Raw genomic sequence first — 143602 nt, forward strand, 5'->3', positions numbered from 1 at the left:
CCAGGTCCTGGCCACCGGTCTGGGGGGCTCTGCATTTTAATTTAATTTTAAATCATGGCGTCATAGAATCATAAAATATCAGGGTTGGAAGGGACCTCAGGGGGTCATCTAGTCCAACCCCCTGCTCAAAGCAGGACCAATTCCCAACTAAATCATCCTAAATGAAGCCTCTTAAACATTTTAAAACCCTTATTTACTTTACATACAACAATAGTTTAGTTATATATTATAGACTTGGAGAAAGAGACCTTCTAAAAATGTGAATATGTATTACTAGCACACGAAACCTTAAATCTGAATGAATAAATGAAGACTCGGCACACCACTTCTGAAAGGTTGCCAACACCTGCACTAAGCCATTAGGGGACTCACTTCTGGACGACAGCAGCAGTATTCCCTTGGTGCTCTGGAGTCCTGTTATTCATCTGGGGTTCACCATATTTATTAACTTTGCTCTGGGCGGGGGGACACCTATGCTAGGAATAGGAGGGATCCTTGCCATGAGCCACTCCCTGTGATGTCCTTGTAACAATCTATGATTTATTGTCTGTATTACTAGTAACACGTAGGGCCCACAACTAAGATCAGGGCCCTGTTGTGTCAGGGGCTGTAGGGACACCTAGTGACAGACAGCCCCTGCCCGGAAGAGCTTACGGGATAAATACAAATGGATGGGATGGTAAATAATGCTGAGGGTGGGTCTCTGATCCAGAGGGTCTGGATCAGTTGGTAAATTGGGTACCACTAAAGAATACAGCCAACTGCAAGGTCATGCATCTAGGAGCAGTGGGTGCAGGTCACATTTACAGGAGCGGGGATTGTGTCTTCCAACAGGGGTCATTGTAGATAACCACCTGGACTTGAGCATGTGTGGCCAAAAGGGCTTACAGTGAAGGAATACCGAAGAGGAGAGGGAGGTGATATGATCTCTGAATACAGCACCGGTGAGACCATTATTGGATTAGTGTCCAGTTCTGCTGTCCTCACTTTGAAAAGGATGTTCTAAAATTAGAGAGGTTTCAGAGAAGAGCATGATCTTGAAAACCTGCCGTCCAGTGAGAGACTCAAGAAGCATAGTCAATAGACCCTATCGAAAAGATGGTTCAGTAGTGACTTCATTACAGTCCGCAAGCACCTACGTGGGGTGAAATTAGACCTCTGAAATTAGTGGCGGGGGGGAGGGTCTTCAGTCTGGCAGACAAAGGCAGAACAAGATCTACGGCCGGAACCTGAAGCTTGACAAAAACAACCAGGAAATAAAGTGTACTTTTTAGCAGTGAGGGTAATTAACCACTGAAATAATTTCCCAAAGTGTGTAGTAGGTTCTCCACACTTGGAGTCTTTAAATCCAGTACGGCTGTCTTTCTAAATTGCCTGCTTTGGTTCAAGCCCAAGTTATGGAGTTGATGCAGGAATCTCTAGGTGAAGTTCTCTGGCCTGGGTTTGCAGGAGAAGATCCTGTTCCCAGCCAGATTCGAGTCGTTCACTCTCAACGTGTTTCAAAGTGACTGGCCCACACTAATGGCTCAGAACTTTCCCAGTTGTTTGGAAGCAAAGGAGCACAGAGAAAGTCCGGAAAAATAATCAAACCATTGAGATGTTTTTCTTCCTGCTTTTATAAACACTTTTTCCTTCCAAGAACAGTAGGGGTGGGTTTGAGACACTAGAGGGCAGGCGAGGTCTTTTCAATGCAGAAATACCAGCGTGGAAACAATCTCTTCCTACAAATCTGTTCTTTAATATTCCCTTGATCAGCTCCCTGCCCTGTTGCTCCCCAGCCTCTCCTTGCGTGGGAGGAAGACAAGACTTTCCGAGGCACGCTTCTTCTCTGTTCTCTGTTTCCACATAGGACTAGAGAGAGAGCTGCCTAGACAAGGCACCTACCGACACGTCTACTGGTCTCCCCAGTTTATTGAGAAGAGTTGAGTGAGGCTCAAGGAATGCAAAGGACCTGCCCAGCTAAGCTCACATGCGGGGCAAATGGCTGAGTCAGCTGGCCTTTGGCCTTTACTGTCCTGCTGTCCCCTCCCATGCACAAAAGTTGCATCATGGGAAGTTGGTGTAATAAATACATGGCCACTGAGAACTAGCACTGGGGCTTATCTGGCCCCCACTGCTATATAGTGTCAGAACATGTCAGCCCGTTTAGTTTGTTTAACCCTCTAGCACCCGGTGAGGCAGTGCTGTTCAACTCATTACACAGCTGAAGAAGCTAAGGGTCTTGACCAAGGTCACAGAGGAATTGTTTGGGGAAGCAGAGAATTGCACCTGGGTCTGCCAAGTCCCAGGCTAGTACCCTGACCACTACCCCATCCTTCCTGCTGTCACAGCTGTTGTCAATACGCCGCACACCGCATCCGACCTCATGGCAACAGCAGATCCTCAACACCCACCCCGCCCAGGGGAGCTAAAGCAAAACCTCCACTGCCTGTTAGGGTTCCAGGTCAGCAGTTCCCTTCCATCCAGTAGAGAGTACCGGTGCACGAGTGTGCAAACGTGCGAGCACGCACGCGCATACTAGGCAGTTGTCTCTCTAGTCCTATGGCTGTTGAGTGAATCCCCACAAACTGCCCGCCTCTCCAGCAAGCCGACCTTATGAGCAACTGAGAACGGCCCAGCAAACATACCCACCATGGGGCTGCCTGGCGTTCTTTATGCAAACTGTCCCCAAAGCACTGTACATAGTTAAATAATAAAAGGCAGCAGATGGCGAACGGTATGAATTACAGAATACAGGACGGGAAAGGCAGTTCATGGGGAATAAATGAAAGCATTAACCCATCAGGCCACTCTCACAGGCAGCGGGGAAAGAGAGAGGTTTGCAAGTGAGATCAGAAAGTACATGGAGATTCAGTGGGGAAGAGAAATGGTTCCGAACAGTAGAAGCTGCAAGGAGAAAGCGCTTGCACTAACGCTGGGGAGACTGAGGCAGGGAGGAAGTTAGTGAGGTGTTCGGTGCTTGAAAGAGACACTCTATTAGTTCCCAACTGCTTCTGTATAACCAGACATAGGCTTCTGTGGGGCCCCTTCCCCAGACTTCCTGTCTGCAAAGTTACAACTCAGGGGAAATGAGTGGGGAGAAAAAGGGGGCGGATCCAGGAGGTCATCTGGCCACATCCATGGAAAGGTTTGGAAACAAAGAGGGTGACTCTGCCCCATGCTTTTCAAATCCCACTCACAAATCACCAGCCGGGGTCTGACCAGCAGCTCCATCCTCATTCCTCAGGGCCCCCCTCCTCTGTTAATCAGCTGGGACAGCACCAGCCAGGCTGCTGAGGGAGGAGATCAAGCCACAGCAGAGAGATCCGAAAGCAGCGGCCGGTTGCCCCCGGGACAGAGCTGGCGATGGGCTGAGCGTATCGTTCTGGAGCGCTTGCTACAGCCTGGGCCATCGTTACAAGGGTGCGTGTTGGTGCCCCGAGCGGGCGGGGGAGCCTTCTGATGGGGTGTGCCGCAGAGGAGCACCTTATAGGTGACACTTAATTTAGGATGAAATTCCCCCTTGCACAGAGCCAGAGCTCAGGGCCTGGGCAGCGCTTGGGTTTTCACCCCTATAATACACAGTCTGTGGGGCTGCCAGCTCCAGAGAGGGCTGGGTTTGGGCTCTGATGGTAGGGTTACCATCTGGCCGGTATTTGACCAGCCTGGCCGGTTTCTTTCTGGATTTGGCAGTTGCTAGAAAAATAATTGAATCTGCAGGGTTTTTTTTCCCCCGTGGGTCTAGAGATTGGCATTATTATCACACTACACTGGGAGAGCTGATGTCAAAAGTTTCTGAGTCCAGCTAAAGAGGCTGCAGTGTTCCCCTTGCCGCAGTTTAAGCGCTAACAGTTCAAAACGGTTGAAAATACAGCAGGTGTCCTCCCGCCACCGTGCGAGTGCACCACGCGCGTGTGCAAGAGAAGGTTAGAGTCACATGAGTGAGAGGAGATGTGGGAGGCATATTAAATAATGGAAGAGCAGGGCGATAGTGCGAGAGATCCTACTACAGCCCTGAAAAAAAAAACCGTGCATCAGAAACTCCACATTCAATGACAACTGGCTAAACGAAATAGACTACAAAGATTGGCCAGGGGAAAAGTGCTAATAGAACACCCTTGTTCTCAGTGATGTTATCAATTGTCTCTTTATGGGTTCTCTCTCCAGATACTGTAAGTGGCTATTGGGGGTTGGGGTTGCTGTGGACTTGCCGTGTGTGTGTGTGTGTGTGTGTGTGTGTGTGTGTGTGTGTGGAGGGGGAGGGAAGGTTTGCATTTCAAAGGTGGTGACCCTATCTGGTGGCTGGGCAGACATCATGGGCGCTATTAGCACGTATTGGAATAAACACAGCCTGTGCTAAGCTTTTAGCCCCCACCAATAAGCAGAGGTGCAAGGAGGGGGAGGGAACGATCTTGACAGAACAAGGAGCAATGGTCTCAAGTTGTAGTGGGGGAGGTCTCGGTTGGATATTAGGAAACACTGTTTCACTAGGAGGATGGTGATGCACTGGAATGGGAGCACCTAGGGAGGTGGTGGAATCTCCTTCCTTGGAGGTTTTTAAGGCCCGGCTTGACAAAGCCCTGGCTGGGATGATTTAGTTGGGGATTGGTCCTGCTTTGAGCAGGGGGTTGGACTAGATGACCTCCTGAGGTCCCTTCCAACCTTGATATTCTATGATCTTCAAAGGTGTAGGGATGGAAGAAGGGTCTGTGTCAGAGAAGTCAGTTTAGTTTGGACCCTTGGTCTCCTGGGGCCCTGTGGGGACGTTGGTGCAGTCAGTGGCTAACGCTGATCATCATCCTGGAGACTTCAGGGTGAGGGTAGTGCAGTGGTGAGGGCTTGAGCGTGGAATTCTGGGAGATCCGTGTTTAAGTCCCTACTGCAGGATTCTTGTGATGAGCTTGGTCATGTCACTTAGCCTCTTTGTGCCCCAGCTCCCCATCTATAAAATGGGGATAATAGCAGTGGCCTGCCTCCCAGGGTGGTCGGAGAGTGAATACGTTACATCGCAGAAGGGTAGCCGGGGGCCATGCGGGTAGCCTAGGTAGATCCTTGCAAGGCAGCGTGAGCTGCTGTAATGTGTCTATCACGGCTCCCAGCCTGCAGGGTGGGAGGGATTTCATGGTTGCCGGGGGCTGTATGGTGTGTGTTTGGTGGAGGATGGCTCAGTTGGACAGTTTGCTGTCCTGGCTGGTGTGTGCTCTCCTGGCTGGGCTGGGCTTAGCAGCGGCAGTGGGCATCATCGGGTGTGAGATCCAGGAAAGCAAGTCCAGGGTGGCTTTCTCTTGGGCTTCACATGTCATGTCCTGGCACAAGGGCTACTAGTGTTATGGAGAAATGGAAGCAGAGAACAAGCACGCTTGGCAGGGGCATTCCTCAGGCCGCCTGCATTTGCGTCCCCCTGTCCTTCCTGGTGCAAAGCTTCCTGGTTCTGTTCGCCTCTGTGAGCTACTCTCATCGGAGAGCGCGGTTTGCGCAAGGGACTAGGAGTCAGGACTCCTGGGTTCTATTCCTGGAGCCTGATCTTGTGGCTGAAGCACAGGACTACACATCAGGACGCCTGGGTTCTCTTGCCGGCTCTGTTGCTGACTCTGCATGTGACCTTGGGCCTGTCACTTAAACTCCTAGACCCAGAGCTGCAAAGGTATTTAGGCACCTAGCTCCCACTGATGTCAATGGGAGTTGGGTGCCTAAATCCTTTGAGGACCTGGGCCCCTCAGGCCTCAGCTTTCTGTCTGCAAGGTGGAGATGCTAATACCTACAGCACCTCGCCGCCCTGTCCTGAGGCGCAGCGACACTTGTAAAGTGCTCTGAGATCCCTGGATTGGAGGGGCTCAAACCGTGCAAAGTGTTACGGGTTTTTCAGGACCCCCAGGGTGATATCAGAACACTGAGTTCCCGTGGTTAATACTGTCCCTGGGTGGGGAGGGAATCAGCTTTAGAAGGGGTTGTCTGGCATGGGGGAGGCCAGGTTCAGCAGCGTGGCCGGGAGTAACCTGCAGGAAGGGGCTGGCGTAACACGCTGGCGAGGGGGCCCGCTCCGTAGAAGACGGGTCTCGGTTACAGACACAGCCAGCGAGCTTTAGCTCAGGCTGCAGCCGCTCATGCAGTGAGCTCAGGCAGTGCAGGCTCTGATGTGCTGGCCAGAGTCGACCTGTGTAGCAGGGAGGGGTGCGGCGGACGTTTGGAAGCTGGCAGGAGGTGTCTGGATTGCAAGATGATTTAGCAGCATGGTGGAGATTGGTTTGGGGGTGATTGCCATTGGGGGGAGGTTGCCTCCGTGTCCCCCCTGCCCAGCCTCTTTCTCCCCCTTTCCCTGCCCATCTCGACACCCAATCCCTGCAGCAAAATGTCCCTTCCTCTGCCTCAACTCCTGGTGTCGTCCAGCTCGACGTACTGAACTACGCAGGCTCCATTGGGCACTGGAGCAGGAGGCCTTGTCCCCTCGGCTCACTCGGCCCCATGGTTGTTGGGGCTGCTCGGTGGGGAGGTCACGGAGGTGGTTGCCATGGGGACCGCTGGGGGTGGCCCACCACTCAGCTCCGGGGAGTGAAAGGACAGAGCTGATCAGACAGGTTTGAGGCGAGCTAACCCAGCTGTCTTTGCAATAACTTTCCTTTTGGGGTGAGCTCCTGGCCCCACTGAAGCCAAGGGGAGTTTCACCATTAACTTCAGTGTGGCCCAGGATTTCACCCCTCTGAAATTCACACGCACGCTTTAGGTCTGGAGCAAATCCAGTGGGTCAAGATTTTTTGCTCTTTCACGTCTGTGCTGCAGCCGGCAGGCAGGCAAGGATTTATTCCAGGGCGAGAAACTCCCCTTTATTATTATTTATTATTTGTATTGTGGTAGCAGCTAGGCTCAGTCATGGGGCAGGGCCCCATCGTGCGAGGTGCTGTACAAAAACAAAACAAATGGAGACGGTCCTACTTCTTTGTGCCGGGCCTGACCCAATGCAGCTATTGTGAATGATCGTGATCATTACTGCAGTGCGCAGGGACCTCAGTCGCAGGACCCCACTGAGATCCAAGGGGCCGACACGGAACAAAAACGCCCCGAAAGGCACAGCCAAGGCCCCGTGGGCTGCAGCTTGCAGACAGGACGCTGCAGCGCTGGGAGTTATTCCTGCAGGATACTGCAGCCTACGTTCAGTCAGGTGGGGCCTCGGCCCCCACCTCCCCACTGCGACCTCCCTGGGAAACCCCTTTAAACCCAAACACATCACCGATGCCTTTCACGTGTACATTCAAAGGCAAGCAAAACAACTGGACATTCCACGTGCGGCTGGGTGAGCCCTGAGCAAACCTCCGGCTGGGGATAGACAGGCAGCTTACTGGCTTCCTCTTTGCACTCTGGAAGAGGCTTGATTGATGAATGACTCCTTGACATCACCCTCACCCCAGCAACAACCTGAGGTTCCCAGGAAGCAATCCCCTCTCCCTGTGCCTCCCTGGAGGAGACGAGTCACAGAGGCGGTGTGACTCTCTTGCCTGTCGATCGTCTGCAGTGCCAGGGGGTCCCGAAGCGGGCAGGCTGTCAGAGAAAGCGAGAGGGGAAGAAACGAGAAAGGACAAGAAGAAACGTGTCCCCCCCCCCCCAGCTGCACCCCGCAGTTCTCTAGAGCCGGCGGGCCTCCCATTCTGCAGCAGCTACCCACCAAGTCCTGCCCCTCCGTAGCTTTCACCTCTGAGCTGCTGTGTGAAGGAAGAGAAGGCATCTGCCTGCTGCTCTGTGTCTGTGCTTGTGTGGGGCCCTGCATCTCTTTCCCTCTGTTTCTCTTTTACTTCTCTCCCTCTGGCATTCCTCTGTCTCCTCTCTCCCTCTGAATCAGCAGCCCGGCTTTCTCCGAGGACTAAGACTGGCAGCATCTGGAGCCCTGCCCAAAACAGGGCTGGGAGGATGCTCGAATCCAGCCGCTAGCAAGATCGGAGCAGAAAAATCAAGCAGTCGGAAAGCACCGCTGCTCCGCAGTACATCAGCTCGGCAAAGTGGGCAGCCTTGTGCATCGGGCGCTAGTTAGCCGGCTGCGAGCTGCCTCGCCTGGTTTTCTGCTCTCTCGTAATCTCATCGCTGTTCGGCGTCTGTGTGTGTGTGTTTGTGTGTGTAGGGGGGAGGACTTTATTTCCATTGGCTAAGCTCTCGCTTCCCACCCACATCTCTTCCACATCACCTTGGTGTCTCCCTCAATAAAACCAGCCCTCCTTATCGCACTGAGGAAATCAAGAGCCAGAGTTTGAATGGATTTTATATAAATATTTACCCCTGCTAGGCTACTGCTGAGCTCCTAGGAGAAACTCCCAGCAGCTGGCCTGATCCTCTCTTCCTCTCTCCTCTCCTGCTCCCCAGAGATAAGGGGTGCAGCCCATTGGAAGGTGGTGGCGGGGAGCTACAGTTCTGTCTGTCTAGAGAGGCACTGACCTGAAAAATAGTGCCAGGATTTTAACAAACTACCCCAATGGATATTAAGGACAGCACCAGCGAGGGCAGCATGGGAAGCCTGGAGCCCTCCAGCATCCAGATGTTTGCCAACACTTCCTCCCTCCATGGGATCCGCCACATTTTTGTCTATGGGCCGGTGACGATAAGGCGGTTGCTGTGGACCATGGCCTTTGTGGGCTCGCTGGGTCTCCTCCTGGTGGAGAGCTCGGATCGGGTGGCTTTCTATTTCTCCTACCAGCACGTCACTAAAGTGGACGAGGTGGTGGCCAACAGCCTGGTTTTCCCTGCGGTCACCATCTGTAACCTCAACGAATTCCGCTTCTCCAGACTCACCACCAATGACCTGTACCATGCTGGGGAGCTCCTGGCTTTGCTGGACGTGAACCTGCAGATTCCAGAGCCCCACCTGGCTGACCCGGCGGTCCTGGCCGCTCTCCAGGAAAAGGCCAACTTTAAGCAATACAAACCGAAAATTTTCAACATGCAGGAGTTCTTGGGGCGGGTGGGGCACGACCTGAAGGATATGCTGCTGTACTGCAAGTTCAAAGGTCAGGAGTGCAGCCAGAAGGACTTCAAAACTGTGAGTATGGACAGAGCTTCTGCTTCCTTTCTCTTCTCTTGGTGTGCAGCTGGGTGTGGGGGCGGAGAATCCAGCAGGTGCTTAAGGTGATGCAATCAGGCCAAGGGTGAGTCCAGAGAGAACCATCTCTGCTGGGTTCTGGCTTCTTTTGCGTGGTACTGGGAGAGAGGCAGGCAGCCTGTTGAGTTGAAGTTTGTTTGCCAGAGGCCTTTCATACTGGTTGATCGTCCCTAGTAGGCTAGCAGTTCCCAAGGGCGGCTTGCCGTCAGAGCTGTGAGTTGGACGGGCCCCTGCCGACCCGCCTAGCAGATAGTGTGATCCGTGGCTGTCGAGCTGCGGTGGCAGGCCGATGCCTTGGGCTGGATAGATGCTAGTGCAAAAGGCAAAGGTGCTGAGGTGGAGAGAGGTCTGAGTGCAATCGTTGGGACAGCAGTCTTGGCCTGGGCTGTGTGGCTTTGATGGACCCGCGGTTTGCGGCCTCATCATTCGAGGCGGATCCTGCGTTGTCGGCCTGCGATTCTGGCTCCGAAATCCTCGGCGCGGTTGCTAGTTTGCTGTGCGGTGCGGGTCTGTTCCTGCCGCTGCGTTGGCGCGAGAGGTAAAATGAATCCCCCAGGCTCAGCTACGGTCCCAGCGCTGGGTCCGTTCCCTGGGCTGGCTGAGATGTGAAACCAGCACCTGAGTCCGGGGAGAATGAGAGAAGCAAACGGCTTAAGAGTATTTGATTACACCCCTGACAGTGACTGACACTTGCCTGTGGTGTTTCACGGATGGAAAGCAGCCGCTCTAAACACACACACACGCACGTCGCTTGAAAGAAAGCGTGAATTCCTGCGGAAGAGAAAGCGGTGACCGTTCTGATAGCAGAGGGGCCAGGCTTGCATGGGGGATGCTGGCATGGGTGGGAGAGGGGAAAGAGGGTTTCCAAATAGCGCCTGTATTTTTTTTAAACATCTGGTTTGATTGCTGTCTCAGAGGTGAGTGCTCATCATTTCTTGCTGGGGTCTGCGACTTGCATCGGCACTCTCCCGGTGGGCTTCTCTCCTAGCAGGTTTGGGGAGAGTTAAGTGAACCAAAGAGTGCATAAAGCTGGTTGCTTTCAGACGTTTGTTTCTGCAGGATGGACACTGTTTGCTCTTTTTGCTACCGGTTGTCCCAGGGGTACATGGGGTGGTTATATTAGCATCGATTGCTAGGTTGTCATAATGGACTGCGCGCTGTCTTTTGATTTCATGGGCATAGGGACCATGTCACCTCTACAAATGAAACCTTTTGTCTCTGCTACTTTTGTATCTTGCGGCTTAAGCTGACTTGTGCTACTGGCACATGGCTGTGAGGTGGAGAATGTTTTCCTGGAACATCCGAGAGGGGAACGTTGTATTCTATGGAGCAGTAATTGGCAGTTTCCAACTCATGACCCCCCTTCAGGACCAGCTACCTGGTTACGAGCAGGAATCGGTGCTCGGAGGTCATTAAACACAGCTCGGATTGTTCAGAGGAGAGGAAGGTGTATAGAGGTGCCTTAAGTCAGGACAGGCACTAAATCCTGTGCTGTTGCCTGGGAACAGACCGGTGTGTGTGTGTGTCAGAATGGGGATGGCAGGTGTGTGTGTGTGGGGGGGGGGGAAGGAGAAGCTCATATGAGAGTTCAAGCCATAAAAGTATCGTTCAAGTCAGACGTTGGCCTGAGCCGAAAGTGATCCCTGAGCGAAGTCCTCAGACACTGGGAGTGCTCGTAATCCAGATCCCCACAGTGCATATGGCTCTTCCCTCGAGAATAGGCCGCCCCAAACCAAATGCAGACTGGCTATTATGCAACAAGTGTCTATTAGCTGAGAATGAAAGTCCCAAACACTGACAGGGTGACATTTTCAAAGTGCCTCAGTGACTTAGGTGCCTAATTCCCATTTTCAAAACCAAGGCACTTAGGAGCCTGAATGGAGGTCAATGGGACTTAGGCTCCTAAATCATTTGATCCCAGATTCACAAAGGTACGTAGGTGCCTAACTCCATAGAAACCAATGGGATTTAGGCACCTAAATGCCTTTGAGGATCTGGCCCTTAGGAACTTTTGGTGATTTTACCCGAAGCTTAAAATCCGGGGGTGTCACTCTGGAATGGCGCATTGTGTTTCTGTGATTGAGTTTCCATGAACACATTGATTTCCAAAAAGACGCTGACCTTCCACGGGCTGCCACAGTACGCTTAGTCTGCCAAAGGAGGCTAGCCCCAGCTAGGACCAGGCAGGGTCTTTGCAGGGTAAAGTAATACTGGTATTCCACAGAAATGGCCCCGATGGGATCTCTGCCGTAGAATGCAGTTGTTTGGGCCCTGCCTGAAGAATACGCTAGTTCTTTTAAGATAACCTTATCTTTGGCGTGTCATGTCTGGTGAAAATCTCTGCTCAAAAGCAAAGGCCTGAATAATGTGCTCCCCTGGTCCCTTTGCCTACGAGTCCCCCCCCCCACCCCAAACTAGAAGCTGAAGGCTGGTGAATCGCACTTCGTGCATTTGACCGTCAGGATTCAGTTTGTGACCTGTTGCAAGCCACTGCTCCTTTGCCGTGTGTGCCATGTGGTTTCCTGGCATCGATACTGGAGTGGCGCCGGATGGAAAAGGAGGTGCCATGGTTTTAAAGGCTGGTTTATAAATCACTGCGGCACATCCCCCATCTCCTCTAGGGCTGTTTTCCTTTCGCTACCGATTGTCCTGTGGACACGTGGTGTGGTTATATAAGCACTGATTCCTAGGTGCTCATAATGGACAAAGCTCGGTTATTTGGTTTCGCCTCTTGGGGGTACCTCGATGTCAAGCGCAAGGCTGTTTCCTAATCAGATGCCCCACCCTGGAAACTCTCGCTCTTCTCGTTCGCTTGACCAAATTACACATTTCCCAGTCCAGAGGCCAAAGAAACAGGAACCATTAGCAAGAGGGGGAGGTCTGCACTGAAGCGCCGCTCTGGGTGCGGGTGTGCGAAGCGTCTGCTCCCACATGCGGACGTGACAGCCTCACATGTCGTCTTTGCGCTGTGGAGCAAGGCAGGCAAGGGGAAGGCATAGCCATGGTGCATGGAGTAGGTGGCTTTGCTCCATTCTGCTGTTCTCCCAGTTCCCTTCCTATGCTGGCACTCGGTTATTTATTTAACAGGATTCCAGCTGTGTTTTCTGTACACGCTGTGCTTCCTTCCTCCCAGGGTACTGCCAATGCCTCCTAGCCAGTGGTTAATCAGATTCTGGGCAGCTCGGGGTAGTGAATTCCTAGGCTTTTCTGCAAAGATGCAGCCAAGTGGCTTCCCAAGGACTTAGCCTCCTTCTCTGAGCTGATTCTGGAACTGGTGCGCAAGAGCAGACAGCACTGTGAAAAACGGGAATCCCAGTGGTCGGCGAAGCATTGAGTATTGGGCAATAGGTGACTGTGGGGCATGCCAGTATCCCAAGCAGAGTGTTTGGGGCAGAGGAGCACAAGGGCGCCCCGTTGGGAAGAAGCCCAAATAAATGTGTTAGTCTCTAAGGTGCCACAAGGCCTCCTCGTGGTTTTTGCTGATACAGACTAACACGGCGACGCCTCTGAAACCTCCCCCTTTTTGCAAATTCAAAACCCCTGCTCCTGCAATGCCCCCATTTAAGCATGAACCGGGGCTGCCTCCTGCTGGCGTTTTTCTGGGGTGTGGGTGAGTGAAATAGCCCTGTGGTGATGCCACATTGCAGCCGCGGGACATTTCTGCCTTCGTGCCATGCTGATCCCAGCTGCGGTGAGCTTGCAGCCGGGCCCCTCTGCGTGTAATGCCGCTGCGTTCAGGGTGGCGTGGAGGCTGCTGCGATGCTTCCCCATTGGGCCTGCGGGCCTGGTGGCCATTCCCTTATTGCGCGGCAGGAGAGCAGCGTCCTGTGCCAGACTCCAGCAGCAATGCTGCGGCTCTCCAGAGTGGGCAGGGAGAGAACCGCATGGGGAAGAAAAGAAACCCCAGAAGCCACAAACTGCAACCAACTCCTGGTTGTGTTGGCAGGAACCCCGGCACCATCAGAGCCCGGGAATCCTTGGTACCCAGGCATCGGGCAGGCGCGCGTGTGTGTTTGTGGCATGTACCAAGTGGGGTGTCTGTGGAGTGTACCAAGTGCATTGGGCAGCATAGGGTAAAAAAGATCTCATGTGCAACCCTTATGCTGCTGAGACCCCAATGCACTCTGCTCTCGTACCAGGCAGGGTAGCTACTGTCCAGCGCTCTCAGCAATGCAGGGTCAGGGCCCCCTGCACCCACCACCCAGCTTGGCGCTCTATCGCTTTGCTTCTCTAATGGTCGGACCAAGCTCCATGATGGGTTCATGGGAGGACGCCTAAGAGCTGGGAGGTGAGGAAGGAGGGGATCAACTATAGAAATGGGAGAGTGGACAGACGAAGCCAGTGGCAGAGGGCAGACCGGGAAGGGGCAGTGCTGGAGGGGAGAGATGGCGCAGAGGAGACAGGAGAGCCGAGGGCAGGGCTGGAAAATAGGGAGGGGTGGACCCACTGAGCACAACGGGAGTATTAGACAGCAGATCTGGTGCAAATACAGAGGACACGAGCGCAGAACAGGAGTGTTATCAATGTTCTCTTGTATCCTAAGAGAGAGAATAGCCTCCACCAGCAGAGAGAGAATTGGGGTTTTCCTGAAATTCTAACCACACATGGATTGAAATGCATGAAGAAATGTGATTCTATCTTAACATCATCTGCTAATTGGGGACTGTTTTATACATACTGTTGTGTGTGCCCATTTAGGTCAGTGGTAACATTAAGACTTGGTGCGTGTATTTGTCTTTATTGTTGTATGTGTGTTTATTTTCAGTACAAATGATCATCAATAGACAGTCTCCTTACAACAGGGACTGCCTCACGTAAATATTTCCATTAGGGGAAAAATCTACCTACTTACCTACCTACCCAATCTCCAGATATTCCTTTCTCACTCTCTAACACATCTATAACTGTACTAATAAAACTGCTAAAATAGCCCTTTTTATTCACTCTGATTACCCTATCCTAAGCTTTTTTATGCTAATTCTTCATCCACTTTTGGAGAATCAATTTTGGATGTTGGTTATTTGAGCTGCTTAAATATAAACAAAAATCTGGATAAATTATTAATCAAAAATTGGTAATATTGGCTCAATAATCTGTTTGAGGTGTTGTCCTAGGGAGCTAGCAATCTTCATTAGTGAGGGGAATCTGACACGAAAAAGGGTGCTTCTCGCACTGACAAGACTTGATTTCAGACAGATCTTCTGGGCCCTACTACTGGGCGCTCGCTGATGGCATTCTTCTTTAGCTCAAGTGGGAAAGATCCGTGCTTTTGGAGCTGTAGTCCCAGAGTTCTAGTCCTGGTTCCCCACTGCAGGATGTGGACTCTTCAGATGAGGTGCAGCCACATGTGCTGAGTGGCACATAGTTAAATGCAGACATCTGTTAATAGGCCAGCGTTGCATGAGCTTTGCCCGCATGCATGATAAGCACAAAGGATCTGTGTGCCACTGCACTTGCTGGGAGCATTGCCCTGCTCCCTTGCTGTGGGACTTCGGGTTGCTTGGAACGAGGCTGTGTCCAGTATGATGGTGCCTCTTTGAGTGCAGCTACCTGAGGGGATGACAAGGCTCGGGAGAAGGGGGAGAAGGAGAGAGAGGTCTTTGGACATGGTAGGAGGGAGGCAGGAGACACACGTGTGTAGAACTGTGTGAAGGGACCTTGCTAGCTGCTCGTCTCTGTATTCGTAATGGCAGGGTTACTTGTACAGCCCCTGGGGATTTCTCTGCGATGCCTCCAGGACAACGTGCAGAGATGGGTCGGCGCCAGAACCTCAGGGCAATTTGGTTCTATGTCTGAACTGGGCTCCTCCCTGAGCACTGATTTGCTGTTTGGTAAGTGAGACGGATAGAGGGTCAGAGAGATACACAGACGTGGGTGGCCTGTGTGGAGAGAGGGGGCCGGAGAGGGGAGAGGGAAACATCTCCTCCTGTCTGTGCAGCCACACAGGTCTCTGTGAGCACATCAGCCCAGGGTTCTGCTCTCTGTCCTGCCTCCATGCTGAATACAAAGCCCCGTTCAAGCTCTGATCTTCAAACTCTTCCTGAGACTGGCCCTGGCTACCTGAGACATCATCTCTCCCACCATGACCATGACCCCCTGCTGCAGCTGTGCTCCACCAGAGCAGTGGGCATGCTGACCAACATGGGACAGGTGGTGAAGGCAGGAGACAGAACTTCCAGAGGAGCTGGACCTAGTCTGTGGAACTCATTGCCACAAGAGCAAAGGCCCCGGGGCTCAGTGCAGTCAGAGCTGCACAGAAATCTCAGCTCTCTTACTTAGCTTTTCCTCAATATACTCCTCACAACCCCACCTGGACACCCACCAACTCTCACACACAAACATATCCTCCTGCTCACACAACACGCCCACCCACTCAGACATGTACACAACACACACATCCGCCCCGTCATACATACATCCTCCCATTCACACGCACATACAAAACAACTACCCACAAGCTCGCATACAAACACAGCCAGCTGCTCACGCAGACACACAATTCACCCACCCGTTCTCACACACACACATAGATAGTCAACACACATCAACACTAAAGCCCTATTCAAACGATTTTGCATACAGGCTGGCAATAATTGGAGAGAGTGTGTTATGGTTTACAATACTTGTTTAGCTACTACTGTGATGGGGGATAAATATGTCCCTAGTTAGGTTGAATAATAGAGACAAAGAAGGGGATGTCTACACTGCAAAGAAACCCCCCCGGGGCCAGGTCTCAGAGCCTGGGTCAAGTGCTATTTTAGTAATGGGGGCAAAAGACATATTGGCTTCAAGATTAAGCTTGATAAGTTTATGGAGGGGATGGTATGATGGGATAGCCTAATTCTGGCAATTAATTGATCTTTGATTATTAGCAGGTAAATATGCCCAATGGCCTGTGATGGGATGTTGGAGGGGGTAGGATCTGAGTTACTACAGAGAATTCTTTCCTGTGTGTCTGGCTGGTGAGTCTTGCCCACGTGCTCAGGGTTTAGGTGATCACCATATTTGGGGTTGGGAAGGAATTTTCCTCCAGGGCAGATTGGCAGAGGCCCCGGGGGGTTTTCGCCTTCCTCTGGAGCGTGGGGCACGGGTCACTTGCTGGAAGATTCTCTGCACCTTGAGGTCTTTAAACCACGATTTGAGGACTTCAGTAACTCAGGCATAGGTTAGGGGTTTGTTACAGGAGTGGGTGGGTGAGATTCTGTGGCCAGCGTTGTGCAGGAGATCAGACTAGACGATCATAATGGTCCCTTCTGACCTTAAAGTCTATGCATCTATGAGTCTATTTTTAGCCCCACAGCCCGAGTCCGTAGCCTGAGTCAGTCGTGCCAGGCTCAGAGACTCGGTGCTTTTCTTCTTTGCAGGGTCGACGTTCCCGAAGAGGCCTAGAAAGGTGAGATCCAGAATCAAAGCCTTCTCCAGTGGCTAGGCCTGGCAGACTTGGATTCTACCGCAGAGGGTCTGTCTACACTGGAGCTGGAAGCTGATTGAACGAGCACACTGGAAACAGAAGTGGAGCCGTGGGCAGTGGGCGGGGCTAGCTGTCCTATATCTGATCCCGACCAAGACCCTAACTATGTACTCGGGGCAGCGAGCCTCTCCCGTTGCTCCTGGCTACACTTCTAGCGTTAGCATCCCCGCTAGGTCAGCGTAGTGTGAGCTAAACGTTACACCTGCAGTGCTGGTGCAGACATGCCCTTTGGTGCCTCCGGTCTCCAGCTGCACAATGGGCTAACTGCAATCTTCTACTACACAGGGCTGTGAGGGAGGAGACACTGCAGGCTGTGAGATGCTGGGGTAATGGGGGGCCATATGCCTGTCATGGAGAGACGTGTGTTCTGACAGCAAAGAGAGATGAGACTGAATGTGTGGAAAAGGGGACCTCAGAGTAGGGTTACCATACGTTCGGATTTTCCCAGACATGTCCGGCTTTTTGGGCTCCAAATCCCCGTCCGGGGGAAAGCCCCAAAAGCCGGACATGTCCAGGAAAATTGGGACATGCCGGGCCGGCCGTGCGGGTGCTCGGGGGCCGGGGGCTCGGGGGTCGGGCCGGGCCGGGGGCTCGGGGGCCGGGATGGGCCGGCGGAGCGGGGCCGGGCCGGGCCGGGGGCTCGGGGGCCGGGTCGGGCCGGCGGAGCGGGGCCGGGCCGGGGGCTCGGGGGCCGGGACGGCGGTGCGGTGCCTGGCCGGGCCGGGGGCTCCGGGGCCGGGCCGGCGGGGCTGGGCCGGGGACTCGGAGGCCGGGCCGGCACCGGCGGCTCGGGGGCCGGGCCGGGGGCTTGGGGGCCGGGCCGGCGGTGCCGGGGGCCGGGGACCGGTGGTGCGGTGCCGGGGGCCGGGGGTGCTCGACCGGGGGCCTGGGGGCCGGGGCGGGGACCGCAGTGCTGGGCGGGCCGGGGGTGGTCGGCCGGGGGCCGGGCCCGGGGCCGGCACCCCAGGGCCGGGGCCAGCCTGGGCCGCGCCTCCTCCCCCCACATCCCCCCTTACCTGCTTCAGGCTTCCCGCGACTCAAATGTTCGCGGGAAGCAGGGGAGGGGGCGGAGACTTTGGGGAGGGGGCGGAGTTGGGGCGGGGGCTGGGGGCAGAGCCAGGGCCCCGTGGAGTGTCCTCCTTTGGGAGGCACAAAATATGGTAACCCTACCTCAGAGGAGGCAAAGAATCTCGTGATGGAGCCAGCTGGGGGCTGGGAGTCTTTGCCTTTCATTGCCAGAGGCCTTGGCGTACTTTCGCAAACCCAATCTGTCCAGGTGGCGGGGCAGAAATGCTGAGTCGTGCATTTCGAGTGACTCCCTTCGCCAAAGACATCCGTGCCGCCGTAGAACGAAAGCTCTGCGGCTCCTGAGTCGGTCTGGCCTGTCCAAGGAATAACCACAGCAAATGGGGTCTGAGCTGGAGGGAGACGCCAGTTCCCCGAAGAGCGGGGTCAAGAATGGTCTGTCCGGGGAGGATGCAGACAGCCAAGGGGAGGCGGCTTGTTTAAGACGGGTGAGGAAATGAAAATGGAGGTTAGGATTGCTGGAGTGGTAGCAAAGGCAAGAGGAGCTGGTTGCAATCACTACGAAGGACAATCTTTGCTGTATCTGCTAGTGCTAGAGAGGAAGGGGGCTAATGGCACTTGTCTTTTACCTGTGAGACCCGTGTTCAAATCTCTGCCGAGTCGCAGGCTTCCTCTGCGAGCTTCGGCAAATCGCTTGATCTCTCCGAGCGAGGTATTTAGGTGCCTGCAGACAGAGATGGACACCGAGTGTGACTTACGAAAGCTTTTGAAAATCCCACGAGACACCTGTTTCCACCCGTAGGCGCCTAAATACCTTTAGCAACCTGGCCCGCTGGGCCTCAGTGCCCCGTCTGTGACATGGGGCCGCTTGCACTGCCCTGCCTCACACAGGAGTTGAGAGGACAATCGCATTAAAGCCTGTGAGGAGCTCAGGTGGGGCCCTAGACGCTAGAGCAGCGGCTCGCCACCTTTCCAGATGACTGGACCCCTTTCAGGAGGCAGCTTTGTCTTGCGTACCCCCAAGTTTCACCTCACTTAAAACACTGCTTGCTTACAAAATCAGACTTCAAACTCCGGAAGTGTCCCAGCGCACAATGCCTGGAAGACCGCTACCTACCAGGGGTACATGTACAGCTGGCTGAGAACCACTGAGCTAGAGAGCAGGGACAGGAACGACTCTCAGCCCCAGCTTCCCATTGCTTGCCCAGCCTCACAGGCCTCCCTGACACACAGCCTGGCCTAAGCGCTCATGGAAGAGTTGCTTGGCTGCAGTGGAGCAGCAGAGACAAGGAGAGGCATTGGAACCCGGCTGGGCTCGTTCCTAACGGAGCACACGGCTCATTGTGGCTTTCTCCTGCAGTGGGGAAAAGGGCTGAGCCCCGAGTGACAATGTGGTTTCTTTGATTTCTTGAGCGACTGTGAAACCACACCTGCTGCTGCGCCTCCTGTGCTCCTGGCAGCCTGGGAACCAACCCGGGACTTGCAAGAGGCTCAAGGTGTGAGGTCAGGAAAAGGCTGGGAACACAGGGGGGAGGAAAGTCGGTGCAACCGCTCCCCGTGCATGGCCCCCTGCTCTGCGGCAAGCCCCCCGTGGAGACCTCCTGCCAGGGAACAGGACTGTCCCGGGCAAAATGGGACATATGGTCACCCTATATTCAGTCCATATTCTGCCTAGAACTGCAATACATAGGGGAGCATGTGACGTTAAGCTTCTCTCCGGGCTGCTCCTAGAGGCTAAATCTCCCTCCACAGCAGCCCTGCGGGATTGCTGGATAGAACGCAAGGGCCTTCACAATGCAGCAGTAATGCAGGGCCTGATTGTGCCAGTCCAGGTGAGGGCTAAAGGGGAAGGGAATTCTTACTGAGGGAGGGAGCTCCCTTTGCTACAGCTCACACCCTGAGAGTCACCCAGGAATGTGCAGAATCTGGAGGGTCAGCAGGAGGCCAGGACTATCCAAGTGCCAGCCCAGCTCCTTCCTCCAGACTGGCTAAGTGTTCCTCTTCCACCCCACCCTGCTCTGTGGCAGTGGAGAGATAACCACAGCCAGCAGCTGCCCTGGGGAACCCCTTGCCTGGAAGGAAATGACATACAACCAAGCTGAAGTCACAGGTGTGACGCACTCAGAGGGGAAGAATGGTCTGGCGCTGTGGTTGAAGCGCAGGGCGGGGAGCTGGGAGTCCTGGGACGTACGGCCAACTCCCTCGCGGGTTCCCAAGTGAGGATGGGCAAGTCACAAAGGCCAACCATGGTCACTCCTTCTGGGGCCTCAATATTCTGGGCATCCGAAAACCCAAGGCACCCAGTAATAGAGCCCACTTTTGAAGAGGTCGGCCTTGTCCTCTCGGAGCTAATGGTACTGACCCAGGGGAGGAGCCTGTCATGGAACTAAGAGTTGCTGTCAGGGCCGGCTCCAGGGTTTTGGCCGCCCCAAGCAGCCAAAACCAAAAAAAAAAAAAAAAAAAAAAAAAAAAAAAGCCGCGATCGCGATCATGATCTGCGGCGGCAATTCGGCGGGAGGTCCTTCACTCCGAGCCGGAGTGAGGGACCGTCCGCCAAATTGCCGCCGAATACCTGGACCTGCCGCCCCTCTCCCGACCGGCCGCCCCAAGCACCTGCTTGAGAAGCTGGTGCCTGGAGCCGGCCCTGGTTGCTGTGAACCATCCCGTTCGTGTATCAAGCCACTGACCAGTAGGTACCTCTGTTTCTGCTGTGGAATGATTAGTTTCTTTACAGTGGGTCCCTGTCTTCTCAGGTCTCCTCTTCAGCAAGGAGCGGATAAGTAACTATCCAGTGCATTTGCATGTCCAGAAAACAGCCTCAAAGACGGCATTTAAATCCTTGTCAAGGGGAAAATGTGCCTAAAGAATGCAGCTAGCTGGGTGATCGCTTGTGCGTGTCCACACTACGCTCCTTGTGTCGGCGGTGCGTGTCCTCACCAGGAGCGGTTGTATTGATTGTATTGTCAGAGTGGGCCATGGAGAGGAGTCCCCCCCCCGTTTGCCTTCCTCCCCACTCTTAAATTGGATTTACATAAGGTGGGAATCCTTTGCTTCCCAAACTTGACCCCCTTCCCTTCCCTTCCAGTGGAAAGTTACAAGAAGTCCCAGGTAATGTTTAGTGTCAGGTGACAGGACCACTTGACCTAGCAGTGTCACAGTTAAGTCCCAGGATGGATAGAGATTAGTATCTTCATGGTCTTGTTGTTCCTTCCTGACGGCCCATCCTAGGTGGGTGTCTTCCCAATACACACCCAGTTAAATTAATGGAGATATCCTATCTCCTAGAACTGGAAGGGACCTTGAAAGGTCATCGAGTCCAGCCCCCTGCCTTCACTAGCAGGACCAAGTACTGATTTTGCCCCAGATCCCTAAGTGGCCCACTCAAGGATTGAACTCACAACCCTAGGTTTAGCAGGCCAATGCTCAAACCACTGAGCCTCAAGCTTCAGTTGTAATGGTTACATAGTCCATATGCCTAACTTTAGGTACAGAAATGATAGATGCGTACGGATTGGATAATCACATTCAGTAAATCAGAACCTTTCCAATGATAGCTTACAAGACCCATCTTGCATAAAGTATATCTCAGTTATGTCATACCCATATTATACGCATATTTTCATAAAGAATATGGAGCCTAGAGTCACAATGATTCTCTTGCTCTGCCACAGACTCCCTGTATGACCTTCAGTAAGTCATTTAGCTTCTCTGTGCCTCAGTTTCCCACCTGTAAAATAGGGGTAATGGCACTGCCTTGTCTCACAGAGCTGAACTTAGCTGAACTCCAGTTCAGTATGCTAGGTAGACCCGTGGGTTGAGCCCTTGGCCTAGGTGTGGCAGTTTTATATCAACTGCTTCTTCCTTCCAGGTGAAAGAAAAGGTGGGTGTGATTTGTTCTAGATACTGTCCACCACCCTATGCTGTGGTGCACGGGCACCTCTGTCTGTCACTTTCTCCTGCACTCGCTTCCCCGTGCATGAACCAGGGCACCCCCTGTCTGCCTCGGATAAGAACATGGTTTTCTCGTCCCATCAGAAATGTCCAGATAGCAACAATTTTTCCCGTCCTGACTTGGGATGAAAAAGGTCGAAAATCTCAATGACTTTCATGACCTGAAAAATCTTTAAATAAAGAAATGAATGAATCCGTTTGGGTCAATCGCAACATTTTATTTGAATAATTGCCAAATGCTTCATTTTGAATCTGGCCTTTTTTCTTTTTCTTTTTTTAAATAAAACCTTTTTTGGGGGTGGGCAGAGACTAAATTTACCAAAACTTCTAAGCAAGATGTTGTTTCAACTCGAAACCCCCAAACTTTTCATTAAAAAAAAAAAAAAAAGTCAAAACGGGACGTTTGGAGAATGTCTAGTCTTTTTCTCCTATCACTTCTGGAGTTAGAAGATTCGGTGAAACTGACCCTGTTTCGTGAACGGTTTTGGTTTTTGACAAATTTGGCTTTTTGGAGGGCAAAAAACTTCCTGATCAGCTCTTCACATGACACGGGGGGAGAGACACACAAAGTGACATCTCAGCTGGGGGGGAGGGATAGCTTAGTGGTTTGAGCATTGGCCTGCTAAACCCAGGGTTGTGAGGTCAGTCCTTGAGGGGGCCACTTAAAGATCTGGGGCAAAATCAGTACTTGGTCCTGCTAGGCAGGGGGCTGGACTCAATGACCTTTCAAGGTCCCTTCCAGTTCTAGGAGATGGGATATCTCCATTAATTTAATATATCCCCCTGCCCAGAAAAGCCAATGTCACTGGGAGCTCAGATCCTGATCAACAGGGCTTGATAAATCCTCACTGTTTTATGTAATGTACAACAGCTCTTGTGTCTCATGAATCCAGCAGGCTTCATCGCAGAGGGCCGCCTTGTAAAAATCATCTTAACTTGAAAACAAAAATTACCCTGTTCTCCTTCAGTGGCTATAAGTGGCCTTCCCTGGCCGGGAATTTCCCCACCATGCAGGAACCCAATAAAAATACATCCGTGGGAAGTTGCTTATTGACCATAAACGTTGTTTCGTTTCCAAGAGAACTGAGTGATAATGAGAATTTAAATATTCATCTAGGGAGATCTGAGCTGAGAGGCAGGTGCTGCTACGGGTTATAAAGCTCAGCAGTTGTTTTAAGATCGGCATTTGATTGCCGGTGGGTTTTTAACCCCCCCCCGCGCATTGCCTTTTTAGAGACAGAAATGAGAGCGATAAGCCAAGTCTGAATAGAGCCCAGCTAGATGATAGGGAGTCTGTCCCTATTCACCCCTGTATGATCTCAGCCCAGGACATCACAGCACCAGACAGAGGAAGAGGTGATGCTACGTGGTGGGGAAAAGAGACTGGTACGTCTTCGCTACCCGCTGGATCCGCGGGCAGCGATCGATCCAGCAGGGGTCAATTTATCACGTCTAGACTGACGGGGGAGCAGCAGCAGTCAACTCACTGCGGGGAAGACACCAGGTTAAGTCGATCTAAGGACGTTATTCACGTAGCTGAAGTTGCGTAACTTAGATCAATTTCCCTGCCCCGCCCCCCCCACTCCCCAGTGTAGACCAGGCATGATTCAGACGGAGAGCCGATGGGTGAAACCAATGGGAGTTAGATGTGTACATACACCTCTACCCTGATATAACACTGTCCTCGGGAGCCAAAAAATCTTACCGCGTTATAGGTGAAACCGCATTATATCGAACTTGCTTTGATCTGCCGGCGTGCGCAGCCCCGCCCCCCTGGAGCCCTGCTTTACCGTGTTATATCCAAATTCGTGTTCTATCGGGTCACGTTATATCGGGGTAGAGGTGTATCCCACCAGTGTGTCTAGCACTTCTCCAGAAGCGATTGCCCTCCTCCTTCCCGTGACCATTTTCATCCAGAAAAGTTCAGTTTTTCACTGAAAAGCTGGAAAATTTCACAACAGTTTTTCATGTCGATGTTCATTTTGCCAAAAGAAGTAATTTTGCTGTGGAAAAAAATGTTTCGACTCACACTCCCTGTGAAGTACCTAGAGTATGTTGCATTCAGAGGGTTTGACTGTAAAGGTGAGTCCGCTCTGCAGCTGGGAGCGTGCTTCCCAGCACAGGTAGTAGTATCCCTAGCTCGAGGGCAGCCATCACCCTATAAATAACAGTGAGGCCGTGGCTGCACGGGAGGTGGCTTGGGCTGGCCACCCAAGTAGCAACCCACACGAACCCCTGGGTGCGTACACAAGTGGCTAGCCCGAGCAGCTGTGGCCACTAGATCAAGCAGCGTTAGTGCTGGTACGTGTCTGTCTACTCATGCAGGACCTGGGGAGTGAGCTCCCATCTGCTTTGTAGACACACCCTACGGGCGTCTGTGCTGGTGTGAAGCACACACAGAGGTGGATAAAAGAAGGTTTAGGTAACTTCACGTTAAGCTCCCATAGATTTACCTCTGAATCAGGCTTGAGTCCTCAGTGCAGTGCTGTAGGAATTCCGCAAATGGCTTTTGGCCATCATGTCATTTTAAGATACAAACAAGGTTTCCCATTTGCCTGCAACCAGCAAACGAGCTGGTGTAGCACTTGGCATTTCCTTCTCTCTTCATCGCGTTGGTTCCCAACACCTGAGCTTTACCATGGAGAGAAGATTCAAAATGAGATTCAAAATGAGAAAATCCAAGGACAGACGGGTTCTGCCTGGTTCCTCCACAAAACCTGATCTCAAAAGTGGGCCTCTTGGCTTGTCATTCCATCTCGGGTTTGATCGGATCTCACTTCCAAGTAAAGCTGGTCAGAAACCAGAATTTTCATTACGCAGGAAATTCTGACATGTTGAAATGTGTGTTAGTTTTGAATTGGAAGGAAAAGTCAAAATTCTGAAAATTGTCATGGAAAATCCCCCCAAAATTTGATCAGAGACATCAACATTTTTCATTTTGATAAAGGCAAAACATTAATATAGGATATAAAATCCAATATTTAAATTCATATAAGAGTTGTGATGAAATTAAACAAATCAAGACATTAAAAAGAAACCATTTCAACATTGCCGAAACAAAATGTTTTGAGGTGATTGAAATGAAATGAGGAAGCCAAAAGGATTTGTTTTGACTCTTTTCCATTGACAGTTTTGTCAAAATCGACCGTTTCTTCCGGAAACATTTTGATTTATACAAAATTGCTTTTTCTGACTGCGCTTGAAAATTTTACAACCAGCTAGGCTTCCAATCTCTCTTAAAACTGTGCCTTTATTTCCTGGTTCTGCTATTCATGATCCTTAACAGTCAGACTGTTCTGCTCATGTGAATGTTTCTGGGATGTGACTCCAGGCCAGTTCGTGAGATCTTTTAAATCATCAAGCAAATTCTGTTTCGTGTTTTTAACCACGGTCACCTTGTGTAGAGTAGCTTCTCAAGGTGTTGGATCCTCCAATCAGGAAACAGAAACAATACTATGTGACTTGGAAGCTTATTCCAGAGTTTAACTTCCCTTATAGTTCGAAAGCTTTTCCTAATATCTAACATACATCTTCCTTGCTGCGGATTAAGCCCAATCAAAAACCTTTGATCACATTTAATCATTTGATTACTGTCCTCTTTGTAACAGCCCTTAACCTGTTGTCAGGTCCCACCTCAGTCTTCTTTTCTCAATACTAAACATGCCCAGTTTTTTTAGCCTTTCATCATACGTCAGGTTTTCTAAATCTTTTATCATTTTTGTTGCTTTCCTCTGGACTCTCTCCAGTTTGTCCACATCTTTCCAGAAGTGTAGCGCCCATAACTGGACACGGTACTCCAGCTGAGGCCTTGCTAGCGCTGAGTAGAACAGGACAGTTACCTCCCGTGTGTTATATACGACACTTCTGTTAATACACCCCAGAATACTGGCCTTTTTCACAGCTTCATCTCATTGCTGATGCATAGTCAGTTTGGGATCCACTCTAAACCCCAGCTCCTACTCAGCAGTTCAACCATCTGGCCAGTTATTTGCAGGGGTGTGGTTGTGCATTTGATTTTTCCTTCCTTTGCACTTGTCTTTACTGAATTGCATCTCGTTGATTTCGGGCCATTCTCCGGCTGTCTCTTGGATGAAGCCCCACTTTGAGCTGCTGTGAACTTTTCATAGCAACGCTTAGTCGCGTGATTGCAAATCACAAACACATAAAAATCACCGCCTGCTGGTAGGTGCAAAAATAAAGGCCCAAATTCATTGGCTTGCTCACAGTGAAGCATTAACGACCAGCAGCAGAAAGTGCTGTATGTGTAACCCTTTTGTATCTACATCCCCAAGGGGGTGTCCTGCCCTGTGGCCTTCCCCTGAAATCGATGGCATGTTGGAGTTCCTCCAGGATAGAAGGGACATTCCTTCCAAGCGCTCTTAGCACATCCAGCATCGCTACATGGGTGCTCTACTTGATTGCAGTGGCGTACTTGGAAGCAGGGCAGTTCCATTATACTCATAGTTTTACAGTGGTGAGAGTGGTTAGTCATCATTTGCCTATTATTTCAGCACAGCAGCACCTGAGATGCCTCAGTTTCCCCCAAAGGCAAAGGAAATAAACGTCTGGAAAGATGTGGAAAAATTGGAGACAGTCCAGAGGAGAGCAACAAAAATGTGTGATAACTCTTATTTGGGATGACCATGATATGAACAGTCGAGCTGGTCAGAAATTGTATATTTTTTTTCCAGAAAAAATATAGACTTTTCAGTAAAAAAATAAAAAAAGAGAACTATTTTGATTCTGAAATGCTGCTGCACTGCCTCATGGGAGTTGTAGTTTGGGTTCTTAATGCTCCCAGTTACATGTATAGTTTGGGCTCCCTGGTGGAACTACATCTCCCATGATGCACCACAATCTCCCCTCTTGGCGAGGAAAGGTGATTTATTATGGCAGCTGCATAGCTGTGGTACATCATGGGCTACTTTAAAATATTTTGGTTTTCAGGTGCCCCTTTTTTTTTGGATGAAAAATCAACATTTTCCATGGAAAGCGGACATGGATGGAGGCTAGTCCCCCGGCCAAGGCCATGTCGCTGCTCTCAGCCCCACCCCCCACCGTGGCCCCACTCCACCCCCACTCTTCCTCTTTCCCTGAGGCCCCGCCCCCTACTTGCTTTTTCCGCTGCACCCCTCCACTGTGGCCCCGACTGGAAAAGTTCCATGCCCCCGGAGGTGTGGCGGGGGAAGATTTTTCTGGAGGCCCCAAATTGGCCGGGAGCGCTGGGCACATGCCCTCTGGACCATGCAGTAGGGGAGATATTCTCTCTGTCAGGCTGAAGCATTCGGCACCTCCACTCTGTTAATGTGGTTTGTTGACTGATATATTTTTCTCTCTCCGTCCCGGTGCATCCCATAGCCAATGTACCTTTTATAGATACTTGAGGAACATTTTAAGTGGCCATTAACTAATGCTAAATTATGATGGAGCATCTCCTGGAGTACTTGTGACATTCACATGAATAACAAATGAATTCGCTCCTGTCAAGCCAACGACGATGGATTGCAATTGAATTAGCACGAGTGCAGTTTGCTACTCTAAATAACCTGGGAAGTATTCCCCGGACGGCGTGTGTAACTACAGGAACACAAACACTCTTGGCGGCAAAGGGATGCCGCCAACACCAGGGTGGAACGGTGCAGCTGGCAGCTAGAAAGAAGAGTGTGGAGAAATTAAATACGGGACCAACTGCTTAGTCCTAATCCAGTTGCATCCCATTGAAGCTAGTTGGACTTTGCCTGAATAAGGACTTTAATTAGGTGCAAGATCAAGCATTTAGTCTCCTGGGTTGCAGTCTTAGCAGGCAGGTCAAGAACTGCTCCCCTCTTATTGTTATAATTACTCCCAGAGGTCCCCAGATGAGATCAGGGCCCCGTTAAGTTAGGTGCTGTATAGACACAAATGGTATGTCTACACTGCACACTAAGCCTGCACTATGATTCAGGTTTGAGTCCAAGCCCCCCTTCCATCCACACACAAATCAGTCTGACTCGGGTCAGCAGGCACCCAGGTCCTAAGACCCTCCTAGGTGGGCAGGTCAGAGCCTGTGTCCCGCTATGACTTGGGTCCAAGCCCTGTCACAGAATCACAGAAATGTAGGACTGGAAGTAACCTCAGTAGGAAATCTAGTCCAGTCCCCTGCACCGAGGCAGGATTAAGTATTATCTAGACCATTCCTGACGGGTGTTTATCCAGCCTGCTCTTAAAAATCTCCAGTGACGGGCCTTCCACAACCTCCCTAGGTAATTTGGTCCGGTGCTTAATTACCCTGACAGGAAGTTTGTCCTAATATCTAACCAAAATCTCCCTTGCTGCAATATCAGCCCATTACTTCTTGTCCTGTCTTCTGTGGATAAGAAGAACAATGTATCACCCTCCCCATTATAACAACCTTCTATCTATTTGAAGACCATTATCATGTCCCTCCACCTCAGTCTTCCCTTCTCCAGACCGTTTATTCAACCTCTCCTCATAGGTCATGTTTTCTAGACCTTTAATCATTTTTGTTGCTCTCCTCTGGACTTTCTCCAATGTGTCCACGGCTTTCCCAAAGTGTGGTGCCCAGAACTGGACACCGTACTCCAGCTGAGGCCTTATCATGAGTTCTCAAAGATAAGTGCCAATGGCTCAGGCACCTCTTGAGTCAGTCCTGTAAGTATTCTTAAGCCATTTGGCAGTGCGGATGCCCCTTAAGCCGCAGACCCGAGTCAGAAGGTCTGTGTCGTGCAGTGTGGACGCGTTAACACGGCGGTGAGACCCAGCTCCAGCAATTGTAAGCCCAGATTTACAATTCAGTGCGGACGCTCAAGCGTGGGCTTGGAAACAGCGAGTCCTGGCTCGTAGAGACCCCAGATTACAATGCAGTGTAGACATTTGCAGAGTGAGAGACAGTCTCTGCTCCCAGGTGTTTACAATCTAAATAGACCCAGACAGACAAAGGAAAAATTATTCTCCCTAGTTAGAGGTTGGCGCTGAGGCCCAGAGAGACAAATGTAACTGGCCCAAGGTCACACACAGAGTCTGTGGCAAGGCAGGGAGCTGAACTCACACCTCCCAAGTTCTAGGCCAGCACCTTAACTGGAAAACCAGCCTCCCTCTTTCTCCATAATTGGAGATTTCTCCATGTCAAGGGAGGGGCTTGTCTAGGTGGAGAAATTGACCGGAATAGCTATTGCAGACTAGTTCCCCCTGTGGACACTCTTATTCCAGGACCGCTCTAGTGCTTTAAATTCACACCTGACCATAATCCAGAATAACTTCCCCATGTAGAGACGCCCTGAGGGTCATTGGCAGGCCCAGGCCCCGGCCCCCACGTGCTGCCCGCTCTCCGGGGAGACAGAAGACCTTGTTCTCCAGGTTTTCCACCCAGTGCTTTTTCCCAGCTCTAAACAATGTGTTTTCAATGAAATCTCTTCTCAGGCTCCATTATTTACATGCCAACTAGTGTGAAATCCCCACTGCCAGGCAAGGATCACTTGTCTACCCACTGATCGGGGCAGTCCTGTGTCTGCCCATGCCTCTGGCTGATGTGAAGCCCCAATCCTGAGCTCAGGAATGGAGCGGGGGAGGGAGACAAAGGTGGACCATATTCTGCCCCCTCCTCTGGTATCAATTAGAACAGCTTATAGGCCACAGAGAGCAGAGAATGCACCACAGCCACACCCCCTCCCTGCATTTGGTTCCCTTTCCCCCAACACACCCCCTGAGTCAGAGCTGGGGGCAGGGTCAGTGTAGAACCATGCTGGCAGATTCCCCTTAAATAGGGGTATTCCTGGGGACAGAACCCCCCCCCCAGCCCCATGCTGTCAGAAGAGCTTACAGGGGCCATAAAGCTAGCGAGAATCGGCCTTGGGGTTTCTAAGAATCACCCCTCTGCTGAATGGGTTTGTATTCAGGGGCCTGCATTTTATCCCGTCTTCTGGTTGACGTGACCTGTCAAGATGAGTGACAGCTGTCAAGCTCCTTGGATGTCAATCAGTGGGACACATCCCGAGGTGTAACGGATGGTGACAGGACCCAGGAAAAGGTGGGGGGGGGGGGAGGGGAGAATAAACCCAGACTCTGATACAAGGAAACAGGGACTTTACATTGGCTGGAGGTTGAAGCTAGACACATTCAAACTGGAAGGAAGGGGCACCTTTTTTAACAGTGAAAGATTAACCTGCAGCTGGTTGGAAAATTTTCTTCTAAATAGTTTTCTGCCGGAAAATGTTGTTGTGACCAAACCGATTGTTTTGGTGGGAAATTCTTGAGGTTTCAATGAAATGATTTTTTTTTAGAGCATCAGTCTTGAAATTTTGAAAATATTGGTTTTTGTTCCAATTAGGACCGAAAAACAATTATAAATGTGCCTGCAGAACAGACAATCCAAGTTTCAACCAGCTCTAAATTAATCATTGGAATGAGTTGCCTGGGTAGATGGTACATTCTCCATCCCTTAGACTGGACGTCTTTCTAAAAGATATGCGTTACCTCAAGCAGAAGGTATGAGCCTCATGCAGGTTTTCTGGCCTTTCATGCAGGAGGTCTGACTAGATCACCACAGAGGGGCCTTCTGGCATAAAAGCTAAAAAAGAACCTTATTGACCCAGTTTAATTTTTTTAATCATAGATGTGTTTTTCATCATTTTTGTACTGGTTAATTTTCTCACATGTATTTACAATAACAATCCCAGTGTCATTGGAGCGGAGAGGCCATTGTTCTCTTCCCAACACCACATGAACATTTTTTGGCCGGTTCAGGATGTGCGTGTATGAAGGCCTGGATTTGTTATAGTAAAAGAGGAACTTGCTCCTGGCTTCTTGCTGAACTGGTTCTTCTCCATCGAGCATGGACACGCTGGTTTGTTATTGTAGGGTTGCTTAGGAACACAGGGCTAGCTGCAAACTAGGGAAATACAACCTAGATGGAGCTACTATAAGGTGGGTGCATAACTGGTTGGAAAATCATTCCCAGAGAGCTGATATCAGTGGTTCACAGTCATGCTGGAAGGGCATAATGAGTGGGGTCCCGCAAGGATCGGTTCTGGGTCCAGTTCTGTTCAATATCTTCATCAATGATTTAGATAATGGCATAGAGAGTACACTTAGAGAGTTTGCGAATGATACCAAGCTGAGAGGGGTTGCAAGTGCTTTGGCGGATAGGATTAAAATTCAAGATGATCTGGACAAACTGAGAAGATGGACTGCAGTAAAAAGGATGAAATTCACTAAGGACAAATGCAAAGTGCTCCACTTAGGAAGGAACAAGCAGTTGCACACATACAAAATGGGAAGTGACTGCCTAGGAAGGAGTACTGCGGAAAGGGATCTGGGGTCATAGTGGATCTCAAGCTAAATATGAGTCACCAGTGTAACACTATTGCAAAAAAAGCAAACATCATTCTGGGATGTACTAGCAGGAGTGTTGTAAGCAAGACACAAGAAGTAATTCTTCCGCTCTACTCCGCGCTGATTAGGTCTCAACTGGAGTATTGTGTCCAGTTCTGGGCATCACATTTCAGGAAAGATAGGGAGAAATTGGAGAAAGTCCAAAGAAAAGCAACAAAAATGATGAAAGGTCTAGAAAACATGTCATATGAGGGAAGATTGAAAAAAAATTGATTTGTTTAGTCCGGAGAAGAGAAGACTGAGAAAGGGACATGATACCAGTTTTCAAGTAGGAGGTTGTTACAAGGAGGAGGGAGAAGAATTGTTCTTCTTAAGCTCTGAGGATAGGACAAGAAGCAAGGGGCTTAAATTGCAGCAAGAGAGGTTTAGGTTGGACATTAGGAAAAAACTTCCTAATTGTCAGGGTGGTTAAGCACTGGAATAAATTGCCTAGGGAGGTGGTGGAATCTCCATCATTGGAGATTTTTAAGAGCAGGTTAGACAAACACCTGTCAGGGATGGTCTAGATAATACGTAGTTGTGCTGTGAGTACAGGGGACTGGACCAGCTGGCCTCTCAAAGTCCCTTCCAGTTCTTTGATTCATATCTTGTGTTGTTCATGAACCCTGGCAGATGCACCTTGGTTTATTATTGTAGGGTTGCTCAGGAGTACAGGGCTATCCACACGTTGCTCATGAAGGCTGTGCTCTCCACACCATTGCGTGTTTTTATTTGTATTACTGCGGCACCTAGAGGTCTCAGCTGAGATCAGGGCCCTGTCGTACTGTGCTCTGCGCATACACGTAGTGAGAAACAATCCCTGCCTTGAAGAGCTGTCAAGACAGGCAAAGGGTGGGAGAATGGAGACATCTGGCACCCTCTATTCAGGGGCTGTGGAGAGACCTGATCAATCCTGGACGGCTGTAGGGGCCAAAGCACCCTCTGATGTAAGCTGGTGTAGACACTTACTGTAATTTACAGTGCAGAGAGGCCTAGAACCTGCATAGGGCTAAGCAGCAGGGCTTAATTTGTGCCAGGGCTTTCTGGGGATGTGCCCCAGCCCCTCTAGGCTTGGCAGTTCATAGCCCTGGTACCTCCAAACTTGCTGCACCCGTGATGAAAGTAAAAAAAAAAAAAATTGCTTGAGCCCTGCCACTGCTTTCATAAGCGATTGAGCACTGCCAAGTGCTACGGGCTCATTGCCCTACCCCGGGGAGCTGTTTCCTGGCCCATCGCGGAAGCTTGCTGGCCCCCGTGTGCTGCTGAAGCAAGGAACAGAGTAATAACACTGTACCCCTATCTACCACTTTTCATCGGGAGATCTCAAAGCACATTACAAAGGAGGTCAGGATCCTTATCCCCATTTCACAGATGGGAAATGACTTGGGCAAACGCAGCCCGGGGCTCGGGGGCACAGCCAGGACTAGAACTCAGGTCTCGTAAGTGCAGGGCGCTCTCCCCTGGCTCGTTCTCTAGGCAGGTAGTTTGGTAAAAGGGATGGAGAGCCAGTTGGGCTTCCCCCTCACTCCCCTCAAGTGCATGGCCTCCCTGGCCCCTTTCCCTCTCTGGGGGTGCCCCATTGGGGAGGAATTCCCCACTTCCCCCAGGGACAGGATGAAAACCCTTGTTGCAGAGACACAGCCAAGTTGCTGCAGGATTAACAGAGGGGACAGAAAGCCAGGCCGAGCACCCGCTCCCTCCAGCAGGTCCTGCTTTTTGACCAGGGAAGGGACTGTTTTTTTCTGGTGGGAGAGGGGCTGGTGCTAGGGCGCACTCTCTGGGTCAGAAATGGGGCTGGGGCACATGTAAAGAAGGGCAGGAGATAGGGGGAAAATGTATCTGGAGATTTCCATTACTTGCATCTGAAGAAGTGAGGTTCTTACCCACGAAAGCTTATGCTCCCAGTACTTCTGTTAGTCTCAAAGGTGCCACAGGACCCTCTGTTGCTTTTTACAGATTCAGACTAAAACGGCTACCCCTCTGATACTTGAAAATTAAATGTCTCCCAAATTTTGTCCCTCTAAATATGTTGCTCCTGTGTCATCGGTTTATCATTGTTTTCCCAGCTTGTCTACGTAGATTGTAATCTCCTTGGGGGCAGAGACTGTCTCACACTCAGTGTTTGTATAGCCTCCAGCGCAATGGGGCATTGCTGTCAGACAAATAATTACTGTTTACAAATAACCACAATCATTGATTGTCATAGGGCTGCTCCACGAACACTGGGCTGCTGCCACCGATTTTGTTTTGGAGGAAAAAAGAACGTTGCCACATTAAAGGAATGACGTGGATTTTGCAGAAACAGGAGAAAAACAGAGGTCCTGTTGGGAAGAAATTAAAAACAAAAAAGAGAGAGAGAGAGGCTTGCTGCGGCTCTAAAAGCATCTGAAGCACTTTGCTCACTCCATTTCCAAGTCAGGCACACAATGTACCTAAAACTCCACAACTATTCCCATGTCTGGAAACAACCAGACAGCTTCTGCCAGCCGGTGCACATTTACCGCTATGAATTAGAGCAGGGATTCCCAACAGCTGCCTGCTGGCTAAACACAACCCCAAATATGCTGTTGGGTCCACCCCCTTCGGCTTTGCAACACTGTTAGTTGTGGAGGGCTGTCTCCACCCCACTGCTACTCCTCTCCAATGGCTGTTGTGACTGCCTTTGGCTGTATGTTGGTACAACGGATTAGCTCAGATTATCCTGCAGTGCTACAAAACCTTCTGTACTTATATCCGTGTGCAGGGGTCAGGACGTAGTTTATCAGCCAGAGGTGAACTCAAATGGCAGGCAATTTCTGGTCATCTAGCAAGGAAGAGTCAGTCACCAGGCACAGGGTGCTTGTCTGCATGTGCGTTGCAGTAGATCAGGTTTATAAATGTTCTGGGAGGCTGAGTTAAAAAGTGCCATTTGACTTCCATGCGGTTAGTCTTCCTCCTTTTGGCTCAATCATTAGTCCATTAGGATAAGAAATCAGTGATACGGCCAGGTCTATCCCTGGTGTGATCTTGTTTATTTACAATATATATATATATACACACACACAAAGCCCTGTTTCCCTGAATACAGTAGAAACAGACAACAGCAGGCAGTCTCTTGGCTCAGGAATCTCTACATCTGCCCCTCTAGTGAGCTCTGTGCCCAAGAAGGCCCGTCTCTCTGCTGCCTCTCCGTGTCATGCTCACATACCTTTTCCTGGATTTCTCCCTCCAGCACACACAGCCCACACCTGATATCCTAGCCCCTGAGGGTATAACCACACGTCCAGTCATTCTCCAAGGAGTAAAGTTGCACTTTGTCTGAAGGCCCTCTGGCCCTGCTATTTCTAGTGTATGGTTTGAAAGGGGCTAGTTTAACGCGTCAAAAGCAACTGCTTAAATGTCATTCACTGAGGTTCTCTACGGCCCGCTCACTTGGACTTACAAAGGAGAAACGTGGCTATGGCGTTTCTTAGTGAAATGCAGATCCTCAAGGGCTCAGTAGAAAATGTGCGGACTTGATGCGTTACTGAAATTCAGTAAAAAGAAAGAGAAATGCCATCTCTGAAATGAAGTCTCACCACCTCTTCTTAGTCCTGTAGCAGGAGACAGGCGAGCCACCTGGCTGGCCCAAGTGTCTGGGAACATATCTGACTTGTGCAGCTTCTTTGATGGATTCGGCAAAGGGTGTAGTTCTACACGGTGGCCTCATGTGTCACCTCCTGTTGCAGAGATCATTGGAGGAGGCCAGTCCTCTTATTTTCCTACTCAACACAAGTCTCTCTGATTTCTGTTCCCCCGTTTCCTGCTACTTTCGTTGATCTCCAATAGATGCCACTGGTGTACATCAAATTTCTCCGATACTTTTCTTGTCAGAGGTACTTTATGTTTTATTCATTTCAATGATTATGTTTCCGTATTAACTCAGATTGCTAATTAGAATATCCTCTTGCAAACAATTTCCATTAATTATTCCACACAACACACACATATATATTCTTTTTCTTTATGCCGTACAACTCTGATCCGTTCAAGAGGGCAACCATCATTTAAAAAGAAAACAAACAAAATCCTTGATAGTTCCTCTAAATTTTTAGTGATGATCTTTGATTGTATCTAATACCTTTCATCACACATCCTTCATAATTTTCAGTAGAACAAAAGATATTATATTGAAGGTATTTATTTCACTAGGAGGATGGTGAAGCACTGGAAAGGGTTACTTAGGGAGGTGGTGGAATCTCCATCCTTAGAGGTTTTTAAGGCCCGGCTTGACAAAGCCCTGGCTGGGATGATTTAGCTGGGGTTGGTCCTGCTTTGAGCAGGGGGTTGGACTAGATGACCTCCTGAGGTCCCTTCCAACCCTGATCTTCTATGATTCTAAGATAGAAGAGAGATAATCCACACATAGGTCTGGTCTACACTACAGACTTACATCTAAAAGAACAAGGAGTACTTGTGGCACCTTAGAGACTAGCAAATTTATTTGGCCATAAGCTTTCGTGGGCTAAAACCCACTTCATCGGATGCATGCAGTGGAAAATACAGTAGGAAGATACATTTGTGTAACTACGTCACTCAGGAATATACCAACCTAACTCCCCATGGAGACAGTGCTATGTCGGGGGGAGAGATGATCCAGCTACCGCCTCTCGTCGAGGTGGAGTAACTAAGCCAACGGAAGAGCTCTCTGGTTGGCGTAGGAGCATCTTCATTACAGTGCTACCCTGGTGCAGCTGTATTGCTGCAGCGTTTAAAGTGTAGGACTGCCCATGGAGATGGCATATCGGATTAATCAAGCAGACAAATGTACCGTTTTTAATTTGGGGCGAGAACATGTGGCTTGACCTTATCTGGGGGATCGAGACGTTTGACCAAGCCAACCTTCAGATTTTGGGTGCAGACAGCAAGTTATTTTAGCCGGTTTAAGTTTACAGTTGCCTCACCCATCTCTGGGACTTCATTAACTCACAGGACTGCATAGGAAAACTTGATCTTTTGTGGGGACCATGTTAACGAGCGAGAGCTCGTGCTCTGTCTGTATGTAAATGTCTGCACTCCTCTTGCTTCAGGGCCCCAGAAAAGTTTGGGATGGGATTGTGAAACCTGCATCATATGATGCCATCCCTGTCCCATGAGGCATTGCAGTCCCTTCCCAAAGCACCCTGCAGCCAGTTTCACCGTGGGATAGCTACCCACAGTGCACTGCTCTCTCTGTCGATGCAAGAGCGGCTAGTGTGGGTGTGCTCGGCCGACACAAGGAGCATAGTGCGGACATGCAACAGCGGTTTAATTAAAGCGCTTTAATTAAAGCGGCATAACTTTGGTCGACAAAACCCTGCAGTGTAGACAAGGCCTAAGTTTCAACATCCCATGTTCTATTCCTGGGGAATTCCAAATCCACTTTCCACTTATCTAAGAAGATTCGTAGACAGTGGGTCTCTCAGACTGGGAAGTGGATTCCTGTTCACCCATTGTCTTTAGCTTCAGGAGGAACTAGAGTTTGGAATAGGCCTGGAGGTGGTTAGCTATGACCTTTGTTGTCCTTGAAAGGGGAACACACTGATTTACAGGCTAGGAAGAGCTATACTTATTAACAATATATTCAACGCATATTTGACAGCCAAACATCTCACAGAGGCCCATTGAGACGGGAAGGGAAGTTTGCACTGCTGCTGCCTATGCTGTCCCAGTTCTGGGCATGCAGCAGAGGGCATCTGTCTCCAGGGGCTGCCGATCCCAGGAATAGAAATGAAATTAGAAATATTAAAGCACGTCAGTGCCGATCCCTGCCCTGCGCCTCTGCCTCTCAAATCCCCAAATCCCCATGCTGTGGAACGAAGGCAGAATGTTTATTTCACACCCACTGACTCTACAGGACAAATTGCATTTTGGACGTCTCAGCTGAAGAAGTCACTGCACAGGGAAGAGGGCCGGGACTTCAGCTCCTTGCAAATATATTTGCAAAGCGTCAATGAATGAAGGCAAAAGTCAGCTGACTGCCAAGGGAAACCTCCTGACATTGGCATCTCTTAGGATGTGTCTACACTGCAAAAATAGACCTAAGGCTGCAAGTCTCGGGCTTGCTCTATGGGGCTAAAAAAAAAAAACCTTCCCGGTTTTCAGAGCCCAAGTCTGAACCTCTACACTGCTATTTTTAGCCTTATAGCACGAGCCCCCCCCCCCCCCAGCCCAAGTCAGCTGACTGGGGTTCTGAGCCTTGCTGCTGCAAGTCCGTTTTTTTGCAGGGTAAACATACCCTGAGGCTGCTCTGTGGATACAAACACTCTGATTTCCAAGCAGGAGCTAGCGTCTAATTAGAGCTGGTTGAAAAATTTCCAGTGCAAGAGTTTTCTGTTGGCAAATGCAGCTTTTGTCAACATGAAAGTGTTTCATGGGAACTTGTTGGATTCGATGATATTTTCTATGGGAAAAAGTGGGAATGAATAGTTTGGACTCTCTTGATTCATTTCAATACTATTGAAATGTTGTGGTTCTGTAATGTATTTCATTTTGCCTGTCTCATTTTGATTCATTTCCTTTAGACTTTTCTAGGGGTTTAAATATTATTTTTAATATATGCATACTATAAATGTCATTCAGTGTTCTAATGGAGTACAGAAGTCAAAACAAAATGAATCTACAAAGTGTTTTTTACCTTCTAAAACAAAATGGTTCGACCTCAGCCAGCCAGAACATTGCAGTGGTGCTCAGTCAAAACCATTTGGAATTTTCTTTCCTTGGGAAATTTCAAAATTTCATTTCAATTTGGAATGAATTTCTCCTCCCACCCCTGAAATTTTGGAATTTCCCACAGAACTGAAGTTCAGTTTTCCAAGCAGCTCTACCTCAAAGTAATGGGGGTCAGATGGGAACTTTCCATTAGGGGCTGGTTGTCCCATAACTGCCTCATGCAGAATTTCTTCACCCTCCTCTGAAGCAGCAGGTGTTGGTTCCTGTCAGACACAGGACTGGTCTAGATGCCTACAAGAAGGCTAACGGCATTTTGGGCTGTATAAGTAGGGGCATTGCCGGCAGATCGAGGGAAATGATCATTCCCCTCTATTCGGCATTGGTGAGGCCTCATCTGGAGTACTGTGTCCAGTTTTGGGCCCCACACTACAAGCAGGATGTGGAAAAATTGGAAAGAGTCCAGCAGAGAGCAACAAAAATGATTAGAGGGCTGGAGCACATGACTTATGAGGAGTGGTTGAGGGAACTGGGATTATTTAGTCTGCAGAAGAGAAGAATGAGGGGGGATTTGATAGCTGCTTTCAACTACCTGAAAGGGGGTTCCAAAGAGGATGGATCTAGACTGTTCTCAGTGGTAGCAGATGACAGAACAAGGAGTAATGGTCTCAAGTTGCAGTGGGGGAGGTTTAGGTTGGATATTAGGAAAAACTTTTTCACTAGGAGGGTGGAGAAGCACTGGAATGGGTTCCCTAGGGAGGTGGTGGAATCTCCTTCCTTGGAGGTTTTTAAGGCCCGGCTTGACAAAGCCCTGGCTGGGATGATTTAGTTGGGAATTGGTCCTGCTTTGAGCAGGGGGTTGGACTAAATGACCTCCTGAGGTCCCTTCCAACCCCGATATTCTATGATTCTAGATGGACCTCTGGTGTGCTGCAGCGTGGCCCTTTCCTGTTTTCCGATGAACGGTCCGACAAGGAGAGTGGTGGAAGTTCCTACCTTGGGAGATCTGGACCCAAACTGGACAAAACAGTAGAACATGTGTTGTGAGGAACCGTCTGTCCTTGGGTAGGATGAAGAGGTGAAAGAAGTGACCTTGCTGGGCTTCTCCATCTCTGAGCTACATTTGCGACTTGGTCTTTGCTCACTCTGGCAAAGCTCCTGCCAACGCCCATTCTCTTTGATTACCCAGTTCAGATTGTTACACTTTTCCGGACACAAAGAGCAGCCGCACACATCCCGTCTCCACGGCTGGCAGTTCAGTGGAAAGTGAAATAAAATAAGAAGGCACCAAAGGATACTCACAATGAGAGCACGGTTTGTGTGTGAATTCATGAAACAGCATGCTTGGTAACAGGCTGCTTCCGGACCCAACTCGGAATGGCAGGTGCCTCCAGGAAACTCATAAAGGGGTGTAACCCCCACACCTCCAGGGTGTGGTGTCCTGTCCCATCTAGTGGAACTTAGAACGAGAGGAAGAGAGTTAAATGAGTCTGCTCTACGGCCTTAACTAACAGCCAGGTGGCTTTTCGCTCATGCAGTAGAGGCTCGTGCACTAAGCTCTAGACAGTCCTGGGTTCAATCCTGCCCACTGGAGACATAGGAAAACAAAATTCTAGCAGTTCATAGCTACATCTACTCTGCAGTAAAACACCCGCTCTGGGGCTGACTCGGGCTTGCGGGGCTATAAAATTACAGGGTAGATGTTCAGGCTCTGGCTGGAACCTGTTTGGGATGCCGTGAGAAGTAGGGCCTCAGAGCTGGGGCTCCGGCCTGAGCCCAAACATCTACATTGCAGTTTTATAGCCCCGCTGCTTGAGTCAGCCGACCCGGGTTCGTGGCAGTGTCACCATAAGCATGGCCTGATGGGTTGAGTGCTGGATGGGTCCTTCAGGAGACCGGCGTTCTGTTCCTGGCTCTGCCGCTAGCCTGCCAGGTGATGTTAGGCAGGCGGCTTCCCTTCTGTGTGCCTCAGTTTCCCCCTCTGTAAAATGGGGATATTGACCTCCTCTGTAAAGCACTTTGAGAGCTTCTGATGAGAAGTGCTAGATAAGACCTACATACTGTTATACGCTTCCAGGCCAGCAACATTTCCAGCAGCTGACTTTGCTCTTACAACCCAACCTGCGTGAAGTGAACTGGGGTACAGAGAAGTCCTGTTTAGAGGGAGGTGGAATGAGAGTCACATCGTTCCCCGGGGCTTTGCAAAGTGCAACCCGCCATGCGGGCTGTAGTGTGGCTTTGCCAAGGGTCCGATCCCACCCCTTCCTCACGGAAGCAGTCCTTACTCACATGAGTAATTGCCCTGAAAGGGACTTCTCATGTCAGTAAGGGTTGCAGGATCCAGCCGTAGAAGAGACTCGATTCGTTTCGGAGCAGGAAGCTTTTCAGTGCTCTTGTTGGGCGTCGAGAGGAGAACGGGCCCCTCACAGCTGGCAGAACAGGTCAGATTCACCCCTCAGGGGCAGGGAGGTGCAGCTGGGGGGACTCCACCCTGCTTGCAAACCTGATCAGTGGAGGCCTCCCAGGAAAAGCATTTCAATCAGCCCATCTCCTGCCCAGCCTTGCCCCACCCTCTCCCCAGTTGGCTGCAGCCACCGGCTGGGCTGGGTGGTTCCCAGGTCCATGTGCGGATACTGGCTGCACTTTGCAGAGCCGTTGCTCAGCCTGGCACAGGGACCAACTGGCCAGTTGATCACGGGGTGGGCCCGTGGTGCTACCTCCCCAGCCCCCCAGGATAACTGGTACACACTGGACCAGAGGAGCAAGGGTGGCCTCCGACTCGCAGCCTGTTGAGGCGTGGAAGGTTGGCCTAGTGGGAACGGCACTAGCCTGGGGCTTGGGAGGCCTGGATTCCATTTCTAGCTCTGCCACTGCCTCCCCATGTGACCCTGGGCGAGTCACTTTGCCTCCCGGTGCCTCGGTTCCACATCTGTACAGTAGATGCCAGCCCAGCCCTGCCACACAGGCACTGACGACAAGGGTGGCTGTAGCAGTAGCTAGATTGCCCAGGAGACGCTATGCCTTTCCAGGGCTGGGGCAGGGTGGTTTGGCTTTACAAGCCGGGCCCTGCTAACTAAGTTCTGTGCTGCCTGGCTTAAAACGTGTCTCCCTCTGCACTGGGCTCCGCCTCGTGCTAAAATCCTCTCGATTTTCCTTGTAGCCTTTTCATCTAAAACAAATCTTACAGGGCGAGCTAAATCCTGCCTCCCTCCTTCTCCCACCAGCCCCGCAGAACTACCCGTCTGTCCCTCGTACATGCTGGTTTGCCGCGAGTGCCTCGTCGAAACAAACAGCACTGATCCTTTCCTTTCCTTTTCCCACCCTCACTCTGAGCTCCACTGCGGCTGTTGCTTTCGCCAGTGGCTACGCAGAGCGGAGGAGGTTAAGTGCTGGGAGTGGGACAGGTTCGAACCTAATACCGAGTGCCCTGGGCAAAGGCACGGCCCATCGCACTCTACTGACCTCTGGATCTGTCTCCCAAGGACAGCGGCAGAAGCCCCGTCCCGTCGCCAGGAGAAATGCACGGCGAAGCCGCCGTAACAAACAACCCAGCATTGGCTCTGTGGGACGCAGGTCTAGAAGGGCCGTGATCGATTTCCTGTCTCTAACCCGGGCGTTCCAGATCATTTGCTTTGCCTGGGCGCCTGTGCTGTTGACTCCGCGGCACCTTGCTGCCGTCAGATATAATTCACACTCACGGCTTTGGAAAGGACATTTGTCCACTGGGGCATTCACAGGGGCGAGTTCGTGGTACACGGAGCCAGCCGGTGTCAGGGCGTCTTACAGCACAGCCTGAGATGAGGTAGCGAGGAAGGCAATGAGCCAAGAATATGTTACATGACGTATTTCGCCTGCAGGGCTGGAGACAAGGCGACTGTATGCACGGGAGTCTGAGCGGAGAATCCAAACAGGGCTTTTTGGGGACACAGGCGTGGGGACAAACTTTCCTTGCTAGTAGAATGGAAAGTTCCAGGGTGAAGTCTTAGCTTCGTTGAAGTCAATGGGAGTTTGGCTGCTGACTTAATCTACGGTACGTACCCCCTTCACAACCTACGGCAGGGCTACAAGACGAGGAACGGAGATCCAGCGAGCCCAAGGGACAGATTTTTAAAGGTATTAAGGCACCCAACTCCCACTGAAATCAATGAGAGTTAGGCACTTAAATACTTATAAAAATGGGTGTTAAGTGACTTGGCCAAGGTCAGAAAGGGAGTGTGTGGCAGAGCATGGGAACTGAGCCCTGAGCGCCCAAGTCCCAAGCGAGTGCGCGAACCGCTAGATCGTCCTTCCTTTGCTGTGCAAAGAATTCATGATCTTGGATTCCCCAAAACACTCCAGCCTGGAATGTTTTGTTTTCTTGTGAAACCAAATGGTGACCTTTTGCAAGTGAGAAATGTGTGTGTGGGGTGTAATTTCGCTGCCGAGAGCTCTGAAAATGGTATTGTTTCCATCTGAATCAGGTGAACAGGTTAAAAATAGCTTTCAGATAGAGAAGGTACATGGCCCCTGTCCATCCTGTCGCACCTGGTGAGTGGTATTAGAAGGCAGACCAGATAAAACTGATACCAGGAAATAGGGTTATTGGGATTTTTTTTTTTTTTTTGCTTTTTAAGACAGATAATTAGCTGGTGCAGGAGGGAGATGCCTGGTCAAGTCCCTGTTCTGCCACAGATTGCTTGGGTGACCTTGGGCACATCACTTAGCCGCGCTGTGCCTCTATTCTCTGCCTGTGAAATGGGGACAATAGCTCTGCCCTGCCTCCCAGGGATGTTGGCAGGATCAGTGCATTAAAGATGGTAAGGCGCTCAAATACCACAGCGATGGTGCCTAAGACAGAGGAGGGAAATGATCTACTGTCATTTACACCCTCTGCCCCATGTGTTACAAACGGTGCTTGCGCAGCCAGAGAGCTTTGTTCAGTATCATGCCAGGGTGAACATTGTAGTCTAGTGGTCACAGCACGGTGCTGGGTGACCCTTCCCCGCTCTGTGACTCAGTTTCTCCCCTTCTGATGATGACACTAGTCTTATAGGATTTGGCTCATTTCTCTCTCTCAGGTGCCTGGATGAAACATGGCATATTATTTTTATGATGCACTCCGGAAACCTGCTGTTGATGGGAGATTAGACTGACGGGAGATGAGAAAGGGCCCTGATCATCCTTTGCCAGCTGAATTCCAGCCCTGACCTCGACAATTCAAAATGATTTGCTATAAAGTTAGTGCTCAGCTCATACCTCAAACCTGAGACAGCTCCTACAGCAAAATGCCACGACTGCTGCCAGCTCAAAGGTCAGTGCTGGTCATTCAGAGCTGGTGCAATCCTTTTGTGACCGGGTCTATCCGGCCATCTCAGCCCCCTGCTTACGAGATTTCCTCTTCCAGAGGCCAAGAAGGGCCAGGAGGTGACACGGACCAATAGGGAGCCAGCGGGCCAGTCCAGAAGGCTTGCTGGTTTCCACTGGGAGTAGTGGAGTGAGACCGGGGCAGAGGACTAGGGTCCGTTCGGGTCCAGGGCTTAAACGGCTGCAGCCAAGCACCCGGCTTTTACATTTGTGAGTCGCACGGAGAGCCAGATTCTGAACTGGTTATTATTTAACCGTTTAAAGACTGTGAGCTGTTCATGCGGCACAAGCTTGTAAACTGAGGCAGGGAGCACCAGGGACGTAAGGAGGATGCAGCAGCAGTGTGTGAAACCACTTACATCTTCCATCCTCCCTCTTGTACCAGCCCCTGCCATCTGACTTGGAGCCTTTGCTCTGAGAAAGGCAGCCGGCGTGGGCTTGGGGCTTGAGCACGAGCGGGGACAGCGCTGGCTGTGGGAATAACTGTCCCTTGGGATGAAAACTGTCAGGTCTTCCCTGGGACAGTTCCAAACACGAACGTTTGCTTCACTTCAACAGCTGGTTTGCGGCAGTTAAAAACGAAAAAGGAAAAAAAGCCAACAAGCAAACGAGGTTTGGAGGCCAACGGGAAGCCAGGCGTGTGTGCGCGGAATCGGCACAGACGCTGCTGCGATGTTTATCTGCTGAGATATTTTGCACAGTGGCGCTTTCCTTTCAAATTTCTCCCAGGAAGGATCTGCGTTTTCCCACCAGCTCTAGATAAAAAGAGATGAAGGGAAGATGGTGGTTGGCACAGGTCTAAATCGGGCCTCCTGGCATCTTTATGTGCTTCAGGGTAGGAGGGGGCCACACAGCAGCCATCCTGAGCTTCGCTTAATAATACCTAGCTCTTATGATCCATGGAGGTCAGTTACATTACCCCTAGTTTTACCCAAGCTCATCCTACACACCAGTGGCAGAGTCAGGAATCAAACCCAGCTCTTTTAAGTGCCAGCTGGCCACGCTACCTCTGGGGTACTTCTAGGGAGCACCCACAGGCCTGCCAACTGCATTAGCCATGGAGATGGTGCAGACTATTCCACACTCCACTGCTGCCTTGGTCCTGCCTTCCCTCTATCCCTCAGGTACCCACTGCCCCCGGGAGGGTTGTGTGGGGAAGCAGGGACTATGCTCCCCTTATGCTATACGGGCTAGTCCCCGCAGCACTCTGCCCGAAGGTATCGGTCAGACCTGCGGGCTGGCTGCCCACCCGGGGAAAGAAGCAGCCTCGGCGTGGGCTCACTAGAGACTACGGGTCTGTCTACACTGCAATTCGACACCCGTGGCTGGCCGGTGCCAGCTGACTCCGGCTTGCGGGGCTGTTTAACTGTAGTGTAGACGTTCTGTCTTGGGCTGCAGCCGGAGCTCTGGGACCCTCCTACCTCGCAGGGTCTTAGAGCCTGGGCTCCAGCTCAAGCCTGGACGTCTACACAGCGGGGGGAAAAACCCAACGAACCCAGGGTTGATTTGAAGTGGGGGAGTGGATGGAAACCAATCTACCTTGTTGACAGAGAGAGCGATGCAAATTCATAATTACTGTAGATAAACACTTTCAAGTTAATTACTTCACCCATTTGGTGGCTGTGCAAACGATGGGATGACTAATAGGGATGCTGCTTTTTATGACAGCTGGGACTGCAGCACACGCTGCCGGGACGTGCCGGGAAAGCCAAGGAGCAGACAGCGACAGTGAGAGGAGGTGAATTGCAGGTGGCGCCGGGTCTCCTTGGGAACAGGAAATCCTGGAATCGGAGACAGGTTCTGATCCGCCCCCTCCAGCACCAGAGTATCTGAGCAGCTCCCAAGCTTTAACGTATTGATCCTCGCAACCCCCTGGGAGGTAGCGCAGGGCTGCTGTTCCCATTGCATAGATAGGCTAAGTGATTTGCCCAAGGGCACAGAGGAAGCCTGCAACAGAGCAGAGACTAGAATCCAAGTCCCCTAAGCTAGTGCTCTAACCACTGGACCATCCTTCTTCTCTTGTAGCTGGTACTGCCCCTCTAACAAGCTGGGCGGGGGGGTTGGATGAAATGGAACCCAGATTGACCTCAGCCCAAGCTTCGTAAAACCCCACGCAGAGCCCCTCCTCTCTGCTGGGGGCAGAGATAAGGGGCCCATTCTCTTGCTTGCAAAGCTTCAGGCTGCTCCCGGGCCATGGATTTCAACTGAGCTGCTCCTGATTTACACCAGCAATGAGATAACGAATCTCTGAACAGCAGACAAATATCATATATGGGCCCAGAACCCAGGTCCTTCAGCTCCAATGCCATAGCCTTTGTCTCCTGAGCTAAAGGCAAGCTGCCACAGCAGGTCCTACTGGGGGTTCCCTTGCCTTCTCTGGGAGCTGACCCACTATTATTATTATTTATGTCGTATCTGATGTAGGCCAAGCGCCTCACAGTGCAAGGTGCTGTACAGGTACCTATAAAAGGAGACAGTTCCTGCCTCAGGGAGCTCACTGCAGATGTAACAGGTGGAGGAAACAGACAGAGGAGGGTGAAAGGAACCAGGGAACAACTAAATCAAGAGAGCTGAGCAGAAAACTTCCTCTATCTGTTCACCCAGGGAGGGGGCCCTGGTGTGTTGGTGTCGTGGCATGGTTAGGCTTGAGGAAGGGATGTAATGGCGGAGAAGGTGGGGGCTTCATGGAATTTGATGGATAGCTGTTTCTGTGGAGGGGGGATGTGGATGGGGGTGTGACGTTGCACTCCGTATGTTTTATGGAAATATGCTTATGAATTAATATGATGTAACTGGAATATGCTTTATGCAAAAAGTTTCTTGTAAGGTATCATTACAAAGGTTATAACCTACTGAATATATTCATCTTATTTGTATGAATGTATCATTCTTGTATCTGAAACTAGGAATATGAAGTATAACTCTGAGGTCCTATTGTAATTATGTAAAGTGTGGGCCATTAATGGTAGTTTAGGATCTTGATGGTTCCCATTGACTAGGACAATTGGTTGTAAATGGTTTATTTATCTGCAAGCCTTCCTGTGTACCTGTAGGACAGCCCATGGGTAATGAAGAAAGAGGTCTTACAGTGACATGTGACCATGTCACATGATACTGGAATCCATCTTAAACCTGGTGCTTTTCCATTTAGAAGGAAGGGTGGGGACCCAGAGAGACAAAGGATTCCCGCCTTGTGCCAAAGCTATAAAAAGGGGGTGGAACAGAACAAAGGAGGTTCCAGTCATGAAAATACCCCTAGTTTCCACCTAAGATGTCTATGGGAACTAACAAGGACTTTACCAGGGGAAAGGATTGGACCCAGACTAGGAAGGAGTCTAGTCTGTGAAAGAAGCTTATTGGAACATCTCTGAGGGTGAGATTTTACACGTGGTCAGTTTGTTAGTGTATTAGGCTCAGACTTGCGTGTGTTTGCTTTATTTTGATTGGTGACTTACTTTGTTCTGTCTGTTATTACTTGAAACCACTTAAATCCTACTTTTTATACTTTATACAATCACTTTTGTTTATTAATTAACCCAGAGTAAGTGATTAATACCTGGGGGAGCAAACAGCTGTGCATATCTCTCTATCAGTGTTATAGAGGGCAGACAATTTATGAGTTTACCCAGTATAAGCTTTATACAGAGTAAAATGGATTTATTTGGGGTTTGGACCCCATTGGGAACTGGATGTCTGGGTGCTGGAGATAGGTGATCTGCTGAGCAGTTTTTGGTTAAAGTCTGCAGCCTTGGGGGCATGGACCAGATGTGGGACTGTGTTGCAGCAGGCTAGCGTGCCTGGCTCAACAAGGCAGGGTTCTGGAAACCCAAGCTGGTAGGGAAAACGGGCTCAGAGGTAAATTCAGCACGGCAGGTGACAGTCCCAAGGGGGTCTCTGTGACTGAACCTGTCACGGGTGGGGGGTGGGTCAAGGCTCAGCATACATGGGGGCAAGGGCTGCTATCCTGGGAAATCCAATGGGGAGGGCGGGGCTGGCGAAGGGACTGAAAGGCAAAGCCCAGGAGCTTGTGTTTGGTGTGCTGGGGGCGGGGACGCCCAGGAGGGTGGGGGATGATTGGTCCCAGCACCGAGTCAGGAGGGTGATCCTGGCCGTGGACAGTTGTGGGGAGCACTGTAATGGCCATGAGGCCAGAGATGAAGAGGCGCCATTGTTGAGGCCTGGCCAGGAGACCCAGCAACGTGGGCAGGCAGAAAACGCCCACTCAGGAAACCTCCCCCAGGGAAAGATGACCCAACTTGGACCTGGCGGGTTAGGGAGGCAGCTGAAGCTGCAGCCCAGGTGATGGGTGGTGGGATGCTGGGGTTAGCCGCATTTGCTGTGTGCTCCTAACTCCGCATTCAGTTGACCACATTTAACCGACCCGATTTCCAAACCCACCTGCAGCTGCCACCCTCCAGGGGGTGGAGAGGTGGGGGGGGCAGAGGCTCTGGAACAATTCACACAGGGGGGCCGCTGAGAGCCATTGAGCCAAACTGCAAACCCTGCATATAACGGAAACCGCAGCAGCCCCCCTAATTCCAGCATCTATGTCTGGGGGCCTGGGCAAGAATCCGTCTGTCTGAGAGCTCCAGCACAGCAGGACTGGAGCAGGTGGCTAGGCAGGGAGGCAGCGAGGGGGAAATAAACAGAGTGGCTCCGAGTGATATTTCCCCATCATCAGCCTAACATTCCATAAAATCTAGACAGAGAAAGGACAACGGTGCTTACTGCCTCGTTCTGTTCTCCAAGGAGGCAAACTCCATGCGAGTGAGCTGTGCATTATTTATGACTGTGTGCCCTGGCCACTGTCCTAGCCGGCTAACTAGCCCTTGTTTTAGAGAAAAGCTTTCAGCGTACACCCAAATCGGAGCCAACACCCTTCCCACCCCTGGCCTGACCCCAAAGCTCCGAGCATGGGGATGCTCCGAGCTGAGATCTTAGGGGGAGATCGCTGAGGTAGTGGTGGTGATGGTGGGCATTAGACTTGCAAAGGGTTGCCTGATGCGATGCCTTAGAAATGATGCTTCTATTCAGCATGTTTGTGTCCGGTTTGGTAACAGCTCGTGAACGCTGTCCCCATTTTGGGAAGTGAGATGGCAGCCGGGATGGTTTTCTGTCCATAGAAAAAGTAGAGGGTAAGTTTCCCCTCAGTACAGCCACACAAGCACACAGCTAGAGCTGGTCGGAAGCCGGAGTTTCCTTTCCAGGGGAAATTCCACCTTTTTTGGGGGGTGGGGTGGGGGGGGGAAGCATTCTGGATCAGAATGAAAAGCTGACATTTTGAAATCTCCCATGGAACGAAAATTCCAAATGTGTTGATTCAGCTCATGGAATCATTTCGTTTTGCAGATGTCGTCTCATTTCCATAAGGTACAAAATATGTTGTTTCAACTTTACTATTCCGATTCTTTTCACTTTAATGGTGTCCCTAGCCTCTGCTTGCCAGAAGGTGGGAATGGGCGACAGGGGATGGATCACTTGATGATTCCCTGTTCTGTTCATTCCCTCTGGGGCACCCGGCCACTGTTGGAAGACACGACACTGGATGAACCTTTGGTCTGACCCAGTATGACCGTTCTAATCTTTTAATCTAAAAGTCAAATAAAATATATATTGTATAGAGCATAGACATGAATATAATATAATAGATAGACATTCTACTATAATCTAAAAATCAAAAATGAAATGAATTCACAGGAGGGATTAGAAATGAAACATTTCCCCCTTCTTGAAATGAAAGATTTTGACATCGTCGGAATGAAACGGGAAGGTCGAAATGATTCACTTCAACTTTTCCCCACCAGAAATGGTGTGGAGATATTTCGACGTAGACAAAACTGCATTTTCCAACAGAAAACTGTCCACTGAAAATGTTCCGGCCAGCTCCCGGCGTGCCCTTGCGGTGGAGTGACACCCACCAGGGCGGGGAATGGCTGTCAGTCTCCATCGCTTCTTCAGCCTCTGCTGAGTTTTCCCAAGTGCTCAGGGCCGGATTTTCCCCGGCGGTGCTGCACTCTTCTGGAAATTGGGTCCTTAATGCCGAAAACATGGATGGGTTGTGTGACGTGGATGCCTGTCCCACGAGACCCAGGGCTAGAAGCCACGAGTCCTGACCAAATGCCCTTGCTCTGATCACTGAACCACACTTCCTCAGAGCTGGGGAGAGAGTCTAGGGCTCCTCCAAGTACCAGTGTCATCATCAGATGGGGGAAACTGAGTCACTGAGATGGGAAGGGTCACCCAGCACCCTGCTGTAACCACTTGACCATACTACCTCCTGGAGCCAGGGTTAGAACCCACTGACTCCCAGTGTCTCACTCCTGAACCACACTCCCTCCAAGAGACAGGAACTAAACCCAGGACTCCTGATACCTAGTCTAGCTGTTCTGACCCCTCCATCCCGGAGGGAGGAGTTCAGCCGGATTCCCAGGATGCCGAGTTCCATCCCACTGCCCTCTCCCAGCTTGGCTTTGCTTTGGTTGCAACAATGAGGGCCGTCGGGCACCTGTTGCTAACGCTCAGGGGGCTGCACGGACACTGAGCCATGCCAGCCTCATGCAGGGCGCTGGAATTGTGCAGGTGTTTCGCTCGCTGCTTATTCCTGATTCCCCTGGCGCTTTCGCTCGGGCAACTGGTCAGAGCTCTTGAGTCAAGCGTTTCAAGTCTGCCCACTGCCAGTAGGTGTGTGCCCTCCCCCTGGGCGTGGGTTGTTCCCCTTCGATTGTTCTTCTCTGCCCTGGCAGTGGGGGAGACGCTGTTGGCCCGGCAACCCCACCCTGACACTGACTTCTCCCTGCCAGGGATGCAAAAGGGCTTCAGCACAGGGTGGTATTTTGGAGCCAGGCTGCTGAGAAACTGGTAGGAGGTAGCGGGGGGCACCAGCAGAGTCCCCATCACCCTGGCCCTTTGAGCCTAGCAAATAGAGGGAGTGTGCCATTGTGTGCTTTGAACTCCATGGCCCAGATGTGAACCCTGGGGGGCCAGGCACGGGCAAACCTGGGTCTTGGCAGCATGAGTTTCCCTGTCCGTGGCGACCAGTGAGAGCAGGAGAGTTGGCAGCACTGCCCTAATGGAGTGTGTGGGGACTGGTTCTCACTGTTCTGTAGGCCCTGGCCACTCTGATTGGACGTGACTCAGATGTGCCTGCTACTATGATACAGAATCCCCTATCCCGCGTCTTCACCCCCAGTACTTGAACTAAAGGAGAATCTCCACTAGTTGCTATCAGTATAGGGCTTATGACACACAGCCCAACAATCCTGATTCTATCCACTGGAGGGCAATGACGGGCGCGTGCACACACACACACATGCCAGTTTATTACAGTATTAGAGACTAATTCGCTCCTCTGTGGTGGGTACTATGCTGGGGTTCACTGCTCAAGATGGGGGAAATTTGTTTTTGACCCCATTTGGATCTGGGTTTTGGATGTTTTGGATGCTCCAGACAGCAGAACTTAGGAGAGACTGTGATCAATGGTGCAGAGGGAAATTCTAAAGAGACAGATCCATCCAGGACCCAGCTACCTTCTATCCCTGGTGCACTGGACTCTGTGAATCTCACTCGTGCCTCCTTGCTGCCCCGCAAGGCTGCGGTTGTGTCTGAGAGCAGTTTCACACTCAGACATGGTTGCGAGCCCCAGAGCAGTCGGGATCTGCCTTTAATGCCAGCTGGACGCTCCTTGACAATCTGTTCCTCCGTCCCCCGGTATTTCCGGAGTCACTGACGATGTCTCTGTTTATACTGCCCCAAGGGGAGCTCGGAAAAAATGGGCAACCGGATGAGGCATTCAGAGTGTCCAGCGCCGGCCAGGTGCCTCTCCATTCTACAATGACGTCTCATGGGGAGATGTCAAGAAGCCACAAGGGGGCGCTTTGCCCAGGCCATGCCAGGAACAGGCTCAGAATGACAGCGGTGGGAGGGATAGCTCAGTGGTTTGAGCATTAGCTTGCTAAACCCAGGGTTGTGAGTTCAATCCTTAAAAGGGCCATTTAGTGACTGGGGGCAAAAATCTGTCTGGGGATTGGTCCTGCCCTGAGCAGGGGGTTGGACTAGATGATCTCCTGAGGTCTCTTCCAACCCTGATATTCTATGACTCTAATGAAAAGGTTCCTTTCCTGGGTGCAGCTGTGGTGCAAAGGCTAGGTCCATGAAGCATCTTTTGTGAAAAGAAAGGTCCTTGGCACATCAGATTGGTGGAAAGCTCTCACCCAATGAGTGTTCAGGCTACATGTCAACTGCAGGCCTTTCTCTGTCTCCCTCAACAAGAAAGTGGAATGGTTTTTCGCTCTGGAAAACATTGCATCTCGGCAGCTTTTCCCATCCCTCCCCTTCTTCCCAGGACAGAACGTTCTGAAATAGCCCCATTATTTATTTACGCCAACACCGCGGCAGAGCCAAGCCCTGTGCAGCAGGTCAAGGGAGGCTGTGTTGCTTTCTGAGCTCCCCAATCACTAATAGGCTGGAGCTGCCCAGTAAAAGCAAATCCATTTTGTAAACCCTTCCCCAAGCCACTGGTGTGCCATTAAGTGCCGTGTTTATTGGAACGGCAGGCGGTTGGGCACTGTTTCCATGCTTGGGCGCGCCCCACCTGCCGTGCATCCCACTCTGTTTCAGAGCAGGGAAAAGCTTAACTCTCCCCCCCACACACACCACGTAGTTTGGATAAACCTGATCAGCGACGGGCTCAGATTGAAACATCGATGAGAGAGTGCCTTTGCCCCACAGGATTTCCATTCCCTTTGTAGATTATATATTAGAGGAACTGCTTCCTCTGCCACCTAAATGCAGCTACATCTGGGGTGGATCATGGCAGCTGTGTAACAGCCCACAGCAACAACTTAGGTCAGAGTAGTATCTGAGTGGTTACATTCTGCCTCTTTCCACTCCCCCAACTAGAAACAGGAGCCTGCTCAATCTCATGCCCTAACACCCCTTGTTATTCCCAAACTGTATTTGACCAACACAAATGGTCAGGAACCAATCTGGCTGCTTGGCTGAGATATGGCGCCCCTGAGGGCACTGCCCCGCCCCCCCCCCCCCGTGCCACGCTTAGCCGACTGAGGATAGGGTGACCAGACGTCCCGATAAAATCGGGACCGTCCCGATATTTCGGTGTCTGTCCCGTGTCCCGACGCATTTTGTCCCGATATCCGCCGGCAGCACTGTGTGTTTTTTATTTATTTTTTTTGTTCAGCGGGGCAGGACGTGGCTTTTTTTTTTTTTGCTCTGCCAGCAGGCAACCCCCCCCCAATGTGTCCCGATATTTTCTTCCCCTCATATGGTCACCCTAACTGAGGATAAACAGAGAGAGGCACAGTTTAGTCAAGGAGGGAGGAATGAGGAGTGGGATTTAGGAATCCTGGGTTTTCTATTCCCACCACTGCCACTGGCTCCTGTGCAACTTCAGGTGAGTCACTTCCCCTCTTGGTGCCTCAGTTTCCCCAGCTCAGAAACAGAGGCGATGATGCTGACCCACCTGTGCCGGTGCTGCGAAATACTCCCATGCCGAGTACCCCCTGGTAAGCACAATGCCTCAGTCCATCAGTGCTGAGAGTGCAGCACTGAAACAAAAAGCGTGAGCTGCCACTTTAAGAAGGAATTATTTGCGGGGAGGTTCTCTGGCCGGTTTTACAGGAGGTCAGGCTAGATGATGACGATGGTCCCTATTGGCCTTGGCATCTATGAAGCGCAAAAGCAGAAGCAACCTGACCCACGGCTGCGTGAGGGCAGTCACTCCCTCTTTGCAAGGCTGGTGGAATGTAAAGGGACGGGGGTAGGGAGTAGAGCCAGACTAAATCAATCCAGTCATCTCTACTGGAAGCTTTTTCATGGGGCATGATCCTTGTCCCCCATAACCCCCCAGAACGCCAGGTTCTCCTGGAGCTTTTAGAGCTCAATGGGGAACCTCAGAGGACCAGCCCTAGTGGAATTCCAGCTGTGCCACTGGCTACACTGGTGGAAGGGGGCATGTGTGCCAGGTGCAGTGGGCAGGAGACATTTGAATCCCAGCCTGGAGACATCTGCACTGCAGCGAGGAAGGCTAGGGCAGCGGTTAGCACCCGCAGTGTCTGATTCAAGTCCCTGCTCTACCCAGGGTTTCCTGTGTGACCCTGTGCAAGTCAGAGAAGCACCAGACAGAGAGAGATGTTCTGGAGATGAATCACGTGGCTCCCTAGAAGGCTAAATATTAAATTACTTTCCTCTTAAACTATTGCATATTAAAAAAAAACCACAACGGCTGTGCTTGACATTACTCAGCTAATATTTCGAGAACCAATTTGCTGTGAGATACGGCTCTGTCTTTCGCAGCTCACGAGGAAGCACGAAGGACGAATTGCTTTCCCCCTAATAGGAGAGGCAATGATTGTAGCTTGGTGTCTTTCGGGAAAACGGCCAGGGCATGAAACAGGGTCTCTCACCAGAGGCAGAGGGAAACGTTTCAGCTGAGTATTGGGAGGAGGGGATCCTACCGTTTGACCTTCATTCATGGGATGGGTCTGCTCAGATCGGTGTTCCTGGAATGGTCCCAGAGTATTCCATAGTGTGAATTATGGTTCTCTGAAGGGTGCAAGGGCTGAGAGCACAGGCTAGGAGACCTTCTGCCCCAACGTTCTCTTTCCTCCTCATCTGCCATCTCTTTTAACCCACATCTTTGCCTCCAACCATCTGCTGGTTCTCTAGGGCAGGCTGGCTCACTGTTTAACTGGGAGTTAGGAAATCTAGTCCCGGCTCTCCCAGAGCCCTGTGTGAATGTAGGCACGTTATCTTGGGGCCAAATCTTCTTCAGCAGCCTCTAATTTTGGGGCAGCTCAATTTTGGGCAACCCAATTGGAGGCACCTTGAAGGGGTCTGATTTTCAAAGGTGCTGGACACCCACAACTCCCAGTGAAGTCAAGGGGAGCCGCGAGTGCTCCAGACCTCTTGAAATCAGGGCCTGATGATCAGTCTCAAATCTGGTACCCTAAAGCCAAGGCAGGCAAAATCAGTGGCCTCATTTGTGCCACTGCTACCCCTTTTGTAAAATAGCACCAAGAACAGCCAGCTGTTGTCATCCACAGATCTCAAAGCACTTCACAGAGGAGGCCAGTAGCATTTTACCAATGGGGAAACTGAGGCACGAGGCTTACCTGAAGGAACCCAGCAACAGAGCCAGGAGTAAAACCCAGCTCGGCAGAATCCCAGTGCAGCATACTAGCCACTAGGTCCCACTGCACTGGAGGCCGTCCAGAGTTCATTGCCTAGCATTAGTCCCCTTGGGTGGAAGGTGTTATAGGGCTGCCCAGGCCTGTTGTTAACTGAGCATCACAGTTCCTGCTAGGGAACGCCTTGGCCGGGAGATCCGACCTGCCATTCTGAGGGGCACCACAGAATCCTCTTGTGCCACCTGCGGTGGGCTGATCGGCTCCAACTCCTCCCTGCTGCTGTGTGACAGACGTCTGCATCATCACAGGAGCCATACATGGGGCTACCGGGCAATCTGTAGACCGGATAGGACCTCTCTGCAGCTCCTCCAGGACGGGGCTCAGACACGTGGGAGAGCTCCCCCTGGCATTGCCCATGCCAGACCTCCTCTGGGCTTTTAGCTAGACCTCTGGGCTGTCAGTCCCCAGCACTAAATCCAGTTGTACTTGAAAGTCCCTTGCGCAGGGCACGGCAGGGTGAGAGCAATGCAGCATGGTGAGGCCGCTAGCTGAGACCTGGTTCAGTTCCCTGCTTTAGCACAAGCTCCCTGTGTGTCCCTGGGCAAGTCACTTAACCTTGCAGTTGCCCATGTGTACGGAAGGGATAATAGCCATGCCCTGCCTCTCAGGTGTGCTCTGAGGAGATATACCTTTATACCTGTGAGGGGCTCAGAGACAATGGATGAGGATGATGAAGAGAGGCAGCTAAGGTGACCAGACAGCAAATGTGAAAAATCGGGACAGGGGGTGGGGGGTAATAGAAGCCTATATAAGAAAAAGACCCCAAAATCGGGACTGTCCCTATAAAAGCAGGACAACTGGTCACCCTAGAGGCAGCCCAGTTGTTAGGGGTGGTTAGAAAGGTTGGGTGTTAGGCCTAGCCTCTGCCGTGAGCGCTGGTGAGTCTCCATCCCCTTTGCACGTCTGCTCAGGAGCATGGGGCAGAAAGTTGTAGGGCAGGAGGACAATCTTAACAGTCTCCAAACAGCAAGAAAGAGTTGGCTGGAGATGTGGAGGCTGCTTCTAAGCCTCAAGTTAGTGTTAGAATAGTGAGAGCTGGGGGGGAGGTTGGCTCAGCCTATCATCGAGAAAAGGGCTACGTGCAAAGGTGGGTTCGGCTCCTGATACTCCGCCCGGTGAGCTGGGGTGTCGGGGGGTCAGTTTGGGCCTATGCTAGTTAAAGCCGCGCATCGGGCTGCCTGAGGCTAGGTCTACACTACCCGCCTGAATCGGGGATCCGTCGGGACGCGACAATCGATCCCCGAATCTAAGCTCTTACTCCACCAGCGGAGGTGGGAGTAAGGGCCGTCGACAGGAAGCCGCAGAGCTCGATTTTGCCGCCGTCCTCACAGCGGGGTAATCGACTCCCCCCTGTAGTGTAGATGTAGCCTTAGATAACAACAGAACCTGCATCGGAAATCGCAGAAACGTAGGACTGGCGGGGACCTTGAGAGCTCGTCTAGTTCTGTCCCTGGCGCTGAGGCAGGGCCAAGAATTATCTAGATATTATCTAGTGTCCCTGCTGCCTACTGATAAGATTTCCCCACACTGCCATGCCTTGTTTTCTCCGGAAGATGGGTTTTGCCTGAACAGACAATGACTAGTTCTGCGTATCAGGGAAGCCCTGGCCTATCGACCCAGGACGGTTGTGACAGGGGAAGCGGAAGGCTCTTTATGAATTTTTGATGGATTCTCGCCTCGAGGTACCAGAGTGCCCTTGAAGGTGGATCACTGTGTGCCGTTCTTTCCGGACGATGCTGTTCTTTCTGGGGGGTTCACACTCCCAGGTGTGTTGGTCGGGGCTCTAGCGGTTCCATGGGAGAGGCAGCGATTGGGTCGTCAGCGCCGCTGTGAGGAGGTTTCTCTCGCCCGGGGAAGTGATCCGATCTCTCCCCAAGTGGGCTATGCTTTTAGTCCTTCCCAGGGTCAGCCGAGGAGAGGGGCGCGCTTTATGGAGAAGAGACTTGTTTCCCGCCCCACCTGGGGGACCCTCGTCAAGAAACCAGCCCTGGAAATAATCCTCATTCCCAATTGCCACTGCGGGCTTTATGTTCCGCGCCGAGGCCATAAAATAACACCTCAGCCGCCGCGGAGAGTGCGGGTCGCGTTTATTTCTGTTTCTCCCCCTTCACCTCAGCATGACAAATAAGTGATTGTAATTCTCTGTACGGCCTGCTTTACGTGAAGCAGTGTATTTTCCTGCCTGAGCAGCTCAATATGATGTAGCGAGGGAGCTGATATTCGGTTTGGGCAGTATATACTTTGGCAGACGGGCCATGATTTTCCGATTCACCGAGCTAATGTGGGATGATTAAGATAAGTCTCTCTCACTGAGTTCCTCTGTAATTTTCCCCCGGTATGGCATAATCATCTTCAGGTTTACCCTTGCTCAATCCTAGCCGTTCTCTCTCTTCTCCAGAGAGATATACGGGATTTCATGCATTTCTCTGATTCCCAAACACTGACGGTGTCAATTTCACCCTGTGAAGATTGGGTGTGGGTGTGGGAAATGCAAGTCCTTTTCCAGTTCATTGTTCTTAAAAGGGGTAAATCTTCACGCTAATTCCTGCCCACTCTATGCAGCTGGTAACTTGCGTTACACTGTAGCTGTGGTACATATACAACCCATCCAGGAGAGCTGGTTACAGTCCAGGTATCCCTTGGTGCTGCGAAAACATGGTCCTGGCTTGTATCAGAACATAAGAACGGCCACACTGGGTCAGCCCAATGATCCATCTAGCCCAGTCTCCTTTCTGCTGACAACGGCCAGTGCCACATGGTTCAGAGAGAATGAACAGCACAGGGCAACAATCGAGTGATCCGTCGCTGGCATCCAGTCCCAGTTTCTGGCAGTCAGAGACTTATGGATACCCAGACCTTGGGGTTGCCTCCTTGACCATCTTGGCTAATGGCCAGTGATGGATCTATCTTCCATGAACTTCTCTAATTCTTTTTTGAACCCATTTATCCGTTTGGCCTTCACAACATCCCCCGGCAATGAGTTCTACAGGTTGACTGTGTGTTCTGTGAAGAAATATGTCCTTATGTTTGTTTTAAGCCTGCTGCCTGTTAATTTCATTGGGTGCCCCCTGGTTCTGGTGCTATGCGAAGGAGTAAATAACACCTCCTCATTCACTTTCTCTGCACCATTCATGATTTGATAGACGTCCATCATATCCCCCCTTATGTAGTCTCTTTTCCAAGCTAACCAGCCCCAGGCTTTTAAAACTGTATTCATTTGGAAGCTTTTCCATACTCCTAATCATTTTTGTTGCCCTTCTCTGTACTTTTTCCAATTCTAAGATATCTTTTTTTTTGAGATGGGGCGACCAGAACTGCACGCAGTATTCAAGATGTGGGCGTGCCATGGATTTATATAGTTGCCTTGTATTTTCTGCCTTATTATCCATCCCTTTCCTAATCATTCCTAACATTCTGTTAGTCGGTTTGACCTGCTGCTGCAGATTGAGAAGATGTTTTCCGAGAACTATCCACAATGACGCCAACATCTCTGTCTTGAGTGGTGATAGCTAATCTAGACCTCATCATTTTGGATATATAGTTGGGATGATCTTTTCCAGTATGCATTACTTTACATTTATCAACACTGAATCTCATCTGCCATTTTGTTGCCCGGTCATCCAGATGGAATTTAGCCATGTTCTTCTACTAAGTGACGTCCTCAGCTGCCAAGACTGTATCATCATTCAGGGACACGTTGACAACACACCATGGTCCCATCATCATTAAGGCTCTGTTTTCACTATAATGGCTAATAGACTCTGTAATGGATTATTGGCATGGTTAGCTCCATCAGTATCCTCAAACAACATGAGTAATACTTTGTTAGTGACCTTTGCCGCAAACCAGGTATCACCCTTATCCTGGCATGGTTTGGTGTGCTTGTCTTTCTGTCAGCGGGTCATAACACCCTTATATTGTAGTGTAGACCCAACCTTCTGACTGCAAAACTGGATTGGTCAGTCCTCTGTCCCTCCCAGAGGGATAGCTCAGTGGTTTGAATATTGGCTTGTTAAACCCCGGGTTGTGAGTTCAATCCTTGAGGGGGCCATTTAGGGATCTGGGGCACAAATCTGTCTGGGGATTGGTCCTGCTTTAAGCAGGGGGTTGGACTAGATGACCTCCTGAGGTCCCTTCCAACCCTGATATTCTATGATTCCCAGCTTCCTGTGCAGCAGTGCATTCCAGAGTACATTGCAGCTGTGGGTGTTCCCAGCTGCCCACAATTTCCCAGAATGCACTGTTATTATGCCATGTGGATGCACAGACAAACCCAACTCATACCTGTGTGGTGCAAACAGTTGCTGTAAGGACACAACAACAAATGCTTCATGAGCTAGTTCTAAAAAATGTTTCCAGTCTAGGCAGGTGCACAAAGGATAGGACAGAGATTTAACCACATCCAGGGGCAGCCATATTTTAGCTGGTTCAGCTGACACCATTTTGCTTGTAGGATAGATAGGGTGTAATCCTCTGCTGGGTCTGGGGATCAGTTTTTGTCCACTTTAGCACCCCTTTCCGTTGCGCACTCACCTCACAGTCCCTCTGACTCTCCAGGACTCAGGCTGCTCTCTCTTTGTGACCCAGCCCTCCTGCCAGGTCGCTATATAGTTTTCCCCTTCCAGGGTATCACATTCCCACCATTCCAACTATCCATGCACCATCTCATTTGCTGTACTTGTGGCTGATTGCTGTTGAGATGCCAGGGATAAGGTGGCTACAGGGAAAGCCAGCCTAGATGCTTACCTTGGAAAGCATCCCTAGCCAGGACAGAACTTAAGCAGGTGCGTAACTTTCACTGTCTACACTGCAGTCAGAGGTGTGATTCCAGCATGTGCAGACATACCTGAGCTAGCGTTGCATGAGGTGGCGCATTAAAAAGAGCAGTGTCATTTCAGTGGCATGGACGGCAACGCAATTAGCCACCCAGGTATGTACCCAGCATCCTGGGCAGGGTTGTGCTTGGGGGTCAGGAAGGAATTTTGTACCAGCTCAGATTGGCAGGGACCTTTGCGGGTTTTACCTTCCTCTGCCACATGGAATCACGCCTGCTGGTATCAACTTGGCATAGCTCACCTAATGAATTCCCTGACATTGCGGGGCCTTGGGCATTGGTCACACCTTGGTCTCTCCAGTTCTCTGCCCATGGGTGCCAAGGCCAACCATGTCACAGACACTAATGCCCCTAAATAGAGCTGGTTACGAAGTTGTCAGTAAAATGGGTTTTTTTTAACCAAAAAAGGCCAATTCATCAAAACCGAATCTGTTCCAGTTTCAATAAATTTGCCAACTTCAAAAAATGGGACATTTTGACATTTTTTAAACAAAAGGTTTTGGGTTTTTGGTTCAAAATAACTTTTTGATTTGAAATTTAATTTATTTTATACTAAAACAAGGCTTAAGAAAAACATCATCAGTGAAACAAACATATTTTGAAATGATCACAATGAAATGTTTTGCTTGACTTGAACTGGTGGGGGTTTTCTGTTTGTTTCTGGGAGCTTTTTTTTTTAACAATTGGTCAGTTTGTGAAAGTGTTTGAGATTTTGACTTTTCATCCCAGTTTGGAATGGAATTTTTTTTTTTTTTTATCTCAAAAATTCTCCTGGGACAGAAAACTGTTTCCTACCTAGCCCTGCGTCTAAATCCTCAGTGCTGCTTCTAAGCCCGTGATTCAGGCAAGGCTTAAGCACATGTTTAACTTTCAACCTCTGTCTATTCTGCAACTGGGCGGGGTGATTGCAGCGTGGGTAGACAGGCCTGCGCTAGCTTTCCTCTAGCCAGCTGACTTAAAATAATATAGCCGCAGATGGCAGCCTTTTGCTTTCTTCTCTCTTTCATTTTGGGAGGTTGTCATTCGATTTGCTTTCTTAGCTTGGTGTGCGCGGTGGGCGAGGGGGGTGGGGGCAGTTCCTAGGCAAATTGCCTTTGGTTATTGAATTTCTAGATTTGGCTCATTTTTGGTTATTCCCCAGTGGCCCCCGGACACAATTCACAACCATCACTATTGATTAACGTGCAGCACCTTGCATCCCAAAGGCATTTTTGCAAGCTACACAAGGCTGTCCGACTCCGTCACTGGGGCGAGGCGCCACGTGACAGCTTTTGACAGGAAGTGGAGAAGAAAGCGGCATCTTGGGTTGCGACTTGCAAGGCGAGGTGAGGAAGGCTCAAAGTTTGGGGATAAATCCTCTCCTCTTCTTGCACCAAAATGCCAGGAGACCTTTAATTGCCAGACACTGTACCTCTTGGCACAGTGAACACTGGCGCAGGAGAGGAAAAAGTGCCACCGAGTGGATCAGCGACACCACTTTCTGCAGCTTGAAGGTTCTCTTTGCACGTCTTCCATGCAAGCTTTACCTGGTCTAGCTTATGAATCCTCTGGAATCACATGGCAAAGTGGAAAGGCTGCAGGGACAAGGACTGGGATAGGGTAGGGGAATCCATAGGAAAAAGGGACAGTTCTTTAATACACAAAAATAACGAATCAGGAGCCTGCTTTCCTCCAGACTGTGGGGAATGCCTCATTAAGCTAGTCTCCTGGCTTCTGAGGTGGCTGCCATCCCTGTCCCTGGAGGATTCAATTGCTCAGCTGGTCAGCCATGGTAACTTGGGTGGGGTGGGAAAGGAAAGAGAAAGCAAATCTTTCATTGCAGGTGAGAAATCGCAAGGGCGTCTTCTGCAGAGTTCCCAGTGTCATTGTTAGCAGCATTGTCGCTCTAATAGGGTGCCAGGGAGGTACGAGCTACCGATGATAGGGGAAGTGCAACTTAGGCATGATGGGTCTGTGATCATTAGGGGGAATTTGAACCTAACCTGAAGCTTGACATTCAAAACACAACCTCGCTGTGACCTTGAGAAAGACCTTCCCCACACATGACAAGAAAATTCAGCGGAGAGCAAGGAGAATACCTACAACGTGATGATCTAATTAGCATCCTAGAGTTTAATTATTGGCGTTCCTGACCTCAATCTATTTAGTGCCTTCCCCCTCCCTGATTCTCAACCTCAGTTCACGTGCTATCCCAAAGCTTCTTGCGCATAGAACAATGGTCTAGTGGCCCAGGCACTAACCTAGAGCCGGGGAGATCTGAGTTGAAGTTCTTTCTCTACCACAGGTTCCCCATGTGACCTTGGGCAAGTCACTTAATTTCTCTGTGTCTCAGTTCCCGCCCCCCAAATAGGGATAATAGCTCTGTCTCACAGGGGTGTTATGAGAATAAACTCATTAAGGATGATGAGGTTCTCAAGTACCATGGTGATGGAGGCCATAGGAGTAGCTAAGAGGGGTCTGTCCCCTTTTTGCAATCCTTCATGTACACTATATTCTCTGCCAACATCTGAAAGCTAAAAATAGAGACTTTTGCTCCCATGGCTGGCAGAAGGGAACAAGCTCAGGACCAGGTGATGCAGGGGGAAGGAGACTGGGAGGTGCAGAGGATAAGAAGATCTGTGGGAAGGTTTTTCCCACGCAGAGTAGTCCACAGATGAAAAAAAAATTGGGTTTCACTGCCTGAGAAACTGGCATTAGCTGCACTGGAGTAGCAGAAGGGCTGGGGCTGGCTCCAGGCCCGGGGGCGTGATATGCAGGTCACAGAAAGGGACTCCAGCTGGGATGCCAAGAACAGCATGAAGAAGCTTCTGTTTAGCACAGAGCACATGACGTCTGCCCTTTGGGGAGTGAAGCGCTGCTCCGGGAGTGCACTGAGCTCTGGCGACTGGCTTCTCAGCTCATTTCCGAGCCCAGTGTCGGCAGCGCAAAGCACGAGCCACCTCCGGCGAAGCCCCTGTTGCCCCTGGTGCAGTTGGGCACGAGAACAGAATCCTGGCCGACAGGCTGTGCATCCGGCCAAGATTCGAGGCGGGGTCCTTGTGGCAGGGCTGCTGGGGGAATGGAGAGGGTCCCCATTGCTCTCCTTGAATGCCTTCTATTTACACCCTTGCCATGATATTAACCTGAGGCAGAGACTGCTGTCTGAACAGCCAATCAGGGATTGAAATCCCGCCCCCCGCCCCCTGTCACAGTCGCTCAGTATTAGCGATGGGCAGTCTCCTAGAGAGGTTGACTTTAGGTAAGTACCTGACAACGTTGCCAAAACATGTTCCTTCTCGCAGGCTGTTCGGAGGGTGGAGGGGGACTCAAACCCAGCTGGTGGCGGGTGAGGGAAGCAGGGGCAGGGATAACAATGGCAATAACATCCTTTCGTACACATCCAGTGAGCTCTCCAACTCTTTGTCTTGTGGTCTTTGTGCTCGGGCGGTGTTGGCAGAGACACACACTGAAGCCAACTTCACCGCTCCAGACCATGCTATGGATCCACCATTAGACGTCTGAGACAAGATCCCACTTTTTTTTGCAGGGACAGCCACTCGCTCCCTCAACTCCCCTCTCATTTCCTCCAACTGATGCTCAATGCCTGGACGACTTGATTCCCAGCAGTCAAGGGTGCCTTGGGGTTCTGGGCACAGCCTGGATCCTTTCACCTTCTTCACGGTCTCTAATATACAACAACCCAGTGGGACAGTGGCAGCAACCTGGCAAGAAGAGCAGGAGGGCCAACGTCATATTGTGGTCCGGTAGTTGATGAGCATCACGACATCTTTAGTCTGACTCAGTGTAGCAGTGGGAACAAATTGTGGCTGGAGATCCCCACCCCCGTGAAACCTCAAGAACTTCAAGGACAGGTGGTGCAAACCTTTGGAGAGACCTGACAGCCTGTCTCCCCAGCACGGCTGCTGTCTCTGCAACCATTGGAGGACACAGCCATCGGCCGCGGAGGAGGCGCGGAGGCTGCGCGGTGAGCTGTGGTAGTGTAGAAAGGGAGCGAGCAGCCGTTGATAGAGGCTACCTCCCACCCACCAAGTAATCAGCACTGACTTGAATTATTTGACATTCTTGTTATATCCTGACCCACCTCTCTACTCCTGGTGTGGGCAAATATTTGGTTGGGAATGAGATTGATCCACTTGGGTTTGCGTTAGGATAATGCGCTTCCTTCTGCATGTGAGTGGGCAAGAAGCATCTTGATTGCGTTTGTAAGCCGTGCGGTGCCTGGTGAAATGCCTACTTACAGCCGGCCTTACTCTTTCTTAACAGGTCCACCCAGAGCGGCTTTTGCTCCTGGCAGGAGCAGCCACACCCGCTCCTGCAGCCCTTGCTAGTACTAGCCGGCAGCCCATCTCTTCACTGCCTTCTGAAGGTTCAGCCATTCCGCAGCTTGTGGTCCATATGTGAGGTCCCCAACGCCCACAGAGGAGGCAGAAGGCCAGAGTGCGGCTGGTAACGTATATGCTTAGGAAGAGATAAGTGTTGCTGTCTGTGACTTTCTCTCCATAGAGCGTCCGGGACGCACCTTTGCCTCGACAGCAGAGGGTTAACAAGGGCGCCCCGAGTCTTCTGAACATTGTTGCGCTGGAGGGAAAGGGGGCGGTCAGGGTAGCAGAGATGGAAGGGAAGCCTCCGGAGAACGCTTGTGCCACAGGGAAAGGAGACTGACTGCCCTTTCAGCGTGGATCCCCCAAAGCCAGGCGTTACGGGAGGTTGAAATGGGAAGCGCCGGGAATGTGTCCGTGTCATGTGTTTCCTTTCTCCACAGCTGCCACTGGATGGGAGAAACCAGCAGAGCAGTTAGACGCTGCGGCCATGCAGCAGGGAGATACGTGCCACAAGCCAGGGCTTGGGTGTTCCATCCCCTAAGAGGGTGACAGTGAGCTCCCATGCTGGGCGCAGGCCCTAGGAGAAAGTTGGTCCTCCTCAAGTCATCAAGAAACCTTGAGAGGATGGATTGGCTCCTGGCTACTCCCCGAGAAGAAAGCATTGGCTAGAAGGATGGCGGAGAGGAGACAATTCAGCAGAGGCTGGTGCTGCATGAGGAAAGGGCTCAGAACAGGGAGCTTCACGGCCAGGATGGTTTAACATCCGGCATGAGCTGACCCGTCCGGATGGGATCAGAGAGCTCCTCTGGAACAGTTTCATTGCCCACATGCTCCAAAGGTGGGACGTGAGTCCCAATTTAGGATCTCAGGTCCATCCTCTGGATGTCTCCTGCCCTCAGAAGCCCCCAGGCTCTTTGGGTCAATGCTTGAGAGGGCCAAAGCCAAGTGCAAGACCCTCCGGACCAGCTTCAGGAAATACTGGACGCTGTGAGTGAAGGAAAAAGAGAAACGTCCACTGGGAACCTCCCTCCGAGTTGACGGACGGCAGAGGAGCAAACATGCTTCCTCAGCCTGGTTCTGCGGGCCCACATATTGCAGACCCTGAAACACGCCTGTTTAAAACGCCTCCCTCCGAACTTGGTCTTGATAGCTGTAACAGCAATGCCTGGATTATTCCGCCTGCAGCGGGGGGGGCGGGGGAGGCGTGGCGGGTGTCTCAGGAAGCGTGCTGCCGCTGCAGTCTGTGTAGGAGGAATTGTTCTCCAGCAACGTGATGTTTGCCTTGGGGTGAATGGCTGAGTCCTTCCCCGTGGCTCCTGAATCCCTGGTCTCGCTGCAGCAAGGGCAGTGGTGTGTGGCTTGTCCCGCGCACGCAGCAGAGTCGAGCAGGTTGGAACTATGGGATGTGGATCCCGGTCTTCCGCAGATAGTGTCTGCTCCTCATGAAGGCTGAGGAGAATCTCAGGGTCGCATTCTCTCTCCTGGCTGTTGGGCTGCTTGAATTCTTACCCACTAGGGTTTACTAGTAGACGTCTTCCCATTGATGGTTTCCACAGTAACCAGGACGCACTGCAGCACCACCCAGGGCATGGGATTTCTTTGGTCGCACAGGTATGCAGTGGTCCCATTGTCTTCCTGGAGAGCCACAGTTGTCACTTGTGCCCCGGCGTATCAGAAAAGCCAGGGGGGCTGAAGGACACATCTGTGACAGAGGGATGCGGAAGTGAATGCACTCTGCATAACGAGGCATCCCTGAACGGGTGCTTGCCCCGATGGGGTTTGGGGCTTCTGTCCTGTGGCCCTCTGGAAGGAGTCTGCAGTAACAGACAGGAGTCAGGGAGGAGAAATCCTGAGGTCACTCCTGACCGCAGGCGTGGAGTTCCTGGATGCTGCTTTTTGCCAAGGCTGTATCTGAGGAGACCGTGGCTGTGAAGCGTCTAGCAGGCCGTCCTAGATGACAAAGCCCTCCCCTCTGCCATTCAAAAGCAGCTTGCCTGTGATTGACTGTGGTGATCGCCATGCGTGGGACCCTTCATCAGCAGCATCCCCTGAGACTGAGATTAGGAATGGAGATCGAGGTGGAGGAAGCTTTTTCTCAGACCATGCGGCCCATAGGTGGCACAAAAGGAGATGCCTCGGAAGAAGTGGGCTCCAGGATGCAGCCTTTGCCACCAGGAGAAGCTTCCATCTTCCTTGCCAAGTCTCTCCTGGTTTTTATCCTTTCTGCATTTGATGATCACAAAACCCCTATGTGAGAACGTCTCCTTTCCTGCCTCACAAACAACATAGGCATTACCAGTCTGGATCAGACCCAAGGTCTATCCAGTCCACTATTTCAGAGGAAGGTCCCAGGAGCCCTGCAAGAGTTAGCGATGGGATAATCTGTCACTGGGGGGAGGTTTACTCCTGACGCTCACCATTAAAAGTTGGCTCATGCCCTATAGCAAGAAGGTTTACATCCCTCTTTAAAACTTGTTTTTTCTGTAGGTCCCCACTATTGTCACTCTACTTGGTCTTCTTGTTATCCCTAATAAACGTCCAATCCTGGATTGAATCCTGACAACCTCTTGGCCTCAGTGATCCCTGGTGGCAATGAGTGCTTGGAATGACCAAATGTTTCCTGTTCTCAGTTTTAAACATTGTGTCCTTTTGCTGTCACCGAATAGCCCTTGTCCTTGTGAAAGCGTGAATGGAGGCGGCCAGTCTGCCTTCTCTGTTCCATTCATTATTCTATATCCATCTTGTCCATTGCCTCTGTAAAATACACAGTCCTGGTCTTTTCGGTCTCCCTCCATACAAATAAAGAAAGAGAATATACATGCGTAAAACAGGAGGAATTTTTTTAAAAAGGCTGATTTGTGGTTGCTGTCTAGCAAGTCGGCTCTCTCAGAAACACCCACCTAGTAACCTGACTTGGTTTGCTTATAAAATTCATGAAATGACATGCAGGCATCCTCAGACAGCTCCAAGCCATCCGTGATTCATGGGCTCCCAGGAGGTCGTTTGGTTTGACAATGAGCCTCACTCTGTCCCTACCCCGCTGTAGGAGACACCATCCCCTCTGATCAGGGTGCTGCATCCCAGGCACGCCCCGCTTGAAAAGGAGACATCTTCATCCCTCAGAAAAAAACTCCACAGGGCAAAGTTCTTGAGGCAGAAGTTGAGAATGGCTTTGATTCCAGAAGCTGTGGGCTGTGGGAAGGGCACTGAGACCCGAACAACCACAGCTGTATTCCAAACACAGTCTGTGTGTGTGTGTTTTTATGGTGGCCGAGCTCCAGACAGTAAAGCGCACTGACGACCGGGTCTGCCACCAGTGCTGGCATTCTCTGCTTACAGCCGAGTGGTGGCCCTACAGGGGGAGCAACGTGCAGCTGTAATGGGCACACGTGATGGGGCTGAAGGTCTCGTGATTAGCCCCTTCTTCACCTGCTTAGTGAGCATTCAACAGCAGCTGATGGGTTCTCCAGGAAATGTAGTGCAGAGAAGAACACAGAAGCAGAGGGGAAGGCATGTCGAGTGGTTAGGGCTGGTATTTCTAGTATCGGAGACCTGGTTTCCGTTCCCCGTTTTGCTACAGACTCTTTGGGTAAATCACTTTGTTTTTCTGGGCCTCAGTTGCCCTGTCTAGAAAATGGGGATATCAGCACTTCCGTACCTCATGGGGCATTCAGAAATACTACAGTGACGGCAACTCTATAGGTACCTGAGATAGACAGAATGGGGTTTAGGATTCTGGGCCCCAGTGTTATCTCACCATAAACCCAGCCAAGTCTCCCCCTCAGCAACTCAGACCACCCTCAGAAGAGGAGCGAGGAGTAGGTTACCTGTGTCCCAAGGGATCCCGTGCCGCGGGAACCTCCTGGCAACAGAGTCCTCAGCGGTAGTTAGCCCAGCTCCCAAGCCTTTGGAAAGACAGGTTCTGAGCGAGCCACTGGGCTGATGATCAGAGGGCTTGGGGCAAGATGAGGTGCGTCTGTACATTCCCCTTTCTCTCACTCATGACTTGAAAAATAACCATCAGAGAAATACCTCGCGGCCGGACTGACCCGTTCAGTAGCTGACACGGAGCTGGGAACAGCCCAAAGAGGAGCCCAGCTGGAAATTCATGCTCTCAAGCACCAGTTCGCAGCTGAGGTCTCCAGCCTTCCCATCCACAGCTGCGAACACCAGGGCACGGCAGCCATTTAGCCACGGCTCTGCCATTGAAATTCTGTTCTCTGCCAGCTGTCCCAGGGATTCAGCTTGTGTTCCGCAGCCTGCCCTGCTAAACCAGCTTTGTTTGGTGCCTGATTGACATAGGTGCAATGGCGAGGGGCCTTCGAGGGGGGCAGAGGGTCGCCCGAGCAGATGGGAATGAGCCTCGGGGAACCAACAGGGGCAGGCACTTGAGCCTGAGAGTCATGACAAAACGGTGTGAGAGCAGCTCTGGCGAGCCTCCAGGGAAGGGATATGACATTGCTACTTCAGCAAAGCCCTGTGTTAACATTACAGATTGAAAGCCAGCTGCCAGGGGGAGGCAAGGAGAGGCCTTTCATTCTGAGCCTGGGTTCGCTTCCTACCAAGAGCAAGAGAAACACGACATGGGGCTCTGGAGTAGTCGCCTCCGGCAGATTTTGTACTAAAAGGGTCGGCCGGAAAGCAGACTGATGAGTTCACCTGGGTGTGGAATCCACAGGCCTGATTTTTAAGGGTCTTTTGGCTCCTAACTCCCTTTAAAAAGCTGACCCCAAGTTCTCTGCCAGCTCCCCTAGCAGGCCTGGCTCTCCCCTGCCTTACCTCCTGTGTCGGGATGCGCACCTGTGCCTTGTGAGTGCACGCTGCCGTTCAATCCGAGTGGGAACGGTTTTGGCCCGTCTCAGAATTCGGCCAATTTGGCTTCATGATTTGATTTTTGCTCATCCCTGAGGCAGCATTTTCTCCCTCCCAACCAGCTTGTGAACAGGGCAGGCTTCAAAGGGTTTCACAGTTCAGAATAAGCCACTTAAAATTCAGAAGCAAATTCTCCACTGACTTGAAATAACAATAAATAATAATAATAATTAATAAATGGGCGCTTAGAACCAGATCCAGCCTCCCAGAGAGGTCAATGGGAAGACCGCTGTTAATTTCAGGAGAAGCTGGGTCAGACCCTTGTCTGCAGGCCTCAGGGAAGAGCGGACTGGAGGATGACAGTTTTGGTTTCAAGTAACTTTCAAGGTTTCTAAATTTGTTTTTGTTCCGCATTGGACCAAACCCTTCAAATGTTTTTCTCAGAAACAGAATTGTGTCAAAAATGGTCATTTTTGGATCAAAGTCTTAGGCCTGCTCTACACTAGGAATTTACATCGTTTGGTGTGAAAAATCCACACCCCCCCCCGAGAGACGTAGCTGTACCAACTTAACTAGGGTAGCCACGCATTTGGGATTTACCCGGAGACTCTGGTTTTTGGCTTCTATGTCCAGGTGCCATCTAGGGTTGCCAAGTCCCTGCTTTTTACCAGAAAGTCCAGTCTAAAAGGGAGCCTGGCAACCCTAAATGGAACCCAAACCAAAAGTCCAGTTACCGTGGGGCAGAGAGGAAGGCACCGTGTCAGCCCCTGCTCAGCTGGGGCCGCCATCTACCTGCATGCAGGCTCCTGGAGACGATCCAGTCAGTGAGAGACAGGGGGACAGGAGCGAATGAAGGGGGTGGGGCCTTGGAGAGAAAGGGGTGGGGCCTCGAGAGAAGGGGCGGGGCAGTGGGCGGGGCCTCAGAGATCCAGCAATTAGAAAGGTGGCCGCCATAGACCTAACCCCAGGTGTAGACAGCGCAAGGTCGATGGAAGACGAATTCTTCCATCGATCTAGCTACTGTCTCTTGGGGAGGTGGATTACCTACACCAAGGGGAAAAAATCTCTCTTGTTGGCGTAGGTAGTGTCTACACTAACACTGAAGTGCTACAGCAGTGCAGTGCTGTTACTGTACCGTTTGAAGTGGAGACACACCCTGAGCATTTCACGGCCAGAAGGTGTGTATATGTGTCCAGCCTGGGGTGTGCAAGACCCCGATTTCAGACCCTGCTCTGCCTGATACAGAATAATTGTTCACCCCATATCACTCTGGATCCGGCAGAGCAGGGACTTGAATATGGCTTTCTGCATCCCAGGCCAGCACCCTAACCCCTAGGCTAGAAAGCATCTTGCTCAAACCTTGTCACAAATGGGAAACATTTTGGCAGGGCCCAAACAGCATATTTTCGTGAAATTTACTGAGTCAGAAATGTCCCAGCCAGCTCTACTTCAGAGCACTTAGGAAAAGTATCATTACCCTGGTTTTGCTGCTGAAGAAACTGAGGTAGAGATGGGCTAAGTGCTTTGCTTAATGGTCACACAGCAAGCCAGGCGTGGAGGCAGGATCACATGCTCGCTGATGCGCCATCTGGTACGCTATCCACTAGCTCGTGTTTTACTCTCCCTCCAGGGTAGAATTCATAATATTCAGCAAACTCCTCCAAACCTTTGATCTGGAAACTGGGCCGAGCGTCTCGTCAGAGTTTGGACATCTTTGTGGTTGCCGCTGGTCCCCTCCCCAGCTAGCTTTGATACCCATTTTCTCACCATTGCGTGCACAAATGCAAGCAAAGCGACAGAGCCTGACAACAGCAAATAATAAAAGGGATGAAATGGCTAATGTGCACGGTTTGCTCGGATGAACTGGGCCACTCACTCAGTCTGCATGTGAAATATGGCAGAACAAATGAACTTGAAAATACAACCTTCCATAGAGAGACACTCCTTCGAATCGATATTTCACTCAGAGATATATCTCCCAGATGCTGCATGGCACGCATGACAATCGCCTCCCCGCAGCCTCGGCCAGCGCACGGCACCCCTGCCCGGACCCCGTCCCCCTGAAAGGTGAAGGGCGCTTTGAGCTTGCAGAGAATGCGACACGCTTGGCCAAGCAGACACCCTGTGTTTATCTCGTTCCACCTTGAAACGATGAATTCCACAGCAGCTCCGTGATTGGAAACTAAAGCGTCACAGCGCCAGGGCAGGGGTGTTAAAGACGGCGGCGGTCTGGGGTTGGCGAGATGCCTCTTTGGAGTTGGGTTTGAATCCCCTTTCCCTCAGGCTTTGTTTAATAATGCTAAAAAATGGCCACACGCTTTAGCGGGGCTCAGAGCCCTGCCCCAGACAGGCTGTCGGCTCAGGCTCTGACAGGCAAGGATGGAGGTGCATCAGTAGAGCCATTTTTTTAGGTCAAGGGAGACAGGGCACGGTTGAAATATCAGGGGCCGCTGCCGTGGGCTGGGACAGACATTCCTCAGCAAAACTGTCAGGGAGGCGGGGAAGGTCCCAGGATTGGACTAGCGAGGACAGAGGCTCCAGAGAAGGGGGGAGGTGGAATAGCAGGGGAAGCTGTGCACTGCAGAGCTGGATACAGGAAAATTGTACATCCCGGACCCACACGGTAGCGTCTCTAGCAAGTGCTGCTCAACATTCACATGCATGAGCAGTAAAGCCACTCACTTCATCTGAGGAAAACACACGTACAAAGATAGAGGCTAGGGGGTGAAATCCTGGCCCCAGTGAAGTCAGTGGGAGTTTTCCCGTGGTTGATCGAGCCGGATTTCACACAAGATCTTTAAAGGCTAGACCTCAATATCTATCCTGGTGGCCTGAGAACTTCAGCTGGCCATGGAGACAGATGGTCCTTTTCTTACGGGGAGTTTCTCTCCTCCAGCAGCTTGTACCCGTGCTCTGGGCATAGCGCAGAGTTGGTGGCATTTCCGGGATGAAATGCAAGATACTGTGTAAATAAGGCAGGTCCCGGGTCGTGCAGAACCCAGCTCTCGCCTCATGAGATACTGCACCAGTGGACTTAAGCAGCGGAACTCACATTGCCAGTTCCGCGTTTCAGCATGGAGAATGCTGTGATGTTTTGGGGATCCCTCAGACCAGTCAGGGGTTCTTGTCACCGCCTGCCTTGTAGGCGTCCAACTCCCTTCAGTTACTTCTCGCAGGGTGGCCCCACTAGCCCCTCTGGTCCCAAGTCACCTCAAATCCATCTCCCCAAGTTCTTAGCGACCAGACACTCCAATTTTCTCCCCCTGGTTCCTCATCCCTGAAGGAGTGAAACCTGGGCCCAACTATCAGTTCACTTTGGCCCACTCGCTCCACACAGTCTGCACCCCAGAGACCTACTTGGGGGGAAGATACTAGACAAACCAAAGATTCAAAGAGGAAATAGGAAGGAAAAGCAAACCCTGCCAAGTGACACAGAAAACAAACAATCTCAGGCTCTATGAGCTAAATTCCCTTTTCCAATACAAGTCATCTATTGCCTCTGACCAGGTTCCCTCTGTTCTAGAATGGGCCCAGGGTTTCATGGACAGCCCTTTGCTTAGATGCAGGCCCTCAGTTTCCAGAGGAAAAAACCTCAAACCGAAGCCTGATTTTTAAAGGTTTTTCTCTCTCTGTCTTTCCTCTTCCTCCTAGCATGATGACTCATGGTGATTCAGCGTGGGGGAAACTCCTCCTTTCTCAGTGTTCCAAAACTGGGGTTTTCTTTTCCATTTCAAGGCCTTTCCATTTACTTCAGTGGCCCACCGTCGTGTCCCCCAGGCTGGCTGGTGCTTGAAGTTGGTTTCATGTCCATAACTAGCTTGGGAGGTGCCCCTCCCTGCCCGATTGCTTCAGCCCCTGTTGTGTGAGGTGGGGCTGGAGTTGCACCACAATGTTCAACAAATATTATACATGTTCACGTTCACAGCCCTAACCCGGATGTACATCGCCTCATGACCATCAAGTGGAGAACACTGTACGCTTTCATAAAAGACCTCACTTGATATTCATATTTATACCCAGTAACACTGTATACAACTGGTTGACTCAATTGCTTATTCTTTGGGATTCAGCCCCCCTGTTCTCTCCCTGGCATGTCTGGAGCCTGATAGTCACAAATGCTTCACATTAGCTTTGTCCTGTATCCTTGTCATAAAGGAGAGTGGCTGCAGCAGTGATGTAGGTTAATGAGGGGCTGCAGGCTGTCATGGTCAAATGCTTCGTTTGCAAGTACCCACTGGGCCGGATGCTGCCAGGGTGAAAGTGCATGTGTGCATGACGGCTGGCCAGGGAGTGTTCACTTTTGAGAAAAAGAAAGTTGCTAGCCTGCCTGGTTGGGAAGACGTGCTTGGAAACATGGCCTGAGTGTCAGTGATGCAGCAGCGCCTGCCTGTGTCTGCCGAGAGCCTGAGACAATTGCTTAGAGAAGGGAGGAAACTGCTCTGAGTATAACTGAGGCAGGGCCTGAGTCTGCAGAGAGCCTGAGACAATCATTTCAAGAAGTGGAAACTGCCCGATCCATCTCAATGATGTATTAAGTCCAAGACCCACTCTTTTGGGTGGGTGGGGGCTCATGGCCAGTCCATCCCAACAGAGAGTCTGTGTTTGGCAGGAGGGGAAGAGCCCAACGCCCTCCCTGCTGGCCTTAAAAAACAATGAAAACAAAACTGGTCAAGTGTGTGTCATAGACCCTCTACACTTGAGAGAGATTCCCTGTTGGCCCAAGTGGGTGGGGCTTACGCTTTTGGAGCAGGAGGGTCTGAGTTTTGTTCCCATTGCCACCTTTGTAGCACCCTGTGCGAATGTGGAGAGCATGGGTTGCTGGAGGGAATAGTTTGGAGGAGGCACCAGGAAGTCAGTCTGTGTGCACATGGCTGGACTGCTGGCTGCAGTTGCAGCACCTCTGTAAAGAGTACGCTTAGTAAAGGGCCACTGTAGTTTTACAAGCATGGCTCCTTCTCCTGTTATTACCCAGCATGCAGTACACAAAACAACCGTGAAGCTCCAAATAGCTAAGGGGTGCCCCGTAGTGACAATCTTGTAGTCCATGATGGCCGTGTGTCGGTTACACTAGAGACGAGCAGAGGGGAGGACTGGGCTGCAAGTCTGCATTGTTCTCAGGAAGCAGCTAGCAATTCTATGGAGCTGTTTGACCGCAATTTAAAAACACTTCAGAACACATAAAATCACCGAGTCCCTGAAGGAAACCTCTTCAGACAGGATCATCTCCCTGGGCTGGACAATGCTGCTGTAATTGGCGCAGTGGGCAACTCTATTCCAGTAGCTCTCAGGAACACCTGTCACTTAAAACCAGAGCCCCATCTGTGCAGTAAGAACGTGACAGGGAAGGCAGAGTCCAGAATACAAGTGGGGCTGGAGATCTTCAGTGTATTTTCAGACTCCTGCCCACAAACTGTTCGGCCCCTTTGCAATTCTCGCTCAGTGCTAGGCCCCCTGACTGGGCTGTTACCTTAGGGCTAGGTTTACAAAGGGATTTAGGTGCCTAGGGGAATTTGCAAAAAATCCCGAGAGAATTAGGCACCTAATACACATTGGCTTTCAGTGGGAGCTGGGCACCTAACCTGCTTAGGTGCTTTTGTGAATCCCACTAGGTGCCTAAATAATAACACCTAGCTCTTACTGTCTGTAGATCTCAAAGCACTTTACAAAAGAGGTCAGTTATCCTTGTAAAATGGGGAAACTGAGGCACGGAGCAAGGCCGCGGCTTGCCCAAGGTCACTTTGTGGCAGAGCTGGGAATGGAGCCCTGGTCTCCAGACTCGCATCCCAGTGCTCTAACCAGAGGCCGCACAGACCTTTGTAAATCTGCCCCAGGGAGAATGCGAACTGCTAATACTTGTGCCTTCTGTTTCTATAGCAACGCCCATCGCGAAGCACTTTGCAAATTCTGGCTCACATTCCGATCTGGAGTCGCTCCGGTTATGTCAGCATTTCCTGACATGTGGCGCGTGCTCGCCTGGTGGGATGTAGAGGACTGGCTGGCCCAGAGGGGGATACAGAAGATGGCTACGTTAAGAGGGGGGAGGCCGTTAGCAGAACATGGCAGAGTTCCGACGGGCGGGGGTCGAGTCACTTTCCAGAAAAGGGAGCTCAGCTTTCAAACGTTTGGGAAGTGGCGAGTGACTCCAGATTTACACCGGAGGAGCTGGGTTTAAGGTGCACAGACAAATATCTAGGGTTTGCCCTAAGCTTCAGGAAGCAAGGACCCTGGGGAGGTTGCTGACTCCTTGTGCTTAAAGCCACGGTGAGCCCCTCTCCCTCTGCTCATCCTGCCATGGGCCCCCTCTTCGGGGTCTCCCTTAGGCCGTGGCCATGCTGCCGAGTTCTGCTGGTGTGGCCATGTCGGTCAGGGGGGTGCAGCCGTGTACCGGCGTAGCTGTGCCAGCAAATGCCACTAGGGACGCTGCAGCTACACTGGTATCGCTTATTTTGTACAGGGGGACTGGAATAAGCGATACGGTGTACATTGCACCAGCAGCACTTTGCCCGTATAACAGACCAATGTACCCATAGGGGCAAAGAGCTGGTGGAGATGGCCTTAAATCGTTCCACTGATGACCCAAGAGCCTTCTCCTCTGCAGTCCAGAGTCAGGCCTGATTCTGACCTCACCGACGAAGGTGTAGAGGTGCAGCCCTGGAGAGGAGCGTCAGGGCTGTCTCCTGAGAACGCCGCTTAGAACCAGCTGACTGGTGGAGCGGAGGAAGCGGAGGCCAGTCTGGATGGAGACGGTTGCTCGGGGGACTCCGAACAGGGGGGATGACTTTCAGTCCCTGGTGGGATCCCAAGTGGCGGCCTGGAGGCTTAGAGCACACGTCTCCCATCTCGATCCCGGAGCACCCCACTGATCAGCAGAGATTTAGCTGCCTGGCCCACATCCACCTTCCACGGAAGGGGCCGTTCCAGTCTCTGAATGGCAATGCGCATCCCATCCCGTTTGGCGGACGTTCGGCCGCGAGGGGGACTTTCGCACTGTGTCTGAGGCAGACCCGGATCCATCTCACTGTGCCTGATATTTCCATCCAAAACCACGCAGCAACAACAACCCAGCCAGTAATCTGCCGGAGGGGGAGGTGACATCTGAGCCCACAGGCCAGGTGATCGCTCTGCTGGGTGAAGGGAGAGGAGCACAGGTGGCATCTAACCCGCGAGGCGCGGGATTGTGGAGGGGGAGGATGAATGAAGCGCCAGGCTCCAGAATGGCCGTCAGACGCCCTAGCAGCTGCTGCGTGTAAACACAAAGACGCAGCTAATCAACTGTGGGCTCGACTGCGATCCCTGACTGTGCCGCCCGCCCCCGCCTTTATGTAATAGGCGCCCCAGAGGTTGCTGGCTGGGGCCTTGACTCATCCCCGCAGCTCCCTGCAATGCTACAGCGCATTCCCTGGCATTTGCAGGGAGCCAAAGAGAATGTCACATTAGTGTAAGGTTCACCGGCAGTGAATTCCCACGGGGCCCTTCCCCTCCCTCCACCCCCACCTCCACCAGTCAAGAAGGAATGAGAGACAAAGGGGACAGGGCAGAGGCGGAGCTTTCCCTATACACACACACACACACACACACACACACACACACACACACACACACACACTCACTCACTCTGGTTAACTCTTAGCTCCCCAGGTTGCCGAGGAATGAAAAGCCAGGGCAACGGGAAATGGCAAATGTCCGGGTCTCTTGCGCAAGATCCCTGCCAAGGTTGCCGGAGGGACGCGGATTCTGCGGGGAGAGGGAGGGTTAACTGGGGGGAATACCAAGGCTGGAGAGCGGGCACAGGACAGTTGGCAATAGGGTTGCCAATTTCGGTTGGACGTATTCCTAGAGGCTCCATCCTATGACATAATCTTTAATTAAAGATTGAGCTTTAATTCCTGGAGACTCCAGGACAATCCGGGAGGGCTGGCGACCCTACTTGGCAAAGGCACGTGGTGTGAAATGATGTGGGACCCAGGGCTGGAGCTTCGGTGGCCCTGCCCCAACCTCAGCTCCAAACTCCGAGCCTGCTGTAAATGCAGAGCAGGGTGACATCACCGGGGTGCCACGGGACACAAGCAATTGGGGCTCTAGAGGGAAGGAGGGAGGGTAGTTGTGGGTGAAATGTACACATACAGATCCAGACACTGTGATCCCCTCAACGAACCCACTTGTGTGCGCACACACAGTGATCCTGTGTGCACCCGTGCACACCCAAAGTGATTCCATGTGCACACACACACATACATGCCATGATCCTGCAAACAAGCCCACGTGTACACACACACACAATGATCCTGTGCAAACGTGCGCACGCACACACATCGTAAACCTATATGCACACCCACAGAGAGAGACTGATGCTGCATTGTGATGTGTGCAGATATAGTGATCCCATGCCCAATCCCATGTGCACACATGCACTTATCGTCATCCCACACACATAGCTCCACACGGGTGTGCACACAGACACTGGGAACCTATGCACACACCCATGTGGACACACAAAGATGTACATTCACACACACATATAGAAACCCCCACTCACCCACTGTCACAGACAGCCTGAGCGAAGAGGTTTGAAGCAGGAAGGTGGGTGAGGAGAAGCACTGGACAGCTCTGTAATCCCACCACAGCTCCTGGACTGGAATAGGGGGTGAGACCCCTGCATCAGGTGCACTTGGGGTCACTGGGAGTTAAGTGTCTCATCCACTTAGGCACTTAAAATCCCTTGGCGCCAATCTGTAGCTCTAGGTGCATAAATCCCTTTGAAACTCTGACCCATTTCCATCCTCCCTCCCCCCAGTGTAAATCCGGAGTGATGCCACAGGTGCTGGTGGAAGCCAACCAGTGTGAATGAGATCAGACTCAGGCCTGAGGGCCCGTCGCAGAGTTGGCACCGTTTGGCACCTTGGCATTCTCAGCAGCACAGAGGCCTGAGCACGGAGCCACTCCTGGATTCAGAGGGACAAGAACTTTCCCGTTGAAATGCAGCACCAAAATGTACCTTCTCCTCCCTAGACACATCCATTCCCCGCCCCCCGAAAGCTACAGAACATCTGCTTCTCCCAGTGGCCCTGTGACCGATTGCCCTCCCGATCCAACTGGGCCAGCCCTGAAACGAAGCCGGAGCTCTGCTGATTTCCTCTCCCTACTGTCACCTTCTTCTTTCCGCCTGAGCTTTCTGACACCGCCCCATGACATCCCTGTCAGGCTGGCCCTTCAGATCAAGTGACAATGCCCGTGGGCCCTCCCTCCTGGTTAGCCCTTCAGCAACAGATCAAGAGCTGCCTTGTCAGCTTGCTGAACTATCAGATTCAGGTTCCTGCGGAGGAAATGCTTCCCTGAAGGTTGATTCGTCTCTCTGTTACACCAACGTCAATTCAGAGTCGATCTATACAAGCCCCTGCGGTCACACTGGGGTAGCAGAGAGTAGGTCTGCCCCTAAACAACTCATAGAAGTAGATCATTGGAGCACCTGTTATGTAACACAGGTGGGGTCCTGTGGAAACAATTTGAATTTTTTACTTTGTGGTGCCGGCCTTTGTTACAAAAGATCATTTCTGTGCTCTGCTATAATCAGAGATGAGTCTGGATTAACTCCCTGCTAGGAGCCTGGGTAACAAACAAGAGGAATGGAATTGCTCTTTGATGAGCATAAAGTCAATCCAGCTGGTTTTGCTCAAACCTGGTGGCATGACTCCCACAGCTGGAATGTTAAAATCAATGGTTATAACCTCCTTAGGAAGGATTGAGTGAGCAAAAGGGGAAGGGGGTGGCACTGTATGTCACAAATGGCATTACCTGTTTCCGCGTCTCTGATAACTCAGAAGAAAATGATCTTGAATGCTTACGGATCAATGTCCTAACAGAGAAAGCACAAGATGGGGTATTAGTTGGTGTCTGCTACACACCATCAAATCACAATAGGGAACAGGATGACCTACTCCTTATGCACGTATCTATAACGTGAAGGGGAAAAATCTGCATGATCCTGGGAGACTTCAATCTGAGTGACATATGCTGGAGGTCTCATGCTGCCAGTGCTAAAACATCCTTGGAATTTCTAAATATTACAGATTACAATTTGCTAACTCAAAAAATGTCACACTCAACACAGATAAAGAGAATCTGATCACAGAACGAAAAAAAGGATGGTAACTTAGGTACAAGTGATCATGACTTGATCATCTTTATAATGTGCAAAAACCTTGTGCAGAAGGCCTTATTGGTTAAAAAAATGACCTGGTTTTGAGGGGAAGTGAAGGCAGCAATAAAAACAACACACACACACACACACACACTATATATATTTATTGGAGAAAAGAGAAATTGATAGTAAAGAATATAAGTCAGAAGCTGGGAAATGTAGAAAATTGATAAGGGATGCAAAGAGGCACAAGGACAAATCTATAGGGAGCAGAGTTAAGGACAATAAGAGGGAGCTTTTTAAAGTATATTAGGAGAAAAAAGGATATGAACAATGGTATTGGTCCGTTACTAGATGGAAATGGTAGAATCTTCATTAATAATGTAGAAAAAGCAGAAGCGTTCAATAAATATTTCAGTTCTGTATTTGGTGAAAAAACAGATGATGTCATCATATCCTATGAGAATGCTCTTTCCATTCCATTATCATCTCAGGAGGCTGTTAAACAGCAGCTACCAAAGTCAGACATTTTAAAATCAGCAGGTCAGGATAACTTGTATCCAAGAGTTTTAAAAAATGCTGGCTGAGGAGGTGGCTGGAATGTTAATGCTGATTTTCACTATGTTTTGGAACACCAAGGAAGTTCCAGAAGACTGAGAGAATGTTGGACCAATATTTTAAAAGGATAAACAGATGACCAGGGTAATTAAAGGCCTGTCAGTATGATATTGATCCTGGGCAAGATAATGGAGCGGCTGAAACAGGACTCTATTAATAAAGAATGAATGGAGGGTAATATAATTACTGCCATTCAATATGGGTTTATGAAAAATAGATTCTGTCAAACTAACTGGATATCTTTTTCGATGCGATTACAAGTTTGATTGAGAAAGCTAATGGGGCCGATGGAATATACTTAGACATCTGGAAGGCATTTGACTTGGTACTGCATGCTACGTTGTGGCTCTTCTCTAGCCACTGCAAGGCACCAGCCCTTGTGCTTCAAGCTTCTGTGACTTGCTCCCTCACCTTCCCATCCCCACTTCAATGGGAGGTTGGAAATTTTGGCTTTCAGGCTCCCAGACCTCCCAGCACTGCCAAATCAGACTGGGAATATTTAACTCTACTCTGTCCATGTGTACATGACAACACAAGGTGCAAGGCTGGGAAGGATCAGACGCTGGATGTATCTACCCTGTGCACACCGATCCAGCTATTGATGACATTTCTTTGGTGCCTGTCACCTTAGCATCGAGGTGCTGGATCAAAACCTCATGGATCAGCCCTTTCTCCGTCATCTATCTGATTCTCTTCCTCCTTTCCGAGCTGGGACACAGAGGGTGAGCAGCGAGAACCAGCTCTGACCTGCCCTACATGCCCAGTAGCCACAGGGGTGCTGTGCCAAACCCCTGCTCCTCCAGACATTGCACCGGGGCAAGGATGAGAGAGAGAGAATGAACCGCACGGGAAAGATGTTCGCTGGGTCGTTTAGGGCACGACTGGCAGCTGTTCAGATAGTACGGTGCGGAGGGCGGGGATAAGAACCTGGACAGAATAGAACCAGAACGCTGAGTTTCCAAACTAGATCTGATGTGCCCTGTTCAAGAACCCCTGTAACTGGAGACGCAGCCATGTTCACGCCACGCACGTTAGCTGTCTGACAGATGAGCTAACGAATAAAGAACCCCAACGGGGAGCATGCCTTCTGAGCTAGGAAACTGGCTGATGGCAGCCAGTAGAATTCATGTGGAGGGTGCATGGACGTCCGTTTCCTTCCGCAATTGTTTGCTTTACCTTGAAGTGACGGTGGCAGATGCATTCGCTGCTATTCCAAGCCCTACCGAGGCTGTCTCTGTCTTCTGCTTTCTCTCTGCCTCCTGCCATCCCATTCCTGGCGGGCTTTTTCTCTTTCATCTCACTCATCTCTTTCATGTTGCCAGTCGTCCCACAGCCTGGCTCATCCTCCTCTGCCACTCTGCGCACTGAAGTGCTGGTAGATGAGCTCAGTGGCTGATCAGGCATCAGCCAGGATGGAACTTTGCTCAGATTTTCACTCTGCAAAAACCAGAGAGCCAAACTCCCCCGTTGGGCAATGCGGAGGCCACTCAGCCAGACCCTCTGGGGTGGGATCCGCAGCAGAGAGAGACCCCTGCAGAGGTGCTGCAAGTTATCACAGCTCTTAGCACAGCTGGGGAGGGGTTCAAATGCTAGCCTGTCTCCATTGCACTTAAAGGAGCCACCTCCCGAGAGCAGGCTGATTGATGCAGCCAGTCCTCCAGGGAACCGCACCGCTCTACGGGGGCAGCCCACGTGCTCCCTTCCCACTGGTTCAGCTCCACCGAGCAGCATGGAGAAGGTGCTGGACTGTTGGCGATACCCTCACCCCGCCCATCCCTTCCAGTGGGGAAGTCCTGCCCCAACAGTGCAGCTCACGTCTCTGCTGCCGTCTTGCACGGCTGTGGTGCGAGGAATGGCGCTGGAACTGTTGCACGTGGAGGGGGCGTGGGTGTGAAGGGGGAGGGTTCCAGAGCCCATAATGGGGTATGTTATTTTCAGGGCTATTTCAGGCTGGATTCCCTAGGTGGTTTAAATGAGTGGTGTTCCATTGGCATCAGCGAAGCTTCGATGAGCTACTTCAGCAGAGGGTCTGGCCCCATAGAGCTGACATTCACAGAGCATCTGTCTGCTCACAGCATCCCCAAACAATTTACAAACCTAAACCATACACATTATTATTATTAATAATAATAATTAATATCTAGTTCTTAGCTAGCACTTTTCATCAGTAGATCTCAACTCGCTTTACAAAGGAGGTCAGTATCGTCATCCTCCCTTTTTTCTACAGATGGGGAAACTGAGGCACAGAGCGGGGATGTGACTTGCCCAAGGTCAGCCAGTGGAAGAGCCAAGAGAACAACCCTGTCCAGTTCGCTAGGCAACACCGCCTGCCTGGGCTGGAACATGCTGCCTGTTTAACAGCCGCTAGAAACACTATGGTTTGCAGTGTTATTTAGCTGGGTTAGTCCCAGGATATTAGCGAGACAAGGTGGCTGATGTAATAGCTTTTATTGGCCCAACCTCTGTATGTGAAAGAGACAAGCTTCCGAGTTGACACAGAGCTGAAGACGAGCTCTCTGGCACTTCGAAAGCTTATCTCTTTCACAGACAGAAGCTGGTCCAATAAAAGATATTCCCTCACCACCTTGTCTCCCTAGCAACACTAAACATTTTAGGGTGAGAAGCACCAGATTCTGACCTCATTCACACCAGTGTGTAATTAAATTAGTTCCAGTGACATTAATGGAGTTACTAACGGATAACACAATCTGACTATAACTCTGTCGATGACATCAGCCCCATTCCTTTGGGTTTACTGGGATGTCCCTGTCACCAGAATCTGCTCTGCAGAGAAGAATGTTCCCTTGGTTTAGAACTACAAGGGGCAATTTAGGGAGGTGACATGTAAATATCTGAGTTGGGATCTGGCTGGAACACCAGGGTGAACATCCCTGCTCCAGCATTAAACACCATGGGATATTTCATGAACCCTCAAAGTCAACACCTCGGCTTTCCATCTCGCCTGAAAGAGGGGACCTGCAGTTCTCAGGAAAGCATCGCAGGCAGTGGGGCCCGAGGGGTTCAGATGACGCTTGGACAGGGTTGTCTTTAAAGAGCGCGGGCTCCACACTGGCTGATTCTGGGGACGCAGCGTGGCTGTTCGGAGCCATTTGGACTAGTGCAAGGCAGGCAGAATGTAATGGTGACTCTGGCCTGTGGTTTTTTCCCACACTGCCCATTTGAAGGACCACAGCAGTGCCATTTGAAGGACCGCTATTCCCTTGGTTCAAAGCTTAGGTGACAAACAGCAAATGTCCATTTCCTCTGCTTCGGCCAGGGCTAGAGATGGAAGGCTGAAACCAATGACTGGGGCAGATACGTGTTCAATTCCCTGCTCTACCGCTGACCTCCCGTGTGACCTGGGCCAAGTCACTTAGGCCCTGTTTACACTGCCTTTGGGAGCCAGACTCCCAGCCCGACGCCACAGCCTTGCACTAGTGTGCCAAAAAAAAGCTGTGGAGATGGTGCTTTGATTTTGTGCCTTGGGGGTCTCAAGCCCACCGCCACCCTCAGGTTCCTGGCCGCAACAGCTAGACAGCTCTTTTTAGAGCACAACACATGTCTATGGACCCAGGCAGGGAGGCTCGCGTGCAGGTGCTGTGTAGACTTGCCCTTAGCCTCTCTGTGCCTCAGTTTCCCATCTGTGAACTGGAGGTACTAGCACTTCCATACTCCACAGGGTGGCTGTGTGGATAACGCAATAAAGGACAAGTTGGCTGCAGACTGCAAGGTGCTCAGGTAATAGGACAACGGGGCTATACAAATACCTTAGCTAGACAGACTGCTCCTGGATGGGATGTTGAACTATACAGCACTGATGGATTTAAACTTCTGGAGCTTTTAGACCTGTATTTTTCCCCCTTAAGTGAGTGGATAACTCTTCTTGGGAATTGTTTATTTGATATTGACAGCAACAATTTTTCTAACATGAAAAGATTTGGGAGGTAAGAATTAATCTCCCCGACAATGCAGCGGCTTGGCATGATATGGAGCTATCTATGCGCTCAAACTGCCTGTCTCAGCACTGGTCCTCCAGCTATAAAGCAATAAAGCAGGAAGGGATGATAGCCTAAAATAAACACGGTTGAAAAATCACGGCCTGACTCTGCTCCCCTTTACCCCCGTGTGACTCTGCCAAAGTCAGCGGTGCTCCACCGATGGGAGGCCCGAACGAGTCAGGAGAGGATCCCGCTTCTGAAGCCTGGAAAGCTTCATGTTTGGGCCTCAGGGACTCATATCGCGGCCAGCTCTGCATAGTGATGGCCATGTAATTAGGGTCGCTGCCAGGTGGGAAAAAAACATGGGGAGAAAGTATCCTTTGAAATCCGTCACAAAGGAAACCATCCCAGCGGGCGTGTTGGAGGAAACAAGGAAGCGATTTGATTTTACGCTCAGTGCAGTCTGTCCCTCTTAACTACTTATCTGGCCTCTGTCACCCTAGCCTCTGGGCGCCCCGCAATGTTGAATGTATTTATCCCCACAACTCCCGTCTCAGGCAAGGCAGTGCTGTTACAGGCAGACACATGGAGCTTTTGTTTACACGGCCTGCAGAAGCTAGCCTCCCATCCTGGTTCTGCAGCCTGGGGTCATTGGGGCTCGCACTTTGAACCTGCAACTCGGGCTCCACACCTGAGCTAAATGACTTGCCTAAGGTCACTGTCGCCCTGGTCTCCCAAGTTCTGGGCCAGTCCCCTATCCACTGGACCAGCCGTCCTCTTTGTAACGCTACTGAAGCCGAGAGGGTGGCACTGAGATCAAATACATGGAGGGAAGCAGAGAATCTGGCCCTTAAAGCAGCTCGGGGTTAGTTCCTCTATTGGACCGAAGGCACTTCACTAATGCTGCTGAGGGAGGGCTGGGGAACATGCGCTCGCCCAGGCCGGCCCCATGGCCTGGGTCTTGGAAATCCATTTGCTCAGCAGCAGTATCAGAGCGGTCACCAGGCTCCTTAGCAAGTGCCATCCATGTGCCCGTCAAGCGCAATGATTTCCATGAGATATGGGCTCAGAGCATGGCATGGCATGTCTTCCCCACCCTGGCTTTCCCTGCCCGTCCTCCTCTTGTGCTGAGTTAGCTAGGTTAGAGTGGTAGCTAGGTTAGTGGTGAAGGCTAGGACTATAACAGGGTTTAAAAGAGAACTGGATAAATTCATGGAGGTTAAGTCCATTAATGGCTATGAGCCAGGACGGGTAAGGAATAGTGTCCCTAGCCTCTGTCTGTCAGAGGGTGGTGATGGACGGCAGGAGAGAGATCACTTGATCATTACCTGTTAGGTTCACTCCCTCTGGGGCATTGGCCACTGTCGGTAGACAGGATACTGGGCTAGATGGACCTTTGGTCTGACCCGGTACGGCCATTCTTATGTTCTTATCTCCCTTGGCAGGGATGGAGCTGTTGACAGGCGTGTTTCCACAAGTGCAGGCTGGTTTATGAAACCTTTATACCTGGACGCTCTTCTACGTGGAAGTTGAATTATCTTTTAATTAAGAAAGCAAGTCTGATGCCATCAAGGGTGGTAACTCTGGCGGCTGAAGGCATGACTTCATAGAGCTTCAGATATGGACAGCACCTTCTGAATTAGGTCACTCTATCCAAACCTCTGTCAAGACAGGATTGTCCCTTGAAACATACCCAGGTTCCCACAGAACACGGAGAGCATCAGTGCAAGCTTCCGCCACAGACTTGCCAATGGGTCTCAGCGCAGACCTGGACATTGTTATTGTGGTGCTGTTACATATAGTCTTCTCAGTTCCTTTTTCTCAGTGTGCGAGCAAATGTTTAGTCTTGTGAAGACATGCTGTGTTGTTGTTAGTTTTGGTTACACAAGGCAAGAGAGTTTGCTTTCTGCCTTGGTTTCTAATTAGAATCAAATCTTGAGGCAGTGTTGCTCCCTGGCATCTGGACGCTGGTGTTGGGCTGAGATTTCAGGAAGAGGATATTACCCTGCATGCTGTTTGTGACCATCTCTGTTCTAGGACTGATGTCTCTGTGTAAATAAAACACATTACACTTAGAATATACCCCACACTCCACATTGCTAATTTTTCCTTCAAAGGGAAGCCAACCGACAAAGTAAGACATCTACCAGTGATTGGCAGAAGAGTGACACTGGCAGCAGAGCAGGACACTGGTGTTGGAAGAAGGGGTGATGGTATTTATTTATTAATGTAGGTGTGTGTGCCTGGCACCTCTGGGGGAAGAGAGTCATATTCAGAGTCCAGGTACATTGGTCCCTTGGTTTCTTTCCTGAGATTGCGAATCATGGAGCCGACACAGGCTGAACGGGACAATGCAGATGGGCCTGTCTGGGATACTGACATTGGCCCACGCTCTCCTATTCGCTCACGAGAGAGGCTAGGAATGAAACCTGGTTGAAAGTGACTCAGGAGAATGGAAGTGGGGAGGGGAGGTACTAGCCACATCCCTGGCTTCTACAGAAACCTCTGCCCCAAGAACACGGGATATGGGGTTCTGTCGACAGAGTAGCTGGGCAAGGAGGGGAGTTAAGCCAAGGATCGGCCACTCATCAAGGGATAGTCCCCAACCCTCCAACCTGACAGCGTTAGCTTCCACCACGGTTCTCTTTCTGCACCCTGATCCCAGGAAGGAGGGCTGGGAGACAGTCTGGCATTGAGATGCCAGTCCATGCTGTGGCTTTTTTAACCCTGAGCAGATCTCCCCAAGACGGATTGATCTAAGCATTGATTTTAACTGTGTTCATCATCTGGGCAGCTCACCTCTGCCTGAGCTGGCACAGAAAACATTTTTGCAGTACAAGGGGACAATATACCCCTGAGGCCAAATCTTAGCTGGGGGTTCTGAGTTACTAATGCTGGGCATTCAACTCTGTCTCCAGCTTCCAAATGGTTCATCGGAGTTTGCCAGCTAGCTCCTCTCCCTTCCCCCTCTGATCGCATCTGGCTGTTGTGGCTGCTTGAAGTGTGACCCGATAAAATAAACCCTACACGACCTGGTGGTATTGCTGGCTCGACTGGGTCAAAATGCAAAAGATTTCCAAGCACGAGCGTAAGAAATCGAGCCAATGCCAGGGGCAATCAATCGCGGCAACTGCAAACCCACGCCCTGGGAAGAGAGATTTGCGTTCGCCTCACATCATGGGCTGGCTCGTAGGTCCCTAAGCTGCAGAGTCAAGCTGGGTAGGGTTTGCTCTAGGATTTCAATCTAGAAGGGATGGGGGAAGCCACCGCAAGCACTTAAGGCACGATCCCAAGCCACAAGAGCTAGAACTTGAATAAGCACAAGCCAGTAACTGTTCAGCGGTAGCTGCGGCCTCTATTCCTTAGAAAAGTCCTTGCTGAATGGGAATTGACTTACTAGGGTGCTGTAAATATGGTTACCGGGAGTCCACTGGTCTGACTTCTCACTGGCAGGCTTAACCTGGGTACCCCATCTTGGCTCTAGCCCTCCATCATCCCCTTCTCCCATCCAAACCTAAGCAGTGTCTCTGCTAGTTAGAGCTGGGGGCTGGGTACCCGAACGCCTGGATTCTATTCCCAACTCTGCCGCATGACTCCTGGCAAACCGCTTAGGGCAAAGCTTTCAGGTGCCTCCAGTCCGTCCCGTGGCCCTCAAATCAGTGGCCTGGCCCTTGCTGCTAGCTGTGCTGAGCGCCCACCTCTTCCACTGACCTCCCCAGGAGCGGGAGGTGCTCATTGCTTCTGAAAATATACCCCTTTGGCCTTAACCCCTGGATGCCCAGTTCCGGGTGAGCAAGCGCTGACAACCCCACCCCCAGTGACATCGGTTACAAGCAGGTGAGCCGGCTGAAAGAGTTTCCCCTCTTTACTTGCTCTATTCCGGAGAGGCACAACAGCCCAGTGGTTAGGATGCCAGCGTAGGATTACGGGGACCGGGCTTCGGCAACCCTGCTCTACCATGGCCTCCCAGTGTGACCATGGGCGAGTCCTTTAGGCCCAGCCCCATGGCCGTGTTTAGGCGTTACACTTCCATTGGGTTGTCTAAGCCCTGGTCTCCACTACAAACTTCTGTCAGGATAACTACGTTGTTCATGGGTATGAAAAATCCACACCCGAGCGCTGTAGTTACACCGACCTAACCCCCGGTGTAGACAGCACGGTGTTGATGGGAGAGTTTCACCTGTCAACATGGCTACCACCTCTTAGAATCATAGACTCAGAGAATCTCAGGGTTGGAAGGGACCTCAGGAGGTCATCTAGTCCAACCCCCTGCTCAAAGCAGGACCAATCCCCAGCTAAATCATCCCAGCCAGGACTTTGTCAAGCCAGGCCTTAAAAACCTCTAAGGATGGAGATTCCACCACCTCCCTAGGTAACCCATTCCAGTGCTTCACCATCCTCCTAGTGAAATAAAGTTTCCTAATATCCAACCTAGACCTCCCCCACTGCAACTTGAGACCATTACTCTTTTGTTCTGTCATCTGCCACCACTGAGAACAGCCGAGCTCCTTCCTCTTTGGAACCCCCCTTCAGGTAGTTGAAGGCTGCTATCGAATCCCCCCTCACTCTTCTCTTCTGCAAACTAAACAAGCCCAGTTCTCTCAGCCTCTCCTCGTAAGTCATGTGCCCCAGCCCCCTGGGGAGGTGCAGTACCTATGTCAACGAGAGAAGCTGTCCTGTGGGTGTAGGTAGCGTCTACACTAACCTCAACAGCAGCGCAGCTGCACTGGTGCCGCGCTATAAGTGTAGACAAGCCCTTCGCCTCAGTTCCCCATGGGGAACTACCTTGAGGGTAAACACCCTGTGCTCACTGCAGGCTGGCTAAGTAGCTGAGACGCACAGATAGGCTGGTGACGTCTTCACAAGGCTGGAGCCGTGCCAGGATCTGCGAAGCTGCATCTCTGCATGGCCTAGAGTAGCAGGAAAGTTTTTAACAGAAGAGATTGTGAACACGCAGGCGTGTCCCTGAAGGCTCATGAATTTCACAGGCTGTTTCTTGTGTTCACCAAGCGTGCGGGTATTTTCATGCGGGGGGAGGGGGGAAGGGAGCTCTGCTTCAGAGAGATCCATGCAGCAGACTGCAGTCACAGAGCTCTTCCAGCTGTTGTGTTGAGGTGTTTATCCCCCCGCCCCCCCCCCCCAGCGTGAGGTTTAAAGGACATCATAAACCTTCACATCAAAGGCCCGATTCAAATGCCACCACATGGGTTTGGCAGCTTTTCACCCCCCATATCTCATGGCAAACCCTGGATGCTCGAAGAGGGCACAGAGCCAGATGGCATGAGAGCAGGATTTGAATACAAAACCCACCCTCTCTAGGAGGGGGGCACTTCGGTGCCGTGCTCCAGATTGACACCAGTTTGGCAGGCATCCCTCCCTGCAACACGCCTCCCAAGCAGCGGGCACAATCCATGCGGGATTGAATCGGAGCCCCTCCCCTCCCCCAAATTTCCCTTCCCAGGGTCTCTCCTCTCCGAGCAGCCACTGCCTTTAGAGTGCTGAGCATCATCGGTAGGTTCCTCTGTGTTTAATTAGCTCCTGGCTGGCAGACCCTTCCCACTCTGCGTCCGAGCCCTGGCTCGGAATTAACTCCTGAAATGACAGGCTCAGCTGGGCCTCCCGCTACGGAAACTGCTGTGCTGGAGTGTGGCTGGGTTACAGGGTGCCAAGAGACCTGTACATAGAGCTGTGTCCATGGGCATCAGAAAGAAATGAGCCTCCGGCGTCATTCTTTCTATGAGTCAGATAATAAAATCCCATCACTGCTGGCACACAGCGTGTCAGCCCAAGCTGGGCTTCAATCTGATCTGAGAACCAGAGTTCAGAGAGGAGAAGAGTTTGCTGGGAAACCACATGACAGTGAAGGCAGAGCTGCTAGACAAAGAAAAGAGAAGAAGAAGGATCATAGAAGTCCTTGAGCCAGAGAACCAAAGCCAGGGATTCCTGCATCTGTAATTTCTAGCTGAGCTACAGAGTGTCTTTTAGAAAGAGACATCCAGGCTTGATGTCCCCACAGACCACCAACTCGCAGCGCATAGAAATTACCACAAAGGCCAGCAGATACAGTTTATCAGCTGGATTCAGGCCAGGGAGCCGAGCCGAGAAAGACTCAACGGGTCCGAATCTAGAAGCTGGGCCTCCAACAGTGGGAGAGGCGTGTAGGTCTGTTGCAGTTCCCCTGTGTGGTGGGAATTCCTGGCCTGCGGTCACATCATAAGAACATAAGAATGGCCCTACTGGGTCAGACCAAAGGTCCATCTAGCCCAGTATCCTGTCTTCCGACAGTGGTCAATGCCAGGTGCCCCAGAGGGAATGAACAGAACAGGAAATCATCAAGTGATCCATCCCGTCACCCATTCCCAGCTTCTGGCAAACAGAGGCTAGTGACACCATCCCTGCCCATCCTGACTAATAGCCCTTGATGGACCTATCCTCCAGGAACTAATCTAGTTCTCTTTTGAACCTGTTATAGTCTTGGCCTTCACAAAATCCTCTGGCAAGGAGTTCCACAGGTTGATTGTGCGTTGTGTGAAGAAATACTTCCCTTTGTTCGTTTTAAACCTGCTGCCTATTAATTTTATTTGGTGACCCCTAGTTCTTGTGTTATGAGAAGTAGTAAACAACACTTCCTTATCTACTTTCTCTACACTGGTCATCTCTCCACGTGAGGCAGGAAGTGGTGCTGCAAAGTGATGGCCGTCTGGCTCATTTGCTTTATGCTCTGCTCCTTGACTGCTTCTCTTGCCCTGGACACTGAGTGCATTGCCTGCACGGAGTCTCACCCGCAGCTTTCCTGTCCCTGCTCTAATGCCATGCTGTATGTTGCAGTATCCAGGTGTTTGGGCTCCATGGGAGCGATTCTGCACCCCTCAATCACGCAAAGCTCTGCTGGGAGCTGGCCTGGGCAAAGCCTGCTTGGTTTATCCCTCCAGAGGGATCGGAGCCTAATGGGCTTGTCTCATTGACTGTCTCAAGGGTGATTCATCATTAAATCTGGAGGAGTCAGAAGGGTTATTCCATTCCTGGGGGGAGCAGGGTGAGGTGTCAATCACTCCGACAGAACAAGGCGAGTGCCCCGATGTCTAGTGAGCATCTCCCCTGGCACGTGCCCTTTCAGGATAGGAAGGAGCCCTCCCCAGCTGGGAGACACACAAGCTGCAGGGAGGGGGGGTGGGGTGGCTATGAACAATGGCTTGGAGGTTCAGATGGTTTTTTGTTTGGTCTCTTTGGTCTCAAACCAGGACTAAAAACCTGGTACTTGAATGAGGTTTCTGGTTTTGCTGTGCTGGGATTGCAGGCGCGTGAGGTCATCTTTCTGTTCAGTGTGTGTACAGCCCCTAGCACAACAGCGCCCTGGTCTGTAACTGGGGCTCGTGCATGATACCCCAATACAAATAAATAATAATAATGCTGGGAATAGACACAGGTGAATCCATCCAGGTGCAATTCTTGTGCCAGTAGCGTGGAGTTATGGTTGCAGGTGGTCAGCACTGCCCCATGCAGTGGGAGCGCTTCATTGCCAAGACCTAGTTGTTGGATAACCCGGAAGGGCAGAGTTAAGGGGCAGGATGCATTTCCTTTCGCAGTCTGCACTGAACCAAACAAAGGCCTTGGCTACACGTGAGAGTTACAGCGCAATAAAGCAGCCCCGGGCACCCTAGCTCACTCCCGTCCACACTGGCAAGGCACGTAGAGCGCTCTGACTCCGTGGCTACAGCGCTGCTGGTTCTCCACCTCGGCGAGTAGAATAACGTTTGCTGCGCCCCCGCAGGAGCGCCACGGCGCCAGTGTGAACGAGGTGTTGCGTTACTGCACTCTGATCAGCTCCCGGAAATGTCCCATAATCCCCTTAAGTCAAGTGGCCACTCTTGTCATTGTTGTCAAATCGGCTGCAGGAATGCGGAAATGCCCTTTCAAAGCTCCGTTTCGGAGAAGCCGGCTGCTTATCAGCTCGAGTGAGTGAGAGGCGGGAGGGTAGAGGGGGTCTGAACTTACAAGACAGCATACTGACACACTCTCAGCCCCCCAAAAACCCACTCTCTCTCCCCGCACATACACACAACACACTCCCCATCACACTCCACCCCACCCCTCCCATTTGAAAAGCACGTTGCAGTCACTTGCATGCTGGGATAGCTGCCCATAATGCACCACTCCCAATGCCGCAAATGTGACCACGCCACTGCGCTGTCAGCTGTCAGTGTGGACAGACTGCAGCGCTTTCCCTACTGCGCTCTATGAAGGCGGGTTTAACTCACAGCGCTCTACATCTGCAAGTAGAGCCAGGCCCAAAATGCCGGCTTGTTTCCTAGGGTCTGTCTACACTGCAATGGGGGGTGGGACTGCAGCACTTGTAGACGGACCCAGGCTAGCTCTGGGTACCAATAGCAGTGAAGCTGCCACAGCCTGGACCTATTGGTACCTGAGTTAGCTAGATTGAAGTGAGCTCAGCTACAACTACACCTGCTGCAATCACCCCTCCGATCCCCGTGTAGACACATCCTGAGCGAGATCATGGTGCAGACACCACCGGTGGTTTTTGACGTTGGGTCCCTGGGCCTCCCGCTACGCTGTGGTGGAGCGTGGCTGGGCTTCAGGGTCCCCTCCGACGTCATTCTTTCTACAAGTCCAAATGCCACCTGAAAACAGCAGGCGGGCTGAGATTTTCAGCCCCGAGCAGCATGAAGATCGGTCGGAGGCCAAGCGGTGGGTTACATTAGCTAGGAGACGTCGTCTTGTGACTCAAGCAGAGGGCTGCAAGCCAGATCGGTTCTACTCCCAGCTCTTCCCTGTGACATGTGGCACTGACACCTGCTTAGCATAGCCCCGTTACCACAGCCCTGGAGCACCTCACAACCTCTGATGTGCTTAGCCATGCAGCAGGTACTTTTACAGCTACCGGCCGCTGTATGGACCCTGTTTTACAACCAGACACAGAGACGCAGGGAGACGGAGGGTATGTATATGCTGCGAAAGCTGTGTATGGGCTAGCCTGAATCCGGCTGGTGCAGGTACCAGGAGGAATGCAATCAGCACAGCCCAGGCTAAGTACAGAACCAGCTTCCCTGCTAGACTTGTGCTACCTGTCCATGCTGTGCCAAGTTCATTGCTATTCTTACCCACGCTAGCTGGAATCCATGCCTAATTTGTGCTGTGTAGACATACTCTAAGGGCCGGAATCTCAAAGGTATTTAGTTGCCTAACTGCGACTGATCTCAATAGGATTTAAGCTCCTAAATACCTTTGAGGCTCTGCGCCTAGATGATTTGCCTCAGTCCACAGAGAAAGTCCTTGCAGGAAATTGAATCCTCATCATCGGTATCCCTAACCACTGGGGGTATGTCTACACTGCTACATAACTAAGGTTCAAGCCTAACCTCCTCCTGCTTACACACAAATCACACTAACCCAGGGCTCCGGCACAAGGTATCAGGACCCCACGGGGGTGGATGGTCAGTGCCTGAGTCAGGCTGGGATCCAGGGTTCAAGCCCTAGTGCTTTGCAGTGTAGACACAGCCACACTGGACTTGTGCTCTGGGAGTTTGCCAAAAGTATCCCACAATTCCATGGGCAGACTCACTTTGTCCTCTGGACAGTCAAGTTTGGTGGACTGTCAAATTTTTTCCCACAGTGCACCATGAACAAAGGGCTAAAGCAGCCACATTTTGGGAGGGCGCTGGGAAGTCTGGGATATGGGGATTGGACTTGGGCCCACATAATACAGTGTAGAGGGTGGAGCCCTAGATTGGGACTCAGGGGTCAACAATTCCTAACCTGGGGTTACAAACAAGTGTAGACACTCAAGCCCTAGGGTAACAAACCCAGGGTCTGTTAACTCAAGGTCTACTGACCCTGGACTTACACTGCAGTGTAGACAGACCTTGGGAGATCCCATACTCAAAGAAGCATTGTTGGGATGAATTCAGATGTTAGTAAAGAGTGGGTCAAACCCTCAGATGGAAGGTTAATATATATGGAGATATACCTATCTCATAGAGCTGGAAGGGACCCTGAAAAGTTATTGAGTCCAGCCCCGTGCCTTTACTAGGCAGGACTAAGTACTGATTTTGCCCCAGATCCCTAAGTGGCTCCCTCAAGGATTGAACTCACAACCCTCAAACCACTGAGCTATCTCTTCCCTTCCCTTCTGCAGAAGTGCAAAGTATTTTTATTATGCCAACTTTGGGGTGTTTATCCAAACTGGGCCTTTTGAACCTCTTAGTAGGAAACTGCACCAGAACAATAGCCCTGCACGGGGTGCTTTCCTGTTGACACTTCTGACATCGACTGAAAGCAGGAAGCTCAGAATTAAATGGATTTTTTTTTTTTTGGAAAGGCAAAATGGAAAATCCAAACTCCTAAAAGGTATCTGTGCCTCAAAATGTAACAGCTCAGTTTGGGTCCTGGGTGAAAGTTTAGACTGGGGAGCGATTTTGAGTCCATTAGAACCGGTTGGCGCTGCCTGGATCCTGAATCTAGCTGAAAGGTGTATGGATTTGACTTGACTTGCAAAGGTTCTCGTTGTTTTGGGAATTGCACCTGCCTGGATCTAAAGCTGTAAACACCAGATGGAAATAGATGGTCCACAAGGTGATTGCCTGTCTGTGAAACCTAAACGGCCACCACCAGTCATGCCAAAGGGGAGTTATCTAAAAGTGGTGAGAAGGCAGGAAAATGAAAGCAGGGTTTATTGCTGGTTTTTTTCCTGTTTGTTTCTGAAATGTGTGTGTGTTTGAAGAGGGCGATGCTTTGTAATCTACATTAAAGATCGCAGTTACTTTCAGCCAAGTGTTAAGCACCTCAATGAAAATTAAAATCGCATTAATCAGCTAGTATTAAAAATGCAGATAAGGCCCAATTAGGGCTTCCATCTAATTATTTTCATTTTGAGGACACAACAGATCTGAACCTGATTGTGCCTGTACATAAGAGACAAACACGTCCCCAGGAGCTTGCAATCTAGCTAAGAAAGGCAAGCCAAAGGGTGGGACGGGGGAAGTGGTACTATTCCTGTGTTACTGATAGGAACTGTGGCCCAGAGCGTTTAAGCAACTTAGCCAAGGTCATGCAAGAGACTGTGGCAGAGCCAGGAATAAAGCCCATCTCTAAGGAATCTCAAGCCAGCTTCTTAAGTAGAAGACCAGATCTATCTATCTAGATATCTCTATACACCCCCTCCAATCTATCTATCTATCAATCTATTGTGACAGAGTTCCTCCTCTACCTTGGTGGGTCCTGAGCTTATTGGCAGATTTGCTCACCCCACAGTCCAGGTCAACTCCTCCTGTGTCTGATCAGGAGTTGGGAGGTTTGGGGGGAACCCAGGCCCACCCTCTACTCTGGGATCCAGCCCAGGGCCCTGTGGATTACAGCTGTCTATAGTGCCTCCTGTAACAGCTGCATGACAGCTACTTCCCCATGGCCTCCTCCAAACACCTTCCTTATTCTCTCCACAGGACCTTCCTCCTGGTGTCTGATAACGCTTGTGCTCCTCAGTCCTCCAGCAGCACACCCTCTCAGCTCCTTGCGCCTCTTACTCCCAGCTCCTCACACTCCCACCACAAACTGAAGTGAGCTCCTTTTTAAGCCCAGGTGCCCTGATTAGCCTGCCTTAATTGATTCTAGCAGCTTCTTGATTGGCTGCAGGTGTTCTAATCAGCCTGTCTGCCTTAATTGTTTCCAGAAAGTTCCTGCTTGTTCTGGAACCTTCCCTGTCACCTTACCCAGGGAAAAGGGACCTACTTAATCTGGGGCTAATATATCTGCCTTCGATCACTCTCCTGTAGCCACACTATCTATCTATCTATCTATCTATCTATCTATCTATCTATCCTTATTATGCTTAAAAGTACAATTTAACCCATATTATCACTATCAATATTGATTATTATTATTTTATTAATAATTTTATACCCCTTCCTTTTTTCCCCTAGTATTTTCCCACAACTATGTGTGACCAAAGGTTCTGCCAACTCAGTAGCAGAGTGAAAAAAATAAGAAACAGTGACGCAATGAACCAAATCCTCCAGTTCTCATTCCCTTTCTGCTCATGTAAAACTCCCATTGAAAACACTTGGCAGGGCTGAAAACGCAGTGAGCAGCTCAGGATTGGCCGAGTGTATTTATAGGCTTTTATAACACAGTTATGTGCAATATCGTTACAGAGTAGCGCAGGCAGAAATCTATCCAGACAAAGATTTATTTACCTTAAGCTAACTACATCCACATGATCACAGAGTCAAAGCCTCCAAAGAGTCTGGAGTGTTTATATATGCTAATTCATGTGTACATATGCTAATGAGTGTTTATATATGCTAATAACTGCCATTTAGGAACTACAGGAGCTAGAGGACTACTTAGTCTCACCCAGCTGTGGTGAGCCATGCTTCAGGAAATCATTCAAACTGTTTTATTCACTAGATCACCCCTCCACTGCTCTAGGAGAGTCGAATGCGATTCGATCTGTTTGCTTTATCACCGTCACTGGAGGAAAACGAGTAGCCCTGAATCATTCTCGATCCCCAATTTAATACCTTACTTTCTTTAGTATTGCACTGGAGGAAGCTACAGCAGAAGCGATGTGACGGTGGAATGCAGCTTTGCATATCGGAAGCGTACAGGTGGCGGGGGTGGAGCTGGGAATATGGGACCCATGCTGTGAGAAGAGAGGAGCGCCCTCTCCTGGGGAGACCCGCGCTTCATGTTCTGCCCCATTCCAGCTCTGCAGAGGCGGCCTTAGAGAAAAAGGCTGGGAGGTGGCAGCACTCCCTGGGATCGGGGGCGGTTGGCCTGGGGGGGGAAGGGGCCATGTTGTGGTGACAAGAATAGTTAGCACATGACACTAGAGCCGGAATGAATTCATCCAGGCTGCAGGGCAGCGAGGTGCATGGAAGAGGCCAGGGAGATGCGAGGCACCTCCAACCCCATGTCCCAGGTGAGTGGGGAAATGGCTGCCCCCAGGCAACTCATCGCCAGAGCCAAGATTGGAATTTGGGTCCCCAGCACCAAGGCACAAGTGACCCTGGGGCACAGGTTGGACACCCTTGGTCTGAAGAGAGGGGCTGAGTCAAGGGTGACAGCCTAGTGCCTGAGAGATGGAGAGAAGGGCAGTGTTACCATGGTGACAGAAAAAGATGTGGAGGGGAGGCTTTCTGGGGGCTGGGGAGAAGATTGAGAGCCCAGTTTTGCCAGTGTTGAGTTTGCGGTGGTGGCTGGACATCCACACGGTGATACTAGCAAGAGGCTGGATTGGATGAAGAGCGATGGCTTGTCAGCATTGGTAGATTTGCGAGTTGCTGGCACAAAGAGAGCTGCTAAACGCTAGAGGGAGGGTGGGCAGGGTACAAAACATAGGAGATCCGGGTTGGGGGTACTGAACACCCGGGATAGCGACCTCAAAAACGGACGATCCTGGGAAAACCTGGACAGGTGGCAACCCTGGAGGAAGGAGAGAAGTTAAAAGTCGCCGAGCACTCAAGGAAGGCGTGGATGGAGTTCAGGGGAACTACCATGGGTGAACTGTCCTGAGGTCAATGCACAGCGAAGACAGGCACTTTAGTCCTGTCGTGAGGTAAAACAGGTGAGATCAACCCTGGTGAGGGTGGAGCACTGACCTAGCCTAGTTTATCTCACAGCATCTTGTCTTCCCTGTATTTTTAGCTCAAGATAGCTCACTCATTAGTTACCCTGAGGTAACTTTTTTAGCAGTGAAGATTAAGGCTCAAGAGAAAGGAACTCCAGATGCCTTCTCGTGAAGCATCATGTGTTGGCAACTGGTGGGGTCAGGAGGACATGGTTTCACTAACCCCAAGCATTATCATGAGCCAGGTGCCCCCCCCAAAATCATGAGATTGTCTTAAAAATCACGAGGTGCTTTAAAATAATAAATTGTGGGCTCTCTTCATTTGCCTTCGAGTTTCTGAGTCTTCAGGGGGGGTCACGTTTTCAGGATTTCCGCACTTCCAGGAGGGTTAGAACCTGCCTTTTTATATGAACATAAAAACAGCCATACTGGGTCAGACCAAAGGTCCATCTAGCCCAGTATCCTGTCTTTTGACAGTGGCCAATGCCAGGTGCCCCAGAGGGAATGAACAGAACAGGTAATCATCAAGTGATCCATCCCCTGTTGCCCAATCCCCGCTTCTGGCAAACAGAGGCTAGGGACACCATCTCTGCCCATCCTGGCTAATAGCCATTGATGGACCTATCCTCCATGAATTTATCTAGTTCTTTTTTGAACCCTGTTATCGTCTTGGCCTTCACAACATCCTCTGGCAAAGAGTTCCTCAGGTTGACTGTGCGTTGTGTGAAGAAATACTTCCTTTTGTTTGTTTTTAACCCGCTGCCTAATAATTTCATTTGGTGAAAACCAAGCTGCTCCCAAATAATAATGATTATGATGACTGAAAGAATCCCATGATTCCAGGAGCTGGGGCTTTAAGAGACACACCAAATATGGCAAGGCTCAGCCACGCTGTGGGAAGCATCCTCTGGACAAGTTGTCCGACTTGTGGCAATGACCTGTTTATCCATAATATGAGAAAGATGAATCCGTTCGGATGCCCCTTTTGTGGTGCAGTGTCCACAGAGCCTGAAGAGGGTTACTGCTGCCGAATTAATGATGCTGCTTCATGCAGCCAGAAGGAGGTGACTGGCATGGGCTGTGCAGACGCCCAGGGTGTGCTGGGAAGCCCTATGGAAACTGTGTGAGCAAAGCAACTAGCTTAGCACCCATTTATACCAACCCCTTTTCCCTGCTGAAATCCAAGCTCTCCAGTTCCATTTTAAGTGGGTCGCCCTCATCTAAAACCAAGGGCTCTCTCCTCATTGCCATGTTCATTAGCTTCCAGCACGAGTCGTCGGTGATGTAAATATTGTCCCTGCTGGAGATCCTGGAGAGCTGGAGAACGTGGGACAGGGAAGGGAGAGGGACACAGAGATAGGGACACAGAGAGTGGGAGAGGGGAGACATGGAGGTTGAAAGAGGCAGGGGACACAGAGCTCAGGGTTACTTGGGTCTGGGTGGGTTTGGCTCAGGCCTTTCTCATGCTCTCGGCACGGGCAAAATGCACATAAATCCCTCCATGCGGGTCATACCCACCTGTAGAGCAGAGCCCTCAAGAGACACCAAGTTGTTCCCCCACGCACCAGGAGAGAGGCCTCACAGTTAGCAGTGCTCAGCACTGGTGCCTTTTCCGGGCTGGGTTCTGCGGCGACGGTACAATCCCCAACCACCGGAGAAAGTCTGGAACGCAAAACGCCATAAACCACTTCAATGAGCGCCTGGCACGTTCCTGCTGCCCGGCTCAGAGAGAGGATTCTGGCAGGCGTCCAGGCGAGGTCCCTGCCAAGCCCTCATGCCTTGGCAGAAGCGCTGGCCACAGATCTCGCCTGGCGTGGGATCCAAAGCAGCAGGGCCTTACCTCAAAGACAAACTTTCTGTGCTAGCAGCCTTGACCGAGCAAGGAGAGAAGAAAGGTGTGCAGGGGAGCAGAACTGCAGTCACGTGGAAATCTCTCCTGGTGGCACCTTTCATCCACATGGAGCCAGTTCCTCAGCTGGGGTCGGTCGCCCGAAGCTGCGTTGACTCCCAAGGAGCTGCGTCAGCTTACGCCAGCCGAGAATCTGGCCCAAGAGGGAGCTCAGAAGCAGGTTTTCATCAATATTCTCCCATCCAAGGTCTGGTTGGCAGGAGCAGGCCTGCCAGGGAAGCCACGTTGATGGAAAGCAACAACAAGAGGGTCCGGTCACAGACACTGCAAAGGAAATTCCTGACATGGGGTGTCCATGCACTGAATGCAGGAGTTATTCTTCTAGCACTAGGCACAAGCTACCGTTCAGCCTGAGTCGTCCCCTCCTCACCCCGCCGTGCGTAACTCCATCCCATTACTCCCAGTTACACAGGCTTGGACTCAGGCCAAGCCGACACTGAAACATTTTTCCGGCAGCGCTATGTCAGTTTGGGGCGTGAAAATAACACCTGAGCATTTTCCATCAGTCGATCTCAAAGCACTTTTGCAGGCAGAGAAATGGAGGCAAAATGATTCGCCTGAGGTCGCTGGCAGAGCTTGGAACAGACCCCAGGTCTCCTGCATCCTAGGCTTGGGCACTAGCCACTAGGCCACACACCCTCCAATAGTTGAGAAAAAAAGTGGGAATGTGACTCTCTTAGGCACCGTTGGGCCTGCTGCAGGGAGAGGGGAGCATGATCTTAGACTACATGTATGGAGGGGTCTGTTCCCAGAAGAGCCTGAACATTCACCCAACCCCTAACCCAGCATTCAGGGTGCTCAGGCCTGGCATATGCAACATTACCAGCTTTGCCAGTGCCTGCAGCCCTTGTCTGCCTGAGCACAGCGGAAGGTGGGCACACGCAGGAGAGAGAGTGTGTGTGTTACAGGAGCAAGACCTGCCTCTCAGAATCAGCACATGGCAAGCCACTCTGGTACCAGGGAGAGTGATGAGCTAGCCAGCCATGTGGCTGGCCTATCAGGGCAAGTCTAAGGTACACGGTAAGCAGCTTCAGCTCTGGGTCAGGTTTGCAACCAAGCCCCTTTCTGACCACACACAAATCAGTCTGACTCGGGTCAGCCAGCTTGCAGGTCCCGGGACCTAGGACCCTACTGGGGAGGTGGTTCAGAGCCGGGGTCCTGCTGTGACTCAGCTCCAAGCCCCGTCATTTCTCAGTGTGGACACAGCTCAAGCCCTGGGCCTGAGTCAGAAGGTCTGCATAGTGCAGTCCAGACACATTAGCACGGCTGCGAGACCTGAGTCCAGCAACTGTGAGCCCAGATTTACAATGCAGTGTGGCTGCTCAAGCGGGGGCTTGGAAACACCAGGTCCCCAAGCCTGGGTCCCACAGACCCAGGCTTAGTGTGTAGTGTAGACACATGCTCAGAAGGCTATTAGGAGTCTGCACAGCAGAGCCAAGGCCTGCCCCTGGCCCCACTGGAGTCAGTGAGAGTTTGAGATGAGACCTTCCACCACCACATGGGGAGGCAATGCTGCCAGAAACATCCTCCCCCCTCAGGCCTGGTCCCCTGGCCCCGTCACTCCCCCTGATACTGCCTTATGGAGATGTGTCCTTGGAGCCCGCAATCTCCAACAGCTGCTCTCACCGTTCCATGCCGTTGGTCTCACTTTTGGAGAGAGGATGTTAGACAGGTGTCGGGTTGCGGGGGAGAACATGCAGATCTTGCTGTCCAATGGCCTGTCTGGGGAAGTTGCTGAGCAAGCATTTGCAGCTGGAGGCTGGCTCTCTGCAGGGAGGTCTTTCATAGCTTCATAGAGTCCAAGGCCAGAAGGGACCATGGTGATCTTCCAGTCGGACTCCTGAACAACACAGGCCAGAGAACTTTTCCAAAATAATTCCTAGAGCAGCCCTGCTAAAGAAACAGCCCATCTTGATTTAAAAATGATCAGTGATGGAGAATGCCCCACAGCCCTTGGTAAGTTATTCCCGTGGTTAATTGCTCTCACCATTCAAAATTTACACTTTCCTTCCAGTCTGAATTTGTCTAGCTTCAGCTTCAGGCCATTGCATCGTGTTAGATCTTTCTCTGCTAGCTTGAAGAGCCCATTATTAAATATTTGCTCCCCACGCAGGTACATATAGACCATGATGATCAGGTCACCCCTTAACCCTCTCTTTGCCAAGCTAAATAGAGTGAGCGCTGTCTTGAGTCCTCTCACAGCCATGCAGCAGCCACGTCACTCTGTGCCTGGATGCTCCAGCCATTCCTCACTCTTCCCTTGGACCCTTAAGGAGAGGATTCCTACTCACCATGCCCCCCACCAGCTGGTCCTGCCTCATCCTCTGTGCACTCAGAGGGCTGCACCTTCCGGGGACCACTGTGATTCCACAGGACAGGAGGGGCAAGGATTAGGGAATGCACATCGCTGAAGTGGTAACAGGAGTGCACCATGTCTGTATCGATTGTCATGCTCACTGATAGAATCAGAGACATCTACTGGGACACTGTAAGGACCAACTCCAGTATACACAAGCAGGTCTGAATTTCTTGCTAACCATTCCCCATAATAACATACGAGACAACCCCTTAATACTAAGATAAAGATATATCACCATCTACTTGTGGGGGCACTGCCTACATTAAACATTATAATATATAAATAGTTAGCTCAGTGGTTTTTAACCTGTGGTCTGCAGACACCTGGGGGTCCACAGACTATGTGTAAGATTTCCAAAGGGGTCCGCACCTCCATTTGAAATTTTTTAGGGGTCCACAAATGAAAAACGGTCGAAAACCACTGAGTTAGCTAATAGCCACTAGATGGCGCTTAGGAACATGTACCATAGTCCCTGGGCTTTTGTAGGACAGATAAAACTTCTTGTGTCCTGAAGTCTGCTATTAACTCTTCACATCAGCTCGTGATGTCAGAAGCAAAAGGTGTGTTAATTCATTAATTCTGCACAGCAGCTGGCCAGAGGCACCAAGTCATTTCTGCAACGGCATCCACTTCCCACTGCTATGGAAATGCACAGGGATACGTCTGTGAAATAAATCTGAGAGATGGCTCCCTGCCCGGAACCAATTCTCCGGAGCACTCTGCATGTCAGGGGGGTTGGGTCATGGGACAAAACCCTCAGAGCAGCATCCCCAGCCACAAAATTTTGTAAAAGCAAAAATAAATCCCACCCTGAAAAGGACGGGAGCGAGAAAACCACTAACACTCTGCCCCCTCCTTGCAGAATTTGAGAGCTATGTATTAATAATGCACAATTAACAGAAACTGCTTCATCTAATCATTCATCAGGAGATATGTTTGAGTGCCTTGGCGAGAGTGGTATTAATGGCTCGTGGCACTGCAATTTATAATGGGCTGGGTAACAGGTATTTAATACTTGAAAGCTGGGCTTCTCTGCCACGCAGAATTTATTTAAGACAACGATTTCTATTCTTCAGTCGTTGTGTGATCATTCTTTTTTTTTTTCTACCTGTGTTTCTTGCATTTAAAAGGTCACTGGGAGGCAACAAACAGGACTGCATGGTGCAGGATTCAGTGCTAAGAACTGCGTTGTCGCCACTCGCCAGGTTAAAATCATGAATCACCCATGCCAAGGTGCTGAGGGCAACATTTAACTCAGGATATCTTCATTAATTTATTTATTTTATGCCTATCTCCTAGAACTGGAAGGGACCTTGAAACATCACCAAGTTCAGCCCCCTGCCTTCACTAGCAGGACCAAGTACTGATTTTGCCCTAGATCCCTAAGTGGCCCCCTCAAGGGTTGAGCTCACAACACTGGGTTTAGCAGGCCAATGCTCAAACCACTGAGCTATCCCTCCCCCATGGCACTCCTCCTGCAGACTTAACACTGTGGGCTTTACGACACAACCAGGAATTTAGTGAAAGTTGTACCTCTAGTCAGGAAAGAATCAGGACCAGAGGATGTGAGTTCAATCCTTGAGGGGGCCATTTAAGGATCTGGGGCAAAAAATATGTCTGGGGATTGGTCCTGCTTTGAGCAGGGGGTTGGACTAGATGACCTCCTGAGGTCCCTTCTAACCCTGATATTCTATGATTCTATGATGCTGGTTACTCAGTATCTTGGATGTTTGAAAGTAGTCTGGGCCCTACAGTACAGTGCCCTAGTGGGTTGACCACTGGAGTGGGACTCAAGAGACTTGAGTTCTACTTCGTGGGCCAGTCACGTCACTGCCACATGCCTCAGTTTCCCCATCTGTAAAACGGGGCTAATGATCCTGCTGTGCTTTGAGAGCTACTAATGTAAAGCGCTATGTAAAAGCTAGGTACTGGCATTGTGTGCAACATCACCACATTCATATTGTGTTGCCTATGATTTTTAACCTGAGCAATTTAATCCTGCAGTAATTGGAGCTGGTCTGACTCGGGCTAGTCTATATGGGAATTTATACTGCTATAAGCTAAGGTGTGAATTTTAACCAATATAGCACTGCCTGTAGAAGCCTGCATGTGTGAAGGGTTAAAATCCATGTGCATTTTATATAACTACCTGGTATATGGATTGTGCCAGCTCTTTTCCAGACCCAAAGTCCAGAGTATAGTCAAGGGACCAGAGGCCTAGCAAATAGTGATCAGCTAAGAGAAAGCTAGGGTAAACAGATAATCTTGTTTTGCTAAAATAAGATTAGTCAGCCAATTTCCAGGTGTTGGAGCTGAGAACTAAATAATTGTGTCTTATTCAGAGTTGCAGATTGAACAAAGAAGTCCAGTTTCAGTTGTTAGTTTCTTCTGTGGGGAGACGTTCTTCCCACAGATTCAACCTTCAATTTATGAAAAGTTGGCACATGTCAGTATAAGATATGGCCTCCTCCCACTTCCCTTTCCGAGGGACCAATGCCTGCCTTAAAACATAAAGGAGACAATCTTTATTGCCATATACTTTCACTGTTTCTTTGTTTTAACCCCTAGGAATGTATCTGCTGGACAATCAGAGGAGCTACCCCATTCCTATGGACCCCAAATCAGAATTCAACATATTTATTTTATACTAATAACATTTTATCAAAGTATTAATTAAATGTTAACTTGCTAACTTGAGACCATGGGCGGAGACATTATGTAACCTGTTAACCATTGGCTAATGTGCTATCTTGTCTTGCTGCAAAACCTATCCCGGGGTGTGGAACTGCCTACCCCGTCACTTCCCCCCGCCCATGGAAAATCCATATATTCTATTGTAATCAATTGATGGATGGTGTCTCTGAGCCTAATAAGCAAGGTGACACTCCGCCAGCGCTGTGTGTAATAAACTCCTATGCTTGACCTCTACACGGTGTGGATTTATGTCCTTCAGTGTGGACACTCTTATTCCAGTATAAGAGGGCCTTCTTTTCAGTTTAGTTTATGTCACTATGGAAGGGGTTTTAGTTAACCCAGAAAAAGCCACTCTTATTCCAGAAAAAAAGCAGAGACTTACACTGGAAGAACTATCTCGGTTCAACAATACCATTATAATTACACTGGCATAATTGGTAGCACTTTCCCCTGTAGACGAGCCCTCAATCTTTACCCTTCCCCCCAGTTTTATTTTTGGTGAGTGACTTGTTTGTGCCCAATCCCGATTATCCCCTGGTCTATTTGCAAGTATTTGTCAACAAATCCATTTTCATTCAGTGAGGCGTTAGCCGTCTGTTCTCTTTGCCTGTTCGCCTGTTCATTCGTCGTGGTGTGTAATTGATCGCCTGAGTCACATGGTATTACTTCGGCTCTGAGATTGGAAGGCTGGAACTTTTAAACCAGGAAATGAATAGCAAGTAATGATAATTTTATTTAAAAACTGAGGAATGAACCAGCCTCCCTTAGCAACCACGAAGCTGCACTCTCTAAGGACCCAGGTCTTCTTGGCATTCATCCTCCTTTCACCCATCTTCCTCCTTTGAATTTCTCCTGCCCATATGTTGCACCATAAAATAGTTTAGTGGCTAGGAGGCTCTCCAGGGAGTCAGGAGACCTAAATTCAAGCCCCTGCCCTGCCACCGACTCCTCCCTGTGTAAACATGGACACGTTCCTGAGCATTTCCGTCCTCATATGTAAAATGGGGATAACATCCCTGGCAGAGCTGTGGTGAGGGTAAATCTATTACCAGTTGTTCAGATATGCTATGGCAGTGGGGCCAGGCGAGTACCTAAAACAGGGAAATTTAAACAGTAAGATCTTGAATAAAGGGACTGTGGGTTCTGTCTTGGTTCTGAAAAAGGCCCTAGAGAATTAGCGTCAAGGACAGGACCAGGATACCGGAGTCACCTGGGCTTAGGCCATTGAATCAGGATGCTTCCTTATTTATAAGAGAGACAAGGTGCATGAGGTGGTATCTTCTATTGGACCAACTACTGTTGGTGAGAGGGACAAACTTTGGAGCACCACACAGCTCTTCTTCAGGTCTCGTCATGTTTGAAGTGATCCCTTCTGGAGAGTGTGCAATTCAGGGGCTGGTTCCTCTGTTTTTCTGAAGTCCTTTGAGAGAGCCTATTTGGAGTTGCCTGCAGTCAAAGGGTTATAGGAGATGAGTCCTTTGGTTTCTGACATTTGCTCATGAAGTCCCTGCTTGGCTTCCTTCCTCGGCATGTTGTGGAGTTTCCATTTCAGACAGCAACATTCAATATCTTCCAGTGTGGTTTGCAGTGTTTGTTCTAGCCGGGTTGGTCCTTATTTATATGGGCACATCTCAATGGAGCAGCCAGCTCCGCTACAGGCAGTCAGCTAGCAGGTAGTTTGCAACAGTCCAGCCAAAGCTCCATCAGATTGGTCTGGGCTCCCCACAAGGTTTTTTTCACAGTCCCCAAGGTTAACCTGAGATGGCTGTCGGGTGCCGGGGGAAGGTTTGAGAAAAATCACATAGACAAACTTTAACCCTGGCAAGAGTGAGCATTTCCCCAACTATCTTTACAAGGAAATTGAGCAGAAATGTGCGTCAGAGATGCTCTTTGAGTCAGTGTAGCCAACTCTTGTGATTTTATCCTGAGTTTCGTGATATTTAGGGTTTTTCATAAAGCCCCAACACCTGGAATCCTGGGAGTATGTGAGAATCTCAGCTCAACTTTCATTATATTTTTTAAATAAGCTTCTAGTCCTCATAGCTGCAGAGTAAAGCTTGTCAGTGTGACTGTAGAGGATCAAAAACCAGAAAGCAAATGAAAAGAAACTAAAATGTATATATAATTATATATATTATATCATTATATTTAAGCAGCTCTCATGACTTTTGATAGATACATAGATAGATAGATAGATAGATAGATAGATAGATAGATAGATAGATAGATAGATAGGAGGGGATGTATGGGGATAGATAGATAGATAGATAGATCGATCATGAGTTATGTTAGACTCCATTGCTAACTGCCAGCAAAATATTTATAGCATACCAAATCATTCTTTATTCTGTTTATGTCCCATATTTTACAGGAAGAAAGTATTTTAAACTGCCTTAGGCAGTTTTAAATTATTTTTATTGGTTCCATTTTTCATATCCCTCTGCGTTGAAAAGCTAAGCTCCCTTCGTTACCACGACCATCACTGTACCGGCCTCAGAAGGCGAGAAAATGTTCTGTTAATGCATAGAAGAGACCTCTAAAAAATTATCTAAAACAGCGTTATTATCCACAATGGTATCATAATGGCACATTAGGATAGCATGCCATATTGCTGGCCTGGAAACAAGTGCTGTGTATCCCAAATGGGAGGGATACCTAGTTCCTTTCTACTGGTTCAAAGCACCTTTTTCTAGTGATTCTGGTTTGCGAGACATCCTGGATATTAAACCCACTACTGCTCAAGGAGTCAATTCTGCTCTTCCTACACTTCAGATAAAGGGAAAGTATGTGTTTTTATGGGCACATACATGTGTGTGTCATGTACATGTGTGCATGAATGTCTGTGTGTAACCCATGCCTGCTGGGTGTGGGGCTCTGTCCCCCTCCAGTGGCACTGAAACCACTTAGAGATTAATGAGTCTGCTACAGCCTTAGCTAAGAGCCATGTAGCTTTTAGCTCATGCAGTAAAGGCTCATGCATTTAGCTACAGAGGTCGCAGGTTTGATCCTGCCTGCGGATGACTGGAGTCTGTCGGTGGTATATGTGCACATGTGGGTGTGCACACGTGTGTGCTTGTGAACATGCATGCTTTAGTGTGAGTTTTGCACCGGGAGTGGGGGGAGGCAAAGTGATGGCTCTTTGAACGCGGCTCAGAAGGTTTGAAAGTTAGCATAAGTCCTGGGTACTGGACAAAGGGGCAGAGTGTGGGAGATGTGGCCGAAGGTGCACGATCAGTGCATTGTAGCCCGTGTTTGTATAGATCCACTCATCTGGGTGAAATTAGTACCTCCTTACAAGGGAACGGTGAGACAGTGCTGTCTGGCATGATGGGCAGTGGTCTCAGAACAGCCGCTGCCCAACTGTTGTCAAGTTTTTTGTAGACCTCGGGGCAAACGAGAGTTTTCAGACGGGATCTGAAGGAGGACAATGTAATTTGCATTGCGGTAGCGTCTAGGAGCCCCAGTCCTGGGCCAGGACCCCGTTGCGCTAGGTGCTGTACAAACAGTACAGGGAGACAGTCCCTGCCCAAAGAGCTTATTTCATCCAGCTCTATTTGGGGAGGGGCTCGTTCAGGGGCGGGCAAACTTTTTGGCCTGAGGGCCTCATCGGGTTTCAGAAATTGTATGGAGGGCTGGTTAGCAGAGGGGGTTGTGGCCTGGCCCCCACCTCTTATCTGCCCGCCCCCCGGACTCCTGCCCTATCCAACCCCCCCGTTCCCTGATGCCCCCCCCTGGGACCCCTGCCCCATCCACACACCCCCACTCCCTGTCCTCTGACTGCCCCCGGACCCCTGCCGCCCCATCTAACCCCTCCTCTCATTCCTGACAGTCCCCCCGGGACCCCGCCCCATCCAACCACCCCTTCTCCCTGCCCCTGACTGCTCCCAGAACCCCTACTCCTGACTGCCCCCTGCTGCCCCATCCAACCCCCTCTCCTTCTTGACTGCCTCCCGGGACCCCTGCCCCCATTCAAACCCATTTCCCCCCTGACTACCATCCACACCCCCACCCCCTGACCACCACCCCGAACTCTCCTGCCCTCTATCCAACCCCCCCGCTCCCTGCCCCCTTACCGCGCTGCCTGGAGCACCGGTGGCTGGCGGCGCTGGAGCCGGGCCACGCTGCCGCCGCCGCCGCCACTACGTAGCCCAGAGACTGGGTCAGGCCGGGCTCTGCAGCTGCACTGCCCCAGGAGCTCACAGCCCCGCCGCCCAGAGCATTGTCCCGGCGGCAGAGTGAGCTGAGGCTACAAGGGAGGGGAGACAGCAGGGGAGGGGCCGTGGGCCATAGTTTGCCCACCCCTGGGCTAGTTACTGGCTAAGTGAGTCTGGCTTTGGCCCATCCCTTGTAGGGTGACCAGATGGTCCGATTTTATAGGGACAGTTCCTATATTTGGGGCTTTGTCTTATATAGATGCCAATTACCCCCACACCCGCTGTCCTGATTTTTCAACCTTGCTATCTGGTCACCTAATCCTAATCCAATTAGGAACAAAGGAATTGCCAGCCGAGACCAGAGCAGGAAATTACGAGCTAGCTGGCGCCTCATTGCTTGAGGGACTAGATTCCCCTCCAAAGTTCTTGTTCCATCCATGAACATTCCCTGTTACAACTCCAGATCCCTAGTCTGGCATCCGCGGATTCCAGCAAACGCCCCACCACGTTGTGCATTTGTTTGGTCATCTGTTCCCGGCGGGGAGCTCGCGGGTGCAGTGCGATGCTGAAGTCAGTGCTCAAAGCAGAGATCTTGTTGCTGTGCGTTTCCCACCTCCTGATTGCTTGCTCTGGCAAGGGCTGACGTCCCACCCCCACGCATTTCTGTACAGTGTTTTCCTGGCTTCCTTTTCCACCCCTTCCCCCAGCCCGTGGGGGACCCGTGCAGAGCAATGTACACAATGGGGTGGAATAAAAAATCACATGCCCCCAGCATTGCAAAACTCTGCAGCCTCCAAATAGAGTCGGCCACGGTGCTGTGTCCGGAAGCCAGAGGGAACGACAATAGCGTGAGAGGGAAGGAGGATATATAGCGATTTTTCTGCTTTCGTGCAGACTCATATTCTGCAGCTGTCTCCTGAATTTGCATCGATTGTCATCAAAACAACTGATTCCCCACCCTGCGTCTCTTCTCCCAGCCTCTCCTGCGGTCCCTGCCCCCCCCCCCTCCCAGCAAACGGCTGGAACGATCCTCTGCAAGCAGAGAAAATATCTGATGGAAAAAGAATGTTTTTGATGTGTCACATCCGTCACTGGTTCAATCAGTAGAGATTGTGTAGCTACTGACAAGCTGTTTTGTCTGTGAAACTGTTTAGACTGATTTCAAGGACTCGGGCCTTGTGCTCCCGCCGCACGACTGCCTGGTAACGGTTGTTATGGCAAACACTCCGACAGAGCATTTACTATCAGTGCTAATGAGAGTCGAAAAGCAAGTGGGTTTGTGTCTCTCCCTCTCGTGCAGGATGCCACTCGGCCTTGAGCCTGCTTGGTTGGATTAAGTGTGCGGGATTAACTGTAATTCCACAATAGATAGATAGATAGATGGGAAGGGATGTATGGGGATAGATAGCTAGGAGGGGATGTATGGGGATAGATAGATAGATAGATAGATAGATAGATAGATAGATAGATAGATAGATAGATAGATAGATAGATAGATGGGAGGGGATGTATGGGGATAGATAGATAGATAGATAGATAGATAGATAGATAGATAGATAGATAGATAGATAGATAGATAGATAGATGGGAGGGGATGTATGGGGATAGATAGATAGATAGATAGATAGATAGATAGATAGATAGATAGATAGATAGATAGATAGATGGGAGGGGATGTATGGGGATAGATAGATAGATAGATAGATAGATAGATAGATAGATAGATAGATGGGAGGGGATGTATGGAGATAGATAGATAGATAGATAGATAGATAGATAGATAGATAGATAGATAGATAGATAGATAGATAGATAGATAGATAGATAGGAGGGGATGTATGGGGATAGATAGATAGATGGGAGGGGATGTATGGAGATAGATAGATAGATAGGAGGGGATGTATGGGGATAGATAGATAGATAGATAGATAGATAGATAGATAGATAGATAGATAGATAGATAGATAGATAGATAGATAGATAGGAGGGGATGTATGGGGATAGATAGATAGATAGATAGATAGATAGATAGATAGATAGATAGATAGATAGATAGGAGGGGATGTATGGGGATAGATAGATAGATAGATAGATAGATAGATAGATAGATAGATAGATAGATAGATAGATTCTCCTCTGACTCACTAAAGGGGTCACTCTCACAGGTATGAGTAAGAGAGGTCAGCCCCACACTTTTCTTCATTGATACTGCATCCTTTTGCTATTGGTACCGCATCTTTTTGCTAAGTGCTATGAGGAGAAAAATGCTAATTTGTTATTATTATAGAGCCAAACTCTTCGCTCCCTTTTCATTCAGTTCTTACTAGGGCAAAAGTCCCTCTGTCTTTGATGGGAGTCTGGCCCGAATGAGGAGTGAATATGGAGTTACCATTTGGGCCCAAGCAGGGCCTGGGCTGCTCAGCGCCTCTCAGGATCAGGCCCCTTGACCTGAAGAGATCTGGGGGGGTCAGGCCATTATGTAGAAGCTGGTTCTGTTCTTATTCCCTGTTGTTTGCTGGGCTTGTTCCCCAGCTGGTTCCTACCCCTGCGTCCCGTCCTTCCTCCAGCGACTGATCAAATCTGACAGCCTCCCGAATCTGGTGCCAAAAAAAGGCCTGGGTGAAGAACAGCTCCCGACGTGATGGATGACCAAGCGAAGAACCCATCCTGAGAGAGACCCTGGCACGGAGGCCACTGACTCTTTGAGCCTTCACCGCCGGAGGGAGGAGGTATTTTTAAAAAGAGCCATGTTACCATAGAAACTCAGAGGAGGGTCTTTGAAATCAAATGTGGGGAAGGTGGATTTCCTCCCAGTCCTAACAGCTGATCTCTGTTCAGTGCAAAAAGTCCCTTCCCCATCCCACGGCTGGTGATATTACCCCGTGCATCGGTCCCATTTAGCCTCTGGCTGCCATCTGGGTTCAAGCCATCACAGGATCTCTTTGCAGAATTCTAGTCAGGTTCATTCGACTGATGCCCCTGGGGCAAAGAATCCCGAACTTGGCTTCATGCCTGGGAGAAAGGCACCCTGTGTACTGGCCTCACGCTGGGGACCATAGCAACCATCTAGGCAGATCTGAATAGCACAGGCCAGAATCTCACCCAGCAATTCTTGCATTAAGCCCATAACTTCTGGTTGAGCTAGCACGGATCATAGAATCATAGACTATCAGGGTTGGAAGGGACCTCAGGAGGTCATCTAGTCCCACCCCCTGCTCAAAGCAGGACCAACCCCAACTAAACCATCCCAGCCAGGGCTTTGTCAAGCCTGACCTTAAAAACCTCTAAGGAAGGAGATTCCACCACCTCCCTAGGGAACCCATTCCAGTGCTTCACCACCCTCCTAGTGAAATTGTGTTTCCTAATATCCAACCTAAACCTCCCCCACTGCAACTTGAGACCATTGCTCCTTGTTCTGTCATCTGCCACCACTGAGAACAGCCGAGCTTCATCCTCTTTGTAACCCCCCTTCAGGTAGTTGACGGCTGCTATCAAATCCCCCCTCACTCTTCTCTTCTGCAGACTAAACAAGCCCAGTTCCCTCAGCCTCGCCTCGTAAATCATGTGCCCCAGCCCCCTAATCATTTTCGTTGCACTCTGCTGGACTCTCTCCAATTTGTCCACATCCCTTCTGTAGTGGGGGGGGGGGGCAAAACTGGATACAATACTCCAGGTGTGGCCTCACCAGTGCCGATTAGAGGGGAATAATTACTTCCCTCGATCTGCTGGCCATGCTCCTACTAATACATCCCAATATGCCGTTAGCCTTCTTGGCAACAAGGGCACACTGCTGACTCATATCCATCTTCTAATCCACTGTAATCCCAGGTCCTTTCTGCAGAACTGCTGCTTAGCCAGTCGGTCCCTAGTCTGTAGCAGTGCATGGGATTCTTCCATCCTAAGTGCAGGACTCTGCACTTGTCCTTGTTGAACCTCATCAGATTTCTTTTGGCCCAATCCTCTAATTTGTCTAGGTCCCTCTGGACCCTTTCCCTACCCTCCAGCGGATCTCCCTCTCCCCGCTCTTAGTAAGACCTGACCTGAAGATGACCTCAGTGTAAGCGTGAAAGCTTGTCTTTTTCACCAGTAGAGGCTGGTCCAATAAAAGATATTCCCTCACCCACTTTGTGTGTTTAGAAAAAGACGCTCAGTCTCAATGTAAAGATATTATTGAGGCAAATACCTGTCAGGAGAACATTAGGGGAGCACGTGGAGAATAAGCATAGGAGAGTGGCTGCCACTATATTAGATGGGAGCACAGTGCAAAGAGTTTCCATCGTGTGGGACATTCTGAGATTTTGAAATTCTTTCCATTGTGAAATGGAACAAAAACAAAGAAAACATTTCAAAACGTCTCAGTTAAATTCTGAAGAAAAGAATCAGTGCGGGCCGATCAGAATGTTTCGTTCTGAAAAAATCAAAATGTTTTGTTCTGACGTTGACCTTTTTCAACGTGGAAAAGTGGTTTTGTATATAAAGAAAAGTGGAAGTTTGTTCCAAAACAAAAAAAATCAAAATGTTCTGTTCTGAAAAACATTGAAACGGGTCAGGCTAGAAATGCTATGTATTGGGGGGGAGGTTCCGAAACTAAATATCTTCATTATCGACACGTTTCTGTTTTAACAAACATGACATTTGCTATCAAAAAGTGTTTCAACAACAAAAAAATATCCAAGCGGCTCTACCCGCCTGTCCTTTCGGGGCTCAGACAAGAATTACCACCCGGGGATATTATTGCACCAATGGATGCTTGTCTGCGCTCCTGGGTAGAGTGGATGCTGGAAGTGCGGGTGACTTGTACTTGGGGTCAGTCACTGGGGTTACTGCTCTATCCCAGACTTGCCACGGACTCAGGGTGGGCCACGGCCATAGCTGGAGTGGCTCCCTGGCAGTCCGGGGAGTTCAAGCAGCCATTAGCCTGTTCCGCCTAACCACTAACAACACATGGCACCAGACTCGGGCAATCCTGAGCTCTCTCAGGTCCTTGCACTCACGATGTGCCCTGACCTTTTGGCATGGCAGGGAGCCCTCTTCCCAGATGGGCTGGGGCATGAGGCCCTTCTACCCAGCCAGGGACAGCACCAGAAGCCCCCTCTCTCAGCCTCCAGAAAGGCAGGGCTGGCACCAGGGAGCCCCCAGTACTTAACCCAGCAGCTGGGCTGTCTCTGCATAGGTGGAGGGGCTTCACTTTCCCCTTTCTGCTCCACACACAGTCCCTGGCTGGGGCAGGGTTGGCAGGTCCCCCACAACTGGTGGCTGAGGAGTTAACACCCAAGTGAGAGGCCTGGGGCAGTGCCCCTCTCAGATCAATTGTCTCAGGCTCTCTGCAGACTCAGGCAGATGTCACTGAATGTGGGACAGGTGGGGCGGAGAGGGGTCAGATTTTTCCAGGGGTTTGTCCCCAACCAGGAGGCCTTTTGTTTTCAATGAAAACCCGGATTCTGATGGAATCAAAAGGCTTGAGGAGCTGGGGCCATGTCTATACTTTAATCCTGCCATAATGGTCCTGAGCTCCCCAGTCCACAAAGCTCTGCCAATGCCCCTCAATTCCAACTCATGCCTGTTCCCGCTCTTCCAGGCCTGGGGCTCCATATACACACACAGACTTCTGCTAATGCCCTAAATCCCAACCTGCAGCTGCTCCTTCTTACCCATTGTAAGTAGGACACAGCACCATCCAGTCGCAAACTACTTGATCCCAAGAACCTCTAAGCAGCCTAAGGTCTGTCCTCCAAGCAGTCATGTTAGCAGGCAAGCAGCCATGTTCCAGAGCCACCTAGTTCATTCCCAAGTAGCTCACGCCCTCACACCACAATGACAGCTGGGATAGCGCTCATCTCCTCCTGCTGAAAAAGCCCAGGCTAACGGTGGATGTGCAGGGACTGTCAGCAGGGAGCAGGTCCGATTCCATCCAGTTGGGGGCAGTATTGTCTGCATATTGGCCAGTCCCAGATACACTCCCCTTGTTCTCAGGGATCTGGGACTCATGGGGCCATCTAGGATTTCACAGCTGCCACTCTAGACCTATGGCGCCACAGCGATTGCCTCTCTTGGAAACGTACGTCTCCCTCCCTCCAGGCTGCACTGCGATATGCCCAGCAAAAGACAGGCTGCCTCAGCAAGCCTGTCTTTGGAGATGGGACACTGTAATTCCCACAGTTAATAATATATGGAGCTATACCTATCTCATAGAGCTGGAAGGGACCCCAAAGGGTCATTGAGTCCAGCCCCCTGCCTTCACTAGCAGGACCAAGTACTGATTTTTGCCCCAGAGCCCTAAGTGGCTCCCTCAGTGATTGAACTTACAACTCTGGGGTTAGCAGGTCAATGTGCAAACCACTGAGCTATCCCTCCCCCCGAGTTGTTCTACCACACAGCTCCTTCTAAGCAAGCACATTTTATTCTTAAGCTAAAAGTGACACAGTGAAAACATATTAAAAAAAAAAACAGTAAGAACCTACGTGCTTGCTAATTAGCTTACCAGTGATCACCCCCCCCAGCTCAAACATGGGCTCTGCCAGGGGTGCAGTCCTTCCAATGCCACCCAGGGGTTTTCCTGTGGTTTCAAGTCATCGCCCACTGTGCTCAGATCCAGAATACAGTCCTCAGTAGGCCAAAGTCCTTCCATCCTTACCCTAAAGACTGGGACGAGAAGCCCTGTCCATTCGTTGGATGAGAAAGAAGCCATTGGGTCAGGACACCAAAAATCATTTCTTTGTCCACTGGTCCCTGGAGAATCCGGTTTGAGCTAATATATGTGAGCCTTTCCAGGTTGTGGTGCCTCTCCAGAGATGTTACAACCTGCCTGACTTTGACTAATCACCCCCCATTGTTCTTAGTTCCTGGTATTTACTCTACCCATGGCAATATCTACAATCCCTGGCCCACAAGGCTATGTAAACCATTCATGTAATACAATGGATTCCAAAGATATGCAACTTAATTCAATACGATTTATCTTAACTCAGCGAGGTTCATGCAGGAGATTGCCCTGTTTGTCCCTCCCCCCTTGCTCCAATTTGTTATTTAGCTCCACTAAATTATGGAACAGCATTGGCTGGCTCTGCGGTGTGTTTGGGGAGGGACACAGAGCTGAGTTTCTTGGAAGGATTTTGCACATTAAGAAAAGATAATAGGTTTCTCCATCTGGCAGGAGAGAAGGAGGCCATGGTTTTTCAAGCTGTTATCAAATAAGCCAGAGAGAAGATAACCACCTCCCCGGGGTGCAGGTGGTTGCAGGTGAGCCATTGTTCACCCAAAGTGAAGGCAAATCAGAAACATAAAGATTCTGGAAGCGTTGCCAGGGAGTCAGAGCTTGTAGCCTGCGATATGGAAACCAGAGCGGGCAGAAGGGATTAGGTGGAAGAGCTGTGGATGCAGGCAGAGCCACAGCTTGCAAGGACTGGGGAAAGGCCAAGGCACTGAGAGAGATCAGAAGCCAGGTGTGACGAAGTGGGAATGTTCTTGATGTTTTCTCTGAATACAGTGTGGGTACCTCAGTTTCCCCTATGCCTTTCTTAAGTCTCTAGGTGGGGGGGATCAGGGTGTGTGATTGTTGCAGAGCCCAAGAGGGCCCCTGTGATACCATCTGCACAGAGAATGGCCGACACCCTGTCTCCTGGCAACTAATGGCCTGGGCCCCTCCTCTGCAAAGGTGCCAGCTGAAGGGGTTGGAGAACAAAGAAATCAGGTGACCTCCTGGCCCAGGAAAGAGACAAAGGGAGATGAGGGGCTGGAGAGTTGCAGTTTAGATCTGGCTGAGAAAATGGAGGGGATGCCAGACAGACCTCCTGGCCTCCCCTGACCCCCCGAAGATGGACCTGACTGAGGGGGTCCTGTTGTCTGTACCTGCAAGACCTGTCTTGGACTGTGTTCCTGTCGTCTAAATAAACCTTCTGTTTTACTAGCTGGCTGAGAGTCATGGTGAATCGCAGGAAGGGGGGTGCAGGGCCTTGTCTCCCACAACTCCGTGACACCAGGGTGCGGGGTTATGCTCTGACGCAAGGACACAATGAGCAAGGGTCCTGATTGCTAGATGGGAGGCTCAGAGCAGCCTGGAGAAGAGCGCTCACGGTGCTTGCCATCATGGGGAACGCTCGGGGAGGGGGACACAACATCAGACATGGGGATGTTGCAACAGCAGAACATGTGAACTGACCTCAGCCAGCAGCATAGCACCCAGCAGTGACACGTGCCAGATGGAAAACGGGGGATGTCAGAGGAACACCTTGGCTAGACCTTTCCTCCCCAGATGCAGCCTGGGCAAGGGATATGAAAGCAGCTTCTCCACACTGACCCAGAGGGAGCCCCACCCCTGGGGCTGAGCGGGATCTTCGGTCCCCATGTCCAAATCACGCCTTGGCCCCTCTCCCTGGCGTCTCCTGAGCTCAGACTCCGGGAGCAGGAGTTTGCTCCACCCTGGAACTGGCCCGGCCTCCCAGCCTTGACACCTCTAGTGGGATTTCCAGCTGCCTTTGGGTCGCGGGGCAGCTGCACTGCAGCGCTGGCCTCACAGCGGAGTGGAAGCCACTTGATCCGCCCCCTACTGGAGGCTGCGGGGGGTGGTCTGATCCAATACGCCGAAGCCTCTGGGATGCAGATTGCAAGCCCATTGGGGCAGGGACCATCTTTTCTGTTCGGTGTTCCTACAGCACCTAGCACCGTGGGCCCAATCCCGGCCCATGACGGGGGCTCCTAAGCATTGCCTCAATACAAGTGTGCTCCCAACTATAGTGTAGCTGCAGAGGGAAAGAGATACATGCAATATGAAGGCAACACATTCAGACGGGTGTTTATGCAGGGCGTTATGGAGAGAGGTGCTATTCTCTCTCTGGTTACTGCTGAAGCTATCCGCCGTAATATTCCTTATGCCATGTGATGGTTCTCGTTTGCCTGTGTGGGTATGTCCTGTCGGCAGCAGCTTAGCATCCGAAACATCCCATCCCGAGACGCCCGGGTGATACACTATTGGTGAATGTTCAGCTACTAAGGCCCCAGTTCAGCAAACCACTTAAGCATGTGCTTAACTTTAAGTCACCTGAGGTCAACTACTTGCTTAATCACTTGCATTAGTGATTTGCTGAATTGGGACCTAAAGGAATTGCACCACAACTAACATTTATTTGGGGATCTAATTGCAAATAAAGTCAAACAGAACCTGTAAGACCAGTGCCATCTGTTAATGTACCCTAATATTATGGATTCCCATTCTAAACTGAGTAAAACATACTGGGTCAGACCAAGGGTCCATCTAGCCCAGTATCCTGTCTTCCAGCAGTGGCAATGCCAGGTGCCCCACAGGGAATGAACAGAACAGGTAATCATCAAGTGATCCATCCCCTGTCGCCCATTCCCAGCTTCTGGCAAACAGAGGCTACGGACACCATCCCTGTCCATCCCGCTAATAGCCATTGATGGACCTATCCGCCATGAATTTATCTAGTTCTTTTTTTATTCAGTTTTGCTTCTTTGTCCTAGTGGGAAACAGTTAAATCAGAATACATATAAATACCAATAAAGGTTTGCAGGGATTAAAAAAAATAACCAGCTTGAAAGCGTCTACAACCTATAATAAAGAGAAAGCCCTCGGTACAGCAGTTCAGCTATTCCAGTAACCTTGAAAACATTTATAGCTGTTGAACGAAAAGAATAGAATTGTTGTACCGGGTCACTGAGGCTCAGTCGTGCTATTTTATTTAAACAAATATGAGCAGGGATTAACTGTGTGTTTTACTGAACAAAGGCCATCTGTTTGCCCTGTGCTTTTATCTCTGCTTCCAACCAAGAGGTTGACGCAGGAAGTCCTCCATTCTTTGCATGGGGCAGATCTGAGAGGGGGCATAGGCTTAAGAATGAATCATGGAAGCCATTTAGATCAGGAGAATTAGTTATTCAGCTCCATGTCTTAGGAGATACCTGGGTTAAAACGTAGGGCAGCTTGGTTTTATTTCACAACTGGGTATTATCCCAAAGGCTAGGGAACAACATCAGTTGATTTCAGAGGTACGTAGGGCAGCCAGCCCTCCGCCCTGCAAGTGCAGGATTGTTCCATTTTCCAGAGATCCTGCAATGGGCTTCCACCCTGTCCCCTAGGAATAATAGTCTAAGGGTACGTCTCCATTGTAAGAAAAGACCGGCAGCACAGCAGTGGCTGGCTTGGGTCAGCTGACTCGGGCTTGCAGGGGCTTGGGCTGGAGCCTGGGCTCTGAGACCCCATGATGGGGGAGAATCTCCGAGCCCAGGCTCCAGATCGAGCGGGAGCATCTACGCTGCTATTTTTAGCCCTGCAGCCCTCGCCTGTGGGCCCATATCAATTGACGCAGGCTATGGGACTCGGTGCCCCGGGTTTTTGAGTGGAGTGTAGACACACCGTAAAAGGCTGCGGTGTGAGGGCGTTTGTTGGGCTTGCCTTTACCAACTAGTGGCCCAAGAGAACTCCCACTGATGCCTCTGGGAACACCGAGGTAGATGAACAGTCTCATGATCTCACCTGTAGTTCTCCTTCCTTTGCCCTCCTTTTCTCTGATTATTTGCGATAAAACTGGGTGGAATCCTGGCCCCCATTCAAGCCAACGGCAAACCTCCTGGGATTTCCTGGGATCCCTCCAGGATTACACCCCTTGTGTCCAAGTGCAATGCCTGCAGACACTGAGGAGGTGTCTACACTGCCATCGGAAGGGGTGATTGCAGCTTTTGTAAACACATCCGAGCTAGCTTTAATCTAGCTAGCTTGGGTATCAGAAGCAAGGAAGCCACAGCAGTACGGACTTTAGCCCGGGCTGGCCGCCCAAGTGCCCAGAGTGCCAGGCAAGCTTGTAGGCATGGCTTGGAGCCCAAGCTTTTGCAGCTTCACTGCTATTGATACCCGAGCTAGGGCAATCAAAGCTAATGCAGGTAGGTCTACACATGTTGCAATCATACCGCCAATTGGGTAGCTCTTATTGCCCAGCCTGGGGCTTGCTACAGGGAGTGCCTCCTACCTTTGATTTCAGTAAGACTGCTCATTGTAGTAGGCATTACACCTGCAAGTAAATGTCTGCAGGATACAGCCCTCTGAACACCACGACTTTGCAGCAGGTTCCATATCTTGTGTGTGTTCTGTAAACTGCATCACTCACACTGGGAGCTAAATCACGAGTGACGTCTGCCTGAAATCCCGAGATTGGCTTAAAAACCACAAAAGCCTTTTCAAAATAACTTTTGGGTCTTTTCATTTGTCTTCTGGTGTCACAGCCTTGAATCATAGAATCATAGAATATCAGGGTTGGAAGGGACCTCAGGAGGTCATCTAGTCCAACCCCCTGCACAAAGCAGGACCAATCCCCAACTAAACCATCCCAGCCAAGGGATGACCTTAAAAACCTCTAAGGAAGGAGATTCCACCACCTCCCTAAGTAACCCATTCCAGTGCTTCACCACCCTCCTAGTGAACAAGTTTAGAGTTCACGTTTTCCATCTTTTCTCCACAACCACAAGGGCCAGAAATTTACTCTTTTTTTAAAAAAATGAAAGCTGAGATTGTTACCTAATGCCATGACTCCAGGAGCTGGGGCTTTAAGAAAAGCTATAAATATCATGAGACTTGCCATACTATCAGCAGAATTGGCCATGCTTTGTCTCTAACCCTGGGAGAGATGGTGGGGTCTGCAATTATGCCCCGGCTAGTTATTTTTAAAGCTGTGCTGTCTGATTTGATTGGTCGAGTTTCCATTTTTAGTAGCAATGAGCCATGAAATGGTTTGTGGCCTCTTGCTTTTGTTGGGCCAAAGACACCTTTAGTCATGATAAGGCTCCCCATAAAGTAACTCTCACTATTAATAATTTTGATTGGATCTTTAGAGCACCTCTCTTGAACTTTAGGTGGTAACACAATTTAAACTTAACAATAATAATAATTAATTAATAATACATTATTATTATTAAAAGCTGGATGAAACTCAGAATTTCCATTCCACAGAAAATTCTGCCACTTAATTTTTTTTTAATTTACTGCAAAACCAAATTGTTGAAAACAATTTTTGTTCCATGTCAATCGCAAAGTTTCCTTTTGATAAAATAAAAATATTTCATTCTGATTTTTTGACATTTATTTATTAGATTACAATTTATATTAAAATATATAATAAAATACATGAAATATCACGCCATCCCATTCTGATAAGGTGGAAACGGAACATTTCAAGCTTATCAAAACACTCTATTGCAATTTAAAAAAATAATAAAATGTAATCAAAATGGACATGGTCCTGTGGAACGTTTCAAAGAAATGGCATTTTCTGATGGAAGAAAACATTCCATTGAAAAAATTATGACTAGCTCTATTATTAATTATTATTAGCGTCATCATCTGACCCTCAAACTCCACTAAAATACCATCATATAATGGAAGAAATTGCATAGCCATCACCCCTAAGTGCCACTGAACTTTTGGGGGCCTGAAGAGGTTAACTGAGGCTATCTCCACGCAGCTGGTCTTTGTGCATTTTTAGTGCAAATAATAAATCTCCATTCCAGGAATCTCAAAGCATTTTCCACATGTTAGTTAATCATCACCTTTAACTCCCCTGTGGAGTGATCAAACATCACTGTGCCTCTTTCTACATATGTGTCTACAGAACAACAAAAGGGGAAGAGGAGGAAGACTGGAAGCTTCTGTTCTCCATGTCTCATTACACAAGAAAAAGGGATCGTTCAATGAAATTAAAAGGAAGGAATTTCAAAACATACCAAAGGAAATATTTTGTTATCCACAGGGATTAGACTGTGGAACTCACAGCCACATGAAGTCCGGGAGGCCAATAATTTAAAAACAGGATTTGACATTTTTATGGGTACCATCCAGAATATCAGAACATTTTGGAAGGACTATTACACCTTCATTTTTCAGGGTTTTAGGCAATCTCTGACTATTAGGGACCACAATGAGATCTAATCCCACATCTGCCTACTGCAGACTATTCCACATCTGCCTACTGCAAGGTATTTACACTTTCCTCTGAAGTGTCTGGCACTGACCTATGTCAGAGACAGGAAACTGAACTAGGGAGTAGGCTTATGGTTTGACAATGGATAGCTCAGTGGTTTGAACCTAGGCCTGCTAAACTCATGGTTATGAGGTCAATCCTTGAGGGGGCCTTTTAGGGATCTGGGGCAAAAATCTGTCTGGGGATTGGTCTTGCTTTGAGCAGGGGGTTGGTCTAGATGATCTCCTGAGGTCCCTTCCAACCCTGATATTCTATGATTTCTGTGTTCCTAGACATGTATCAACTGATGCTCACAGGAGGTAAGCAATTTGCCTGAGGTCACGCAGTAAGACAGTGGCTGTGCTGAGAAATCATGTTGGTCTATCTTAATCACTAGATAAAATACTTCTTCTCATCCTGATTCCCATTCCCGGGCCAGCGCTGAGAGGCACAATGCCGTTTTCCAATCACGTAAGACAATCAGTATAAACCCAAGTGGAAAATGCCATCAGTTTTGGTATCAGCAACACATTTATTGCTTGAAAGTCCAATCAACTTTAGCTGTCATTCTTTAGCATCACTAAGGCAACAGCAGACAGGGATGGATAACGCAGTGTATGCTGTTTAACCGTAATAATTTAGTTTACTGAATTAAAATGAAGCATATCTTGCACGCCTTACTTTGGCCAAACTGCCCTTGGCTTCAGGCAGAGTTTTGCCTGAGCCAGGGCTAGATAAATACAATAGGACCCACTCCCATTAAATAACCCTAATCTGCATTACACAGCACGGCAATTCAAATGTGTCAGATTGCATTACACCTAAAGTGCGTGCTGACTGGATTGGGCAGGAAACTGAGATCTCAAATATTTTTCCCATCCTAAATCAGGATGAAAATTTCAAACCTGGAAAACTTCTGCCATCTGAAAATCTCCAAAAAACTAAAAATCAGCTCAGGTCAATTGAAACAATGGTTTTCTTTTTGATCATTTCAAAGCATTTCATTTCGGTTTTGACCTTTTTCAGTTTTTGTTTACGGTTTTTCCCAGAAATGAACTTAAATTTCAAAACAAAAAAGTTGTTTCGAACTGAGCAGCAGAACTCTTTCATTACAAACAAATGTCGGATGTCCCAACAATTCGGAAACATTTTTTTAAAAACAAATGTCAAAGTGGGAGATGACTGGAAAGTGACCCATTCCCCAGTTTAAGTTTTAATGAATCAGCATTATTGGATGAAAAAATGTTTTGTTCAAAAATACCCAACCGTGTATTAGAGTTCATGAAATGACTTCCCAACAAAGGCTCCCTCGCATTAAAGTGCATTGCACAGATCGAGCACTGGATAAAACCTTTTAAACTCTTGAACTCTTGTTAAATCTTAGGGAAGAATTTGTCAAGCTCATTTGTCTTCTTCTCCAGATTAAATTTTCATTTCCAGCCCATTCAGGTCGGCAGAATGATTTTCTGGCATGTGTTCAGTCAAGTAAAACTGATGCTGGATTTCAAACACTCCCAATTGCAAAGCATGGGCCAAGGACAGGACAATTATTTTTTTCTGTGCAGGCTAGAGATTCCCTGTCTTCCTCAGGTGTTCCTTTATTCCATACTGTATCCTTATTTGCCTAATTTCCCTCTTCCTGGGTATTAAAACCAAACAGGGCGATTATGCGTCTCCCCCAAACTTCTCCCCCAATTTCCAAGGGCTTGTCTATATGAACACTGAGTTTGCAGCAAGCCAGGGTGTAAATTTACTCTGCACTAGCCTACCTCACACTAACAATCAGTGTGGACCCTGCTGCTGCACTTTAAAAATTCTGGAGTATGGTTTGATCTGCCCCCCTTTGAAATAGGAGTAAATAAGAACATAAGAACGGCCGCACTGGGTCAGACCAAAGGTCCATCCAGCCCAGTATCCTGTCTACCGACAGTGGCCAATGCCAGGTGCCACAGAGGGAGTGAACCTAACAGGTAATGATCAAGTGATCTCTCTCCTGCCATCTATCTCCACACTCTGACAAACAGAGGCTAGGGACACCATGACCCATCCTGTCTAATAGCCATTAATTGACTTAAACTCCATGAATTTATCCAGTTCTCTTTTAAATAAATAAAGAAACACCATGGAACTGTGAGCAAGTGTCAGCAAGGTTTACACAAACACTTAAGTGGGAAGCAGGCCAGTGTGGGGTAGATTGCCACAAACTAACTGTTCATACAGCAGACCAGACGTTCCTCAACTGTAGGTCACGACTCCAAATGGGGTCGAGCCATCAGCAGATGGGGTTGCTCGCGCCCCACCGCCCCTGGCCCCGCCCCAACTCCACCTTTTCCCCACCCTGCCCCGCCCCCATTCCAACCCTTTCCCCAAAGTCCCCGCCCCAACTCTGCCCCCTCCCCGCCCCTATTGGACCCCTTTCCCAAATATCCGCCCCAACCCTGCCTCTTTCCCGAGCGCACTGTGTTCCCCCTCTACCCCTCCCTCCCAGCACTTGCCACGCGAAACAGGTGTTTCACGGCGCAAACACTGGAAGCAAGGGGGGAAAAGCAGGCACACGGTGTGCTCAGGGGAGGAGGTGGAGGCGGAGCGGAGGCGGAGGTGAGCTGGGGTAGGGGGTGGGACACCCACCGATTTTTCCCCATGGGTGCTCCAGCCCTGGAGCACCCACAGAGTCGGCGCCTAAGACCCCTAGTGTGCAGAGGATGCCACAGTGTGACCTCGCAGGTGTGGTGTGTGTAGGGTGACCACCCATCCCTAATTGAGCAGGACAGTTCCAAAATGTACATTTCAAGTCCCGGTCCCAGGCTGAATGACTCCAGGACAGCATTTGCCCTGGATTCTCTGCGGTGCCACTCTGCACCTCCCTGAGGCTCAGGGGCGATGCCAGCCTCTTCCCGGTGGGAGTGCTGAAGTGGGCCTTAACTGCCCCTCGCCATGAGGTTTTGCCCCCTGCTCCTCCTCTTCCCCCAGAGGCCCTGCCCCTGGCCAGGGCAGATGGAGGATCCGGGGCTCCCCGCAGCGGTCCGGGCTCCTTCGGTGGCTCTTATCGTGACCTGGCTCTGACTTCCGGCCCGGACAGGGGGCAGGGCCTCAGGGGGAAGAGGAGGAGCATGGGCGGGGTCACGAAGGATGCCATTTTTGCATTTTGAAAAGGTGGTCACCCTAGGTGAGTGCAAGGTCACGATGCACGGAGGACGCCATTTTGCTCTACAAAATGGCATCCTCCATGCTGTCCAGGGTCCCAGAAGGAAATTATTCACTCAAATGGAATTATGACGGCAAAAAGATTGGGAACCGCTGCCTTACACCCACTCACCCTCATGCCTTGGGGAGGTTCAGATCCAGATCCTACCTGGACTCCGCCACTCAGACCAGCACCTCCAGACTTCCTTGTGCTATTATGCCAGTGAGTTCTGTCCAGATTGCCACAAAATCGGTTCTTGGGGGAAGTCTGGATCTAGTTCCAGATCTGAGCAGCAAAATCAGGCCCCATCTCAGTGCAAGCAGTGAGACAGCCCTCGAGGGCTTTATTTGTTTATTTACGCACTCCAAACTCTCATTAAAGCGACTGGGAGTTTTGGCTGAGTAATGAGGGAGGGCTTCAGATATCAGCTCGCAGCAGCAGCAAAGGTCCTGAGTGTGAATTCATGGATTCCCTGAGTTTAAGGCCTAAAGGGACCATTGGATCATCTAGTCTGACCACAAGGCTCTACATTTCCCCCACTAACCCCTGTATGGAGCCCAGAAACTTGTATTTGCCTAAAGCATCTTCCAGAAAGGGATCCAATCTTGAAGCCATCCGGAGATGGAGAAACTATCACTTCCCTTCGTAGTTTGTTCTGATGGTTAATCACCCTCAATGTTAAAAAAATGTGGCTCATTTACAAGTGGAATTTGTCTGGCTTCCGTTTCCAGCCATTGGTTTTCGCTATATCTTTCTCTGCTAGATTAAAGAGCCCTTCAGTACTCAATATTTTCTCCCTGTGACCACCCTGTAATCAAGTCACCTCTAAATCTTCTTTCTGATATACTCAACAGATTGAACTGTTTTGGGCAGGGCTGGCCAGGAACTCTGCCCTTCCAGCATTTTTGTGTCTGGTGCTCAGCACTCTAGTATCTGAGCACCTTGTGAGTTTTGTAGGCCTGTTTGCTTGTGCAGGTATTCCCACTGCTGCAAGGGTTACAAGCGCTGACACCGCTAGTGTGCTGCATGGCTCGTGACTGCACAGCACACCAGGATGTGAATCTGCAGCACTCCCGCTTGCCACACAGCAATGTCCCATGTGGATAGTGCTAGAGCACAGTGCAGGTGCTGCTTGGTTTACTAACATGCTGTGGTGACAAGCCCCTAAATGAAATGACCAGGGCTATCAGCATGCAGGCTTCAGAAAGAAATACCCCTCCCACGGGGCAGCACTGCTCACATTTATGTTGTTCTGTAGAGGCTTTGTGCTTTCCTTGGATGTATCCAACATTGGCCACTGCCAGAGTACGGCCCTGGATGTCCCCTTCTTGCTGTAGCAAACCCTGTGTTCCTCCTTAAGAGAGTAAAGGAATTATTTGCTGTCAGAGCAATAAAGCATCATATTGGCCTGCCCTGCCAAATCAATGGGATAAATCCTTTGGAAGCAAGACCGGCTCTAGGCACCAGTGCTCCAAGCATGTGCTTGGGGCAGCACTTTCCAAGGGGCGGCACTCCGGCTCCTTTTTTTTTTGCTTGGGGCGCAAAAAGCCGGGAGCCGGCCAGGAGCAGAGGTGAGCTGCGGCGGTGGGGACCGTGGGGAGGGCCGCAGGAAGTAACCCTGGGTGGGGGGGCAGAGGAACCGCTCCCCCCCAGCTCACCTCCGCTCCACTGCCGCCTGCTCCCCCCGAGCTCTGCTTCTTCCCCCTCCCTCCCAGGTTTGTCGCGCGAATCAGCTGTTTTGTGGCAAGCCTGGGAGGGAGGGGGGAGAAGCGGAGTGGTGGCGGTGCGCTCAGAGGAGCAGGCGGAGTAGAGGTGAGCTGCGGCGGTGGGGGGGCACGGGGAGGGCCGCGGGAAGTAACCCTGGGGGGGCAGAGGAACCGCTCCCCCCCAGCTCACCTCCGCCTCCTCCCCCGAGCGCGCCGCCGCTCCGCTTCTCCCCCCTCCCTCCCAGGCAAGGGTAGGAGGGGAAATGTGGTGCGCCTGGGAGAGGAGGCGGGGCTGGGGATTTAGGGAAGGGGTTGGAATGGGGCGGGGAAGGGGCGGAGTTGGGGCGGGGCCAGGGGGGCGCGGGAAATTTTTTTTGCTTGGGGCGGCAAAAAACTTGGAGCCGGCCCCATTTGGAAGCATACTGCTTCAAACAGTCCATCGGAATGGGATAGGCCAAATCCTCCACTGGTGTAATTGATGTAGCTCTTTTGAAATCAATGGAGCTAAGCCGATTTACACCAGTTGAGGATCTGGCCCCTGCGTGTTCTTTACTCGTCCAGGACTGTGAGGCTATGAACTACGCAGCCTTTCATTAGAGCGGTTTGGAACGTGCATTTCCATCTCCCCGCTAATTAATCCCAAGATTAATTGTAAAGTTTATTTTTCTTTTGTTTATTTTTTTTATTCGGGAGAGGTTTTTGCTCCATCCAGTGAGGCACACTGCATGCCCTGCAGTGGTTGTTTGAAGCCATTAGGAGAAAAACCCAGGCACAAAAGAAAAGGAAATCTTAAGGATTTTCTTTGTGTATTAAAATTTACCCAGAGTCATCAGCATGTAAAGCAACATCCCGGCATTTCTCCGGAGAGTGTTCAGGTGGTTTGGGATGCATCCGTAGTTAGTAGAAGTTAAGCTTGCCATTTGGATGACAGAGGTCACAAACAAGTCCACACATGCTATCAACCCAGAATTTTGTCCAGGCCTGCTGCCGCCTGTTTATCACCCATAAGTTTTAATTAGCTTTCTGGAAAGTTAGATTAGGTAAAACACTCATTTATGTTATAGGAATGATATAACCTACTTGTTGAAGATAAAACCTAGTGACAAGTACCAAAGGATATCCCCTGCTAATCTCAGTCTTGCAGGCTCTCATGGTTTGATCCCAAGTCTCATGACAGTAGGAGGCTTTTTTCTTAAAGCTCCAGCCTCTGGAATCATGTGAATCTAAGAGTATTTCAGATTTTTTAAATTTTTATTATTGCAGTAAGTTTCCAACCCTCCTGTCTGCAGAGAAAACTTGAACATGTGATCCAAATGAGGCCTAACGTTTCAAAAACTAGAAGGGAAAATACAAAATAAAAAAGAAGAAAGCATCTCCCATATCTGTCTGACCCTCTCCCCTGACGTCTGTTATTTTTATCTCCACATCTTTTGTGCAGAGTTGACGTGCACTGTTCAATAGATCCCATATTCCATCCCAGAATAGGCAATTTCAGTAATGGATAAAGTGACAGTCAAGTGTTCTGGGGAAGTGCAGGGTTGAATTTCACCCTGGCTGAAGACAGGACTTTGGTCTCCAGAAACTTTCACCAGGATTAAATTCACGTGAGAACCTTTATTTTTTTTCTTAAGGTAGCCTATAAAATTGCTCTCCATCCTCTTTAACTAAGCTGTCTAAACTCCCCCAAGCCTGGGCACCTTTAAAAAAAAAAAGGACACAGGAACTCAGATAACAAGTAGGTATTCCCAAACTCATTACTATCCTATATGCCACTTTCTCCACAGCAAAGTCAAGTACCAGGCATCAACGTGATGGAAGGAAGTCAGCTGTAATTTCTGTGTCCTTCAGGTATTTTTCTTTCCCAGGGATCATGGTAACTCCAATGCCAGGATCTGCCACCTGTAAGCCCATAAATCTCACCTGCCAAAAAATAAATGCACCCACTGAACAGCACAGCTTGGCGATCTCGCACTGCAGGCTCCCACGTCTGTTAGACGTTATCCTTACCCACTTGCCAAGTTGCAGCATGAATTGGCTTTATCCTCAGCCATCAATACACGCCTTTAGCAGCTCAGCTCATTAACTGAGCTCTGGTGCGACTGCCTGCGGCGGAAGAGGAAAATACCTGAACTGGCTTTTTTTTTTTTAATGTGGTTTTATCTGAAATAAAGTTTGATCTTAAAATGGCACCCATGTTTTCAGTTGGCTCACACCCCCTAGTCACAGGGAGTGAGCCCATGTTTGGTTTTCTGCTCTGACTTGAATTTACATGTTCTTCGTCCGGAGGCCAGGTATTTTCTTCAGCACCCTGGTCCCCTTGTTAACCTCACTGCCGTGCTGGGGATAAAGTCTGTTACTGAAGGAGCCAATTAGAGACAGTTGCTGCGCTGGCAGCTGCGAGATGAAGTCCTGCCCTTCAGGAACTGGGCTGACACGCACTGAATCCTATCACATCCACTCCCACAGAGCCAGGAGCTGGCCGAGGCTTTCAGTCAGGATGGATTTCAGTAGGAGTCAGGCAGCTAAATACCTCTGAGGATACCTTATTATTGATCAGAGCAGGAGTCTAACAGTTTGTAGAGGAGCAGAATCACCGCTGCGGCGCCTCCTGCTGGTCACCTCGGGAATTAGCTCTCCCAGCCCTCAAGCGCCCTCTGCAGGCCGGTGATCCGCCTTGCCACTGGCCCCATGTCCCTCCCAGGACACCGGTGCCCCTTTCTCTGGGTGCTGCCCCCAGGCAGTACCCCCACAGTTCTGGGTCTCCCCCTCCCAGGGGAACCCCCACCCACTATTCCCACCTCGCCTCAGTATAAAGCTACTGCCAGTCATCATCTAGCTCCACGCCCTGGGGCAGACTGCAGTATCAGCCACTCATCATAGGCAAGGTTGGGTTTAGACTGGCTGCCTTTACCCACCCTCAGGCTGCCCCTCTGAAAGCCTAGGTGGGTCTAGAACTAGGCCCTGCAGCCTGGGGAGTTGCTGGCCTAGGGCTTCCCAGCTCCTAAGGCCTTTCCCCAGCCCTGCCTCACTCTAGGTCCCCTGGGTGAGTTCGCAAGCAGCCAGGCCTGTCTCCCTCTCCAGTCACAGAGAGACTGCTGCTTCTGGCTTCCCTGGCCTTCTTATAAGGCCCAGTGGCTTGGTTTGGGGCATGGCCCCAGCTGCAGCCACTTCCCCCAATCAGCCAGGGTTTTGCTCCCTTTCATAACCCCAGCCCTCTGCAGGGCTTTTCCAACCCCTTCAGGGTTCACCCCGCTACACGGTCACTTCAGAAGTGACAGGTTCTATGGCCTATCACCAATCATTTGAGCTATCCATGTTGTTCTCTTTATTTAGGGCCAGACTCTGCGGCCTTTTACCTTACTACAGCCCTGGCCCCATTGTTTTCACTTTGAGAACCCAGGTAGAAAAGTATGACTCAGAGTAAATAAGCGTGGGAGAGTCTAGTTCTTCCTCCCATATCAATCTTTCCATTGACTTTGCTAGGGAGCACAACCGAGATCATTTAAGCATATGTAGACAGCAAATCTTGAGGTCTTAACTCAGTGTTTACTCAGGCAAAATGCTCATGGACTTCAGTGGGAGTTTGGCAGAGTGAAAGCTACAGAGCGATTTCAAGCTTCAGTTCATTGTTTGTCTTAGTGTCTATCATTCGCTCCACTTCAGCTATCTTTAACGTAGGTACTGACGTAGCCACCCATTACCCCGGTATCTATTCAGTTTAACAAAGAGAAGGGTCAGGGGTGACTTGATCACAGTTTATAGATACCTACATGGGGAACGAAAATATGGTGATAGAGGGCTCTTTAGTCTAGCAGACAAAAGTCTAACAAGATCTAACGGCTGGAAGTTGAAGCTAGACAAATTCAGAGTGGAAATAAGAGTCGCATTTTTAACTCCGAGAGTACTTAACCACGGGAGCATTTTAACAAGGCTTGTTGGGCATTCTCCATCCCTGGCAATTTTTAAAACAAGATGGGATTTTTTTTCTAAAAGACCTGCGGTAGTTCAAACCGGAATGAATTCAGGCAAGTTCTATAGCCTATGTAATACAGGGGGTCAGACTAGGTGATCATTATTGTCCCTTCTGGCTTTATAATCTCTGCATCTGAGCACCTCACACTCCTTAAAGTATTGAGGAGAGGTAGAGCGATGCTATTATCCCCCAGAACTGGGACAAAGAAAGACTAAATAATTTACTCAAGGAGACATTAGCACAATAGGGAATGGAACATAGGTCTGCCAAGACTTGGGGAGCATCGCTAACCACCGGACCACCATTTCCCTGCTGGGAAGTCAACCATAAGCAGAAGTAAGGTGACCAGATGTCCCGTTTTTACAGGGACAGTCCCGTTTTTGGGGACTTTTTCTTATATAGGCGCCTATTACTCCCCCACTCCCTGTCCTGTTTTTTCAGTTGTTATCTGGTCACCCTATGAAGAAGTAGCTTTTTTGTGGCATTTTCCTGACATCCTATTGGGTGCTTTAAAAGGGGGGTGGGGCTTCTCCTGGAGATCTTTAGAAAGGCCTGTTGCTCAGTGATTATAAATTGTTGAAAGAAATCTTGCATTTCAGCAGTATCATCAAAAGAAGAGTGATCAGCATTTGCCACTTGTGGAATAATTGCTTATAACTGAAATGCTACCTACCGAAGGGAAGGACACAATTATGGAGTGAACATTTTGTACAGCTCTTCATGGCTTTGAAAATCGACATCTGCATTGACCCAGGCCATAACATCATTTCGTTTAACTCTATCTAATCCAGTGGTTCTCAAACTTTTATTTCACGGACCGCTTGAAAATTGCTGAGGGTCTTGGCGGGCCACTTCATGATCTTTCCAAATTTTGTTTGTACTGTTAGCTAACTATTGTAAAGCACTATTGGATAAAAGCATTATATTAAAAAACTTAATAATAATGAATGTTTTTTTGTTCTACAAATAAAAGCACCCAACCCAGATTTTAATATTAATAGTCTTATCTTTTGAATGCGATGGATGTGCCCTCTCTCCCCCGCCGCAGCAGCCCCTGAGCTGGGGATGGGAAGAAGGGGGGGTCTCACCTCCGCTCAGCAGCCACACAGCCACACAGCTGAGGCTGGGAAGTAGGGCCGTCTCTTCCCGGCAGCCGCAGCCCGGGAGCTGGGAAAAGTCGCCTCTTTCTCTGGCCGCCGCAGCCCTGCATGTCCCAAATTCCCCCCGCCCCCTCTTCTCACCCCTCTGCCCCCTCCCACCTACCTACTATTTATCCCATCTATCCCTTATTCCCCCCAAGGCCCCACCTCACCTTACATGTGAGTCTTCTCCAGGGTCCACCTGGAGGGATCTATCTGTGGACCACCTGAATGGAGCTCGTGGACCATTGGTGGTCCATTGGTGGTCCATGGACCACAGTTTGAGAACTTCTGATCTAATCTATCTACCCCCGCTCCCCTGTCCACACCCATGTAACTCTCTAAGCACATAATATTGCAAAATCTTGCCATTTCATTACAAGTCTGACAATACTTGGTGTTTTTCTTAAAGCCCCCACGGCTGGAGTCAAATTCATATGTGAGAATGTCACCTATTAAAAAAAGGTTTTCGCGCTCCTGTTTGCAGTGAAAAGCTGGTGAATGTGACCCATGTACACCCTAAAACTCAAAAACCAGAAGGGAAATAAACAAGAACCCCCAAATGATTGTATTTTTAAAAATCTCATGGTTTGTGGGGCCTGACCCATGAGTTTTGAATGCTTGGGATTGGCCGTCCAGCCTTATGCTCACAGGGGAATTTTCACAGGGTAGCAAACTCTACCACAAAAACATTTTGAAAAGCAATTTCCTTGCCCAGACATGAGGCATCATTCCCTTGTGTTCACTATCTCAGGCATTTGTGTTTGAAGAGGGAGCTTTTCTCTCCGTTTTTCTTCCTGATGCATTCCACAGGGGAACCAGATCTTAACTCTTATCCCAGCACACCTCATCTTCCACATGCACTGGAAATATTAAGCAGTAACATCATCATAACATCCCTGTGAATTAGGAACTGTTAACAGACGGGGGAAATTTAATCACTTGGCTCATGGCAATCAAAGCATTCAGCTTTAGAGACGGAACTGGAACAATTTCCCTGCAATCGCAGGGGCCTCGGGTGTTGGTGTACATCGGTCCCTCCTGTACCCCTTTCAGGAGTCTGATTTGTCCTGCGTACCCCCATGTTTCACCTCACTTAAAAACGACTTGCTTGCAAAATCAGACAGCAAAATACAAAAGTGTCACATCACAATATGACTGAAAAATGGTTTCCTTTCTCATTGTTACCATACCATTATGCAATAATCAATTGCCACATAAATATCGTACTTACATTTCAGTGTATAGTACATAGAGACGTATAAACAAGTCACTGTCTGTATGAAATTTTTGTTTGACTGACTTCGCTGAGTGCTTTTTATGTAGCCTGTTGTAAAACTAGGTAAATATCTAGATGAGTTGATGTACCCCCGGAAGACACAGAATCATAGAATATCAGGGTTGGAAGGGACCTCAGGAGGTATCTAGTCCAACCACCTGCTCTAAGCAGGACCAATCTCCAACTAAATCAACTTGCACTGCTCCCATTTCTCTTTTAACCCATCAGCTTCCAATACAGGTGGGGCATTACACAGGCTGCTCTATCTACCTGTCTTAGTAAGGAGGCACTGATTTCATTGGAAGTTAGTCATCCTACATACATTTGAGGATCGGATACCCAGGAGCTTTGGAAAACCCCAGCAGGTGTTTACTTGCATCTGTAGGTGCCTATGGCTTGGTACATCTGACCCACAGTCCTTTAGACTAGGTAACGAAAAGCACGGAGACAGGAGCATTGGAGAAAAAGCATCCTTCCGACGGTCCCTGATGGCAGCAAGAATAATGGTCACGTAACGTTAGGATTCTTTCTCAGGCTTCCCTGAGACGTCTAGTTCCCTTCCCGAGATGGAGTGTAATGTCCTTTTTTAAGAAGCACCCGACTAGCCAGAGAACAATCCAAATATCACTGAAGCATCCCGAATGGGCCCTTTTAGAAAAGTAGACAAGGATTTATAGTCACCGAGTGCTCGTTGCAGTAAGCAAGGAACCGTACGGCACTATAACCATGAGATTTACAGCTTCCCATCCATCAGCACAGAAGTTGGGTATTGTAGAGATTTTTATGGCTGGAACTCCATCAAGACAATGCAGGCGCATGAAGGTTAAGTCTCTAGTTTCCTGAATAAAAATGACAATTTAGGGTTTTTGTTTAACATAAAAGATTCCTCCAACCTCTGTGGATACGCAGATAGATCTTGCAACCGATTTGTCGGGGAGGATGCAGAATTGAGCGCACCAAAGCTAATGAGGCATACGGAATTCCAAGGGTGGGAATGTTCCACTACTTATAAAAAAGTTCTTCCTCACCTTTTCCCCCCCCCCCAGTATAGATTCATAGATTCATAGATTCTAGGACTGGAAGGGACCTTGAGAGGTCATCGAGTCCAGTCCCCTGCCCTCATGGCAGGACCAAATACTGTCTGGACCATCCTGGATAGACATTTATCTAACCTACTCTTAAATATCTCCAGAGATGGAGATTCCACAACCTCCCTAGGCTGCTTGCTATAAGGCAAGTTCATTAAAGTAATTTGTGTGGAGGTGGTTAATATGGGAATTGATGCTACTCTGTCTACTGTCTATCCTGGGTTTAGCAGGCCAATGCTCAAACCACTGAGCTATCCCTCTTTGTCTCGCTCTCTCATTTGGGGTACTTGTGTGTTAGGATTCTGAATTCTAAGAAATAAAGTAATGTTATGTTGCTGCCTTCCAGCAAGAGTATTTTATATTTTTATCTAATTTATCTGTGTTTATGCTGTAAAACATAACAGTTACAGGCTGGCTGCATCTCTGTCATGTCTTCAAGCACCGCCTTTCCTGGTCCTCAGGCCTCTACCTCTTCTGGGATGGAATTTTGTAATTTTCTCACTTGGAGACTGGGCCTTGCCCTTCAGCACCCTGTATATCCACCATGCTTGCCCAGCGGGTCTGAGTGAAGGGAAGAATTACTTGTGTCCAATCTCAGGAGTCTGTAGCTAGTGGTATGCCGTGATCTGACAGCCTTCTGAAACCAAAGTATTTATTATGGCAATAGGAATAAAGCACTGGAGAAAGAAGATTTTAAAACAATAAAGTCTACCTGCATGTCTCCTGGTGGAGATCTAGACACCCCTAGAGAAGTCCAGGGCTGCAGTCAGGTTCCCTTGAAGACTGCTTCTCTTCTGGGAGTTCTTTTGTTCTCCTGTGTTTGCAAGCTTTTTCTTGTCCTGGTGAAAACCACTTTTGTAGGTTACATAGGAACATACATGGAAGGGACCTTCAGGGTCCTCAAGTATAGTCCCCTGCTATAGCAGGCAGCCCAGACAATTAATCCTGTTCATAAATGTATCAAGCTCCACCTTAAAATTAGTCAGGTTGTTTGCCCCCACTGCTCCTATTGGTGGGCTATTGTGGAACCATCCTCCTCTGATGATCGATACCATTCTCCTTTGAAGCCTAAATTTCTTCATAGCCAGTTTATCCCCATGTGGGCTCCTGCCAACACTGTCCTTTATCTTAAAAATGTTCCCACGATGTCCTTGAAGTTGGTAGGAGACAGAGGCAAAGTTACCAAAGTGACCAGTTTTGGCATTAACAACAAGGAGTCCGGTGGCACCTTAAAGATGAACAGATTTATTTGGGCATAAGCTTTCATGGGTAAAAAAATCCACTTCTTCAGATGCATCGTGGGTTTTTCACCCACAAAAGCTTATGCCCAAATAAATCTGTTAGTATTTAAGGTGCCACCGGACTCCTGGTTGTTTTTGTGGATACAGACTAACACGGCTACCCCCTGATACTTGACACCAGTTCTGGCATTGTCCCTTAACCACCCTTGAGTGTTTGCTGAGAGGTGGCTGTCTCAAGCCATTCTTTTCCTTCATGTCTGTTTTTCCAGACAAACTTCTGGCAGGGTAAACCAATATGACCATACAAAATACACCCCAGTAGCCAGAGCAACAGACAGTATTCATAAGTTATCGCTCCAAATCCCTCACACCGTGTTCGCTGCTTTACCAGCTAATAGAGTAGCTGAAATTTTCAATGACTTTTTTTCCTGCATCTCCAGCCTCACCCCAGCCTAGAAAAACTCTTATTTTGCAAACCAAATGACTGCACTGATCAAAAGAAGTCAACACCACAAACAACAGTAACTGTGTGCAACAACACAGTATGTTTGGGGGATTCCATTTTAAAATATACTGTGTTCAGTTTGAATGGCTGCAAATTTCTCCTAAATAACAATTCCCTCCGGTGGATTAATGCTAGGCTTTCTCTGTAAGATGGATGGTATGACATTTTGAATTGCATACTTAAGAAGTGGGGATCTTTCTGACTATAAATAACATTTTGCCTTAATTTTCACTTTGAGGAAGAGCACAAATAACGTATAGGAGGGAAATCTATAACTGGCAAAACTGCCAGATATTTCAAGCCACTAAATTAACTTCATGCATGGCTAAATGTTGTAGCTGTCCACCCAAAGGAATAAGAATATTTCCTAGTGCTCATTAGCGTAGCAGAGATAAGTCGCTACTGTCTGAAAAGAGTAGATGTCTAATAATGCAAAGATTCTTTGGTTTTGTGGCTCTAATTTTTGGCCTGGATGGAAAATTCCTTCCAGTCCTTTGGAAAATAGAAGACAGAGGGAACCACCCACAATATGGAAAGCAAGGGATGTGCCAAACATGGTTCTGAAAATATGGGCAGCACTGCTGGGACCCTGTATTTGGAAGAATAACAGGAGATTGGTATTTCGCTGTGTGAGAAATGTTCATTACCAAATCACACGTACAACCGGTAACTCCAGTCCGATTCAGTACAGTTGGAAAGCTTTTCAGAGAAACTAGGACTGATTTTTAAATATGACTGGGGCTAAGACTCAAGTGAACGCAGGGCTGAGTTTCCACCGATCGTAGGAGCTCAGTGATGGCTGGGAACCAGATTTTCCATTTTGTGGGAAATTCTGTGATTTTTCGGGGGATTTTTTTTTCTCCACAAACAAAACAAACCAATGAACCCAACAAAGAGAAATTTCCCCTGGAACAAATTTTCAAAGAAGGAATTCATGTCGGGTTGGCCAAAATGTTTCATTTTGATAAACATCAAACCATTTTGTTCCAGTTTTGATTAAAAAAACAACAATTTTAAAAATGTTTTTATCTCAAAACCAAGACGTTTCATTTCAAATGGAAAAACAGAAGCTTTTCATTCCCAAAGTGTTAAAAGAGGACTTTCAACATAATCAAAATGCTCCATTGTGCGTTTTTCCCCCCCTAAATAAAATTGGGTGACATTTTTCAAAATGTTTGGATTTCAACAAAAAATGGCATTTTTCTATCCCAAACGTATTGTTTTTAAATTTGAGCTGAAATTCCCCCTGGAAATAAAAAAGACCCCCTCATCCCACCATTTTCCAACTGGCTCTAGAGTCGAACCTGAGACACATCCATGTCCACTGAGCTTTTCACCCAATTTTCTAACGAGCCCAGCGGAAAGATCACCAGGAGCCCTCTTGGAGCGAGTCAGAAGCGAATCTTGCCCTGTTTTCCTCCCAGTTTTTGCTGTGTCATGCTTCACATTTGGGGAAACATACTGTAACAGACCCAGACCAGTGGGGTACAGGAGTCTGGTAGAGGGCAAATATACTGGTCACTGGATGAATAGTTTTCTGTTCCCTGAGTGACCAGAGCAGGGGCTGCACTAGAGGAATCAGGAACCTGCTAGAACCAATTAAGGCAGGCTAATCAGGGCACCTGGGTTTTAAAAGGAGCTCACTTCAGTTTGTGGTGCGAGTGTGAGGAGCTGGGAGCAAGAGGCGCAAGGAGCTGAGAGTGAGAGGGTGTGCTGCTGGAGGACTGAGGAGCACAAGCGTTATCAGACACCAGGAGGAAGGTCCTGTGGTGAGAATAAGGAAGGTGTTTGGAGGAGGCCATGGGGAAGTAGCCCAGGGAGTTGTAGCTGTCATGCAGCTGTTACAGGAGGCACTATAGACAGCTGCAGTCCACAGGGCCCTGGGCTGGAACCCGGAGTAGATGGCGGGCCCAGGTTCCCCCCAAACCTCCCAATTGACCTGGACTGTGGGTTCTTCCAGAGGGGAAGGTCTCTGGGCTGTTCCCCAACTCACATGGTGAATCTCTGAGGCAAGAAAATCTGCCAATAAGCGCAGGACCCACCAAGATAGAGGAGGAACTTTGTCACAATACTTTGTTTCTACCTTCGCTCTGCCTCCTGCTTCACTGACAATGGTGTAGGCCACACGTGCTCCAGTGCACAGCGCTGTATCTCTTTGCATTTGAATCTAGGGCTCCTCCAATCGTTAGGAAGCACAGTTGCCCTCTGAAATCTATGACATCCTTGGTGACTCAGTGCATCCCACCGCCAGAGCCTCAGCAGACCTGATGTGCTGACTCTCTGGGGATCAGATCATTTCTCTTCCCACAAGCCGAAGGACGCTGCAGTGGATCGCTGTAATAATTCATACCTCTGCCAACGTGCAGGCCAATAACAATTACACACAGCTCGGCAGGAGAGGGAATTGCCATTCAGCGACAGAGCAGAATCTATAAGTAATTAGCAGCTAGTTTTATATGCATTTGTCTGGAATTTATTGCAAGAGAAATTGCTGTCGTGGGCTCGTTGCTTTTAACTAGTAAATCTGGAAGTGACATCATTGCTATGAGGATTATCAGTGCAGCCGTCCTCCCTTTCTCTGAAACAACACCACACATTCTGTGAGGAGGCTTTGTCCTCGTTGGTTTTGCTGATACAGACTAACACAGCTGCCACTCTGAAACCTACCTCGCTCGAGGTGCACAAATCAGTTAGACCCGTTCGCTCTTGCTTCTGCTTGCCTTTCATCTTGCTATCTCTCTCCGAGGTGCTTCTCTGGGCCCCTGTGGACATGTGGGCACCCCTCAGGTGCCTCTGGGTGGCTCTGCAAGCAGCTCCTCGCCTCAGTTTCCCTCTGGGTTCCTCAAATCAACTCAATACCGCTTTCGGCGTATATAACTAACCCTTTCCGCAGGGTTAATTTGTTACCAAAAGTCACTCTCCCACACACCAGAATCGCAGCAGCCCAGTCCAAACAGTACTTTTGTCCTTATAGTCTAATACTAAGTACGGCTCCAGCATCTCTCAGGTACATCTCTCACCTGGTCTTACCTCAGTCCCGCTAGCTGGCTGCTTCTCTGCCCTGTTTCCTTCCCAGGAATGGCTCCAGCCCCACCCTGGAGACATCAGCGGGATCAGCCCTCCATCATTCCCCAGCCTTCAACTCTCTGAGTCAGAGAGCCAGCAGACATCTCCCTTTCAGCTCTTTCTGCCCTGGGGACATTTGTGGGTGGTGTCCCCTGCAACCTCCTGCCAGCACCCCCCTGCTCTGGCTGTGTTGCTCCCAGCCCTGCCCCATGCCTGAGCACCCATGCCGCACTCCTCCCTTTCTGCATTCTGAACTCTCATTGGTAGCTCCCCGGGCAGCCCCGCCCTCCTCGCTACACTGAACTGGGGCACTCCTGGACTTCGAGGAGAGCTGGGCCCAATTTCATTTAGGGGGTGAGCTACCCCGTAACAGCACCCATTGCTCTACTATCTAAGCGCCTCACCATCTGTCATCTGTTTCCTCACAACACCCCTGGGGGACAGACAAGGGCTCTTTGTAAGAGGGGAAACTGAGGCACAAAGGGACACAGTACATTGTCAAAAGTGCCGATGGGACTTAGGAGTCTCAGTCCCATTTTTAAAACTCGGTGCCAGATTTTCAAAGGGAGTTCGGGGCCGAAATCCCAGCCTCCCCTTCCTAAATGACTTTTGAACATGAAACTGAAGCACTCAAGAAAGTTTTGCCTGACGTGGCTTCTCTGAGATCACACTCAGAAGGGCTTGAGCAGTGTAGGGACTTGAAACCAGAACCTCTAGGCGAGTACCTTAACCACTAGCCTGCTGCACCAGGCTTCACTGGGGGGCAAGCCTGGGGGCAGACTGTTTTTAGCCACTGTGCGCGTGTGCAAAGGGAACAAGGTGTGGGCATCAGGGCCTAGTGGCAGCCCTGGGACTGCCCTAACCTCCAGGATGGTTCCCTCCTAGTGCCCCAAGTGGTTAAAGCCACCCAAAGAGGTGGCGAGTAGCTGGAGCCGTGGTCCTGACCTCCTGTGCCAGGCAACTGAGCTGGTGGGGATCAATGCTGGGCTGACCACAGTCCCCTCTGTGCCTGGAAGCTTTAAGAAGGGCTGCAACTTCCCAGTGCAATGCTGAGCCTCGTACATGTCAAATGGACCAAATGCTAATCACGTCCGGGCACCTCTGCTCATGCGAGTAGCTCTTACCCACCCCTAGACCCAATGAAAGGACTCCCATGGGCCAGGGCAGCACATCACATCATTGGTGCATGGCCTTTAATCCGGGCTGTTCTCGAAGGGGAATACAAAAAGAGCTGTTGAGAAAGGGGTGAAATCCACAAGGTCATGCCGGAACAGCTTCCATCTCGCTCCTGACAACTTCCCACCACCCTGACGTCTTGATATCCTCGGGGGGACGGGGGGAAGATTAGCATCACTGATGTTACCACGTCGACCACGAGAAAACACCACCCATTTCAGGCATTGTCAATGCAAAGCCACCGTTACTCCAAAATGAACCAATTTTGGCTTTGAACCGAGTCCTTTTCATCTGGGAAATTGGTCTATTTTCAGATAAAAATGCCTATTTTTGAGAAAGAATATCACAAAATATGATTTTTCCCCCCGAGCCCATGTGAATAAAAGACAACTTTTTGCCTTTATAAAGAAAGGGGGGAAACTGAAGTTTTGCATCATCATATTTTGATGTGATTATTTAGCACAACCAGAGAATGTTTACTTGAACCGGTATGGCAAGTTCTACTGTATGTTCCTTATTTAATCATAAAATGCTTACAGAAGATGGGGATTCGTCAGTGCAAGACTTCCAATGAGAGGCGGGGAGTCAAGTACCTAAATCCCTTTTGAAAAGACAGGCTCCTAAAGCAGTGAGGCATTGCAATGCGTAAATAGCTCTCCTACAAATCTGGGCCGTAGCCTCTCTGGGCCTCAGTTCTCCATCTGTGAAATGGGGATAATAGAACTGCCCGACCTGCTGTGAGGCTAAAAACATGAAAGACTTGACGTGCTCATTCATTATGGTAATGGAAGGGGGGCAGGTAAGTATATTAGATAGGTAGCAAAGTGTTGCCATCCCTGGGCTATAGGAGGCATGCACTTTCAGATAAAACTGAAGATCTGAGTTTAAAAAAAAAAAATTAATGGAGATATCCTATCTCCTAGAACTGGAAGGGACCTTGAAAGGTCATTGAGTCCAGCCCGCTGCCTTCACTAGCAGGGCCAAGTACTGATTTTGCCCCAGATCCCTAAGTGGCCCCCACAAGGACTGAACTCACAATGCTGGGTTTAGGAGGCTAATGCTCAAACCACTGAGCTATCCCTCCCCCCCTAGGTTATTAAAGATCCCACGCCGTTTTTGGCAAAAGAAGGAGTATTAGCCCCAAGACCCTGGTCTAATTCTCATTTTGAATCATTACAGTCTACCTCCCTAAAACTCTCCCTGTAGCGGGATATAATAGCCTTTCCTTACCGCCTTGGACATCCGTATATTCTCTCATTGACTTTCAAGCTTAAGCCGTTGTTAATTTAAAAAGCTCCCCAGCTCACCTCTGAAACAGCCTCCAGAGCCTTGCGGTGCAAGATAAATGGGAATCCGTGTAATAGCACAAAATGGCTTGTAAGGCAATGTTTCAGCTGGTTCCTCGGTTTTTTTACAGCCTGTTTAGACCTGGCTCAGATGCCGGGCGTTTCAGAACCCTATCTCTGGATGCCCTTCAGCTAAATGGACGGGGCTGTATGTATGCAGTCATTTAGTTTGATTTTTTTTTTTCAGCACCTGCCAGAATCTTTTGGTGGGCAACCTAAACTTGGATTGGTTTATACATCTCACGATATTCAGGGGCCTGCCTCGTGATTTTTCAATGCTGGAGGTTGGCGATGTGTCTTAATTAAAGTAATGAGTCTTAAAACCAATCCTCCCGAAATGAAAAGCCAGGATACATAATAGCAAGTCCTTGGCTAGGTTGCTAGCAGCAAGGATGAACCCAAGACCTGTGGGCCCACGCCCATGAATTCACATGTACAATCCCCCCCTTTGCTGCATAGGCTAACAGACCCTCCACCTCTTCTAGCAAAGGCTAGGGTTAAGGTTAGGGTTAGGTGAGGGGGACAGAGCCCCACACAGAGTGGATGTAGGACTTCAGTGCTCTGCAGCGGTGTCTGCATGGGACGTTTGGATCTCCTTTTCACAACGTTTGTAAGTCAAGACTGGTGCCTTTCTCAAAGATGTGCTAACACTCAACCAGATGGTATGGGCTTGACACAGAAATTACTGGGCAAGGTTCTCTGGCCTAGGGTGACCAGACAGCAAGTGTGAAAAATCGGGACAGGGGTGGGGGGTAATAGGAGCCTATATAAGAAAAAGATCCAAAAATCAGGACTGTCCCTATAAAATCAGGACATCTGGTCACCCTACTCTGGCCTGTGATATACCGGAAGTCAGACTAGGTGATCGAATAGTCTGGCCTGGCCTTATTCTCTAGGAGTCTATGAAAACACAGGCAGAATTGATGAGCTGTTGAAATATACATAGGCATTAACAGCCAGATCTCAGCAGCTGTTTTAATTGCATTATCTGCCCAAACAAGTGAGCTATTTTTGCCACTCTAGCCAGCCTCCGAGCAGGGCCGGATTCACTCTCCTGTGGGCCTGGGGGTTGGGAGTGGGGGAGTGGGCTCAGGGCTGGGGCAGGGGATTGGGGTGTGGGAGGGGGTGCAGCTCCAACTGGGGGGGTGGGCTTTGGGGTGGGGCCAGGGTGTTGGGTGCAGCAGGAGGTTCGGGGTGCGGGCTCTGGGTGGGAGTTTGGGTGCAGGAGGGGGCTCTGGGCTGGGTTAGGGGGTTGGGGTGCAGGAGGGGGTGTGGGATGCAGGCTTCGGCCGGGAGGCGCTTACCTCGGGCAGCTCCTGGTCAGCGGCGCAGCAGGGCTAAGGCAGGATCCCTGCCTGCCCTGGCTCCACGCTGCTCTGCTCCCCACGGTGGGCCTGGCCAATGGGAGTTGCGGAGCCAGCGCTGGGGGCGCCCCTTGCCTAGAGGCCGCAGGGGCACATTGGCGAGCCGGTGGTCACGGGGACTTGCCTTGGTCCGGATGAAAAGAAGCAGCGGGCCGCATCCGGCTCGCAGGCCTGCGGGGCACCCCTGAGTCCGAGGCCCTGGGCTGACGCCCCTAAAGCCCCTGCATGAATCCAGCTCTGCCTCTGAGGCTGAAAATGTATGACGAGAGGATCCCCAACCTCTTTAACTGTCTCACAAACCAAAGCTGTAGGCAACAGCTCCTGTTCAGGGGAAATCCAGATGAGATATAGGACCATCACTCTCAAGAGGGAAAAGGCAGGGCTCTCCGAAAGAGATTGAGCCACTTTTCAAGTGAGCTTGCTGCCGGGAAGTGACTGGCAGGACTGGCTTGGCAATTTTACAATACTCCGGAGAGATCTGCTACGTAGCAATGGGTGGGTGCTCCAAAGACAGAGCTCGATGATGCTCCCCCTTGCTGTGGGCGGGCGGCCTGTCCTCTCTAGTTATCTTAGGCAGAGCTGGCCAGATGATGGAGGGGAGGGATCAGGGAAAATTTCGATGAAAATGAAAAAAAAAATTGTCAACATTTTCTATGGAAAATTTCAACTTGTCAACGTTTCTTCTGAAATGCCACTGCCTTGCCTCACAGGGGGTGTAGTGCAGGGACCTCCCATTCTCCTCTATTGGCCGAGCTCTCTGGTCTGACTGCATCTTCTGTGATGCCCCATGGCCTCCCATCTTGCTGAAGGGAAGTGGCCCATCATGGCGATTGTGTGGCCATGGCAGGGGTGCCCCCAGAAATGTTTCCCACGGAGCATCATGGGAAATGATGTCTGACTGGGAAGCATAAGGCACCCGAACCGCAACTCCCACGAGGCGCTAAGCCACATTTCAGAATCAAAGCTGGTCCCTTTCACCAACAGAAGTCGGTCCAATAAAAGATATCACCTCACACATCGTGTCTCTCTGATATCCTGGGGCAACAACGGCTACTGCAGCACTGCAGAAGACTAGGTTGTTGAGTAAACAAAAATTTTCCTCAAAAATGTCTATTTCTCGTGGACATTTTTGGTTTTTTGACAAAATGCCAATTTTGGTTTTCACGGAAAAGTCCCCATTTTCCAAATGGCTCTACTTACAGACCTTATGAGCAGAAAAAATGAGTGCCTGGCAAGCAGAAACAACTGGTTTAACTTATTTCTCCTGTGTGGTCAATTTCCCCATGAAGGAGAAGGCTGCTTGCTGGTGAAACTTTGTTATCTTCACCGAATGGACAAGCTTTAGGGTCTGATTGTGACTCCCACATTCAGGTGGTCACCAAATGAAATGAATAGGCAGCAGCTTTAAAACCAACAAAAGGAAATATTTCTTCACACAACGCACAGTCAACTTGTGGAACTCTTTGCCAGAGGATGTTGTGAAGGCCAGGACTATAACAGGGTTCAAAAAAGAACTGGATAAATTCCTGGCGGATAGCCATTGATGGACCTATTAGCCAGGGTGGGTAGGGATGGTGTCCCTAGCCTCTGTTTGCCAGAAGGTGGGAATGAGTGACAGGCGATGGATCACTTGATGATTCCTGTTCTGTTCATTCCCTGTGGGGCGCCTGGCACTGGCCACTGTCAAAAGACAGTATACTGGGCTAGATGGACCTTTGGTCTGACTCAGTATGGTCATTCTTATGTTCTTACGTTCACTGAGTACCTCAGTGGGGCGACTTGGAGACACAGGGCCAGATTTTCAAAGGTATTCAGGTGCCTAAAGATGCAGATAGATGTCTAACCTGCTTAGATGCTTTTGCAAACCCCACTAGGAGCCGATCTGCATTTTTAGGCACCTAAATACCTTTGTCCAGTTGATCATAAATAAGTAAATGAGGGCAGATGCAGACCTTTAATGAATTGTTGCAAGAACTGGTTATGATATCTCTTTCCAGGTAGGTAAAGGGGGAACTTGGCTCTATAAATGTCACCCTGAAGCAATAAAAATAATTTTATAAAACATAAATACAGAGACACTGGCTTCACTGATGTTTACGTGGTACTGGGATTTTTTTAAGATTTA

At 50.0% G+C, this 143602-nt stretch overlaps 1 protein-coding gene across 3 annotated transcripts; it reads left to right on the top strand.

Annotated features, from left to right (window-relative positions):
• Positions 1 to 7031: 7031 nt before the first annotated feature.
• On the top strand, positions 7032 to 103526 carry LOC101937114 (acid-sensing ion channel 2-like). Of its 3 annotated transcripts, none has more exons than XM_065577329.1 (3): positions 7032 to 8998; positions 63186 to 63368; positions 103169 to 103526. In XM_065577329.1, the coding sequence occupies exons 1-2, from the start codon at positions 8435 to 8437 to the stop codon at positions 63321 to 63323; spliced, it is 702 nt and encodes a 233-aa protein (XP_065433401.1). In that variant the 5' UTR covers positions 7032 to 8434; the 3' UTR covers positions 63324 to 63368; positions 103169 to 103526. The 3 variants fall into 3 exon arrangements, with proteins under 3 accessions (XP_065433401.1, XP_065433400.1, XP_042696368.1); XM_065577328.1 differs by lacking the exon at positions 103169 to 103526 and adding an exon at positions 63685 to 66052; XM_042840434.2 differs by lacking the exon at positions 63186 to 63368 and having other exon boundaries at positions 7035 to 8998.
• Positions 103527 to 143602: the final 40076 nt, after the last annotated feature.

This window comes from Chrysemys picta, chromosome 24, assembly GCF_011386835.1.
Source record: "Chrysemys picta bellii isolate R12L10 chromosome 24, ASM1138683v2, whole genome shotgun sequence".
NCBI lineage: Eukaryota > Metazoa > Chordata > Testudines > Emydidae > Chrysemys > Chrysemys picta.

Bases quoted from the DNA above. Each gene is read 5' to 3' on its own strand.
- LOC101937114 (XM_065577329.1), top strand. From the start codon at position 8,435: ATGGATATTAAGGACAGCACCAGCGAGGGCAGCATGGGAAGCCTGGAG. The intron at 8,999-63,185 runs GTGAGTATGGAC...CTTTCTTAACAG, and splicing joins GCCAGAAGGACTTCAAAACT to GTCCACCCAGAGCGGCTTTT.